This window comes from Hyperolius riggenbachi, chromosome 5 (genome assembly GCF_040937935.1).
Source record: "Hyperolius riggenbachi isolate aHypRig1 chromosome 5, aHypRig1.pri, whole genome shotgun sequence".
Lineage (NCBI taxonomy): Eukaryota > Metazoa > Chordata > Amphibia > Anura > Hyperoliidae > Hyperolius > Hyperolius riggenbachi.
The window spans coordinates 217303613-217447791 of NC_090650.1; the positions used below are offsets into that span (position 1 = coordinate 217303613).

The window sequence follows — 144179 nt, forward strand, 5'->3', positions numbered from 1 at the left end:
GCTATATAATGTGCAACATTTCAAAGTTAGTCCAGATTATTTTAGGTTCATATGTAAGGCCTCTTGCACACTACATGCGATTCTGATTTTGTATGCAGTACGTGCATGCAGTATGTTTTTTAATCGGAATCAAAAAAATCAGATAAAAAAATCAGAATCGCATGTAGTGTGCAAGAGGCCTCAAGCATATCCTTTTCAACTAAAGACTGGGGGACTAGTATAACAGGGGGGTAGCAATCACCCCTGCGGGGCTTCAAAGCAGAACACTCCCTGTTGCCATTTGCTGACTTCCGATCACGTGACCCTCATAGGGTCATAGGGTTTGGGGACTAAGGGGGCCCCATGCTATTATTTTTTCAGGGGGGCCTTATTAAATCTAGTTGCGCCCATGCTAGCTAACTATTTAAAATTATTTCCAAATTTGATCTTTTGACTTATCACACACCAGTAAACTGTCCATGATGCAGTCACAATATGCAGAGAACTACTTCTAAACACCAGATAACTCAATAGGCTTTATTATTATAAATAGGAACTAGTGTAAAGACACAGAGGGGTCTCACACTGCCATGTCTGGAAGCCACCCATACTATTTAAAAAAAAAAGGTGTTGTGGGCATACAAAGGTGATGTGGGCATACAGTACAATGTCTGGCAATTTTTTTATGTAGTTTAACCATTTCACCACTAGAGGTTTTTTCCCATCTTATGGGCCAGAGCAGTTATGACATTTTTGCTCTGGCTCTATTTAATCAGCAATAATTTTTTTCTACTTCTGAGACCTAAGTTATAGGACAAACTAGTCTTGGAAGGGTATTTTATGCCAAGAATTATTTTATTTTATGTTCACTTGCAAGCACACATGCTGGGCTCATTAGTAGCAGTAGACAAATATTTATGCTACTGAGGCTTTAGATGAAGTTTCATTTGATGTAATTATACTGTCTGAAAAACAGCAAATGGTCAATTATTGCATGCATGCATGTGACTATGCGTAATGTGTTGAAGGAGATTTGAAAAATTAAAAAGAAAACAAATGTGGACACCCTAGATAACCATTGACCCCTAATCTGCCCATGCAGGTTTTTTGGCGAGAAATAAAAAGTCAGTGGGCCTCTCCCCTGACCCACAACCAGTCTGCTTGGCTCTGCAAGATGTGTTATTGGAAGAGGAAAAGCTTCATCATCTTTGTTATTCTGAAAAGGATCATATTTGTTGAGGAGAACACAGAGGTGAACAAGAACATTTTTCACACCTGTAAGCATTTTAATTCACACCTTTTCTCCAAACGCTTATCTTCTTAACCTTCTGCCGCCCGCGTCACGCCAATGGGCGTGGCCGCGGCGGCAGCCCCAGGACCGCCTAACGCCGATTGGCGTAAAGTCCTGGGGCTGTAATTTGCATGAGATCGCGCGCACGCTGCACGCGCATCTCATGCTCGGAGGGCGGAGCTCCGCCCCGCCTTCAGTCTCCAAGCGGCTATTGCCGCTCGGGAAACTGTTAGACGGCGTGATCACCGTCTATTTACACTGTGCAGCGCTGTGATCAGCAGCAGCGCTGCACTGGGGACAGCCGTGTGACACGGCTGTGCCCCTGGGGGACAAGAGAGTGATCGGCTCTCATAGGCAGAAGCCTATGACAGCCGATCGCCGTAATTGGCTGGCTGTGGGGAGGGAGGGAGGGAGGGGACATATTTAAAGAAACAGTTTTTTTGTTTAAATCACTGACAATAAAATTTATTTAAAAAAAAATAAACATGGGGGAGCGGTCAGACCCCACCAAAAGAGAGCTCTGTTGGTGGGGAGAAAAGGGGGGGATCACTTGTGTGCTGTGTTGTGTGGCCCTGCAGCTTAGCCTTAAAGCTGCAGTGGCCAATTTTACTAAAAATGGCCTGGTCACTAGGGGGGTTTAGCTCTGCAGTCCTCAAGTGGTTAATACATACATATCTGTCTTGAGTAAATAACATTTGAGGTAGAACAATATGCAAACTCCAGAATCAACATTTCTGAATTTCCTACTAAAGCTTCCTCTTTGTCCATGTCAATAAAGTTTTAAGTAAAAAGGTATGCACACCTGTAGTCAGTTTAGAGACATAAACTTAATCAAATGGATGCTCAGTCTATAAACCAGGCTAGCTAGCCCTACACAGTACTAGGAAAAGTAACTGACTCGCACACCAGCATTGAATAAATGTATTCAACAAAGTGCCAATCAAATCACAAACTCATATACTGAGATTACACAGCTCAGATATTATCAGATACAATGCTACACAGTAGGCAGAAGCAATATAATACACAATGTGGTCACAAATGCATACACCTCCAGTTAAAGCAAGAGTCCATAATCATCTGTAGAGGAAATGCTGGATGTATACAAAGTATGTAATACAATACACAGATCAGAGGCTAGCTAATCATTTTGGCCCCATGTGGCAGAGTATTACCCTGACAATGCCGTTTCGTTAGTCCTTCGTCAGGGGGTAATTTCCTTTCGGCTGCTGCAGCATGGTCCATGTCAATAAACTAATGGTGATTCTTGTTGGCTCAAGTGAAGCTGATTTTCACACAAAAAATGTAGACTAAAGGGCATGCCTCTGACAAGCTTTTTAAGCCAGAAAGGCACATTACATGCTATGGACCATGATAGTCTTCATCAGGTGTGCCAAGTTACATAGTTACATAGTTATTTGGGTTGAAAAAAGACATGCGTCCATTGAGTTCAACCAGAGAACAAATTACAACACCAGCCTGCTCCCTCACATATCCCTGTTGATCCAAAGGAAGGCAAAAAAAACCTTACAAGGCAAGGTCCAATTAGCCCCAAAAGGGAAAAAAAATCCTTCCCGACTCCAGATGGCAATCAGATAAAATCCCTGGATCAACATCACTGGGCATTACCTAGTAATTCTAGCCATGGATGTCTTTCAACGCAAGGAAAGCATCTAAGCCCCCTTTAAATGCAGGTATAGAATTTGCCATAACTACTTCCTGTGGCAATGTGTATATATATATATGTGTGTGTGTGTTTGTGTTTGTGTGTGTGTGCGTGCGTGCGTGCGTGTGTGTGTGTAGTCTCATGGTTTTTCTGCCTTGGTGTTCCTTGGTGGGAAATTTCAATATACTCTAAATGGAATGAATTTTCTGCCAATGCATATTTGCCATTTGCTGCTGAGGATTCTGATTGGTACATACCAGTGGGAAGCTTTGGTACAGAAATCAAATGCACCAGTACAGACATTTCCAATCAGTGTGCTGACAGCAGCTAGGCGGTCCTTCAATCAAGAAAGAGTATTACAGATAAAGAAGACATATAAAGAATTGAAAATACTCATGGATTGTGACAGAGGGTATTTATATTTTATTTCACTATTTCTTTTAATATATTGGGTTGGCTCATCAAAACTACCATTTTGTCAGTTCACCTGCAAGGAGATACAATCTAGGCAGACTGCACATAACCCTTCCCCTGCAACAATATAACACCCCACTTGACTTTTTGTCCTTGGAGGTAGCAGAGATCCCAGTATTTATAATCATTAGGCATATGAGCTTTATTAATGGTGTATTTAAGGTGCTTTATTAACATTTTTAGTAACCCTCTAATTTCACCTATTACTGAATGGTATGGAAGAAGCAATCAACATGTCATTGTGCTGCACATTCTCGGCATCCTTGCTATAGGAATAGCACTTGACATGCCCTCAGTGCATAATTGGAAACACTGAGAAGAAGAACTTACACCATTTTTTTTTCTATCCAAGTTCTGATGTAAAAACAAAAAAAGCAGCACTCTGGGCAGAATAAAATTCACAGAATATAATGCTCAGTGAATCACCACCCTTCTATTTAAAAACAAGGTCTTGCAAAGTGTCTCAATCTACTAATATTCATTCTAGAAATGTTAATGTCAGCTTTAGAAAACCTTTAACAAAGCTATACATATAAAACCTGATACAAGCCATGGATCTTTGAACCAGAGAGGCATATATTAAATGCCACATATGTCACTAGATTATTAAAACAAACAGTAAACAGTTTATATGAACTATTTGGCATGGCCAAGTAGTTAAATGAATATGACACTAAGAAAGGGTGTCTTTAGTTAGAAGGAACTATGTGGTAAATGTGAGCCAAAGCCACCATTTCATTTTTTTGGACCATAACATGCTCCTGACTATAATACACACTTAGAATTAGAGCACAAAAATCAGTGGGAAAAAACTATACCTGGTGTATCCATAGTGCATGGGGGTCTCCCCCCCCCCAAGCTACACTGCCCAGCTATACTACCCCTGCTGCCCCACTAGCTACACTAGCTACCCTCAGCTACCCCCGCTACACCCCAGTTACACTAACTACCCTACAATAATCCCTGCTGTCCCACCAGCTACCCTAACTACCAGTTGCAGCAGAAGAGCTCACCTGATCCAGCCAGTGCCTGCAAGTACTCTCTTCCTCCTTCTCCAGCCATTGTAACGATGTAGCTCCAACTCCTGGACTCCTCTACACCTTGTCTTCATTGCCAGCCAAGGTAAAAGCATCCTGCTGCTACGAATCTTCTGAAGTGTCAGTCCTTCCTGGTTAATGGTGCCCATATGTCACCTGATGGTGCATGTTTGATTGGGGCACAAATGGCAAGCAATTACCTGGCACCATTAACCAGGAAGGAGGAGATTTGGAACAGCAGGATGTTATTACTGTGGCTGGAGATGAGAAGGAGAGAACTTGAAGTGTGCCGGCCAGATAAGTAGGTAAGCGCTTACCTGCACTCTCTGCAGTTTCCAAAATGTGTGTGACATTTACCATACATTTGCACTATAAGATGCACCAACCTCCCCCCCCCCCCAATTTTGGGGGAGAAAAAGTTTGTCTTACAGTCTGAAAAATACAGAAGATTAAGCATTTTACCTTTGTCCTGTAAAGGAGGTTTTGACCTGAGAAGGTTCTCCTCTGTCAATAAGCAGTTAGTATTGCCCAAAGTCTTAGGAGATTATACATACAGCACCTAACAACATAGAGCCTTTATGTGCTGTACTATTTTTATTCCAGTATCCACACACATTTATTCTTCATTAAATAGTGTTGAATATTCGCATTAAAGAATCAGAAAAAAAATCTCTAAGTATATTTGCTGGAAATCCAAAATCTTCAGTGAAACACTTCAAAGTACCCATCACTGAAATGAAGAAAAAGAGGACAAATGAAAAAGCCAGTTAAGGAACTAATGGCTTTTTTGAGCATATGCCTTGAAAAGCATTTTCAAAATGCAGTCTTTTAGCATTCAGACTGAGTTATTGATTCAAGTAACACAAGTTTTATGACTTTTCCATAGCAAAACTTGTTAATGAGAGAATTCTATGTCAGCAGTAGAAAGCCTATTTGGATACAGATCTTACTGAACAAAAAGCTTTTGTAGTTTATCAGCTTGAATATAATTTGACACCAAAGAAGATTCCTATAGTGCAGTGTTATTTCTCTGAAATGCCACCCTTTGGTTTTTCATCTGCTTTGAAGAATGTGTTAATTACTGTTTGCATACAGAATGTATTTACTGCTTCACAAATGCTGGATATTTACATGATTTATTACTCAATGGATTGAGCCTTTGCTGTGGCCTTTGTGAAGATGAGTCTTTACAGTAAGCCTATTATAAGCTTATAAAGAGACTCCACTTGTTTTTTTTAAATAATTTGCGCATTCTTATATCAGCACTGAAATTACAGATACAGCTTTACCAAAATTACCTTTGCACCGAACTGAACAGCGTCAGACCTCCCACAAAGCTTAAAGGGAACCTAAGCTTAAGGCTCGTACACACGCTTGATTTCCTGGAACGACAGGTCCATCAGACCCTCCTGCTGGGCGGGCTTTCCAGCGACAGTACAGCGTGTGTACAGTCTGTCAGGCAGACTGATAAGGCTGTTTCTGAACGATCCGCACAGCAGATCGTTCAGAAACAGCCTTATCAGTCTGCAGACAGACTGTACACACGCTGTACTGTTGCTGGTACGCCCGCCCAGCAGGAAGGTCTGATGGACCCATCGTTCCAGGAAATCAAGCGTGTGTACGAGCCTTAAGAGGAATATGGGGGCTGCCATATTTATCTCCTTTTGAACAATGCAAGTTGCCTGGCTTTCCCCATTATCCTGTGTCTCTAATACTTTTCACCATAGACCCTGAACAAGTATGCAGCTGATCAGGTGCTCTGACTCATCTGAGTGGATTAGCTGAATGCTTGTTTTAAGGTTGTGAATCAGACACTACTGATGCCAGAAGATCAACAGGACAACTCGTATTTTCTAAAAGGAATTAAATATAGCAGCCGACATATCACTCTCACCTAGGGTTCACTTTAACTGAAATTACACAGGTCAGTGTATTTTGGGTCCTGTTTATTTTAATGATGAATTGATTGTGTTCTTCATGGCCTTACCTTGGGTTATTTTGGTGTTGGACTTCTTGATTAGATTTGGAGGCTTTATGGCCTTTTTTTTTTTCTTATTTGGATTTTTAGGGTACAGAGTAGTGAGGAAAATGTCACACTGTTTCCACACTGCTTGTATTTTTTTGGGTGAAATACAGATCACTTTAGCAAAACTATAGTAGTTGTTGTGGAAACACATGTGTAAGTGCATCACTGTACGATAGGAAGTCAGACAAACAACTGTCTCCAATGCAGAGATGGTTCTTCCAAACTTCTCATGACAGGAAGGAGCTTTCCTTGTAAGTAGATTAAAACATTTTTTTTAGAATTTCTCAACATAAGCAGGGTTATATTTTAATAGCTATGTTATATTTCTGTTTGTTCTCTGCACAAAACCACAGTGCTTCTAACCAACAAACAAGTATAGCCCAAACACCTGAAGCAATAAGACCTTAAAAGCTCCAAAACAATTACTCGTTCATCACTGAGGTTTGGAGCTATTGAATCAAGTGTAGAACTATTCTTGTTTGTTGTTTGAATATTGGGACTTCATTCCAGTGTGCTCTAGTCGAACACCCTACACTACTGAGGAAAATGTGCAATCTCTTGCCTACCTTCATTTCTATTGCTTTAGACCAATCACAAATCTACAACATGTAATAGAAAAGCACTTGATTTAAAAACTGTAATGAATGCATAGACGGCACAAAGCTATGTACTTGTGTGATACCATAAAAAATAACATTGCTGGATACAGATGGTGTTTAAACTGAAAAGTATAAAACTACAACCAGTTACTGCCCTTGGTTCACAATAATTTCTTTCTCAAGTTCAGTCTGCTGTGCTTTCCTTTTCAACTATGTGAGTATAACGGCATTGTTCAAGACAGAATGCCGCTATTATTACAAGCTGAGCTTTGTTTCACTGTATAATAACATCCACAATACTGAAGACTGAAGTTAGACAAGTTTGATTTTGGTATTTGCACTGTCCTTGTTCTTTTTACACATGGACAATGAGTTTGCTCTGCCTCCATATAATGTATGCCAGCATAGTACGAGAAGACTAATTTGCAGATATTTCTTGTACTCAAATAAGATTATTTCTTACTAGGCATAGGCAACTGCAGACAAAATGTGCCTGATCGAGCAACACCAAGATAATATTTCAAAAGGGCTGAGAAACTGTAACTGCAGTTTAATACATAATTCTGTGAATGGCTGTAAAGGGATACTGCCTAGCTAAATTCCATTGATTGATGGTTTGTAGAAAATGTTGGAGTATCCACATACAGTATATCTGCTTATCAGAAGCTGCATCTTCTTCTGAACACATTTATTTCACTTAAAAACACAGACAAGAAACCACAAGGAAAATTAGATTATGGAATTGAAACATATGGACTGATTTTCTAAGGCATCACCAGAAATCGGACAATATCTCCAAGCTTTACCAGTGAATATACAGAAAATAGTCCAGTAACCTCAACTGGGTTAATTACATTTTGTGTTATTTAATTGGTTAGGATTTGCCTAACCAATTTAACTAGTTCTCCACTAAGGGGTTTTCCCCTTATAGACCAACGCAATTTTCACGTTTCAGCACCCCTCCCATTTATTAACCAATAACTTTATCACTACAAAATTACTGCTACCAATTTATTCTAAATGCATTTTAATGGCAATAATAAGAAAAAAATGGAACAAATTCATTATTTCTCAGTTTTTGGCCATTATAGTTTTAAAATAAAATGTACTACTGTGGCTAAAACTCACACATTTTATTTGCTCATTTGCCCTGGTTATTACAACATTTAAAATATGTTCCTAGTACAATGTATGGTGACAATATTGTATTTGGAAATACAGGTGCATTTTTTCAGTTTTGCGTCCATCAATGATTACAAGCCCTTATTTGCAAAAATAAAAGTAATATACCCTCATGACATACATATTAAAAAAATTGAGTCCCTAAGGTAACCATGTATTTTTTTAATGTCATTTTTTCTATACAAATGTTTTATTTTGGTAACTATGGGAGAGTGGGGGAGGTAAGGGGTAAATTTTAATGGGGAATCTATTTATTTGTATTATTTATTTTTTTATTGTATTTATAAAGCGCCAACATATTACGCAGCGCTGGACATTAGTTTAGGTTGCAGACAATATTTAGGGGTGACATACAGCAATATGACAATACAGGAATACAAGAAACCCAGATCATGCGGCACAGTTTGAGTACAAGATAATGCTTAGTCAGTCACTGAATAAGAGCATGGGGATTAGGCAATTTGAGTTCACTCAAATGCATAGCATGGGTACACAGTAATGGAGGTGCATGATCATGTACGACACAAAAGGAGGAGGGCCCTGCCCAAAGGCTTACAATCTAGAGAGAGATGTAGGGACACGAAAGGTAGGGGACCAAAGTTTAGCTGCGGGTTTAGAGCACTTGTGAGGGGGGGGGGGTAGGCCACAGTGAAAAAGTGAGTTTTGAGGGCCTTCTTGAATATGTTAAATGAGGGGGCTGCCCTAATGGGTGGAGGTAGGGCGTTCCATAGTGTTGGAGCAGCTCTTGAGAAGTCCTGGAAGCGTGCATGGGACTGGGTGATGCAGGGGGCGGTCAGGTGAAGTTCATTGGATACATTTAATTTAATGTATTAAGGTGTATTTTTACTATTTGTTGAGATGTCCTCGCACTTAATATTCTTGCGTACTGTATGTTTTTACTTTCATTTTGTCAATGACCATTGGCATATCATTGATGCTGGTGATCATTGGAACTGTGTTCCCATTCCCTGATCAGTGTACTAATGGGTGGCAACAAGAACATGTACAGGGGCATGCACGGGCTCCCGCAAATGGTGATCATGGTGAGAGACTTATAGCTACGCCCCTGGGACTTTAGATGAAGTCCTGTGGGACGTAGATATAGTGCCTCGGGGGGAGGATAACTAGTTAAATATAATTAAATCAATTATATTGAAACTAATACCTTAACAAAGATTTTTTATTTTACTTGTGTTAATTGACTTTACAAGTGGTATAACCAAGTAAGAACTTGCATATTCCATTGACTTTCCATGATTTTATCATTAGACATAAATAAATTATCTAGTGGTGTTGATGGGTATATTATCTAGTGGTGATCTGATTTGTGAAACTGTAACAGCTGACAACAGAGCAATTGATGTGCTGGAAACATTTTGTCCCAAAGTATTACATTATTAATGTAACCACCCTTTCTCCACAAAAAACAACAGGCATCATGTGGGTGATTATGGTAAGTGGGGCGGAGATTGGACAGTTGACAGACCAAACTGCATTTCTTAAGGCTCGTACACACACTTGAGTTCCTGGAACAACGGGTCCGTCAGACCTTCCCGCTGGGCAGGCATTCCAGCGACAGTACAGCGTGTGTACAGTCTGTCAGGCAGACTGATAAGGCTGTTTCTGAACGATCCGTGCAGCCTTATCAGTCTGCAGACAGAGTGTACACACGCTGTACTGTTGCTGGAATGCCCGCCCAGCGGGAGGGTCTGACGGACCCGTCGTTCCAGGAAATCAAGCGTGTGTACGAGGCTTTATTCACAATATGCATTAAAAACAAGAGCCTAAACTAGGGGTTTAAAAATGTGTTTTTTTTAACATAACAGAGCCATCTGGCAGAATACTTTGGTGTGTTCCTGTATATTCTTCTAATTATATTCTGCAGAACATCAGATCAAGTTAAAGTAATTATGTCTGAAAACACTTGTTCTTTTATGACAAGGATGACCTCAGTGTTCTTCTCTCTTAATTTATTTTTAATGGCATCCTTCTGCTTGGTATATGGTTACGCATGTATTCTTAGCACTGCACGTAAAACCCAAATTAAAGATTATTTTTATTTTAGTTTTGGTCAGTATGAAAAGTGTGCATTTCTGTTCTGGGATTTCACCATTTTAAATGGGCAGACCTAATCTCACTCACTCACATTACATTAGGGATCAGAATGAGGGCGGTCCAATTCTTCCTCAGTCTATAAAAACAAATCCCTGAAGATGTTTTAAACTCATATCCCTCACCACCACTATCCAATTTTATTTTAAATTACTTTGTGAGCAGATGTAAAAGGGATCTTTGCATTTCTTTGCATTCTAGGGATCATTCCACTAATTCTGTTTCTTTTATACACTTACACAAGAACATATACACAATTAAGCCTGGAAACCAGATATTTATGTATCAATTCAAAGAAATGGAAATGTAATGTAAAAAGTATAAATTATTTAGGGGGTTTAGGAGAGGAGATTCTGAATTGAGATGTTTTATCATTCCTTGCCACCAGACGATAGCAATTTCTTGTTGACCCAACAGAGGTGCTTTCTCTTTGAAAGTTTGTGTCCTTTCTTAACACACCATACAATTTTCTGTTAGATTCTTCTGTTAGATTTACCTACAACATGGAAAAAAGCTATCTGGCAGGTAAATCCAAGAGAAAATCTAACAGAAAATTGTATGGTGTGTACCTAGCATTAGAAGTTGATGATATCTTATGAGGTGAGTCATGCTCTAATTAGCCCATAGCACTAACCAAATACAGTATTTATGTAAACTTACAATGGACAGTCAGAGGCCTTAAAAACTTCTACTATATGAATGATGGATTTAAAAAATAGCCTGATTAGTTATATTCAGGCAGAGCCTTCCAAAGTGTAGCTTCAAAACATATTCATACTCGTCCTGCACAGGGCAGTTTCTAGGCTAAATTTCACCCAGGGCGAGGGTGTAAAAATCGCCCCCCCCCCACCGTGGAGCCAGGTATAGGTGCCCACAGTATAGGTTAGCTACGTAGGTGCCACCAGTATGTGTTAATTAGCTAGGTGCTTGCAGTATAGGTTAGATAGGTAGATGCCCCCAGTATAGGTTAGATAGGTAGGTGTCTGCTGCATATGTTAGGTAGGTAAGTGATTGCAGTATAGGTTAGGTAGGTAAGTAACTGCTGTATAGGTTAGGTAGGTTAGTGACTGCAGTATAGGTTAGGTAAGTAGGTGCTGCAGTATAGGTTAGGTAGGTAAGTGACTGCAGTATAGGTTAGGTAGGTGCTGCAGTATAGATTAGGTAGGTAGGTAGGTGCTGCAGTATATATTAGGTAGGTAGGTAGGTAGGTGCTGCAGTATAGATTAGGTAGGTAGGTAGGTGGTGCAGTATAGATTAGGTAGGTAGGTAGGTGCTGCAGTATAGATTAGGTAGGTAGGTGCTGCAGTATAGATTAGGTAGGTAGGTAGGTGCTGCAGTATAGATTAGGTAGGTAGGTAGGTGCTGCAGTATAGATTAGGTAGGTAGGTGCTGCAGTAAAGATTAGGTAGGTAGGTGCTGCAGTATAGGTTAGGTAGGTAGGTAGGTGCTGCAGTATAGATTAGGTAGGTAGGTGCTGCAGTATAGATTAGGTAGGTAGGTAGGTGCTGCAGTATAGATTAGGTAGGAGGTAGGTGCTGCAGTATAGATTAGGTAGGTAGGTGCTGCAGTATAGGGTAGGTAGGTAGGTAGGTGCTGCAGTATAGATTAGGTAGGTAGGTAGGTGCTGCAGTATAGATTAGGTAAGTAGGTGTTGCAGCGTGGTGGGAGCGGGCATAATAGTAATAACTCACCTTTTTCTTCAGCAAAATAGCCGATCCCACGCTGCTTCAATGTACTTCATTTCCCGGCATCTGTCTCAGTAACAGCGCCCCCTGTGTTGACATGCGGAACATCATCACAGGGGGCGCTGTTACTGAGACAGGTGCCGGGAAAGGAAGTACATTGAAGCAGCGTGGGATCGGCTATTCTGCTGAGCAAAGGTGAGTTGTTATTATTATACCCGCTCCCACTACCTCTGCGCTCACCTCCTGCCGCAACAATCTAGCGCCCCGGGCGATTGCACGTTGCTTAGTTGGCAAGTGCAACTAAGCAGGATATGAATGGGTTACATGCAGACAATCTAGAATAAAAAACTGTTACATATCCAATTAACATGATTTTATTGCGCCACCTCTTGTTTACTCTCCTTGCTTACTGTAACATAGATTTTTCTTCTCTGCCACTGGCTTTAACCACTTGCCAACCACCCACTACCTATGAGCGTCGGCAAAGTGGCTCTCCCAGGACCGCGTAACGCCGATCAGCGGTGGCACCTGGGGGACTGATTAGCCGGGGATCGCGCACATGCATGCACGTGCATCCGCCAGCATTAGGCTCCGCCCACCAGCAACGTCAACCCGTCGGCCAATTAGCAGCGCCGGCGGGTTGTAAACACCCCAATCTCGCCGATGATAGTGTATAATACACTTTGTTAAGCTAACAAAGTGTATTATACAGGCTGCCTCCTCCCCTGGTGGTCCCAGTGATCGAGCGACCACCAAAGGAGGAGGCAGCCTTTGTAGTAATGACACCAGCACACTGATCCTGCCCCCTGATTGCACACAGCACCCCTCAGACCCCCCCTGATCACCCCCTCAGACCACTGTTTGCACCCAATCACCCCCCTAATCACCCATCAATCACCCATAAACTGCCCCCTGGGGGCTCCTGATCACCCCCCACACCCTCAGATCCTCCCCAGACCCTCCCTGTGTACTGTATACATCTATTCTGCCCTGTAATCACCCACTGATCACCTGTCAATCACCTGTCAATCACCCATCAATCACCCCTTGTCACCACCTGTCACTGCCACCCATCAGATCAGACCCTAACCTGCCCCTTGCGGGCTACCTGATCACCCGCCCACACCCTCAGATTGCCTGCAGACCCACCCTCAGATCCCAAGTTTACATCTTTTTTCCCCTCTAATCACCCACTGATCACCCATCAATCACCCCCTGTCAATGCTACCCATCAGATCAGACCCTAATCTGCTCCTTGCGGGCACCAAATTACCTGCCCACACCCTCAGATCGCCCTCAGACCCCCCCGATCACCTTGCCAGTGCATTGCTTGCATCTATTCTCCCCTCTAATCACACCCTGATCACCTATCAATCACCCCGTCACTCCCTGTCACCACCTGTCACTGCTACCCATCAGATCAGACCCTAATCTGCTCCTTGCGGGCACCCAAACACCTACCCACACCCTTAGACCCCCCCTGATCACCTCCCCAGTGCATTATTTACATCTGTTCTCCCCTCTAATCACCCACTGATCACTCATCAATCACGCCCTGTCACCCCGTCACCCCCCACCCCCCCCTGATCACCTCGCCAGTGCATTGCTTGCATCTATTGTCCCCTCTAATCACACCCTGATCACCTATCAATCACCCCGTCACCACCTGTCACTGCTACCCATCAGATCAGACCCTAATCTGCCCCTTGTGGACACCCAATCACCTGCCCACACCCTCAGATTGCCCTCAGACCCCCCCTGATCACCTTGCCAGTGCATTGCTTGCATCTATTCTCCCCTCTAATCACACCCTGATCACCTATCAATCACCCCGTCACCCCCTGTCACCACCTGTCACTGCTACCCATCAGATCAGACCCTAATCTGCTCCTTGCGAGCACCCAAACACCCGCCGACACCCTCAGATCGCCCTCAGACCCCCCCCGATCACCTCCCCAGTGCATTATTTACATCTGTTCTCCCCTCTAATCACCCACTGATCACCCATCAATCACCCATCAATCACCCCCTGTCACCACCTGTCACTGCTACCCATCAGATCAGAACCTAATCTTCGCCCTTGTGGGCACCCAATTACCCGCCCACACCCTCAGATCGCCCTCAGTCCCCCCCTGATCACCTCCCCAGTGCATTGATTGCATCTATTCTCCCCTCTAATCACCCACTAATCACCAATCAATCACCCCCTGTCACCACCTGTCACTGCTACCCATCATACCCATCAGATCAGACCCTCATCTGCCCCTTGCGGGCACCCAATCACCCGCCCACACCATCGGGTCACCCTCAGACCCCCTAATTACCTCCCCAGTGCATTGATTGCATCTATTCGCCCCACTAATCACACCCTGAGACACCGATCAATCACCTCCTGTCACCCCCTAGCACACCTACCCATCAGATCAGGCCCTAATTTGCCCCGTGTGGGCTCCTGATCACTCAGCCAAACCCTCATATCCCCCTCAGACCCCCTTCCGATCACCTCCCCAATGCATTGATTGCATCTATTCCCCCCTCTAATCACCCCCTGAGACACCCATCAGTCACCTCCTGTCACCCCCTGTCACCCCCTAGCACACCTACCCATCAGATCAGGCCCTAATTTGCCCCGTGTGGGCTCCTGATCACTCAGCCAAACCCTCATATCCCCCTCAGACCCCCTTCCGATCACCTCCCCAATGCATTGATTGCATCTATTCTCCCCTTTAATCACCCCCTGAGACACCTATCAGTCACCTCCTGTCACCCCCTAGCACTCCTACCCATCAGATCAGGCCCTAATCTGCCCCCTGTGGGCTTCTGATCACCTGGCCAAACCCTCACCTACCCCACTGCTGTGACAGAATTTTTTTTTCTCATCATTGCAAAAAACACTGTACAATAACTGTGGCGCTGTACAGATCAGTTTTGATTTTTTTTTTAATCAAAACTCAGTGACCACAGCTTTCTACTTCACAAGTACTCCCTTTTGCTAGGTAGGTGGTCTTTTTCCTGGGTAGTCTCAGAGGAATACCCCCTAAATTTAGCAGTCCACCATGGCAAAAAAGGGGTATACCGATGAAGAGGCCGCCGAGATTCTGGCGCAGTGGGGTGAGTGCGATTGGGAAGCCTCATCCAACGAATCATCTGGGTCAGAATACGAACCGGTGAACAGCAGTGGCTCTCTGACCAATAGCAATGACGAGGTTGAGAACCAGGCTAGAGCCAGGCGTAGCACACCCCATGTCACTGGACCGCAGGATCAGACTCAAGGGCAGTAGAGTGGTGCTAGCGCTGATCCGAGTTTTCTTGGTGAGGCATGCACCAGCAGCGTAGCATCTCCTGGACCTAGCACCAGTACTACCATAGACCCTGGTGAACTGGTGAGTACCAGCATGGTAGTAGAAACTGGTTTGGTGGCACGTGCATTAAGACCTGAGTCACAGCCACCAGCAAAACGGACCCGTAATACCCATAGTCTCCCAGAGGTGCTGGCAAATCCCAATCGGCAATCCTCTGTGTTCCGCCGCACCCGTACTGCCCCCTTTCACCGCCCAGTCTGGAGTCCAGGTGGAGACAGATAATCTAGGATTGGCCCTAGACTTTTTTCATCTGTTCTGCACCGTGGATCTCTACGACTTAATTGTGGCTGAGACCAACCGTTATGCCACACAATACGCAACCGCCAATGCGAGAAGCTACCATGCCCAGCCTTTTTGGGGGAAACCACTCCAAGTTTCCAACTTAACATTTTTTTGGGCCTTCTCCTTAACATGGGTCTAGACAAAAATAATGTATTGCGATCTTATTGGTCTACGCACCCAATACATCACATGCACTTGTTCTCTGCTGCCATGTCCAGGTCACGATTTGAGAACATCCTGCGCTTCCTGCACTTCAGTGCCAATACAACCTGTCATCTAAGAGGCCACCCTTCTTATGACCGGTTCCACAAAATTTGGCCCCTCATAGACCACCTGTCATCAAAATTTGCAGATGCTTATACCCCTGAACCATCATTTTGAGGCATTTGGTTTCCAGACTACTCCTCACAGTTTTGGGCCCCTAAAATGCCAGGGCAGTATAGGAACCCCACAAGTGACCCCATTTTAGAAAGAAGACACCCCAAGGTATTCCGTTAGGTGTAAGATGAGTTCATAGAAGATTTTATTTTTGTCACAAGTTAGTGGAAAATGACACTTTGTGAAAAAAACAATAAAAATCAGTTTCCGCTAACTTGTGACAAAAAATAAAATCTTCTATGAACTCACCATTCTCCTAACAGAATACCTTGGGGTGTTGTCTTTCTAAAATGGGGTCACTTGTGGGGTTCCTAAGCTGCCCTGGCATTTTAGGGGCCCTAAACCGTGAGGAGTAGTCTGGAAACCAAATGCCTCAAAATTACCTGTGAAATCCTAAAGGTACTCATAGGACTTTGGGCCCCTTAGCGCACCTAGGCTGCAAAAAAGTGTCACACATGGTATCGCCGTACTCAGGAGAAGTAGTATAATGTGTTTTGGGGTGTATTTTTACACATACCCATGCTGGGTGGGAGAAATATCTCTGTAAATAGACAATTGTGTGTAAAAAAAAAAATCTAAAAATTGTCATTTATAGAGATATTTCTCCCACCCAGCATGGGTATATGTAAAAATACACTACAAAAAACATTATACTACTCCTCCTGAGTACAGCGATACCATATGTGTGACACTTTTTGCAGCCTAGGTGCGCTAAGGCGCCCAACGTCCTATGAGTACCTTTAGGATTTTACAGGCCATTTTGAGACATTTGATTTCAAGACTACTCCTCACGGTTTAGGGCTCCTAAAATGCCAGGACAGTATAGGAACACCACAAATGACCCCATTTTAGAAAGAAGACACCCCAAGGTATTCCGTTAGGAGTATGGTGAGCTCATAGAAGATTTTATTTTTTGTCACAAGTTAGCGGAAAATTACACTTTTTGAAAAAAAACAGTAAAAATCTATTTCCGCTAACTTGTGACAAAAAATAAAATCTTCTATGAACTCACCATACTCCTAACGGAATACCTTGGGGTGTCTTCTTTCTAAAATGGGGTGATTTGTGGGGTTTCTATACTGCCCTTGCATTTTAGGGGCCCTAAAGCGTGAGGAGTAGTCTAGAAACCAAATGCCTCAAAATGACCTGTGAAATCCTAAAGGTACTCATAGGACGTTGGGCCCCTTAGCGCACCTAGGCTACAAAAAAGTGTTACACATGTGGTATCGCTGTACTCAGGAGAAGTAGTACAACGTGTTTTGGGGTGTATTTTTACACATGCCCATGCTGGGTGGGAGAAATCTCTCTGTAAATGGACAATTGTGTGTAAAAGAAATCAAATAAATCTCATTTACAGAGATATTTCTCCCACCCAGCATGGGTATGTGTAAAAATACACCCCAAAACACATTATACTACTTCTCCTGAGTACAGCGATACCACATGTGACACTTTTTTGCAGCCTAGGTGCGCTAAAGGGTCCAAAGTCCTATGAGCACCTTTAGGCTTTACAGGGGTGCTTACAATTTAGCACCCCCAAAATGCCAGGACATTAAACACACCCCACAAATGACCCCATTTTGGAAAGTAGACACCCCAAAGTATTCAGAGAGGGGCATGGTGAGTCCGTGGCAGATTTCATTTTTTTTTTTTTTTGTCACAGGTTAACAGAAATTGAAACTTTTTTTATTTTATTTTTTTTGTCATAAAGTGTCATTTACCGCTAACTTGTGACAAAAAATAAAATCTTCTATGAACTCACCATGCCTCTTAGTGAATACTTTGGGATGTCTTCTTTCCAACATAGTGTCATTTGGGGGGTATTTATCCTATCCTGGAATTCTAGCACCTCATGAAGCATGACAGGTGCTCAGAAAAGTCAGAGATGTTTCAAACTGGGGAAATTCACTTTTTGCACCATAGTTTGTAAATGCTATAACTTTTACCCAAACAAAAAAAAAAAATCCAATAAGCGTCTATTTATTGATCAAAGACATGTAGCACAATACATTTAGACAAAAATGTATATAGAAATGTTACTTTATTTGAAAAATGTCAGCACAGAAAGTTAAAAAAACATTTTTTTGACAAAATTCATGTCTTTTTTGATGAATATAATAAAAATTAAAAATCACAGCATCAATCAAATAGCACCAAAAGAAAGCTGTATTAGTGAAAAGAAAAGGAGGAAAAATTCATTTAGATAGTAGGTTGTATGACCGAGCAATAAACCATTAAAGGGAAGGTTCAAGCAAAATAAAAAAATGAGTTTGACTTACCTGGGGCTTCTCCCAGCCCCATGCAGCCATCCTGTGCCCTCGTAGTCACTCACTGCTGCTCCAGTCCCCCGCTGGCAGCTTGCCGACCTCGGAGGTCGGCGGGACGCATTGTATACATGTTTACGCATTCCCGCTAGTGCAGGAACATTAACACATACATTTTTACGCATTACTGGTTCAATGCGTAAAAATTTACGCATTGAACCAGTAACGCGTAAAAATGTATGTGTTAATGTTCCTGCACTAGCGGGAATGCGTAAACATGTATGCAATGCGTCCCGGTCGGCAAGCTGCCAGCGGGGGACTGGAGCAGCAGTGAGTGACTAGGAGGGCACAGGATGGCTGCATGGGGCTGGGAGAAGCCCCAGGTAAGTCAAACTCATTTTTTTATTTTGCTTGAACCTTCCCTTTAAAGCTGCAGTGGTCTGAATGGAAAAAAAGGGTCTGGTCCTTAAGGGGTTTTAAGGTTGCAGTCCTTAAGTGGTTAATACATTTTAGTTTTGCAAAATATGGAAGAGAAAACCAAACACTTTCACATCAGCGTGGATGGGCAAAAGCAGGACACATCAATGAAGTGAATGATGACACTCTTTCTGCACCAAATAGCATTTGCAGTAAAGCTGTTCTCTACTAAGTTCTTTCCTGATACGATGTCTGATCCTTGTGATTCAATTCTCAATAATTTCAGTGTCTAATATGCTGCATTTTGTTACAGGCAGTTGAAGTTGGTCTCTTTAACTTGTGTAGTTCATGCCTGGACGCCAGGGACATTTTCTTATGATGATCAATTACATATTACCAAGAAGATCTGTTAGCTATCAAGCTTGTTATTAATGGTATTGTAAAGCCTAGAAGAAAGCTTATGAAACTGCCTAAGTTGTTCACTATCCGATTCTTGCTTCTAATGAGAAAAGTTTTGTTGCTTAACTTTTTTTAACAGATTTCTATCATTTCTTGAGAATATTTTGTGACACTTTTTCAGATGCATTCTACTTTTAAGAACTCTTAGAGCAATCTGATGAATAGCAGGTATCAAATCATTACTGGCTTTGTGTTAAATAGATTTTCTCACTGATGGTGTCACTTTCACCAGGGCTCTTAAAAGCTCACAGTTGCATTTAAAGTGACCCGAGCATTATTTTTAACACCTAGGACAGCTCTATAGCAAAAATAAACTTTAATTTTACCTCATCTTTTTACATTTAAGGGTTAAAATAGCACCTCTTCCGTCCCTGAAAGGAGGTGTGGACAACACAGGAACAACAGATGATGGAAGACAGATAAGAAATCACCTCATTAGACTTAATTGACCACAAACAAACCTGAGTCTTCCCCATTGTACTTCAAACAGAAAACATTAGTCACACTTGAAGAATCTCACACCTACCCTGGATAATAGCAGTGGAAAAGTAGCAGGGGTTGAACTTCTCAAACATGGCAGCCCTTACAGCTATTTGAAGCCAGGAGCTGCTTAGATCCCTTTACGTCTGGTAGACATGTCAACAGCTTTATCCAGGACATGTAAATGGACAGTACAATGTGACAATTTGCTTTTTAGTGCTAATTTTTAAAACCTGGTGGAACCAAATAATTATATAGAGTTCTTTTGGAACGTGACACTCTTAAGTCTACCAACAAATAACTATAAAGTGCCTATTTTGTGCCCTCAAAAGGCTCTAAAAGGAAACTTGCTTTGCAGAGTGTATATATTTATCTAGAAGGAATAATAAGTTGCAACAATGCTGTTAGATAAAGGTGAAAATGTCCACGGATGTAACACCTTCAGCTTAACCCCCCTGGCGGTATAAAAAATTCCGCCAGGAGGGAGCGCTGCAGTTTTTTAAAAAAAATTTTTTTTCTTATATCATGTAGCGAGCCCAGGGCTCGCTACATGATAGCCGCTGCTCAGCGGCATCCCCCCGCCCGCTTCGATCAGGAAATCCTGTTCAAAGAACGGGATTTCCTGGAGGGCTTCCCCCGTCGCCATGGCGACGGGGCGGGATGACGTCACCGACGTCGGGACGTCATTGGGAGTCCCGAACCACCCCTCAGCGCTGCCTGGCACTGATTGGCCAGGCAGCGCACGGGGTCTGGGGGGGGCCGCGCGGCGCGACGGATAGCGGCGATCGAGCGTGGGGCGGCGGCGATCGGTGTGCTGACGCAGCTAGCAAAGTGCTAGCTGCGTCCAGCAAAAAAAAAATTAAACAAATCGGCCCAGCAGGGCCAGAGAGAACCTCCTGCGCGGCTTACCCCGAACTACGTTCGGGGTTACCGCCAAGGAGGTTAAAGGACCACTATCACAAAAATCATAACATTTAAAACACTTGTAAATACATAGAAATAAGAAGTACATTTTTTCTGAAATCTGACAGAACCAACATGTTTTGGACTAGGCCATCTCCTGATGGGGGATTCTCGGGGTTTTGTTTATTTTCAAAAGCACTTGGTGAATGGCAGTTGCTCTGTCCAACTACCAAAAAAGTGTACAGTGAGCAGGGAGGCTGGCCAGCATCATTGTATAAATCCTTTTTAGGCAGTGTCTTTATAAGGAATAAAAGCCTTGCTGAGAATCCCCCATGAAGAGATGAGCTAGTCCAAAACCTGTTGGTTCTGTCGGATTTCCACTACTACTGTAAGTGACAGCAACATAGGAGAAAAGTAATTTATGACTCATTTTACTCAGGAAGAAACATGCTTCTTATTTGTATATGTTTACATGTATTTTAAATTCTACAATTTTTCGCGATAGTGGTCCTTTAAGGAAACTCCTCTGCCCATAAAAGAGCCCCTACTGGGCTTAGTTCATAACAATGTTCTCATAAATTATCTCTCTTTACTGACTTACTTTTATTGAATCTTCACATCAGCCATAAAAAGAAAGAAATCCACTCAAAATAATTAAATTTAAGTTGTTTCTGGTTAATTTAGCTTTGATGTCTCTTCTCACCTCATTTTTAATATTTGTTGGTGGCTGTCAAGGTTTTATGCATTTTTTAATTGAAGAGAAAAATATCTAATTCATGAGATTGTTTTTTGTGTATGCAGAGGCTTGACTGTCACTTGTTCCTGGTAATATTCATGCTCATGTGCTTTCACTCCCTTTTTCTGCTATTGATATATTTCAGATTAAAGCACATCTGCCCAGCGCTCCTATGATAAAGTTCTCCATGTTCATTGCCTGGCCACAGTCTGCTGATGACAAATACTCCAGGGCTGCTTTCTTTTAATGAAATACACTTTTTTTTGCAAAAGAATGTTGTTAGTACATACAGTATTAGGGTATGAAAATAGTTAATATAAGGTATAGAAGAAATACTGTATGTTCACTTTAAAATCACCTTGAAGTAAACACAAGTACTACATAATTTGATTCATTCAGAAAGGGAGCATGGTACAGACAATGTGCTGTGAAGGGAGGGAGAAGGATAACTGAGTGGCAACCCATGGTGAGAATAATAACAGTAGTCAGGGCATGAGAGGCTATGCAAAACATCCTGGGACACATATTCAACTGCCTGTGCAGTCCAATGCATAAAAAGCGTAAAATGGAGAACAGGAAGTGGAATGGAGGCAGCAGATGGTGCAGAAGAACTTTTAACATTAAAAGGGACAGTCCCATATGATTACTTTTGCAGTCTCATACAGTAAGAAATGAACACAGTGAACACCGTCTAAAATCATCAAGATAAAAGAAAGGGTATTCAGATGATCAAGATGAATGCATGTTAACAAATAGAGCTTCCAATTTCCAATTAAACCTTAACTTTATGCTGAATTATTTTGTTTTACGGCTGTTCCAAAACTTGCAGCACAATGCAAAAATACTGTATATATACCTAATATGATGTGACTGTCTATCAAGGCCAGTGAGGATAGGTCCAAGCACTTTATTGTCATTGTGTAAAACAACAACATTGCTTAAGTGCAAGGAGGTGCAAGGTCAATGTTTCATGCCCCAATTGGACTTGACAAAGCATCAATTGGGTTGTTTGTTCCATCTGTGGCTCTCTTGCTTACTTTAGTTTGATCTTTATCTTATTCTCAGTTTAGGTTTTACTGATCTGTGAAGCCATCAAATGACCACTTGAAAGATCAAACAGGAGGAGGAGGGTAGGGGAGGAAAGGTCAAAGCCACTGAAGGACTTTCTCCAGACACTCTCAGAAACAGTTCTAATTTGTCTATATTGTTTTGCCCCTTATTATATCCTTTTCTATCATATGTTTCATTTATTTTGCTCAGGTTTACTAAACAGTAACTAATCTTGGAGCCTAATTAAATTACAACAATCACTAGTGTTACGGGCTTACAATTTAACTTATGTGAGTCAATTCACATGATTTAATTGCACTTTAGTGTCATTAGCAATTTACAACATAATTTTGCTTTCCTAAAAGTGAAGGTATTTGTGACTATTCAGGTTGGAGTGAGCATATGAGATCTCCCACAGCAATTTCCATGACTCAATTCCACTGTAGTGTCAGGCTCGCACACATTTAAAACATTAATTCATGAAATAAACAGCACTGTTTTTTGTAAATAAATTATTTGTGTCCCTGAGAGCCTCACCATTTTTTCAAATTCTTTCATTTCCTGTGTTTTCTTTATTTCTTCCTTTCTTTTTTAATTGTGTCATCATACACACGGGTTTATTTGAATTTCCTGCAAATTGAATTTCTCTATCATACACATTGGTTTATGTGAATATTCCGCCAATGATCTAGTTTTGACAAGCATCATGTACAGAGCACTGGATGAAGCGCTGAAGAACTGGTCCTGTATATGATAATAATGTTGTTGTGAATTTGGTATTTGAAATCAGTTTTTATCAATACTTTAATGATACCGTATATGAAGGGATTTGTTCTCAACCATTGCAGAGGTGAGGAATTGTTTTAGGACCATTGTAGTCCCTTACACACTCCAATGAGTTCTGGATCACCATGAGCTTGCTGGTTAGTCTGTACCTCTACAATGCAAGAAGAGCTAAAACAATATCATGTGATACTATTTTCAAATGTTACTACTAGTGGTAAGCCACAAAAGCAAAAGCAGGGTAAAAGCAGGACACATCAATGAAGTGAATGGTGACACTCTTTCTGCACCAAATAGCATTTGCAGTAAAGCTGTTCTCTACTAAGTTCTTTCCTGATACGATGTCTGATCCTTGTGATTAAATTCTCAATAATTTCTGTGTCTAATATGCTGCATTTTGTTACAGGCAGTTGAAGTTGGTCTCTTTAACTTGTGTAGTTCATGCCTGGACGCCAGGGATATTTTCTTATGATCAATTACATATTACCATTATCTGTTAGCTATCAAGCTTGTTATTAATGGTATTGTAAAGCCTAGAAGAAAGCTTATGAAATTGCCAAAGTTGTTCACTATCCGATTCTTGCTTCTAATGACTCTGAGAAAAGTTTTATTGCTTAACTTTTTTTAACAGATTTCTATCATTTCTTGAGAATATTTTTTGACACTTTTTCATATGCATTCTACTTTTAAGAACGCGAATGCTGGGCATACACGGCATCGAGGGAGGCTTATCAATTGCCTGATGGCTCGATTGATAATATCCAACGTGTCCGATCACCGCGGGGATCGATTCCGAGCAGCGAATCGAGTGTAAGATAACAAGCGCCGGCGGGGACGAGCGGGAATCGATCCGGGCGCAGGTGCGGACGAGCAGGTACGAGCGGGGATGCGGCGGGAGTCGATCTGGCGGCTAATCGAGCCGCCAGATCGACTCGTGTATGCCCAGCATTAGAGTAATCTGATAAATGGCAGGTATCAAATCATTACTGGCTTTGTGTTAAATAGATTTTCTCACTGATGGTGACACTTTCACCAGGGCTCTTAAAAGCTCTCAGTTGCATTGGAGTCTGTTAGACATGTCAACAGCATTATTCAGGACATGTAAATGGCCAGAACAATGTGACAATTTGCTTTTTAGTGCTAGCTTTTAAAAGCTGGTGGGACCAAATAATCATATAGGGCCCGTTCAGATCAGAAATGCGGATGGCCATGCGTGCGGAACGCGTGCGGACCGCAACGCGTACGAACGCATGGCCATCCGCGTTTGTGTGCGTTGCGTGGCTGATCCCATCACTGAAAAGTGAATGGGACAGCCACGCGTTTTTGCAAAATCTGCGTGCAGCATGCGTTCCCGGACCGCACAGGTCCGGAACGCATGCAGTGTGAACATCAGACATTGCACTCTATGCAATGTCTGATGTCGTGCGTTTTGGCCACCTGCACGCGTTTCCAAAACGCGGCTGGAAACGCGTGCAGTGTGAACGGGCCCATAGAGTTCTTTTGGAACATGACACTCAAAGGAATCATCAGGGAAAATTATAGTAAATCTGATTTACTTACTTGGGGCTTTCTCCAGTAGTTCTGCTCCAGCGCAGTATGCCGCTTACAACGTGGGCTTGATTTGCAGCGGAGCTTCATGCAGGCGCAGTAAGGACGACCTCAAGGATGTCCTCTGCACTGTGCAGGGACCCCGGGCTGGTGGCTGCGAACGGAGCTGTCAGCATGGGACAGACAGCTGCAAGGGGCTGGAAAAAACGTATATGAAGGGATTTGTTCTCAACCATTGCAGAGGTGGGGAATTGTTATCCAACTATTGACTATAATGCAATAAGAGCTACAACAATATCATGTGATACTATTTTCAAATGTTACTACTAGTGATAAGCCACAATTCACCTAGCAGGTAAATTTCTGTTTAACAGTAAATAAGAATGTTGTAATCAGAATGGGGAAACGCCGATCACTAAACTGGCAGCTGTGAAGATTTACCAGCTGCAAGTTACTGGATTGGCAGCTCCCAATTCTGAACAGCCCCAACAAAATTTCTGTTTCACTTAAAGAGAAACCATAACCAAGAATTGAACTTCATCCCAATCAGTAGCTGATACCCCCTTTCCCATGTGAAATCTTTACCTTTTCACAAACGGATTATCAGGGGGCTCTGTACTGTATGGCCGATATTGTGGCGAAGCCTCTCCAAACCCAACAGTGTGATGTCATGGCCATGGTCCTGACAGTTTCCTGTCAGTGAACCTCATTGCATTGTGGGAAATAATAGTTGTTTACAGCTGGGTCCAACTGCCAAAAAAGCAAGCAGCATCACCTTCCACTGACATCACCTGCCAGCAGTAAAAATATCGCCATATGATAAATGTCAGAATGTAAATCAGGGAGAGAAAACACTTTACAATGGGCAAACACTGACTAAATGTAACATTCCTAGAAGATGCAGCTGCAGGCAGTCGGGGTGCCTACGCAGCTGCTTCAGTTGCCTTGTCGGGCAGTTCGACCGTTCCTCTGGCGTGTAGCACGCCGAGGACGGGCTTGTCAGTGGCTCATAGAGTTGCTGTATCACGAGCACGCGCGCATAGACAGGACCTTTATGCTGAGAGGAGGCGCGTCAGCTGACCTGGTGGTCGGCTGACGTCAGGGGAGACTCGCTGCGCTTCTGATTGGTTGATGGGAGTGGGCGCGGCTGTAGGGTCTCCTCTGCTTCTTAAGCCCTCGGTGTTCACTTGCAAACAGTCTGCTGTCGTGAATACTTAGTGTTAGCGCTCAGACCTTAGTCAGTATCCGGTGTGCTTTGATCCGGGAGGAAACCAGGAATTTCACACAAGACTAGGATTGTTATATTATTGTTATTACTTGATATTCTGTGTATGACTCTGGCTCACTTCTGACTTTGCTCTTGCTTATCGATTCTGCCCATCTGATTCTGTTGCTGACTCTGCCTGAATATTCACTATTCTCTTGCCTGCCGAATTTGTACTGTACCTGCCTGTCTGTTGCTGAACCTAGCCTGTCTGACCACTCCACTCACCAGTGAGCCCTTGTCACTGGTGAGGTTCTACTGATAGTACCCACCAGCTCCTCTGGTGAGGTCTAGTTAAACTTATCAGTTATCCAGTTGCACCAAGCACTATACACTTCAGTGACCTGTTAGCTATACTTGTATTATTGGTGATTCTGCAGATCACCACATAATCAGGTATAGTGTCTGGGTTATTGGTGATACTGCAGATCACACAATAACCAGACATCTGTGTTGCTACACCGATCGTTACACTAAATCATTTATACATAATTATTGTAAAAATGAAGAACTTTTTTATTACATGATTTTCACTGGAGTTCCTCTTTAAACTAAAATTTGCATTTGAATCAAGTTTTAGATTCAACACTAGTAACTATCATTAATTAAACATTGAATTCAGTGTTTAATTATACAGGTAAAGACACTGCAAATGGCCTATATAATGTTTTTTGTTTTTTTTATTAACAGCCTAAATAAAATGTTTTTTTGTTTTTTATTAACCACTCTAGCCCGCAGGTGTTTTCAACTCTAGGACAGAAGCCATTTTCCCTGTCAGTGCTCCTTCCATTCATTTGCTTTATTAATACTCATAAATGATCTATAGCTTGTTTTTTTTTTCACCACCAATTAGACTTTCTTTAGGTGGTACATTTTGCTAGGAATTATTTTATCCTAAATGCAAAAAGAAAAATATGGAAAAAAATGCATTATGTCTCAGTTTTTATCCAATATAGTTTTAAAATAAAACATTCTACAGTGGATAAAACCCACACATTTTATTTGCCCATTTATCCCGGTTATTGCAATGTTTAAAATATTTCCCTAGTATAATGTATGGGGCCAATATTTTATTTGGAAATAAAGGTGCATTGTTTCAGTTTCGTGTCCATCACTAATTGCAAGCCCATATAGGGAAACGATAACAGTAATATACCTTCACAACATACATATTAAAAAAGTTTAGTCCCTAAGGTAACTATTTATGTTTTTTTTTTTAAACTGTAATTTTTTTAAAATATGTTTTTTTTAGTTACTGGGGAGGGTGAGGGAGGGGGGGAGGGTGAGGGGGGGGGGGGTTTCAATCAGTTTTTATTGAACGTGCACTGTGTGTTTTTTTTTTATTTCCACTTTAATTTTACTTTTTGGCCACTTTTTAGGTGTTAAGCACTCTCCTGGAAGATACCAGGAAGTGTGAGACCTTTTTTTTTTTTCCTACATTTTATGACATATGTTTTCATGAATCAAGCTGCCTCCTGATTGGAGGCATCTTGATTCATTCACAGGGGATCGTTTGTCTTGTTCCCCTTCCACAATCAATCCCCTGTAATCTCAGCGGGGAACGAGCTGCCTGCATGCGTCTATGCGTGCGCAACCGCCGCAACACTGCTGGACGAAAATATTTGTCCATATTACCTTTGAGTGGCGATTTTTGGACAGATATATTCGTCCAGATTGTCTCAAGTGCTTAAACAACACCATAGTATTGGTTAATACATCATAGTGTTTGATTTATTAACTTGACTTGACTTTGATAATTCTTAACTTCATTCTTGACAATCAAGTAAAGAAAATTTACTAATAAACATAATGTATTATGTATAATGTATTAGCTTGAAAAAGTTTGTATTGGATACTAGGGATGAACCATTTTAAAGCCAACTCAACCAGCCTCAATACTAACATATGGATTTCACCAACAATCTGGAAATTCAACAACGAACCTCAAAAATACTTTCATAATATAACAATTTATTTTTACATTCTGAGGTTAAAACCCTAAAATTGCTACATTTCATAAAGTTTATTACTGATGATATGATGCTCCTCATTGATTGGGTCTGTGATCGAGCCATCCAAAGTTTGACCAGTATTAGAAAAATAATTACCAACAAATACTATCGAGAGCTTCAACTTAAACTCGTTTATGGTGCAAATATAGTTCCTGGAGCACACCTTAATTCATACAGCTGTGGGAAATGTAATGCCTTGAATCCAAACATATTACACTATTTCTGGTCTTGCCCTGTAATCCGGTAATTCTTGAAGGACATTTTATCACTCTGTCTTGCATTTACACACACCAGTTAGCCATCACTATAAAATAAATAACACTCTTCTTTACTCTATCCAGAATACTCTAACAGATGTCCAATCAACAAATTAGATTGTATACCTATCAAACCTTAATCATTAACAATTAAACAATTAACAATTAACCATTTAACAATCTTAGCTGCTAAAAAAGCTATCCTAACACATTGGGGTAAACCTACGCCCCCAACTCTCAATAAACCCTCTTAAAGGACAACTGAAGTGAGAAGAATATGGAGGCTGCCATATTTATTTTGTTTTAAGCCGCATCTACACGAGTAGATGCGGCCGCGATGCTCCTTATCAATCGAGCCGCTGATGCGGCTCGATTGATAAGATCCGACAGGACGGATCTCCGCTCCGCCGATTCCCTGCTCGCTCCCCTCGAGGGGACAATGGCAGGGAATCGAGCGGAAGATAAGCGGCGCCGGCGGGGACGAGCGGGCACGAGCGGGGAATCGAATGCGGCGCACGCGCGGCGAGTGGGGACGCGGCGGGCACGCGGAAGAGGCGATCCAGCGGCTAATCGAGCCGCCGGATCACTGCAACATCACATAGTGTAGACGGGGCTTTAAACAGTACCTGGTGCCTGGCAGCCCTGCTGATCTATTAGGCTGAATCAGTGTCTGAATAACACCAGAAACAAGCCACAGCTAATCTTGTCAGATCTGACAATAATATCACAAACACCTAATCTGCTGCATGCTTGTTCAGGGTCTATGGCTAAAGGAATTAACGGCAACTGGTATTGCTTATAAGGAAATAAATATGACAGCCTTCATATCCTTCTTACTTCAGTTGTCCTTTAACATTACATCAATTCATACTACTACATGAACTGTATTCCCTTATTCAGAATAGTACATACCATAAACAATTTTGGAACATGTGGTCACCATTTCTTAAAATGTTTTGCTCCAACTTGCAGCTTAATATCTTCCTGCAGCAGCAAAGTAGCCTTATTGACCTTCCCTAAATTGTTTAATCACTCTTATCCAAGGCCACAACCTCAGATTGTTTTAATCGATACATTCATAATAGTGACAAGACAAGACAAATAACATTTATATCACGCTTTTCTCCTGGCGGACTCAAAGCGCCAGAGCAGTAGCCACTAGGTCGCGCTCTATAGGCAGTAGCAGTGTTAGGGAGACTTGCCTAAGGTCTCCTACTACTACTAGTACTGGCTTAGTGAACAGGCAGAGCCGAGATTCGAACCCTGGTCTCCTGCGTCAGAGTCAGAGCCCTTAACCATTACACCATCCAGCCACCGCCAGTGGTATCCCCCTCACCTAAACGTTTTAGTCATTGTTTTATTACTATTTTATCCCCCCAAGTATGTTTTATTATTTATTTTAGTTTTTATTTAATTGTTTTAAATTACTTAAGTCTATCCTTTTACATTACCCAGTTCCGCCAACTTTAGTTGTTATATGGTCTGTACAGCTACTTAATTCTACACTGATACAAAAATCTCCAGGCTTTAGGAGATATGATCTTGTACTACCGTCCATCCTTTGAACAACATCCACGTTCCATTGTTCCGATAGTTGCATAATTGTCTGTAGTATCTTCCTTACATGTTTGTAATAGAAAACCAGAAAACCAGTTTAATTGCTCTAAAGTATTATATGTATTGCTATTCTTTTAAACTTGTATCTCCATGACTTAACCCCCTTGCCGTTCCAATTCTGACGGCAAAGGGGGTGGCGCAGCACTTTAAAAATTTTTTTTTTTTAATCATGTAGCAAGCCCAGGGCTAGCTACATGATAGCCGCTGACAAGCGGCATCCCCCCACCCACTCCGATCGCCTCCGGCGATCAGAGTAAGCAGGAATTCCCGTTCAGAACGGGATTTCCTGCAGGGCTTCCCCCGTTGCCATGGCGACGAGGCGGGATGACGTCACCGACGTCATGGACGTCGGGACGTCAGAGAGAATCCCGATCCACCCCTAAGCGCTGCCTGGCACTGGTTGGCCAGGCTGCGCAAGGGGCCGGAGGGGGGGGGGGCGGTGCGGCGGGTTGCGGCGAATCAGCGGCGAGCGGCGGCGATCGGGATATGCACGCAGCTAGCAAAGTGCTAGCTGCGTGCAGTTAAAAAAAATTGTGAAAATCGGCCCAGCAGGGCCGGAGAAATCTTTCTGCGCAGGTTACCCCGAGCTGAGCATGGGATAACCGGCAAGAAGGTTAAATAGGTAATACCTCTACCTCACGAGCACTATAATGCATAGTTTTTGGATGAATGCCTGGGTTTTCAGGAACATGACGAATTGAATTGATTCACAGGAATTATGATTTAGCATCCTGCAGTGATACATTATGGGAGTAAATAACTTGTGAGTATAAATTATATCCCTTTTGCTAGAGATTAGAAAATATGTGCCCGTCTGGCATAGCACAGGTTGCACTAAGGCTATGAGAGTGGAAGGGAGCTGAAAGAATGCAAGTATTGTTTGTGGAGGTTGTGGGAGGTCTGCAGTGAACTGACAATGACCCATATGCAATTCACCTCCTGAGTTTTCTCCCAGGTGTTATTTTCTCCCTTGTCAATAAAATGCCCTTAATTTTGAGAGTACCCTTTTAACCTACTTTGTAATACTTTTTCAATTACAAAGTGTTGAAAACTTACTTTAAAGAGAATATTAAAAATTATCTCCTAGCACAGGAGAAAAAGTTAATTGCATATGGGCCAATATATTAGAATTATTTTGGAAAAATCAATATAGCAGTTGTTAGTGGAACAAGGAAGCAGTATGTAATCATGGTGTGCCTTGCAAGAGAGTGATCAGAATAATGGCATGGTCATATTTAACACACACAGTTTTGGTTTTCTCCGTATTCACCACATGGTTAGGTGCTAGAGGGTGGAACAATAAACTTCATGTAATGCAGGAAACGTGCTGTGGCAATGCAGGTTGCATGCCTTGTCTCTAAATATTGTAAGTGTAGAACGAAAAAGGGGAGGCATAAACAGTAAGGATGAAATGTGGTGGAAAAAAACCATGGCACCATTAAAAGGGGCTACAAAAAAACAAAACATTGCACCAACAAGTGTAACCAATGTGCAAATACCTTACCAGAGTGAAGGTCATGTCTAGGAGAACTCATGGAGAAATATGTGATTTATTTTAATCAGCGGATAGATTTACAAAGCTCTGATTTGCTGTGATCACATCCCGATCATGACTCAGAGCATCAAAGACTTGCACATTTATGAACTGATCAAACTGATCACGTTTCTCCAGGAGTTCTCCTAGACATGACCAACAAAAGACACCAACCCCATTAAACATCTGTCTATGGCTTAGACTTAAAATAAATGTAGCGTATCACCATTTTCACTACAAATACCTTCACACCCTCTCCCTCCCCAAACCACGCTCAGATTCTTATAGCCCCCTTCCCCAGTTATTGGCATAACATAACCTGCACTGTATCCACTGGGCACATATTTGCTCCTATGCATTTGAAAATGAAATGCTCAAACAGGGCTTTAATACGAATTAGTGACATCTTGGGCCTAAAACTAAACACAGATAATATTGAAATTCTGTTTTGCAATCTTTTGGATAATGAAAGCATTGAGCTGGCGAAACCATTCACCTTCCAGCATCATAAAAAATTCATTAAGTACATATGAATGAAAACTACCAATAATTTGAATTCACTGTTCAGCGTTAATTACCCGTCCCTAATCTTCCAACTAATGCAAGAACTTAAAACCTTAGTTCAGTCTCCCATTTTATAACGCTTATGCTAGTAAATTTACATCAATTAGCAGTGCTCAGTGTTTTCTGCATTGTCTGTACTGGCAGTAAATATATTAAATGTATCTGGTTGGCTACATTTTGTAGCTTCTCCTCCTGTTGATCACAGTAACCAAGCAGCTTGTGGTTACCCAAAACCACAAGGAAGGTATAGGGAAATTAAAGAGACTGAAAAGCCCTCCTACTAAAAAGCAATGCTAAGTGTGGTTTTCCTTCTTAAAACAGAAGGAAATTGTGATAATTCAGCTTAAAGTGAACATCTGTGGTTACCCATAATGCACTGCTACTGAATATGCAAATTATCTCTTTAAGCCTCAGAAGCCAAGCTTGCATCTAGAACTGCTGGTGACTAGCAAGCCTATAGCTTTAAATTTTACAGAGCCATACCAGCCCCACATTTAGACCGCCTGTTACGGACTTTTGGTCCTCTTCAGTGCATGGCAGGGATTGCTATGGCTCTATGGGATAGGGCTTGTACCAGTACAACACAGTAACCAAGCAGCTCGAGGTGACCCAAAACCACATGAAAGGTATAGGGGACTTAAAGAGACTGATACGAAAGTACATTATTGCTGGACAGAAGGTCCTCCTCCATCCCATCATCACCCGCAAATAAAAGTAGTCAGAGAGAAGCTGGGAGGAGGCAGCAGCTAGTTTGTTGCTGTCAGCACAGATCACCTGACTTCACCCACCTTCTCCCTTTGCCAAAAGATTCACTGTATAGCTACAACAGTCTTGTAATGATATGAACCAGCAGTGCTGGCCACAAAGAGTTAACATTTGTGTTATGCTTCAGGGTTTTTTTGTGATTCTGTGATTACCACCTTTACAGCAGACACTGGATAGCTATATAGATCCCGATGTTCTACTCTTGCATTCAAGTAGATGTCAAAATGCATTGGGGAATAAAAAACAAAAGGGAAAATCTTATGGCAAGTATTGTCTCACCAACACAACCTCCACACACATTGAATGAGGTGGAAGAATCCAGAACATCCACACACTCAGTGAACCAAGTCCAATGTTTTATTAAAGTATAGTGGCACAGTTCCATTCCATAAACCAACGATTAGTTTCAGGGCCCCGTGTGGTCCCCTTTGTCAAGGTAAAATACACAGAATGGTGAGGTGCCTATCACCCAAGAGTAGGAGAGAGCAGAGCCCCCTCACTTCCCTGCTTACCCGCAGGCTTCTTGCATCTCAGCACATAACAACCTTACTCAAATCCGGTACACTCAACATAGGGTAATAAATTCTTTTAACCTGCCTGGCGTTCTATTGAGATCGCCAGGCTGGCGACCGGACGTTTTTTTTTTATTAAAAAAAAACCTATTTCATGCAGCCAACTGAAAGTTGGCTGCATGAAAGCCCACTAGAGGGCGCTCCTAATCCATACTTCTGATCGCCTCCGGCGATCAAAAGTAACAAGAAGGGCCGCGATGAGCGGCCTTCTTGTTTTGCTTTCCTCGTCGTCATGGCGACGAGCGGAGTGACATCATGGACTGACGGAGTGACGTCATGGACGTCAGCCGCCTCCGATCCAGCCCTTAGCGCTGGCCGGAACTGTTTGGTCCAGCTGTGCTGGGCTCGGGCGGCTGGGGGGGGCCCTCTTTCGCCGCTACACGCGGCGCATCGCCGCGCTGCGATGGCGATCAGGTAGCACACGCGGCTGGCAAAGTGTCGGCTGCGTGTGCTCCTTTTTATTTCGGCTAAATCGGCCCAGCAGGGCCTGAGCGGCACCCTCCGCCGTCTCTGGACGAGCTCAGCTCGTCCAGAACGCTCAGCAGGTTAATATGGCAACATAGCCCCAATAAAAATAACATACACAGTAAAGACTTGGAGTATTGCAGAAAGCGGTATCTTATGTAACTGGATCCCGCTCCACTCCTCTTGGCAATGGTCCATCCAGGAAATAAAGTTAAAAGAATAGCGTGTGTCTCCCAAAGTTCCGATTTACGGGTTTCATCACTACGTCGTGACTCATCAGGGGCTGTCCCTGATCAGTCACAACTAGTAGCCTGTGAGTGAGTGGGGAACAGGGGGGGGGGGGAGTGCTCTGTTCTCACCTATTCTTGGTCAATCTTTAAGTGCGAGAAAAAAGACACAGGGACACCGGGAGCCCAATATCGTGCAGTACCGTCTGGTTAGGTTAGATGAATTTCTGAAATAGTGTGAATATAATCACAAGTGTGGGTTGCACATCAGGCAACCACTGGTAAACGCATGTGAGGAAGTGCCGTCCTCACTCTGCCTTTTCCTCAAAGTTGGTGTAATGGTCGCGGCTCCAAAATAAAAAAGTCTTTAGCTCAATTGAGTATGCAAGACTAAGTGGACTCCTCTAAGGGAGGCCACTATAAATACTAGGTAAAGGTTGGAGGTGCCCAAGGTGTGATCTCACTATGTATAGGTAAGAGCTTCTTACCTTATTCTGGTCAACATTCAAAGATTGCGAATTCTTGTTAAAAATAGACAGATTTTAATATGCACATTTTACAGCCAGGCAGAAGAGAACAACTGAATAATGGCAGTGACATAATGGGCAAACAAGTTATGGGATCCCTCTTTTTAACAACTTTAAGTTTGGCGGTGGGAAGTAGGATGAGGTTCTGGTATCGGAACAACACTTAATCACCTCTACATTGCTAGACATTGGAACTGAAAGCCACAACATATTTTTTAAAAAACATTTAACATATTTTACAGACAGTAAGGTTAAATGTCCATGGAAAGCATGTTCTAGCTGCTGTCACTGTGGTAAAAACAACAACAAAAAATAAAAGTGAAAATTATATATTAGACATAGAAGGATTAATAAGGGATTTCATTTTGCAACAATGTTGTCATAGATAATTGAATACAAGGCTATCAAATGTTGCCTGCTGCAGCCAGTCAGTGCTCACCTTAATTTATCATGCAGCACATTCAATATTGTAGACATACTGCAGTGTACTGGCCTAGATTGTTGTGTTTTTCTGTATTTAATCCTGCTTAGATTTCCAGTCATTGCAATCTGTAAGTAAAGCACAGAAATAGTAATTAACTCAATTAAATACTCATTAACATTAATTAATCCTTAAGACTGTCTTTGAAAAGTGGGTAATCTGTTTTCACGGGAACATTTTTTCAGCTGACAATGTATCTGTTCATAACAACTCACACATTGGAAAACAGCAAGATTTTAACCAAATCATATTTCCTTGATTCTACATTTTGATGTTCCTGAAAAGGTAGTTTAACCACTTGAGGACCCACCCTTTACCCCCCCTTAAGGACCAGCGCTGTTTTAGGTGATCTGTGCTGGGTGGGCTGTGCAGCCCCCAGCACAGATCAGGGTGCAGGCAGAGCGACCAGATCGCCCCCTTTTTTCCCCACTAGGGGGATGATGTGCTGGGGGGGTCTGATCGCTCCTGCCTGATGGGTGTTGCGGGGGGGGCACCTCAAAGCCCCCCTCCGCGGCGACATTCTCCCCCTCCCTATCCTATCTGTCTCCTCTGGGGATCGGGGCTGCACAGGACGCTATCCGTCCTGTGCAGCCAGTGACAGGCTGTCCCCTGTCACATGGCGGCGATCCCCGGCCGCTGATTGGCCGGGGATCGCCGATCTGCCTTACGGCGCTGCTGCGCAGCAGCGCCGTACAATGTAAACAAAGCGGATTATTTCCGCTTGTGTTTACATTTAGCCTGCGAGCCGCCATCGGCGGCCCGCAGGCTATTCACGGAGCCCCCCGCCGTGAATTGACAGGAAGCAGCCGCTGGCGCGAGCGGCTGCTTCCTGATTAATCAGCCTGCAGCTGGCGACGCAGTACTGCGTCGCTGGTCCTGCAGCTGCCACTTTGCCGACGCGCGGTATGAGTGCGCGGTCGGCAAGTGGTTAAAGAAACAAATAGAGTTAGTTGTGGCGCTTCGCCTAAAACTATGGCTGCAAGAAGAAATTATGAGATTGCTCTGTCCCCACCGATTGAACAAATTGGATAGATATTTCTCTGCGCCTGCTATTATATTAAATTGTCACTAGTAAAAGTAAGCACTTTTATTAAAAACACCAATAAACACTGTATATTGTAAAAAACAAGAAAACAAAAAATAAAAAATCAATAAAATATCCGAATAGTAATGTTGCTGAATATAATTATATTCAGCAACATTACTATTCGGATATTTTATTGATTTTTTATTAACAGATACTTACAACCGGAAGATTTTGAAAGCCTCTGGATCCTCCCTTGTCCTCCTCCAGACCAACGCCTCTGCCCAGGACCCTCTTGAAGTTTGCGTCCTCACTCCCCCTTGTGCACAAACGTGACCATGGTGCATCGACATGGGTATGTCCATAAGTGGCTCCATGCTACTGCGTAGGCATGGCCGTACTGGCAGTACCCAGCAGGAAGCGCACCCATGATAACATATCCAACAAGATCTAATCAGATATTTTCTGGGGGTCCACACTCGGCAACGGTTGAAGGAGGACATGGGAAGCCTCTGAAAGATCTCTCTTCATAGGTATCTATTATTTAGATTACGATCACAATCCACCTTGGGTACACTTAAAGTAAATAATAACACTAGCTGTAATAGTTTGCAGCCATATGTGTCTTTTGTTTTCCAAAACAGCCCCTGGTTTGGTATGCTGCTTGTTTGGTTCAGCGGTTTTCAGCAAGTATTTAGGAATTATTGGAAGACAGGAACATCAAAGTGTAGGTCATAAAGCATCAGGAGAATGGCCAATGCATGGAGGACTGTAAAGACATTATGTGGCCTCTTCAGGTAAGCATTCACACATGGTGTAGTAAGTAAACTCTGCAATAGTGACGCTCTCTGGCATATGAATTGCAACATTGTGCCTAAACTAGTGTCCACTTCATGGTTGTTGACTCACTTGAGATTTTCTCCTATGCCAATGATCTGTTGTATCAACTGAAAAGTTGTAGTTTACAATATTTGTTCTGTGTTGAAAACTTCAGCAAAGAGGAACTGCACATTGCGATCTCTCAGCTTCATCCTGCATAATTGGCTAAACAAAGGGCAAGCAATTGTGGAAAGACAAAAGTTTGGGCTATTGCAATGTTGGTACCATGCCTTTCCTTGTCACAGATGCAACCTTAAGTTATGCGTAGAAAACAATAAAACAAAATATCTTTATATACAGTATATGACCCAATTATTTTCCATCAGGCTCATGCCTAGTATTATTATTAGGGCCAGTTGGCATCTTCCAATTCCTCTGTCTTTTATATCATCTTTTCTCTACCACATCCACATGTTCTAGTTAGGAGGGCACACACTCCTCTACTCTCCTCCTCTCTGTGATATGTGTCTCAGAACACCCCTACTGTGCTGAACCAAGAGGTCACTCCAACACACATATGGCACAATTTCCTAGCAGCCGAAGAAAGGGCAGGAAACTGCCAGGAGGGAGGTGTGGCTATCCAACAACAACTGGGTTTTTTGCACAACATTTTTTAAAACATAGTTTGAAAATTACTACTTCTGCTGTGCATGCCAATATACATGCTGTGCATGTATATTATTTTTATGTCAGGCTTGCTTTAATTAAAACAATCATCTGTGTCCTGTATTATTTCTGGCAATTAAGGACTGGTGTTGGATAGCTCAGTTGTAGGAGTTACATAATTATTTATATAAGGCCAGTTATTTAGTTTTTTTTTTCAGTAAAGCAAGGTAAAGCTGTAATGTAAAATACAGAGTGCAGTAATCCATAGGGACCAATCAGTTTTCTATTACTAAAGACAGCGTGCTGTGTAGTTTTTTGATTATTTGACTTTTTTCATGTAGAAAAAGCCTGGCACGGTAGTAGTTTATATAAGTAAAATGCTGTGTATGACAGCTAGTTTTAAATACTGCTCTTATGCAGCTAAGGCTGTTGTATGGAGAAATTTACATCAGAATACGAGCCATAGTCATTTAACGCTGTGAGTTTTGCCTGCTTTTAACATTTCTATAACATAGTATATTCTTTTTCTAAGAGGATGAGAACCGTCTTGTCACTGAAAGACTGATTTAACTAATAAGTAATTGGAATACATTAGTGTAAAATGTTAGTATTTTGCCATGTTTAAAATATTTCCTGAATCCTCCAATAATTGTGTTATTGTACAGCCTTTTGTATCCTGGAACATCATTTCACTAATGGCTTCCAGCAGCTACATGATAGGGAAGTGTTTCTGTTATAAGGCTAATAATATTCACTGCTGGGTTGTCTCCAATGAGCATCATCAATTCATCTCTAGATATCTGCATTTTTTCAGCAGGTGCCTCCAGAAGACAATCTGCAATACAAGTGCAATGATGCATTACAATTCTGTTGTGCTTTTTCACTTCGTCTGCTTTTTCCCCTTTTGGAGTTGATGCACTAAACTACTAAATGTTGTATTACCAGATGAGTGTAATGTCGTCTCTGGATTACCTTTGGAATGTAGCACAATACACTAGTCTTACTTATGTTAATAAACATGAGATTTCAGTAGAAGTTGATTAAGAAGGTGCTATATCTTTTTCGTGGTTTTTATTACAGTTGCTTACAGCTAATTCTTTGAAGATGTAGAATCAGCACTGATAGAGTTAAAATAAAGCAGGGCAACAAAATGATACATAAAAATACTTTATTCAAATAAAAACATCAAAACTCATTCTAAACAATGAGGTTTCCAAACCCTTCTAATGAGTGATGCACAGGTAAAGAGAACATTATTAATATTCAGTGTTTATATAGCACCGACATCTTATGCAGCGCTGTACAGAGTTTATCATCTTGTCAATAACTGTCTCTCACAGGGGCTCACAATATTATCCCTACCATAGTCATATGTATATGTATGCGCTGCGTAATATGTTTGCGCTTTATAAATACAATAAATAAATAAGTAAATAAATAAATATGTATCGTGTAGTGTTTGTATCGTAGTGTAGAGCCAATTGTTTAGGGGAAGCCAATTGACTTATCTGTATTTTGGGATGTGGGAGGAAACCGGAGTGCATGGAGGAAACCCACACAGACACAAGGAGAACATACAAACTCTGTGCAGATAGTGCCCCAGCTGGGATCCGACCCGGGGACCTAATGCTGCAAGGCGAGAGAGCTAACCACCATGCCACTGTGCTGCCCATTTATCCAATGATGACAGGGAGCACAGTTCTGTAGTGGATAGCACTCTTGCTTTGCAGCACTGGGTCCAAGGTGCGAATCCGAACAGATAGGGTACGATAGGCACGGACTTTGTATGTTCTTCCTGTGTCTGCATGGGTTTCCTCCGGGTATGCTGGTCTCCTCCCACATCACAAAACATACAGATAAGTTAATTAGCTTCCCCTAAATTGGCCCTAGACTACAATAGGCATATGACTATGGTAGGGATTGAATTGTGAGCTCCTCTGATGGACAGTTTGTGACAAAACTACATATATGCTGCAAAGCGCTTGCGGAAGATGTTGGCACTATATAGATACTAAAAATAATAATAATGATGATGCCCACAAATAGTCATCTCTCCAAAGGTATTCTTCCAGGATCTTCAACACAGGTAATGAGTCTCTGGTAAATGCTTCTGCTTGTTGAACGATGGGCTGTAAAAAGTATTTGAACTTATTTAATGTTTTTTATGCAGAAGTGTGTCTGTGAATTGCGCGCCAGTTATGCTAATTAGGTCTCATCAGAGATCTGAAAAGAAGTCATGACATAGCATCACCTGAAGAAGGCGTAGCATATGTTGAAATACATAGTGAAGACAGATGGCATGTTATGCAGGCTCCTCCCTCCTTCTGCCTAACATACGCTATCTATATATTAGAAGTAACAGAGGAACAACCAACATGTAAACAACAAAACAGAATGATACAATGAGAATTGGGCTCCTGAATAGCAAAAACATATAATAAAAAATCCTTAAAGTGCATCATCTTTGCCAATATGTAGTCTTTGTATTACAACACAGAAGAAGGACTTTACCAGTTCCTGATGTAGGAACTTGGAATAGATTTGTATCCACTCTAAGGTTTTGGTTCTATATATTCTGTATAGTTCTTTATGTCTTTGTTCCTCAATGCCATCAATTCAAGGAATGATTTATGCATCCAATTTTCCATCTACTTATTGAAATTGTATGTACATCATAGCCTCTGATGATGTGGCCTACGAGCTGTGAAACATGGATCAGGCAAAGTGCTAATATAGAGCATAAGGATATTGTGTTGGGCACTGATGTATATAGTGATGCATCGGTTTATACAGAACAAACCATTTTAATATGATTGTATCTGTGTGGACTGTTATACCACATTTAATGCATTTTGTAAGAATTAAAAGTTATGTTTTAGATTGCTTTTCTTTGGATATTGTCCCTAAATATATAGCTGGAATATCTGTCTCCATCCTCCTTTGTGTAGCATATTCTATAAAGTTGGAAAAGTTAATGGACCAGAGTCCTTGTCCTTGCTTTTGTTTTAAGTGAACCTGAAGTGAAAATAAATGTATAAGATTATTAATTGTATGTTGTTGTTTTTTTACTAAAGGTGAATTTAACACAGAACTGAGTTTCATATCTTTATGTTCAGTTTAAAGGAATACAGAGGTGACCTGTGACATGATGAGAGAGACATGTGTATGTACAGTGCCAAGCACACAAATAACTATGCTGTGCTCCTTTTTTTCTTTCTCTGCCTGAAAGCGTTGAACATCAGGAATGTAAGTTTCTGTCCAGTCAGGGTATTTTCAGACTATAGCATAACCCTCACTAATAAGGAATAACAGCCATAAAACACTTTCCTGGCAGAAAATGGCTTCCGAGGGCAGGAAAGAGGAAAGGGTCAATAGTTCAAAGATTTTAGCTCTAGCATACTTCAATAAATGTGCCATTGATCAATGACAACTAAACAGTAAAAACGTAAAAAGTTGATATAAATATACAATACAACTATGGGATACACTGGCGTACCAATAGGGGATGCGACCCCTGCCATCGCGGGGGGGGGGGGCAGGGGCCCCCCTAGGGCCCTGCTCAGGGACTTTTGGGGGGCAGGAGGGGTCGCAGCATAAGAGGAGAGTGTGGCAGATCGGTGGGGAGGGGGGAAATTCCCCCCCCTCCCTCACCTCGGGCTCTCCTCTCAGCACTCCCCCTCCTGCAAACATTGGTGGCAGCGGCAGGCAGCAGCAGCGGTGGTGGCGGCAGGATGAATACATTACCTCCTTCTCGCTGGAGGACTTCCGTTCTCAAAGAGCCCCTTGCAATTTCCTGTGTAAACAGGTATGCAGGGGGGGGGGGGGGCGGTAGCAGCGGCAGCTCCACAGATTGTGATCGGTTTACGGCTGAAATCGATTCACAATCTGTTTGCAGTAAGGTGGCCATACGATCCCTCTCTGATCAGATTCGATCAGAGAGGGATCTATCTGTTGGTCGAATCTGATTGCAAATCGACCAGTGTGTGGCCACCTTTATTCTTCTCTTTCTGTTTTTAGAATACATATATCAAACATACAAACATGACATATATTTTACATTGTCTTTGGCTCCAGGATTATGGATACTGAACCTTGTTGCATTGTATTTATTAATGTATGTATGTATGTATGTATGTATGATCTTTTAGGTATTTTTACCTACTGAACTAACTTTTATTTTATTGATGGAGACTTTTTTTTAAATGGATGTTCATTTTATTATGTAATGTATGACTATTGAGTCAGGTGCACATTTATTTTGACATTGTTTTTACATTTTACTTTAACCACTTAAGGACTGCAGTCTTAAAACCCCTTAAGGACCAGACCTTTTTTTTCCATTCAGACCACTGCAGCTTTAACGGTTTATTGCTTGGTGATACAACCTACTATGTAAATGAATTTCACCTCCTTTTCTTGTCCCTAATACAGCTTTCTTTTGGTGCTATTTGATTGCTGCTGTGATTTTTAGTTTTTATTATATTCATCAAAAAAGACACGCATTTTGTAAAAAAAAAAAAAAAAAAAGATTTTTTTAACTTTATGTGCTGACATTTTTCAAATAAAGTAAAATTTCTATATACATTTTTGTCTAAATGTATTGTGCTACATGTCTTTGATCAATAAATAGACACTTATTGGATTTTTTTTTGTGTGGGTAAAAGTTATAGCATTTACAAACTATGGTGAAAAAAGTGAATTTCCCTAGTTTGAAGCATCTCTGACTTTTCTGAGCACCTGTCTTGTTTCATGAGGTGATAGAATTCCAGGATAGTATAAATACCCCCCAAATGACCCCATTTTGGAAAGAAGACATTCCAAAGTATTCACTAAGAGGCATGGTGAGTTCATAGAAAATTTTATTTTTTGTCACAAGTTAGCAGAAAATGACACTTTGTGACAAAAAAAAAATTAAAAAAAGTTTCCATTCCTGCTAACTTGTGACAAAAAAAAAATGAAATCTGCCACAGACTCACCATGGCCCTCTCTGAATACTTTGGGGTGTCTACTTTCCAAAATGGGGTCATTTGTGGGGTGTGTTTACTCTCCTGGCATTTTGGGGGGTGCTAAATTGTAAGCACCCCTGTAAAGCCTAAAGGTGCTCATAGGACTTTGGGCCCCTTAGCCCTGGCATTTTAGGTGCCCTAAACCGTGAGGAGTAGTCTGGAAATCAAATGCCTCAAAATGACCTATGAAATCCTAAAGGTACTCATAGGACTTTGGGCCCCTTAGCACACCTAGGCTGCAAAAAAGTGTCACACATGTGGTATCGCCATACTCAGGAGAAATAGTATAATGTGTTTTGGGGTGTATTTTTACACATACCCATGCTGGGTGGGAGAAATATCTCTGTAAATGAGAATTTTTTGATTTTTTACACACAATTGTCCATTTACTGAGACATGTGTGACACTTTTTTGCAGCCTAGGTGTGCTAAGGGGCCCAAAGTCCTATGAGTACCTTTAGGATTTCACAGGTCATTTTGAGGCATTTGATTTCCAGACTACTCCTCACGGTTTAGGGCACCTAAAATGCCAGGGCAGTATAGGAACCCCACAAGTGACCCCATTTTAGAAAGACAACACCCCAAGGTATTCCGTTAGGAGTATGGTGAGTTCATAGAAGATTTTATTTTTTGTCACAAGTTAGCGGAAATTGATTTTATTCTTTTTTTTTCACAAAGTGTCATTTTCCACTAAGTTGTGACAAAAAATAAAATCTTCTATGAACTTATCATACACCTAACGGAATACCTTGGGGTGTCTTCTTTCTAAAATGGGGTCACTTGTGGAGTTCCTATACTGCCCTGGCATTTTAGGGGCCTAAAACCGTGAGGAGTAGTCTGGAAACCAAATGCCTCAAAATGACTGTGAATAAGCATCTGCAAATTTTGATGACAGGTGGTCTATGAGGGGCCGAATTTTGTGGAACCGGTCATAAGCAGGGTGGCCTCTTAGATGACAGGTTTTATTGGCACTGAAGTGCAGGAAGCGCAGGATGTTCTCAAATCGTGACCTGGACATGGTAGCAGAGAACATGGGCATGTGATGTATTGGGTGCGTAGACCAATAGTACCACAATACATTTTTTTTGACTAGACCCATGTTAAGGAGAAGACCCAAAAAAATGTTAGGTTTGGAAACTTGGAGTTATTTCCACCGAAAAGGCTGGACATGGTAGCTTCTCGTATTGGCGGTTGCGTATTGTGTGGCATAACGGTTGGTCTCAGCCACAATTAAGTCGTAGAGATCCACGGTGCAGAACAGATGAATGAACAAAAGTCTAGGGCAAATCCTAGATTATCTGTCTCCACCTGGACTACAGAGTGGGCGATGAAAGGGGGCAGTACGGGTGCGGCGGAACCAGGGGATTGCCAATTGGGATTTGCCAGCACCTCTGGGAGACTATGGGTAGTACGGAGTAACGGGAGTAATAGAGGCGCCAAACAAGTATAAAATGAATTAAAAACCGTCTAAAAGGAGGGAAATGGGTGGATTCACCTCCCCCAGATATGTAAATGACCAGGCTGATATAGCCGTAAGATTTATAATTCTGTTTATTAAAACAATTCTCCAATATTGATGCAATGCGTTTCACGGGCAAACATCCCGCTTCATCAGGCAGTATAACAAGTAGAGTTGGGCCGAACGGTTCGCCTGCGAACGGTTCCATGTGAACTTCCGTGGTTCGCGTTCGCGTCCCGCAGGCGAACGTTTGCGGAAGTTCGGTTCGCCCCATAATGCACCATGGAGGGTCAACTTTGACCCTCTACATCACAGTCAGCAGGCCCAGTGTAGCCAATTAGGCTACACTAGCCCCTGGAGCCCCACCCCCCTTATATAAGGCAGGCAGCGGCGGCCATTACGGTCACTCGTGTGCCTGCATTAGTGAGAGTAGGGCGAGCTGCTGCAGACTGTCTCTCATAGGGAAAGATTAGTTAGGCTTAGCTTGTTCCTGGCTGCATACCTGTTCTGTGAACCCACCACTGCATACCTGTACTGTGAACCCACCACTGCATACCTGTTCATTGTCATTGAAACCCACCACTGCATACCTGTTCAGTGAACCCGCCACTGCATACCTGTTGTGTTCAGTGAACCTGCCACTGCATACCTGTTTTGTGAACCCGCCACTGCATACCTGTTCTGTGAACCCACTACTGCATACCTGTACTGTGAACCCACCACTGCATACCTATACCTGTTCAGTGAACCCACCACTGCATACCTGTTCAGTGAACCCACCACTGCATACCTGTTCAGTGAACCTGCCACTGCATACCTGTTCTGTGAACCCACCACTGCATACCTGTTCTGTGAACCCACCAATGCATACCTGTTCAGTGAACCCACCACTGCATACCTGTTGTGTTCAGTGAACCGGCGAGCTGCTGCAGACTGTCTCTCATAGGGAAAGATTAGTTAGGCTTAGCTTGTTCCTGGCTGCATACCTGTTCTGTGAACCCACCACTGCATACCTGTACTGTGAACCCACCACTGCATACATGTACTGTGAACCCACCACTGCATACCTGTTCAGTGAACCCACCACTGCATACCTGTTCGGTGAACCTGCCACTGCATACCTGTTTTGTGAACCCACCACTGCATACCTGTTCTGTGAACCCACCACTGCATACCTGTTCAGTGAACCCACCACTGCATACCTGTTCAGTGAACCCACCACTGCATACCTGTTGTGTTCAGTGAACCCGCCACTGCATACCTGTTCTGTTCAGTGGACCTGCCACTGTATACCTGTTCAGTGAACCCGCCACTGCATACCTGTTGTGTTCAGTGAACCTGCCACTGCATACCTGTTCTGTGAACCCGCCACTGCATACCTGTTCTGTGAACCCACCACTGCATACCTGTACTGTGAACCCACCACTGCATACCTGTTCAGTGAACCCACCACTGCATACCTGTTCAGTGAACCCACCACTGCATACCTGTTCAGTGAACCTGCCACTGCATACCTGTTTTGTGAACCCACCACTGCATACCTGTTCTGTGAACCCACCACTGCATACCTGTTCAGTGAACCCACCACTGCATACCTGTTGTGTTCAGTGAACCCGCCACTGCATACCTGTTCTGTTCAGTGGACCCGCCACTGTATACCTGTTCAGTGAACCCGCCACTGCATACCTGTTGTGTTCAGTGAACCTGCCACTGCATACCTGTTCTGTGAACCCGCCACTGCATACCTGTTCTGTTCAGTGGACCCGCCACTGTATACCTGTTCTGTTCAGTGAACCCGCCACTGTATACCTGTTCAGTGAACCCGCCACTGCATACCTGTTGTGTTCAGTGAACCTGCCACTGTATACCTGTTCTGTTCAGTGAACCCGCCACTGCATACCTGTTGTGTTCAGTGAACCCGCCACTGTATACCTGTACTGTTCAGTGAACCCGCCACTGTATACCTGTTCTGTTCAGTGAACCCGCCACTGCATACCTGTTGTGTTCAGTGAACCCGCCACTGTATACCTGTTCTGTTCAGTGAACCCGCCACTGTATACCTGTTGTGTTCAGTGAACCCGCCACTGTATACCTGTTCTGTTCAGTGAACCCCTAGATGCATATAATTGGGTATCGTCCTTTTTTTGAAAGGTGAAGGATCAAAAAACACAAAGTCCTCTTAAAGGCAATTCACCTTGCCCATAAAACCTGAATAATTTATAGAAAAAGACTTAGATTCAAAGAACGAGGAGGTATAGTGCAGTTCTGGCAAAATGCGAACGGTTCCATGCGAACTTCCGTGGTTCGCGTTCACAGTCAGCAGGCCCAGTGTAGCCAATTAGGCTACACTAGCCCCTGGAGCCCCACCCCCCTTATATAAGGCAGGCAGCGGCGGCCATTACGGTCACTCGTGTGCCTGCATTAGTGAGAGTAGGGCGAGCTGCTGCAGACTGTCTCTCATAGGGAAAGATTAGTTAGGCTTAGCTTGTTCCTGGCTGCATACCTGTTCTGTGAACCCACCACTGCATACCTGTACTGTGAACCCACCACTGCATACCTGTTCATTGTCATTGAACCCACCACTGCATACCTGTTCAGTGAACCCGCCACTGCATACCTGTTGTGTTCAGTGAACCTGCCACTGCATACCTGTTTTGTGAACCCGCCACTGCATACCTGTTCTGTGAACCCACTACTGCATACCTGTACTGTGAACCCACCACTGCATACTTATACCTGTTCAGTGAACCCACCACTGCATACCTGTTCAGTGAACCCACCACTGCATACCTGTTCAGTGAACCTGCCACTGCATACCTGTTCTGTGAACCCACCACTGCATACCTGTTCTGTGAACCCACCAATGCATACCTGTTCAGTGAACCCACCACTGCATACCTGTTGTGTTCAGTGAACCGGCGAGCTGCTGCAGACTGTCTCTCATAGGGAAAGATTAGTTAGGCTTAGCTTGTTCCTGGCTGCATACCTGTTCTGTGAACCCACCACTGCATACCTGTACTGTGAACCCACCACTGCATACATGTACTGTGAACCCACCACTGCATACCTGTTCAGTGAACCCACCACTGCATACCTGTTCGGTGAACCTGCCACTGCATACCTGTTTTGTGAACCCACCACTGCATACCTGTTCTGTGAACCCACCACTGCATACCTGTTCAGTGAACCCACCACTGCATACCTGTTGTGTTCAGTGAACCCGCCACTGCATACCTGTTCTGTTCAGTGGACCCGCCACTGTATACCTGTTCAGTGAACCCGCCACTGCATACCTGTTGTGTTCAGTGAACCTGCCACTGCATACCTGTTCTGTGAACCCGCCACTGCATACCTGTTCTGTTCAGTGGACCCGCCACTGTATACCTGTTCTGTTCAGTGAACCCGCCACTGTATACCTGTTCAGTGAACCCGCCACTGCATACCTGTTGTGTTCAGTGAACCCGCCACTGTATACCTGTTCTGTTCAGTGAACCCGCCACTGCATACCTGTTGTGTTCAGTGAACCCGCCACTGTATACCTGTACTGTTCAGTGAATCCGCCACTGTATACCTGTTCTGTTCAGTGAACCCGCCACTGCATACCTGTTGTGTTCAGTGAACCCGCCACTGTATACCTGTTCTGTTCAGTGAACCCGCCACTGTATACCTGTTGTGTTCAGTGAACCCGCCACTGTATACCTGTTCTGTTCAGTGAACCCCTAGATGCATATAATTGGGTATCGTCCTTTTTTTGAAAGGTGAAGGATCAAAAAACACAAAGTCCTCTTAAAGGCAATTCACCTTGCCCATAAAACCTGAATAATTTATAGAAAAAGACTTAGATTGAAAGAACGAGGAGGTATAGTGCAGTTTTGGCAAAATCTTGTAGAAAAACTTTATTGGTACAAAATATCAAAAAATATTAAAAGCTTTTTCAATTCCACGTAATTAGTCTTCATATGATCAATTCAATACCATAAGACATGAATGATTGAAACTGATTGGTAAATATTATATTCTGGCTTGATGCAATTCTAAAAGAGGTTTTGTATTTTACAGGCAACGACACATGTTCGTTTCGGGCTCCTTATGTCGTAAATTTGCCCTTCATCAGGCCGTAACACACATTTCTAGAAAGCAAGCAATAAAAAACAGATATTAAAAATCGGAACTCAAAAAAATAAGCTCAAAGAAGAACAAAAGAGCAAGGGAAAAAAGCTTCACCATTGTGATTTCCGGTATGTAATACACCTGGTTCTGAAAAAGTTCTGAGCCTACATACCAAAAAGGGAAATTGAAATGTAGACACCAAACCCTACAGTGATCATATAAAAGCTCATGCCATATAATAAGAAAGAGAAAGGGAAAATCAGAAAGAAAGAAGCCATAGTTTTCCCTTAGAGGAGAATCCAGAGCAGGTCTGCACCATGGGCTAGTGAATATCAATCCATGCATCACTGCTAATAACTAAGGATCCCAAAGGTCACAGGCAATTCTAGTGCAGAGCAACTAAGATCATTAGAGCAACAAGAATCCACCAATATAATATAAAGAACGCAGTTCAATGGAAAGACATTCAAGATGCAGTATTTTAACCACTTGCCGACCGCACGCTTATACCGTGCGTCGGCAAAGTGGCAGCTGCAGGACCAGCGACGCAGTACTGCGTCGCCAGCTGCAGGCTGATTAATCAGGAAGCAGCCGCTCGCGCGAGCGGCTGCTTCCTGTCAATTCACGGCGGGGGGCTCCGTGAATAGCCTGCGGGCCGCCGATGGCGGCTCGCAGGCTAAATGTAAACACAAGCGGAAATAATCCGCTTTGTTTACATTGTACGGCGCTGCTGCGCAGCAGCACCGTAAGGCAGATCGGCGATCCCCGGCCAATCAGCGGCCGGGGATCGCCGCCATGTGACAGGGGACGTCCTGTCACTGGCTGCACAGGACGGATAGCGTCCTGTGCAGCCCGGATCACCGGGGGGAGAGGTAGGAGAGGGAGGGGGTGAATGTCGCCGCGGAGGGGGGCTTTGAGATGCCCCCCCCCCGCAACTAGCCTGCACGCAGGAGCACATCATCCCCATAAGGGGGAAAAAGGGGGGCGATCTGATCGCTCTGCGTGCCCGCTGATCTGTGCTGGGGGCTGCAGAGCCCACCCAGCACAGATCACAACAAACAGCGCTGGTCCTTAAGGGGGGGTAAAGGGTGGGTCCTCAAGTGGTTAAACACAATATAGGGTACACAAGCACAAACCTGTATGGCGGAAAAAATCAGCGCAATGCCAGAAAATTACAAAAAATTTAGCACAGGCATCCAGACCAAGCAGATGCACATAAGGATCTGTGAAAATATAAAAATAAACATATATGTATATACTGGATGCAAGGCAAAGATACCTCAACACATAGTGCCCCCAAAGCAACCTCCAGGATACAGCAACCTAAGCCTAGTTGGGCCAGCGTAAGAGCACAAGTCCCTCCACATAAGGGCATGAGCCCCTCAAAACGTCATAGAAAATAAAGTATATGCCCATATAGAACATAAGGTACTGTAACTAAAGTATATATATTTTTCGTGAGGTTGAATAAATCAAAAGATAGGAACCATACTTACTCTTCCACGGCGTCACGAAGAAAGAACGCTGCTAGAGTGGTAGTCCTAACTGTAATGGCTCTTTCCGCTGTTTATCCACACTTGGTGTCCTCCAATGTTCTATGCGCCTGCGCAAACTAGTGGCCAATCAACGCCCTCCTGTTCTCAATGTGCGCTCCAGCATATACCCGCCGGGACGCAATGTCGCACACGCGGACACGTAGGCGTGGTAATGCGCCAATGGGGAAAGAGTTACACATGGGCGTTCACGATGATCGCCATACCCCTTTCCTCCGCCGTACGTAACTACCAATCTGTCTAGCATGCCATATAAATCTATCTCATAAAGGCGGAAATGCCATATAGATCTGTAAAAGGCGGAAATGTCATAAGGCTCTATAGAGTAAAGGCGGAAATGGGCCACAACCTGCGCTGAAGTGCAGGATGCTGACATACCATATAGGTCTACCAAATATAGGCGGAAATGCCATAAGAATCAATCAAATAAGGCAGAGATGGACCACAACCTGTGTTGAGGTTTAAATTCAGACAATCTGGAAGCCTAAGTAAGTCAAGGATACACTTTAAAGAAATTCAAATTCCGACTAAGGCATAGTTTGGGAACTATTAAAAAGGGATAATAGGAGAGGGCAAATAACACCCTAATGAGACCCCTCTAAACCCTTTAATTATACAACTCCACTATACCCATACCCTAACCTATGTTGAAAAAATTGGTGAGCACTATATATTGAGGCACCAGAAGAATAATTTACCACATATCCAGCCAGACGATCTATGCAAGTGTGATCCCACATTGGTAATCCGAATTTCTAAGAAAAAGAGAGAAAAAAGACATGAGCAAAAATGAGAAAAAGGCACCCTTAAATGCGCATGTGATAAAAGAAAAGACAGAGAAGCAAATATTTACAAAATCATTCATGGGAGTCTATAAATCAATTCTTGGTCACTTATTGGGGTCTATAATCAATGTTTAAGCGGTAGGATACAATGTTTGCAAGAACTTTATCCACCACGCTTCTTTGTGGAGCAAAATGGATTCTCTGTTTCCTCCTCGCCTAGGAGGAGGAACTATATCTAGTATACAAAATCTCAGCTGATTTGCTGAGTGACCCATCTCCACAAAATGCTGAGCTACTGGGGAATCAATTTGAGAGGGGTTCAAACCCCGTTTAATGGCTACATTGATTTTAGATTTGTGTTCAATAATTCGTTCCTTAACTGCCCTAGTGGTTTCCCCAATGTACATTTTGCCACATGGACACTTGATGCCATACACTACAAAGTTAGTATCACATGTGGCATAATGGGAAAACTTTATAGGGAATCCCTTCATGGGATGATTGATATTCCTCCCTTTTAAAACTAACTGGCAACATGAACAGTGTAAACAAGGAAAAGTTCCTTTCCGTTGAGGAGCTAGCTGTCTTTGGGTACTAACTCTAGCGGATCCAATGTCTGCTTTAATTAAGTGGTCTCGGATAGAACGTGCCTTCTTATAAGCCACCATAGGGACCTGTCTAAAAGCTGGAATTTCAGTACCCATAGAGCGCAGAATGGGCCAGTGTCTCTTCACCACCTTTGCAATTTCTGATGACATAGTGTTAAAAGATGTTGCCAGAATCATGCGATCATCTTTTCCATTGCCCCGATTCTTACCGGTTTTGAGTAAATCCACTCTATCTTGTTTCATAACATCCCTTTTGATGCGTTCCACAAGCTTTTTAGGATAATGGCGGTCGAGAAATCTTGTCGCCATGTCAGACATACATCTTTCAATTTGTTGGTCCTCGCTCACTATGCGACGTACACGCATAAGTTGTGATTTAGGGAGGGACTCCCGTAGGCTCCTAAGGTGGAAGCTATTGAAATCCAAAAGGGTGTTACGGTCCGTTGGCTTGGAAAAGAGATCGAACGATAACATGCGGCCCCTCCTACACACACTGACATCCAGAAATGCAATTTTTTGAGTATCTATATTGAATGTAAACTTAAGTGCATTGGAGGCTCCCTGTAGTTTGTCATAGAAGAGATCAACAGAGGACCTGGGCCCTGACCAAATCAGGAAGATGTCGTCGATGTAACGATGCCACACACATGCATATTTTCGATAAAGGTTGTTCCTATACACCCAGTCCTCCTCAAATCTTTCTACGAACAAGTTTGCATATACCGGAGCTACATTAGATCCCATAGAGGAACCTCGCATTTGAAGGTAAAACGTGTCCTGGAAAAGGAAAAAATTCCTCTCCAAGACAAGTTCCAGGAGTGACATAAGAAATTCTATTTGTAACCCATCCACTGATAGATCACCCAATAAGGATTGTCGAACTGCAGCTTTGCCCTCAGTATGTGGAATACAAGTGTATAATGATTCAATATCTAACGTGAACAGGAGACAATCTTCATGAGATAAGATTAATTCACTCATTTGTTTAATGAGTAAGGAGTAATAGAGGCGCCAAATAAGTATAAAATGAATTAAAAACCGTCTAAAAGGAGGGAAATGGGTGGATTCACCTCCCCCAGATATGTAAATGACCAGGCTGATATAGCCGTAAGATTTATAATTCTGTTTATTAAAACAATTCTCCAATATTGATGCAACGCGTTTCACGGGCAAACATCCCGCTTCATCAGGCAGTATAACAAGTAGAGTTAGCGAACGGTTCCATGCGAACTTCCGTGGTTCGCGTTCGCGTCCCGCAGGCGAACGTTTGCGGAAGTTCGGTTCGCCCCATAATGCACCATGGAGGGTCAACTTTGACCCTCTACATCACAGTCAGCAGGCCCAGTGTAGCCAATTAGGCTACACTAGCCCCTGGAGCCCCACCCCCCTTATATAAGGCAGGCAGCGGCGGCCATTACGGTCACTCGTGTGCCTGCATTAGTGAGAGTAGGGCGAGCTGCTGCAGACTGTCTCTCATAGGGAAAGATTAGTTAGGCTTAGCTTGTTCCTGGCTGCATACCTGTTCTGTGAACCCACCACTGCATACCTGTACTGTGAACCCACCACTGCATACCTGTTCATTGTCATTGAACCCACCACTGCATACCTGTTCAGTGAACCCGCCACTGCATACCTGTTGTGTTCAGTGAACCTGCCACTGCATACCTGTTCTGTGAACCCGCCACTGCATACCTGTTCTGTGAACCCACTACTGCATACCTGTACTGTGAACCCACCACTGCATACCTATACCTGTTCAGTGAACCCACCACTGCATACCTGTTCAGTGAACCCACCACTGCATACCTGTTCAGTGAACCTGCCACTGCATACCTGTTCTGTGAACCCACCACTGCATACCTGTTCTGTGAACCCACCAATGCATACCTGTTCAGTGAACCCACCACTGCATACCTGTTGTGTTCAGTGAACCCGCCACTGCATACCTGTTCTGTTCAGTGGACCCGCCACTGTATACCTGTTCAGTGAACCCGCCACTGCATACCTGTTGTGTTCAGTGAACCCGCCACTGCATACCTGTTCTGTGAACCCGCCACTGCATACCTGTTCTGTTCAGTGGACCCGCCACTGTATACCTGTTCTGTTCAGTGAACCCGCCACTGTATACCTGTTCAGTGAACCCGCCACTGCATACCTGTTGTGTTCAGTGAACCCGCCACTGTATACCTGTTCTGTTCAGTGAACCCGCCACTGCATACCTGTTGTGTTCAGTGAACCCGCCACTGTATACCTGTACTGTTCAGTGAACACGCCACTGTATACCTGTTCTGTTCAGTGAACCCGCCACTGCATACCTGTTGTGTTCAGTGAACCCGCCACTGTATACCTGTTCTGTTCAGTGAACCCGCCACTGTATACCTGTTCAGTGAACCCGCCACTGCATACCTGTTGTGTTCAGTGAACCCGCCACTGTATACCTGTTCTGTTCAGTGAACCCGCCACTGTATACCTGTTCAGTGGACCCGCCACTGCTTACCTGTTGTGTTCAGTGGACCCGCCACTGTATACCTGTTCAGTGAACCCGCCACTGCATACCTGTTGTGTTCAGTGAACCCGCCACTGCATACCTGTTGTGTTCAGTGAACCCGCCACTGTATACCTGTACTGTTCAGTGAACCCGCCACTGTATACCTGTTCTGTTCAGTGAACCCACCGCATCAGTGCGCATACCTGTGCAGTTAAGTGAACCCACCTACCTACGTGAGTGCACGCAGTGTGATATACCACTCCGTGCATACCCGATATGGACAAAACAGGTAGAGGAAGAGGTAGTGCCAGAGCCAGAGGAAGGCCACCCGGCAGGTCTGCGCGAGGTCGTGTAAATGTAATTTCGTGTGGACCTGGCCCACAGTACAGTGCTCGGAAGAAGGCACGTCCCATCACCTCCCAAGATTGTCAGGACGTGGTTGAGTATTTAGCGACACAGAACACCTCATCTTGCTCAGCCACCAGCGCTACTACTAGCACCACTTCCGCTGCATTTGACACTTCGCAAGAATTATTTAGTGTTGAAATCACTGATGCACAGCCATTGTTGTTACAGCCAGATGAATTTTCACCAGCTCATATGTCTGAGTTACGCGGCAACACTATGGATGTAACGTGTAAGGAGGATGAAGGACCTACTGATGGTGCATGTTTGGATTTTTCTGAGGCAATCGAAGCTGGGCAGGATGATGACGATGATAGGGATCCTCTGTATGTTCCCAATAGAGGAGATGAAGAGGGGGACAGTTCAGAGGGGGAGTCAGAGAGTAGTAGGAGGAGAGAAGTTGCTGAAAGAAGCTGGGGCAGCTCTTCGTCAGAAACAGCTGGTGGCAGTGTCCGGCACCATGTATCGCCACCTATGTACAGCCAGCCAACTTGCCCTTCAGCATCAGCTGCTGAGGTCCCCATAGTGCCCACATCCCAGGGTGGCTCAGCGGTGTGGAAATTTTTTAATGTGTGTGCCTCAGATCGGACCAAAGCCATCTGTTCGCTCTGCCAACAAAAATTGAGCCGTGGAAAGGCCAACACTCACGTAGGGACAAGTGCCTTACGAAGGCACCTGGAGAAAAGGCACAAACAGCAATGGGATGGCCACCTGAGCAAAAACAGCAGCAGCACACAAAAGAAAAGTCACCCTCCTTCTCCTCTTCCTCCTTCAGGTGCATCATCTGCTTCTGCTGCTTTCTCCCTTCCACCTTCACAGGCACCCTCCTCCACTCCGCCTCTGCCCTTGAGCGCTTCCTGCTCCTCTGCCCACAGCAGCAGTCAGGTGTCCGTGAAGGAAATGTTTGAGCGGAAGAAGCCAATTTCGGCCAGTCACCCCCTTGCCCGGCGTCTGACAGCTGGCGTGGCGGAACTGTTAGCTCGCCAGCTGTTACCATACCGGCTGGTGGACTCTGAGGCCTTCCGTAAATTTGTGGCCATCGGAACACCGCAGTGGAAGATGCCAGGCCACACTTATTTTTCGAGAAAGGCCATACCCCAACTGCACCGTGAAGTTGAGAGGCAAGTGGTGTCATCTCTTGCGAAGAGCGTTGGGTCAAGGGTCCACCTGACCACGGATGCCTGGTCTGCCAAGCACGGGCAGGGCCGCTACATTACGTACACAGCTCATTGGGTCAACCTGGTGGTGAACGATGGCAAGCAGGGCGCAGCGGACCAAATTGTGACACCTCCACGGCTTGCAGGCAGGCCTCCTGCCACCTCCTCTCCTCCTGCTACATGCTCTTCACTGTCCTCCTCCTCCTTGGCTGAGTGGCAGTTCTCCTCTCCAGCTACACAGCCCCAGCTCCACAGGGCCTATGCTGCATGCCAGGTACGACGGTGTCACGCCATCTTAGACATGTCTTGTCTCAAAGCGGAGAGTCACACTGGAGCAGCTCTCCTGGCTGCTCTTAAGAAACAGGTGGATGAGTGGCTGACCCCGCACCACCTGGAGATAGGCAACGTGGTGTGCGACAACGGCAGCAATCTGCTTGCCGCTTTGCATATGGGGAAGCTGACACACATACCCTGCATGGCACATGTCATGAATCTAGTTGTTCAAAGATTTGTGGCAAAGTACCCTGGCTTAGCGGATGTCCTGAAGCAGGCCAGGAAGTTCTGTGGGCATTTGTGGCGGTCTTACACAGCCATGGCACGCTTTGCGGAAATTCAGCGGAAAAACAACATGCCGGTGAGACGCCTGATTTGCGATAGCCCGACTCGCTGGAATTCGACCCTGCTCATGTTCTCCCGCCTGCTAGAACAGAAGAAAGCCGTCACCCAGTACCTCTACAACTACAGTAGAATGAAACAGTCTGGGAAGATGGGGATGTTCTGGCCCGACAACTGGACACTGATGAAAAATGCATGCAGGCTCATGCGGCCGTTTGAGGAGGTGACCAACCTGGTGAGCCGCAGTGAGGGCACCATCAGCGACTTAATTCCCTACGCTTACTTCTTGGAGCGTGCTGTGCGTAGAGTGGCGGATGAAGCTGCGAATGAGCGTGACCAGGAACCGTTACGGCAGGAACAGGCATGGGACCAATTTTCATCAGACCCAGCTGTTTCCTCAACACCTGCGGCAGCACAGAGGGGGGAGGAGGAGGAAGAAGAGAAGTCGTGTGCAGAAGACGAGTCAGACTCAGAGGATGATGAGCAAGGTGTTTCTTTGGGGGAGGAGGAGGAGGAGGGGACGGCGGCAGGAGAACAACCGCAGCAGGCGTCGCAGGGGGCTTGTGCTGCTCAACCTTCCCGTGGTATTGTTCGCGGCTGGGGGGAGGAGGTTGACTTACGTGACGTCACTGAGGAAGAGCAAGAGGAGATGGAGGGTACTGGATCCGACTTTGTGCAGATGTCGTCTTTTATGCTGTCCTGCCTGTTAAGGGACCCCCGTATAAAAAACCTCAAGGGGAATGAGCTGTACTGGGTGGCCACACTACTAGACCCTCTGTACAGGCACAAAGTGGCGGACCTGTTACCAACTCACCTGAAGGTGGAAAGGATGCAGCACATGCAGAACCAGCTGTCAACTATGCTTTACAATGCCTTTAAGGGTGATGTGACAGCACAACGCCAGCAAGGTACCACTGCCACTAATCCTCCTCCCGTGTCCACGCAGTCAAAGACAGGATGCTCCAGCGATCTCATGGTGATGTCGGACATGCGGACGTTCTTTAGTCCAACGCCTCGCCGTAGCCCTTCCGGATCCACCCTCCACCAACGCCTGGAACGGCAGGTAGCCGACTACCTGGCCTTAAGTGTGGATGTAGACACTGCTGTGAACAGCGATGAGGAACCCTTGAACTACTGGGTGCGCAGGCTTGACCTGTGGCCAGAGCTGTCCCAATTTGCCATCCAACTTCTCTCCTGCCCTGCCGCAAGCGTCCTGTCAGAAAGGACCTTCAGTGCAGCTGGAGGCATTGTCACTGAGAAGAGAAGTCACCTAAGTCACAAAAGTGTTAAGTACCTCACCTTTATCAAAATGAATAAGGCATGGATCCCGGAGGGCTGCTGCCCGCCCCAAGACTAAGTCAGTCCCCGCACACACAGCATCTCTGCCTGCACGCCGTGTGACTGGCTGCCTGGCCTGCCCCAAGAAGACTAAGTCGCTCCTAGTCCCTCCACACAGCATGTCTGCCTGCAGGCCACTTGACTACCTTCTCCGCCACCACCAACAGGGTCCGGGACTCCAGGCGGATTGCTGAATTTTTTAGGCCGCTGGTACCAGCGGCCGCTGTAATAATTTTTCTGGTGCGTGTACATGACTGCCTAATTTTTCTGGCTGCACTGCGGGCAGCTGCAACAACAAAAGAAAAGGCATGTACATGCGCCCATTCCCCTTCGGGATCATTACCTTGCCGTGGTGAAGGGGCTTGCGTATCACAATGAAGCAATGACCGGCGCCTAGATGAGTGTCTCGGGGGGCACACAAAAGATAATAAGGTCGTTGCTTCATTGTGGTCAGACCAAATTTGATCAGCTGGACAGTCACTGTTCTGTCATTCAGCTACATCAGCCAGGCGACCATATGGGCTGTAAAGCCACCAAAACCTGCACTCTCGCCGTGGTGCGCACCAGTCCAGCACGGCCGTCACTACACAAACATCTGTTTGCGGTGCGTTACACGGTGAGTTTGGTGTGTCAGTGTGAAGCAGTACCTTAATTACACTACCTGATTGATGTATACACATGCAAGATTTAGCATTCAATGTGATTTCTGCCCTTAAAACGCTGCTTTGCGTCAAATCCAGATTTTTCCCGGGGACTTTTGGCGTGTATCCCACTCCGCCATGCCCCCCTCCAGGTGTTAGACCCCTTGAAACATCTTTTCCATCACTTTTGTGGCCAGCAGAATTTTTTTTTTCCAAAGTTCGCCTCCCCATTGAAGTCTATTGCGTTTCGCAAACTTTTCCGCGAACCGAACGTTCCGCGGAAGTTCGCGAACCCGGTTCGCGAACCTAAAATCGGAGGTTCGGCCCAACTCTAATAACAAGGAGAACAATGAAGGAAAGCATCGAATCGAAGGGGTAAAGAAAAGGACAAAAGGAAAAAAGGAGAAAACACAAAAAAGAAAAATTTATAAGAAAGTGCTCAGTGTATTCACAGACATTTTCATACTATGAGACAGTCATTATCATAAACAATGTCTTTTCAAGTATACACAATATTATTATACTTAATAAATCCAACCACTGTAGCTATAACGTGCACATATATAGTCCACAAATACATATATACACACATGTGCAACCAAGAATCTGTATGGCTCCCAGATCCCTTATTCCAGTTTCTGTGATGTGATTCAACCAGCGCAATTGTGTCCATCATCTATCATCCATATTATATTATATATATATACACCCAAAGAGACCTTCATGCGCGGCGGCATGTGTGCTAAAAATGGAATGAAAACCTTTGTGGCTTACCATCTGTCGGTCGATCTGTGGCAAGAGCGCCTCTATGAGATTGTGGGACTGCTCGTCCGCTTCTTATAGTGAGAAGTGGCGCCAACCCTCTGATCGAGGGTTAGTGAGAAGTGGCGCTGGAACCGGAGGCGGAAATGACGTGGCTGCGGCCGCATGCGTCAGAACATACGCATGACGCCATTGCGCCTATGGACAGGTGCGACGGCAATGCCGTGATTAGGGGTGATCTGAGGGTGTGGGCAGGTGATTGGGTGCCGGCAAGAGGCAGATGAGGGTCTGATCTGATGGGTATGATGGGTAGCAGTGACAGGGGGTGATTGATGGGTGATTGATGGTTGATCAGTGGGTCTGGGGAGGAGCTGAGGGTGTGGGGGTGATCAGGAGCCCCCTGGGGGCAGTTTAGGACCTAATCTAATATATAGTGTTGACAGATAGTGACAGGGGTGATTGATGGGTGATAAGGGGAGTGATTGGGTGCAAACAGTGGTCTGAGGGGGTGATCAGGGGGGGTCTGAGGGGTGCTGTGGGCGATCAGGGGGGCAGGGGGACAGGATCAGTGTGTGTGTGTGTGTGTGTGTGTCTACATACACAGCTGTCTCCTCCCCTGGTGGTCCCTCGATCACTGGGACCACCAGGGGAGGAGGCAGCCTGTATAATACACTTTGTATACATTACAATGTGTATTATACACTGTTGCAGGGGAGATCGGGCTGTTTACAACCCGCCGACACTGCTAAATGGCCGGCAGGTTGACGTCGTGGGTGGGCGGAGCCTAATGCCGGCGGATGAGCCTGCATCCCTGCACACGATCCCCGGCTAATTAATCCCCCAGGTGCCGCCGCCGATCGGCGTTACCCGGTCCTGGGGGTGCCACTTTGACGCTGCCTATTAGTAGTGGGCATTTGGCAAGTGGTTAAGAAGTCACATAGTATCCACTCAGTTGTCTTTATTTGAAGGGAAGGCACATTTGGGTGCCTCTATATCTCACACTGTCTGTAGGTTATTCCTATCTCCAGGGGGCTACAACACCCCAATGCTGGGAATACACGGTGCGTTTCCGCGGCTCGATTTTGACACCCGATCGATTCCCCGCTCGACCCCGCGGGCGATTCTCTTATCTTTTGCTTATTTTCCTTATCTATTTCCATTGTCCCCCATGAGCGCGGAATCGATCGGGCGGGTGATCGGACATGTCGGAAATTATCAATCGAGCCATCTAAATGGCTCAATCGAGCGGTACCGTATATTCCCAGCATTAAAGAATTCCCTCCTACTCATGGAGCAAAAGCTTTGACTGGTTGAGAGAGCAATCCATCCAATGAAAGTGCCCAAATCACTATGGTAGACACTCAGTCAGCCCCATTGGTACATTTTGAAGGCTATTTATGTACCAGAATGCCGAAATGCCAATAACGTAATCAATTTGTAGGAGTTATTTTAACTTAGTTTGGCAAAGTTTGAAACCTTAAAGTATAAATATTAAATTTTGTTCAAATTATTTTGTTTGAGTTAGCTGTTGCTCATGTTGCTTTAACCTGTTTCCCACCATTATATCATCTATCTATGCCCCTGTAGACTTCACTTCAGCACCAGGGGTGTAGATACACGTATCTGCCTTTTGCAGGCAGAGTACTGATTGGTAAATTGGAACATATGTTCCCAAAGCTAATCAAAGTGCCCACTATAGTAAATGAGCACCAGCATCAATGAGATGCCTTTGGTCATTTACAAAGTGAAAGTAAAACCAGTTTTACACTACTTCCTGTGTACTGTTCAGAACACAGGACAGGTGGGGACATCTAGAGGCCAAAAATTAAAAATACACCTACATATATTTAAAAAAAAAAATCCCCCATAAATTTAACCCCCTTTTCCCCCTCCCCTATAGTTACCAAAACAAAACATTTGTTAATAAAAGTAACAGCATTAAAAATAAATTCCAAAAATAGTTACCTTAGGGACTCAGCTTTTTAATATGTATGTCGCAAGGGTATATCAATATTATTTTTGAAAATTATTGCTTGTAATTTTTTATATAGTAGAAAGAAACATAAAATGAAATACACCCTTATTTCCAAATAAAATATTGTTACCATACATTGTACTAGGAACATAATTTAAATGTTGTAGTAACTGGGACAAATGGGCAAATAAAACATGTGGGTTTTCTCTACCGTAGCACGTTTTGTGTTAGAACTCTAATGCCTGAAAATGGGAGAAATAATCTTTTTTTTTTCATTCTTATTCCCTTTAAAATGCCTATAAAATAAAATAATTTTATCAAGAATTACTGCCCAAAGAAAGCCTAATTTGTGGCAAAAAAAAACCCAAATTGATATATAATATATACATATATATATATATATATACTTTCAGCGTGATAAGTAGTGATAAAGTTATTGACAGTTGAATAGGGGGGGCATGATGTGTTAAAATTGCCCTTATTCTTCAGGAGAAATAACCTGTGGTGGAGAAGTGGTTAAAATTGTTCCAGTCCCGTAGAAGGCTTGTATGTTATTCATTCATGTGATATTTTTATTTCAGTTCTAAGGATTTTAAAGAAACTCTGTTGCTCTGCGCTGCTGTGATATTGCAATCTATGAAAGAATGAAAGGGATATTCCTATTATTGCAGTGTGAGCCACTGGACTGTTGTTTAATACATTATCATGCTCTTCTGTTATTTGCTCAGCAAAACAGTTACTGATATCCTTGGAGAGGCTGGGACTAAACACTTCCAGCAGGATGGGATTCCAAAACTCTTCTTATGTAGGTCTAATCCCGCAGCTGCCAGAACATGAGGACATAGCACATAAGAGAATGGAGCCAATAAGCTAGAAAAGTATATTCAGAGACAAGGGAATCCCTCAGCAATTCAAGTTACTGAAAAGATAATGAAGAGAGGATATTTGAATGCAATAACTACTCCCTAATCTTATAAAAGCCAGAGATTCTCAAATATACACACAAATGTTAAATTTCCTTTTACTTACTATTCTATATTATATAATACACTATTCCCTTATCTCATTGTTCATCTTCTATACATATATTCAACTGTGCCATTGAGACCATGCTTTTATTTTACAAAGTGGAATAATACAGATTTTATGGAGCTGCCTGTCTAAAGGTAAATTACATAAGCAGACACTTGCATGCTAAATTGAAAATCATCACATCCACCTGTGTTAGAACGTTTCATGCACATTATAAATACTGGAGAGCTAATGCCTGCTAGAGAGGCTCTGGATAAAGCAGGCTCATCCCTTTTACCGCTGTGGAAACATGCTCAAAGCATTAAAATATTCATGAAAATGGGACATTTTTTCATGGCTGTCAATTGCTTGAGACTTATGAAATAATGTAAAGTCTGCAAAATCCCCCAAAAATTCATCAAAACAGGCATTAAAGTCACATCAGTAGTTTTTCATGTAATAAAACCTTAAAAATCTCAATAGATGTTTTGATTGCTCCATGTGCAACTTCACTATAACAGAACCACTCCTTTTTATATTGATGTAATTGTTGTATACCTTTTGGGCACCCCCACCGTTTTATCTCTGTACATTAGTAGTTTATTGCATTAACCCCAGGTTTATAGCATTTGTAGGATGATATATGGTCAATGAGGTGCAAACAATAATTACAGAATTTTTTGATAGTAAGAAGGAAGAACTTTTTCTCTCAAGTGCCTATTGGTAAAGTAGTTGTAAATGGCATGACAGCTGTCTTCTAAGAAATGTTTAAAAAGTAATTGTCTTCACAGGAAGGAGCAATGAAAATCATGCGTGAAAGCCTAAGATTCCACATTACATATGTGCCATTTAATTAACAGGGAGTGTTTTCAGCCCATCCTGTCCCATGGAGGAGTTTGGGGTTCATAGGCAGTTATGTTATATGGGCTAAAGCAAGAAGATTATTCGCATTCAGAAAAATTGTTTTTATGAGATGTTTAATTCTGATCAGGATTTCCTCAACTGAGAACCCCTTTTAAGTGTGCTATTGCTGCGACATGTACAATTGATTATCTATAGAGTGTATTTTCAGTACAGTTTTGCTTTTACAGGGCAACATTATGAACACTTCATCAGTTACTACATTGTATTACACTGTCACTATAACCAATATTGTCTTGTGTTATAAAATAAATCGGTCTGTTCTGCAAAATTACGCTATCAATTTTGTCTGTGGTGGTGGATGCTGACAGCAAGGGACCATTATAGGTTGATTCTTCTAATGTTGATTATTATTTTTTCTTTCTTTCTAAAGCTGCTGTCATTAGCTACAGATTTTAAAAGTAAACCTGAAACCAGAGAGACATATAAAATCACTGCTTCACAGAGCTTGCTCCAGCTGTGCAACATCACTGCAGAAAAGCGATCTTCCCCATGATGGATGGAACAGGCTCAGCAGAGGACGCCAAAGGCTGTTGGCATAACTTGCAGCTGAGCATTGACAGAGTAGTGCAATAGCATCCGTCTGCTTTAGGAATCAGCTTGTAGCAGCTGGATGTCCCTTTTTTTGGTCTGCTGTAAGATAAGCTATAAGCTGAGCCTGTTGCATGCATCACACCATGTGAGGGAGCTCAACTGGCAATTAGTGGCGTAGTGGTTAGCTCTCTCGCCTTGCAGCACTGGGTCCCTGGTTCGAATCCCAGCCAGGGCACTATCTGCAAAGAGTTTGTATGTTCTCTCCGTGTCTGCGTGGGTTTCCTCCGGGCACTCCGGTTTCCTCCCACATTCCAAAAACATACGGATAAGATAATTGGCTTCCCCTAAAAAAAAAAAAAAAAAAAAAAAAAAAAAAATTGGCCCTAGACTACAGTACTTACACTACATAATATAGACCTATGGCAATGGTAGGGATTAGATTGTGAGCTCCTTTGAGAGACAGTTAGTGACAAGATATATATACTGTACAGCGCTGCGTAATATGTCGGCGCTATATAAATACTAAATAATAATAATAATTAGTGGTCATGGTCATGTCAAGGAAAATGATGGAGAAACATGTGATCAGTTTGGTGAGGTGATAGATATGTAAGTCTCTGATTTGCTAGTCATGATCATGTGCTAAAGCAGGAAGGAAGTGATCACAACAAATCAGAGCTTTGCAAATCTATCAGCTGATCAAACAATTCACATGCTTCTCCATAAGTTCTTCTAGACATGACCATCACTACTTACAAATGCTCAGTGGTGCTCGGATAATTTGTGTGATCACGGAATAGCCATGATTCATGAGCACTTTTTCACTATTCAGCTTCCGAATCTGGATCCGTGATCCATTCTGGATCACGGAAAACGGCAGTGGAAATTCCATGATTGCAAATATTCGGAATGCGGTTATGGCGTGAAATCCGTGATTAGGTCTTGATGCAAATGGGCAGAATTGACATCCCTGGGCCAATCAGAGGCCCGCAGCCAGGCCCTAGCAACCAATCTGTTTATAAAGTGGGGGCCATTTCCAGAGCTCCGTCCTTGCTAGACTCTGTGGCACTGAGAGGATCAACTCCAGGCCATATTGTACATCAGCAAGAGCGTTTTCAGTCCTTACATTGCCCTTATACTGTATCTGTACACAGCTAGCTAGCCAGTGAGTGATAACTTATGTTAGTTGTAGTCACTGCCACAGTTGTTCAGTCACTAAATTTAGTCAGTGACCTTGTATTTCACGTTCTAGCGTGCAGCTGGTTAGTTTGCTGTGCACATAGTGCAGGCAGACCACGGCGCTGTCCACTGATTTTCATGTTTTATTTTACTGTATTCAGTATTTTTTTTTCTTTTCATAAAAATCAATAAAAGCCCTCTGTTATATTCAGTCTGTCCCCAGGCCCACACACATGTATTGACTGTAAAAAGCAGCACACTTTCTCTACCTCAAAATTTTGTGCATAATATACAACATGTCTGGCAGGAGTCGTGGGTGTGGCAGGAGAGGGAGTGCCATTGCCTCCGCCACTTCTGGGACTGGTCCACGGCCAGGGAGAGGGCATTCAGCTGTAGGGGGTTCAGCAGAGAGGCGTCCATCAGCAGCACAGCCTGTGCTGAGTCAGCCGACACCGGTGTCACCCACTTTCAGCACCTTGTTTCGCCGTGTGGTCATTCAGGAGATAGACTCACAGGCATTGATGGACATGATGATGAAGGGCAGCCCATCATTACTTTATCCCAGACCTCCGCTGTGAGCAGCACTCCCAGCAGCAGCAGCCCCATGCTTGCTGTGACATCCACCCACGGATGGGAGCCACTGATGCATATAATTTTTTTGCAGCATTATCATGCTGTGGTACCACCAGTGAGGTGCCATGGTTGTTATGTGCTGCCGCTCTGACCGCTTTAGTCCGCATCCTGCTGCTGCTGATGTTTTATTTCACTACTAAAGTCTGCGTTCCCGACGCCAGTGACCATGGACAACTCTGCTACCATGTCATTGCTATCGCTGCAAGGAAAACAGTGGGAAACATCATTCCCTGAGGCTCTGCTCATCATCCTGGGCGACTTTAACAAGGCGAACCTAAGACACGAGATGCCCCGCTACAAGCAGCACATAACCTGCCCCACCAGAAACTGTAACACCCTGGACCACTGCTACACGGTCCATAAGAACGCATACAAGGCCACCCCAGGAGCCCCTCTGGGAAACTCCGACCACAACACAATCCACCTGATCCCCACCTACAGGCGGCTCCTGGAGACCTCTAAGCCCACTGTCAAAACCATCAAAAAATGGACAGCAGAAGCAAAACTGGAACTTCAAGCCTGTTTTGACACTACCGACTGGTCGACGCTGGAGGCACCCTCCCTTGACGAATGGGCCGAGAATGTCACCTCCTACATTAGCTTCTGCGAAGAGGGGTGTATCCCATCCAAGACCTTCAGGATTTTCCCCAACAACAAGCCTTGGTTTAAAGACAAGCTCCGCCGACTTCGGAAACGCAAAGAGGAAGCGCACAAGTCTGGCTCCCCTGAGAAATACAGAGAGGCCAGGTACGCACTGAAGAGAGAACTGCGATCAGCAAAAAGGGCTTACTCCGACAAGCTGGGGCTCTACCTCCAATCAAACAATACACGGGAGGTATGGAAGGGCCTGAGAGCAGCCACTAACTTCAAACCTGCACCTCAGCCTGTGACCCCGAACCTTCGGCTAGCAGAGGAGTTCAATGAGTTCTACTGCAGGTTCGAGCGACAACCTAACCAGTACGGGGACCAAACAGCCACGGCCAAGGTGAAACCCCCCTTGGGGGAACTCGCCACCCTGGCTCCTGTTGCTGTCCAGGAATTAGAGGTACTCCGGCACCTCCGTAAGCTGAACCCCAAGAAGTCGTCTGGCCCAGATGGAGTGTCATCGATCTGCCTGAGAACCTGTGCTGATCAGTTAGCCCCTGTGCTCACCTCTTTATTCAAGCGGTCACTATCGGATGGTACAGTCCCCTCCTGTTTCAAGCGGTCCGCAATTGTACCAGTCCCCAAAAAACCTGGCAGCACTGAGCACAACAACTTCCGACCTGTGGCCCTAACTTCCAACATTATGAAGCTCCTTGAGCGTCTGGTCCTTGCCCACCTGAAGAGGCACACGGACGCTCATCTCGACCAGCTCCAATTTGCTTATAGGGCGAACAGATCCGTGGAGGACGCCATCAATGCAAGCCTGGCATACATCACAGAGCACCTAGATAACCCTGTCTCCTATGCTAGGATCCTGTTTCTGGACTTTAGCTCGGCGTTCAACACGATCTGCCCAGACATCCTGCTCACCAATCTGGTGCAGCTCGGAGTAGATCCCACCCTTCGAGCATGGATCAAAAGCTTCCTGACAAACAGAACGCAACAGGTGAAGCTCGGCGACTGCTACTCCAGCGTCAGAACAACCAACACTGGGGCTCCACAGGGCTGTGTACTGTCACCGCTATTGTTCTCCCTCTATACCAACAATTGCATATCATCCGCTGTCTCGGTGAAAGTCATCAAATTTGCAGATGACACCACTATCATTGGTCTTATTGGCAGCAACGGAGAGCATGATTATCGCAGCGAAGTTGAGAGAATCTGCAACTGGTGCAGGGACAATAACCTAGTTCTCAATGCTGCAAAGACTGTTGAACTAGTTGTAGACTTCAGGAGGAACCCTTCCCCCCTCCTACCTATCCTCATTGGGGGCACCGAAGTCTCTAGGGTGACATCCGTGCGGTTCCTCGGCACAACTCTCACTAACAACCTGAAGTGGGAACAGAACACCTCCATAATACAGAAGAAATCACAGCAGAGATTGTTCTTCCTGCGCCAACTGAAGAGATTCGGCATGCCCAGGGAGCTGCTGACCAGCTTCTACACTGCCACTATAGAATCCATCCTCTGCTCCTCAGTCATCGTCTGGTACGCGGGCGCAACGGCCAGCGACAAACACAAGTTGCAGAGAGTCATAGCTGATGCAGAGAGAATCATCGGGTCCCCTCTTCCACCTCTTGATCTCCTCCACTCCGCTAGGATGAGGAAGAGGGCCACTGTGATCTCCCGTGACCCCTCCCACCCAGGCAGTCGCTACTTCAAGCTCCTCCCATTGGGCCGCCGCTACAGGTCTGTACCATGCAAAACCACCAGACGGATGAACACCTTCTTCCCCCAAGCGTTTCGGCTGCTTAACTCCAACCTCCACCCACCCTGCCCGCCCACTGGCATGCCCTAGCGGGGTCTCTCTGTTAGCTCTCAACTGCCCAGGGTCTGCACTGGGGCCACCATCACCACCATCATGATTACTACTACTATTATTATTACTATTATTGGACTGCTCCTGTACGGCACGATTAACACTAACCTATGTCCCAGTTCCTGTCATTTGTAAATTGTCTGTGTTGTGCTTCTTGTCAACCTGTACTATGCCTATGCCATGTGTACCACAAAAAATTCCGAATATGGCGCTTGCTGTATTTGACGAAATAAATCTGATTCTGATTCTGATTCTGAAAAATACAAAAACCTCTCTTGGTGTTTTTGTGGTGTCGGCCACTCATCCTCCTCCAGTGGTACCATCGCCGCCAGGTGCCATTGGGACTCGTCTTCACCTCTGTGATTGCTTAAAGTGTAATTCCCTGCTTAAACCACTTATTACCAATTAATAGCTGCATTTAAAGTGTTGATTTAACTTTAAAATCCATTTTCTCAAAAACTAAAAGTTCTTTTTTGATTTTTTTTGTTGAAGTTGTAGCCCCTTATCACCTTAATAGTCCATGTAATTTTGGGGATTGTAGCATGTATGGGGGCCTTGCTATTAGCTAAAACGCTTTTCCGTGATCACGACCGTGAATTTCCGTGATTGCCTCATTCACGGAAAAAAATCTGGGTCGAATTTGTGAGTCTGTTTCAAATCCGGAAATTAATCACAGAATTTCCGGATTTTTTTCAATCACGGCTGAATAGTTGAATCCGTGATTGGGGGGTATCCGAGCATCACTGCAAATGCTGCTAGAGGGAAATCTGTAAAGTTTTAGGTCTTAAGAGACACCAGAGCCAAACTTGCTCTGCTTTAAAAAACATTTTGGGCTGGTGTGTGTGTGTGTGTGTGTTTGGGGGGGGGGGGTGGGGGTGTCAGTGTTCACTTACTGCTCCCTTTGTTGTCCGGTACGTGCCTCCGTTCTCCCCGTTCACAGGCCCGTTCTGGCTCCCGACCGACCAGTATGGAAATACTGCACGTGCATGCGCAGTATTTCCTTTCTGATCCCGTGACCACACTCCTCTGACATCAGTTGTGTGTGCTCACTCCCATCGTACTGCTCCCGCGGGGGTACAGTGAAGTCTTTTTCTATCCTGATAGTTGGAGACTGCCTTCACCACGTTGGTGACTGGTAGTATTCCTGCTAGTTCTGTTCCTGTGGACGTGACTATAGCAGCGGTTGCTATTAGTTACGCTCCTACTTGTTTGTCTTGTCCGTGCCAGTGTGGATGTTTGCTATTGCTGGGGCAGCAATTAGATTGGCAAACCATCCTTTTGTCTGTCTGTTCCTGCTAGTCCTGTTCCTGTGGATGTAACTATAAGCTTCGGTTGCTATTATTTATGCTCCTACTTGTCTGTCTTGTCCATGCCAGTGTGGATGTTTGCTATTGCTGGGGCAGAATTAGATTGGCAAACAATCCTTTTGTATGTCTGTTCCTGCTAGTCCTGTTCCTGTGGACGCAACTATAAGCTTCGGTTGCTATTAGTTACGCTCCTACTTGTTTGTCTTGTCCGTGTTAGTGTGGATGTTTGCTATCGCTGGGGCAGTGATTAGGTTGGCAAACATTCCGTCTGTCTGTCTGTTGTCTGTCCTTCTTACTCAGTGTGGTGGACATCAGATGCTCAGTGCTGCGGTTGCACTGAGCAACCATTGTGTCTGGTTAGCTGGCAAGCATTCCGTCTGTCTGTCTGTTGTCTGTCCTTGTTACTCAGTGTGGTGGACATCAGATGCTCAGTGCTGCGGTCGCACTGAGCAACCATTGTGTTTTGTTTATTGTGGTGATATTGGAAGCTCAGAGCTGTGCTCCCTCTAAGCAATCTTCTTCCTTGTTCATAACTCCTGGTGTGATCTGTGTACTTCCTCCAAAAGCATCCCGCTTTACTACCGAATATTACCCAGCTGCATAGTCTTGTTTGCTCTGGTGGTACTCTAACTTTCTTGGCCTCAGTCGCTATACCATGCACGTTAAGACCTGAGTGTAACTAAAGTCAGGAGACATATTCAGTGTCCTGTTCGAGCGGGGGCTTGTCTATAGATTAAGACGTGGCCCGAGCTCAGAGCTACAGCACTAGATTGGGGTATAGTGGCTGAAAGAAAGCAGGAGATCTGCCAGGCATTACAATGGGATATCTAAAAAAAGTCATTTTTTAAGAGAAGGAGGATAGATACAATTGTTGTTTTCATCAGTTTCTTTTCACCTCGGATGTCCTTTAAAGAGAATCTGTACTCTAAAATTCTTACAATAAAAAGCATACCATTCTATTCATTACGTTCTCCTGGGCCCCTCTTCGCTGTTTCTGCTACTCCCTGCTGCAATCCTGGCTTGTAATTGCCAGTTTTAGGCAGTGTTTACAAACAAAAAACATGGCTGCTAACCAGCATGTGATAGGCTGAGAGAAGCTCAGTCTGTAACTCATACAGAGCCTGGAGGGGGCATGGAGAGGGTGTGTATAACTTCTACTTATCACAGCAGAGCAGCACATTCCTGCCTGAGCCGACAAAGCTGACAAAGGAAAGATGATTAGATTATATAAAAGAGATAATACAGCCACTGTGCAACTAGGAAAGGCTGCAGTAAGACAGACCACATTAGAACAGGTATAGGAACTTGTAGGATAGAAGAAATAAGGCTGAAAATTTTGTTACAGAGTCTCTTTAAGTCAATGGGAATTGAATGAGAATCCAGCAACATTGCAGAAAATGTACAGTTTAAAAAAAAAAAACACACGCGGTTTTGAAGTTAATTATATAAATTTTTGCGAAATTGTGAAAAAAAATTCTGCTACAAAACGTAGAAAAATCACAAAAACGCACCAAAGTTCTTACAAAAAAGAACTGGAAAATCACACATGCAAATTTGGGCATGCAGTAAGTGCTAGGACAAGTATAACCTGCTCCTTGGTGTTTCTCTGATTTCCCTAAGGCTGGGTACATATAATGTCAATCATGATAGATATTCCCTAAATAATGTATTGATTGGTAAATTCTGACTTATGTACTGCACAGCCCATTTAATCCCAATAAGGTTTCTACCAGCACTCTAATTGGAATTATTAGAACCTTCACAATGCAATGCTGTAGAGCCTGATACAGAAGTGAGCCACAGCTCCATCACTGACCCCACAGTATATCCACGCTTAATAACAGCTCCCAGTCAATTTTCCAGTCGAGACCTTTATTTTAATATCACTTTGTTGTTGCCAGTTTCTGTGGTGGATAGAAATTTAGACAGAAATGTAATAGCCATATAAGAAGCCATCCTGACAAGATGGTTACTTTAACTACTTCAGGATCACAGGTTTTTTTCCCTTAAAAACCAAAACAACTTTCACATTTCAGCACTCCTCCCATTCATTCAGCGATAACTTTATTGTTACTTATCACACTGAAATGATCTATATATTGTTTTTTTCGCCACAAATTAGGCTTTCTTTGGGTGTTAGTTTTTGCTATGAATTATTTTATTTTATATGCATTGTAAAGGGAATAATAAGGAAAAAAAGAAAAAAAAAGATTTCTCAGTGTTCAGCCATTATAGTTTTAAAATAAAACGTGCATCGATACATAAAACCCACACGTTTTATTTGCCCATTTGTCCCAGTTATTACAACATTTAAATTCTGTCCCTAGTACAATGTATGGTTATAATATTTAATCTGGAGGTGTGTTTAGCTTCTAAGGGCAACAATGGTTAATTTACATATATTCAGCAGTGATGCACTGTGAGACATCTCAAGCTCACTCCAACCTGAATTATCGCAAATTCTTTCTGTTTTAAGAAAGCAAACTCTTGTTTTCCATCTGGAAATAAAGGAGCATTTTTCCATTTAGGGATTTTTAATACTATTTCACTTATTACAAGACTTTTTTTTACAAAATGAACAGTGATATACTCTCATGACATCCATATTAGAAAAGTCCCTAAGGTAACTACTTATGTTAAAAAAAAATAAAAAAATATTGTAATTTTTTTCATTTTTTTTCAACAAGTGTTTTATTTCTGTAACTGTGGGGCACAGTTGGAAGGGGTTAAAAGAAGTAATACAATAAAATAATAATAATAATAATAAACTTTCTATGTAAAACAGTATACTGGTATAATTAGGTGTATTTTACTTTTTGACCACAAGATGGTGCTACTGAGACCGTGTTTCTATTAATAGAACACGGAAGAACAGGGAAGTGTCGGGTCTGAGAGCTTGCGTGACGTTATCAAGCTCTCCGAAGACACGGGAACGGTGATCGGGATTGAGAATAAAAAGTTTCTCACATTCTGATCACAGATGGAGGGGGCTGCGATGGTGGATCGACGGAAAACAGCGTGGAGATCGTGAACACAACGGTAACATAGCAGTACACATATCTACCCCCCCTGATCCGCAGGTGAAGTTTAAAGGGGCATAGATATGCTTACCAGACATCCTAAAGTGGTTAAAGAAAAAACATCTAGCAAAACACAGAGCTTTGAAAAGGTTACAGTTAATCACCTCCGAAATGGTCTGGTTCTGTCAGCTTCTGTCACCACAGGCAAACATGACAACTTCTGAGCAGAAAGTGGTTTATTGTACAACACAAATTGTGGTTTGTGATAGCGATGGGGGCTGTAACAATCTAGGGCATTGATCCAACATTGATTTTTTTTTTGCTTTAGTGGTCCTTTGGAATAAAACTCAACTTCTTATTTGCCGTATTTAGGCTTGCATACATGTAAGAAAGTAAAATCTACATGTAAAACATCATATAGCAATGCTTCTAGAAGAGAATGCAATATGGGAATGTCCAAGTTTGCTGGTAGTCAGTTGATTGGCCAAGGTGTTCAAAATGAATTACAAGCTCATACTCTGTGCAGCTAAGTACTAATGTCACAAGATGTAAGTTTACCACAGGGCATAGATCCCAAAATAGAGCAGTACATAGATGGCTGCAAATAGAAATGACAAAGATATTTTTTATAACATAAAATTATAAAATGCCTTGCAGAGAGTTAATAAACGTTTGCAGCATTTTCAATGTGAGTAGAGTTAATTGTCTTATTTCCAGCTCTACAATGCAGGGTAAAGTTTGCCATAATTCTGTAAATGAATTATCAAAACAAATGTCCTGCTTTACCACAATTTGGGCTCCATTCACAATGCATTACTGCATTCAGTAATGAGGAAAACAGCTAATTTTACTGATGAGTTAGGCATCTTTTCCATGGGCAGTTGGACTGTGTGCTCAGCAGGGAGTTACCAGGCAGCAGTGAGCAGTTACCAGGCAGCAGCAAGCAGTTGTGAGAGTTTGAGAGGCATTTCACTGCCTGTCAACTGAGCGTGGAAAAGAGGCCATAGTCAAGCGGCAATTCACTACGGCTGTTACTGCATGAAATTACTGATTTGTGTGGTGAAAACCTCAAATGTTGTCAAATCTCAGTTTACCACATTTGGTAAAACAAGAAAACGTTTGATATTTACAGCAAACCTGAACTGAAAATTAAAAGTCAAAATAAACATACACACATCATACTTACCTCCCGTGTAATCTACTCATCAATATCTTTCTCCCCTCCTGCATCCTGTTTGTCCACTGTGATCAGTGGAAGTATCTGTCCTGCATTTTGAAAATATCACCCACTTCAGCCATAGGGAAACATGGGTATTACCTTGTTCGTCAGTTGTCCTTTCAGTTATAACTGACAGCAACTGATATTTAACTGACAGCAATTGATATAGAACTGGAAGGAATCATTGTAAGGAGAAAATGGTGAGCTTCTAAGAACAACTGACAGCGAGGTAAGTATGTAATATTAATTTGCAGGTGCATCATGTGTTTATTTTAAATAATTTTACTCGGTTCAGGTTCCCTTTTACACCAGCCAGCAGCTTTCAGTAACTGGCAAACAGGCATGCGGTAATATTGACAGACAAAGGAGACAGCCAGCAGGAAGATCCACCCTGTCCTACTCCTCACTCTATAGTAGCCGATGTACTGCGCGGCAGGTGCTTCTCTCTCTCCAATCCCTTGGTGCTCCTCACTGCTCTTTCCTGCTCCCTCCACTTGTGTGCTCCCTGCATCTCTCTGTCAATCACCTCCAAATTCACCATTCTGCTCTCTGGGACCCCACTGCACTGCTACTGAAAAAATAATTTGGTAATTTAGCGACAGACTCCTGCATGCTAGACAAAAATTGTAAATTAAAAAACAAACAAAAACTAACATACTGCATGCAGTATTTTTTCTGCCGGAAACAGATTACTGACTTTGTTTATGGAGCCCACTGTAGAGAACAGGAGAGCATTGGTAGAAGAAATTGCTGAATGACTAAGGCCTCTTTTCCACGGACTGTTCATAGGCAGTGAAATGCCTCTCAAACTCTCAGAACTTCTCACTGCTGCCTGGTAACTGCTCACTGCTGCCTGGTAACTGCTTGCTGAACACGCAGCTCAATATTCTGTGGGAAAGAGGCCTGAACACTGGCCATGGAAGAAAGATGGCCGAATACATTGTGAATGTGTTGTGTCATGATCTCACCTGTAGCATGACCTGTTGGTTGCAGCTGAACTGCAAACTGGCAGTTCTTATTTCCTTGCAAGCTTGTAGCTGCATAGTTTTACTAGCATTTGTAATGAGTGCCATTTCCATCTGCAATCACCCTGCAGTTCAGACCAGCACAGGATTGATTAATTGCCATTCACCTGTGTTGGTATTTGCATGCCTGCTCTCATTGGTGGATGTCCATATAAAAGCCTCTCCCTGCCTTGACAATTTGCCCATCATAGTGATTAGCTTACACCATACTGGGTCTTGTGTGATTACTGTTTGTTATCTTGCTTGGGAACATGTGCTATTCCTGCGGTGGAGAATAGCAGCATTCCCTCTTGCCTGTCTGGACGTTGCCATCACTGCAGTTGTGATTGGCAGATGCTCCTTCCAGTATTGCTGTGTGAACGTTACAATAGCTTGTGCCGCTATTGGTGACGCTCCATCTAGTCTTGCCTGTCTGGACGTTGCCAACAAGCTCCTTCCAGTCCTGTCTCATAGGGATGGTCAATGAGATGCAAATAATGTCTAGTTGATGCATGATTATGCAAACTTATGCAGCTTGAAAATTGACCAATCATATTTTACCTTAGCATGATTTGATGGTTCATGTGTAAGCTACATAAATTTGAATACAAAATTTGCATAATGATGCATCAACTCAAAATTATTTGCATCTCATTGACCATTCTTACTGTCGTGTGGATTTACAATAACTGGGGTTGCTATTGATACGCTCCTTCCTGTCTAGTCCAGTATTGTCATTTATATCTGGACAGTTACCGCGGCTACGGTAGCCATTGGATTGGTAAACACTCCATCCTGTCTGTCTTGTTTTATTCAGTGTGGTGATTACCAGAAGCTCAGAGCTGTGGTTGCTCTGAGCAACCATCCTCCCTGTTGCCAGTCTACTACTCCTGCTTTGATCAGTGCTGTCTCCTCCATGAGTGCATCCTGCACTTCTTCTTGATATTACCCATTCATACCTGTCTTTGTTTTAGTAGGTTCTGGTAGTACTCCAGGTTTATAATGCAAAATAAAACAAAATCTTCGACAGAATCGCCAACAGGTAATTACCGCTGCTGTGAGAGAACAGTGTCCAAAGTTGAAATAGGTAATGATACAATAACACACCTGCGTCCTGGTATTCCCTTAACTACTTTCGGACCGAGCGAGTGTGAATCTACGTCGGGCAGGGGGCGCTGCGGTCCTGACAGGACGTAAACTCTACGTCCCATTGACCGCACGCCCCTGCCCGTCTCCGCCGCTCGGTCCGCTCTGCCCCCGCCGCTCGTTGCTGCCCTGCCGCCTCTGTGACGGCAGAGCACTGTGAGCCGGGCAGGAGCAGTTTTCATTGGCTCCTGGCCCTGTCATTCATGTAAGCCGCTCTCATTGGCTTACATGGAGTGACAGGGTCAGGAGCCAATAAAAGCGTCTCCTGACCGGCGCACAGCGCTCTGCCGTCATAGCGACGGCAGAGAGAGCAGCCTGCGGCGGGGACAGAGCGGCGTGTTCGTCGGGAGCGGCGGATCATTGCGGCGATTCGTCGGGAAGCGGCGATTTAAGGGACCAGCACCCTCTGGTCCTTAAGGGGGCAGAGGGTGCTGGTCCAGAAAGGGTTAAATTACACCTACTAGTTCGCCCCCTCTTTATTAACCAAAATTCAAACAATGAAGACAATGGTGCACACATGTAGTTCACCTCAAGGAAAAATGACTAGATTGCTCATGCAGTGAAGCTGAATATGCACAGCAACTATGCTTCCGCTCCACCAGGTCAACAACATACAATAAGAAACTTCTCAGAATTCCACCAAATCAGCCGCATACTATATACTGTTTTTCGAAAGTCCAGACAAAACCTAGCATATATATTATATCAATTTCATAGTTTATTATGATAGCTTAATGGAAGATTCAGCTTAGTTGGTCTTATTCCTCCCTGAATCACTTCCTCTGGATAGACAGCCACCACCACGCCCCAGTGAGCAACTCACCATGTGCAGCGACCTACTGGCAGGTAAAATGAAGCTTTGGGACAGTTCCCAGGTCATCCCCCACCATTCTGGTTCAGTTTTCCTTTCACATTCAGCTCCTTCTTCCACTCCTTATATATCTTGTATTCCCAGTTCCTCAATAAAAAATACCTTACATAGTGTAAAACGACTACAAATGTATTTGAATATTACATTTCAATGCACTCACATGCTCCAAAAGGTTTTTCAAAGGCTCAGGCAGGGGTCACACTTGTCGGCTTTCGTGCGCGTTTTCTGCACAGAAAAACTGTTTTCAACTGAGGACTCATGTTAATCAATGAGCTAGGTAACACTTGAATGTAGATTTCGCATGCAGAAAAAAAACTGACATCTTGCGCAATTTGTCAGTTTTCTCTATAAATTAAATTAGCTGTTGTAAGGTAGAGGTCACACTTGTCTTTCAGTTTTCTGAAAAGTGTAGAAACTGAAAGACAAATGTGACCCCTGCCTCAGAGTTTCAATAAGGATAGTCAGGTTGGCAGAAGGTCAGTTAACAAGAAATCAGATACAAGAACAAAGTTCAGGATAACAGAAACAGGGACCAATGTCAGAATCACAAGCAAACAACCTAGAAAAATGATCTAGCAATGTCCTTATGCCAGAAGCAGTCTTAAATACTACACAAGGTCAGGTGATAATTCAGTCTCCAGAGCTCCATTTTCAGGTAACCCAATGAACTGCTGAGGTTCCAGTACAAGTGGAGACCCCTGCTGGTGGACAGCGGAAGTCTATATAAAATCCACTATGCTGTCACCAGCAGCAATTTAAAGGCAAGAATCCTGAGAAATAAATTATTTTTATTTTATTTTATTACTTAGCGAAAAAAACTTTCTGATCAACTTTTAACAAGTAGAGACATGTCTTCTATTCGCAAATGCAGTAGACTTAAAAATCCTTTTGTGCATATAATATGCTTTTAGCTCAATGATTACATCAATACCCACACATAAGTAAAAATTAGAGTTTAAGCAGGCCAATCTTTTCAGCCTTTTCATACAATTTGCTGTTGACTTAGAAGCATTTATTTTTTATAAATAAGCAATATTTAATGTTTTTAAATACAGTACAGTCATATAAGTCCCATTTAGAGGGACAGCCTCTGCAGTTGTGGGGTCAGTTAAGTATTGGTTTCAGGGGTGGATTAGTCATCGGTTGTGAGGTTGGTTAAGGTTAGGCATCAGTTGGAAGTGTTGTTTAGGGTTAGAATCAGTTGGGTGGTTGTTTAGGGTTAGGCATCGGTAGATGGAGGGTTCAAGCGAGAATGGGATCAGTTTAGGCCATAGTAAAACATCAGTAAAAGTTACATATGTTTTACTATCGTAATTCCATACAACCTAATAGAAGAATATTAGTCATTTTACTGATATTCTAATAGTGGCTATCTCTGGTGCCCATTTTTCTGGGCACCTTTTTTGTATGTACACATTAATTATGGTTAGGTAGAAGCATGAACATGTTTCATTTTGATACACTTCATTACAGTACACTTAAAAACTGCAATGATTTAAAAGATGGTTCTCAGAATCGCCTGGAGTTCCACTGTAATGTAATAATTCCTTTTTTTGTATAGCGCTTTTCTCCTGTCGGACTCAAATCGCTTGCGAGGCAGCCACTAGAGCGCACTCAGTAGGCAGTAGCAGTGTTAGGGAGTCTTGCCCAATGAGCTCATTGCTGAATTACTGGCTTACTGAACAGGAAGAGCCGAGATTTGAACCCAGGTCTCCTGTGTCAGAGGCAGAGCCTCAAACCAGTAAACCATCCAGCTACCATCCAATGTACCACTGTAACATAATCTGCCCAGTAAGCTGAGCTGTGTAAGGTGGTAACTCTGTTACAAGCCATCAAACATTTTCATGAGAAGCTTCATAAACAGAGATTAGTGCTAAAATATTCATGTATCGTTTTTATGTTCACAGTAACAAGTAGTTACTTACATTTTCTGGAGAATATCACCCATTATCCATAACTTTTACAGTGTGTACTGACTACTGAGACCTTTTAGAGGCTTAATAGTTAAAACATCCTGTTGGATGTTAACTACATAAGCAAGTGTCTCTTCATTCCCTGATTCTGGGAGGTTTGGCTGGTTTATGGGGAATTAGACCAGATTTTATCATGTGGAAACTTAGCTGAATCTGTAAGAATCCCTGATTGGATGGATTGTGTAATGGAGGTGTAATGATCTCCTCTGTGAGATCTGTTTTGTCTTCAGACACTACTGCAGCCAGACTATGCTGGCTGCTGTTTGCAGAGATTTTCTGACATTCACAATGAATGAATTGTCCATTTGCATTTCATTCGCATTCCATTGTGGTGTGGGCTGCTATTCTGAATTCAAGTGCTATTCTGTTTGCATGGGGATGCATGAACTTATAAGATGCAGGCTAAGTGAATGCAGATGGCTGCTTTGTCCTATACTTTTGCATGCTTCTCTCTGATTGGTGTGTTAATCCATAAAAGTCACTTCCTGAGTCTGCTTCCCCACCCGACATTTTGCTAGTCTTTGGACTGCAAGTCCTGGGTCAGACTTTAGTTAGATCCTAGTGCATTGAACCCGGCAGGACCCCGGCCTATTTGCACATAGCTAGAGTTATATTTGTATATTATCGTGTATATTGTATTGACCTTTTGCTTGTTCCTGACCATTCTCATTCACCAGTGGGCCCTTGCCACTGGTGAGGTTATTTCTTTAGTTTATTGTAAATACTTTGTGATAGCTCTCAGACCGTAGTCAGTTTAGTGTGTGGAGGACCCGGGAGGAAACCGGGGAGTTCACACTTAGCTAGATTTGTTATTTTTGTTGGTTTTGTGATATATATTGGTTCATTGCCAATATATACACATACTGGCGCTTCTTTGTTATTTTGATTATTGTATTAATGTTCACCACTTTACTGTGCACTAAACACGTGTATTTCTCACAAGAAATAAAGTATACTGACTTGTTATATCCTGTACTTTTTGTATTGCTCATTGCTGCTTCCGCATTGGGCAATTTCTGTCTGGCATCTGCGGATGCTCTGTGAATGAATGTCTGTTTCCTCAAAGTCTGCTATCAGTTTGACAGACATTCATCTGATCTGTGGTAGATCTGTTCCTGTTCTGTTATTATATTGCTCATCGCTGCATTCGCTTTGTGCAATTTCTGTCTGTCATCTGTGGATGGTTCAGGGGATTTGTCTTGCTGTGCTCCACAGCTCCACCTGCTGGCTGGATTTGTTCCTCCCCAGGTGTGTTCCATTACTGGGCTCCTCTGTCTGAGCGTTTGTGGGAGATCTCCTCTGTGTCAGCGTACACGTTGTGCGCTGACCGTGGAGATCGTTCCTGCAATCGTTACAGGAGGCTATTTAGGGTTATGATTGTATTATTAAAAAAGTTGTTACCTTTATCTGTCTATAAGAACAGAAACAATGAGTGTGATTTACCAATAAATGTTGGTTTGCTTACAGAGCTAAAACCTGCCACACATGTGCCCAACACAAGTGCCCAACACAATACTGGTGATGGCTATATAGGAATTAAGTAAATTAATCTCGGCCATCTGCAGTGGTGCTGTAAGGCCTGGGCAAATCTCGGCCATCAGCAGTGGTGCTGTAAGGCCTGGGCAGATCTCTCATCTTTCTTCAGCCTGAATACCCCAATCTGATACCACACTGCATGGTCTCCTGCATGAACAGGAAACCATTAACCCTCCTGGCGGTATAAAAAAATCTGCCAGGAGGGAGCGCAGCAGTTTTTTTTTTTAATTTTTTTTTTCCCATATCATGTAGCGAGCCCAGGGCTCGCTACATGATAGCCGCTGCTCAGCGGCATCCCCCCGCCCTCTTCGATCGCCTTCGGCGATCTCCGATCAGGAAATCCCGTTCAAAGAATGGGATTTCCTGGCGGGCTTCCCCCGTCGCCATGGCGACGGGGCGGGATGACGTCACTGACGTCGGGACGTCATTGGGAGTCCCGGGCCACCCCTCGGCGCTGCCTGGCACTGATTGGCCAGGCAGCGCACGGGGTCTGGAGGGGGGGCCGTGCGGCGCGACTGATAGCGGCGATCGTGAGCGGGGCGGCGGCGATCAGTGTGCTGGCGCAGCTAGCAAAGTGCTAGCTGCGTCCAGCAAAAAAAAAATTAAACAAATCGGCCCAGCAGGGCCTGAGCGGCACCCTCCGGCAGCTTACCCCGAACGTAGTTCGGGGTTACCGCCAAGGAGGTTAAGCTTACCCGACTATGGTTACCCCACAGGATTTCAGTGTGCAAGGTATAGAGACTGAGGCCGAGAAGACAGGAGTACTACCAGAGCTCACTAACAAGATAAACCTTACTGGCTGATATCAGGAGATGCAGGATGCTCTTGTGGAGGAGACAACACAGATCACAGCAGGATTAGTAGATTAGAGAAAGGGAGGAAGGTTGCAGCTCTGAGCTGCCTTCCGATAACCGCCACAATAAACAAGACTAGGGTGATTGCTCAGAGCAACCACAGCTCTGAGCTCCTTTTGTCCGCCACACTGAATATGACAAAGACAGACAAACAGACGGGAAGGAATGTTTGCCAATCTAATCGCTACTGCAGCGATGGCAAACATCCATACAGGCACAAACAACACAGAACTAGAAAGTACATAACTAATAGCAACCTCTGCTACAGTTATGTCCAAAGGTCAGACCGGACGTAATGTGATGTAATAGATATGCGCAGAGTGCTACCGGCTGCTGTAGGAATTACGCAGCTGGGCCAACGTCTGTGCAGTGATGGCGATTCCCGGCGACCCAGTAGAAGCTGCGGGGGGTCTTTAGGTAAAAAAGAGGGGTGTCAGTGGAGAACGGGGGGAGCGGTGGCCATCAGGACAGCTCCCCCTAAATGCCTGCTCCCCCGTTTTTCCAACCTTTTTCGCGTCTGGTATATCCTTTAAAGGGACAGTCCTTAATACACAGAGGTTTATTTGACCATTTGTTTTACTAGATTCGTGTTGCTCATTTTACTTTATGCTTATCATGGCATTTGCAATACCTGTAATGTTGTTTTATAACCTGCAAAAGCTAATCTATTTTTGTAATCATTGTTGATAGCCTACTGGTGTGGTCCCCCAGTTGCTGTTTTTAAGTGTTTTTATTGTTGTGTCCTCAATAATGTTGATCATTTATTCCTATTGATGACTTGCATTGCTGATTGCAAAACTAATTATTTCTGACGTAGATGTTTTTTTCTCAATTATATGTATATGTTTTTTCTCATCCTTAGAGCCACTTATCATGGCGTGTGTTTTACTGATATGTCATTGGCTCATCTTCTAGGTTAGTTTTGTTTTATACCCCACGTTTGTTTTTCTTACTTGTACAGCACCCGGGAATATGTTGGCTTTTTATACATTATTATCCACTTAAGCTCTCAGTCGTTTTCACTTTATGCTTCCGAGCAATGTTCACCTCCCATTCATTCGCCTATAACTTTATCACTACTTATCACAATGAACTGATCTATATCTTGTTTTTTCCGCCACCAATTAGGCTTTCTTTGGGGGGTACATTTTGCTAAGAGCTACCTTACTGTAAATGCATTTTGACAGTAAGAATAAGAAAAAAACGGAAACAATTCATTATTTCTCAGTTTTCGGCCATTATAGTTTTAAAATAATACATGCCTCCATAATTAAAACCCACGTATTGTAATTGCCCATTTGTCACGGTTATTTCACCGTTTAAATTATGTCCCTATCACAATGTATGGCGACAATATTTTATTTGGAAATAAAAGAGCATTTTTCCCGTTTTGCATCCATCACTATTTACAAGCTTATAAAAAAAATATAGAAATATTTCATCTTTACATAGATATTTAAATAGTTTAAACCCTTAGGGAAATATTAATGTGTTGTTTTTTTTTAATTGTATTGTTTTTTTTTTTTTAACTAAACATTTTATGTGGGTATTTTTGGGAGGGGAGGAAGTAAATAGTGTTTTATTCAGGGAAAAGTGTGTGCAATGTAATTTTTTTTTACTTTTAGATGTAGTTTTACTCTTTGGCCACAAGATGGCGAGTTTGTTTACATGACGTCACTCTAAGCGTACAATGTACACTTAGAGGGACATAGTCTCAGAAAAAGCGTAGCTTCCGAGAGAAGCTGTCGCTTTTTCAGCAAGGGAGAGGAATCAGTGATCGGGCACCATAGCCCGATACATTGATTCCTGGGCTACCGAATACGTGGCCGGGAGTGCGCGTGCACGCGCGCGATCGGCCGCGGGAGCGCGCCTGTCCTCCTTGACGTTTTTATACGTCAAGGAGGACAAAGTGGTTATTATAAAAATTGTGTCCTTTAATTTTTATTTTGGAGGTGGCAGATATCCGGAGGCCCCTTTATTTTTAAAGGGGATCCTAGACTTTACCATAACCCAGCCCCCACCCCACCCCAGGGTTACTGTCTTAACCTCACCTATCACAAGGTGAGAATGAACTCCTTCCATCATATTTCACATGCACAATTTGCAAAAGTGGGGATGCTTAACTATGCCCCTTTTGCAAATTGCCCCCCAATCTTATGGACTGTGTAGATTTGTATTGTTCAAAGGAGGGGGCCCCCCGCTAATGGCTGTAACGATCGGTGTAACACAGAGAAGGTCTGATTATTGGTGATCTGCAGTATTACCAAGAATATAGATATATACCCGATTATTGATGATCTGCAGTATCACCGATAATCAGATATATCACTAACCTCTGGACACCTGAGTAATATGAGTGTTTGGTGCAACAGTTATACTTTGAGGAGAGCACCCATATAGAGGGTGCAAGGCAGTAAGAGATACTGCCCAAAGAACAGGCTCCGTCCATTAGCCTGAGGCTCCCCAAGGGGAGGAGTCAGGCTGAGAATGGGAAGGACCAGAGTGTGAGTGACACCAATGGTGGAGTGTGACTGACAGATCTGTGAACTATCTCTAAACAGAGGAGATAGTTCTCGAGGTCGGACAAGCCAGGTCGGCAACAGACAGACAGATCAGATACAGAGGAAAAGACTGATTCAGAATCCTAAGGCAAGCAAGGTTTGGCAAGGAGTATCAGATATAGCGAAGTACCAAATCAGAGATCAGAAGAGAGGTCAGGAAAGCAGAAGGTCATAACAAATAATCAACAATGTCTAGTTTAGGTGTGAGCTCCTTGATCATCAACACCCTGGATCTAGTCTGAAGTATAACAGGATGGTAAGCTAATTCCTAGTCTTGGGTGTGAGCTCCATAGTCATCAACACCCTGGAACTAGTCTGAATGATAACACAGATAATACACAGTATTTCTAGTCTTGGGTGTGAGCTCCGTAGTCATCAACACCCTGGAACTAGTCTGAATAATAACACAGATAATACACAGTATTCCTAGTCTTGGGTGTGAGCTCCGTAGTCATCAACACCCTGGAACTAGTCTGAATAATAACACAGATACTGACAAAAAGGTCTGAGTGCTACCACGTAGTGATTGCAACGGCAGACACCAGAGAAATGACCAGCACCCAGTATATATACCAAAGCGCTCTCCAGTGCCTCCCCTAAGTGCTGGACCAATGGGAACTGATAGAATTGTCAGCTGACTGGCTTGGTCAGCTGACACCCTTCTGGCTGTCATAAAAGCTCTGCCTCTTCTGAACCTGTGTGGACTATCAGTCCCAGCCACACCAGACATGTGTTGTAATGCATCCGCTGTGCTGGACGCGGAACCAGCCGCACCGCTATCCGAGCATGCGGCGGTTTCTCCGTGTTCAGCCATACTGACAGATGTAGGCTTATGCGTGCAAACCGCCGCGTTAGACGCGGAATCAGCCGCCTTGCTTTGAGCACCCGCGACGGCTTTTCCGCGTTTTCTCACAGTACCCCCCCCTGAGGAGTGGACTCCGGACAGCTCCTACCCGGCTTCTCAGGATGTAGGGCGTGGAACTCCTTCTTTAATTCATCCGCATGCATGCGGCAATCAGGTACCCCTGTTCTTTCCTCAATACCATAACCCTTCCAGTGAACTAAATACTGTACTGAGTTCTGTACAATACGTGAGTCTAAAATCTTTTCCACTTCATTCTCAGGTTGGTCATCCACCATCACAGGGGGAGGAGGAGTGGAACCTACATGCACTGCTGGCTTAAGCAGGGATACATGGAACGATCTTACACCACGCATGCTGGCAGGAAGATCAATGGCATAAGTAACATTGTTGATTTTCCTGGTTACTGGGAAAGGGCCCACAAATCTGGGTCCTAACTTGGGCAAAGGCTGTTTTAAAGTCAAATGACGAGTGGACACCCAGACCAAGTCTCCTGGCCGGAACTTCCACTCTATGGAACGTTTCTTGTCAGCTTGACCTTTCTGGCTCTGAAAGGCCTTCTCTAGATTCTTTTTCACGATCCCCCAAATGTTCTTAAATGACTTTTGCCAAGCCTCCAAAGCTGGAAACGGAGTGGAAGTTACTGGCAGTGGGGAGAACTTAGGCAACTTTCCAGTTACCACCTGAAATGGAGAGAATCCAGAGGAAGAGCTCTTTAAATTATTGTGTGCAAATTCTCCAAACGGCAAGAACTTGACCCAATCATTTTGCACATTCTCTCACATACTCCTTGCAGTCAGTTGCCAATGAAGGCCACCAAGCACACCTAGCAACAAGGTCCTGTGTTCTGGCGGCCCCAGGATGTCCAGCATTTTTGTGGGAGTGGAACATCTGCAATATCTGGAGACGAAACGGCAATGGTACAAACATGACCCCTTCAGGCTTTCCCTCAGGAACATCCTGCTGGAAGGGACTTAAAGTCTCCATCCTCCAGTTCTTCCAGGTCTCTGTGGCTGCCAATACCACTTTCTGTGCGTTAATAGTCTCTGGGTCTGAGGGCTGTGCTGTCTCTGGCTTAAAGCATCTGGATAAAGCATCTGCTTTAATGTTTTTACTACCCGGAGTATACGTAATTACAAATTTGAATCTCGAGAAAAACAGTGACCATCGAGCCTGACGGGGACTCAATCTCTTAGCCCCCTCAATGTATTCCAAATTTTTGTGATCAGTGTAAACTGTAATCGTATGTTCTGCTCCTTCTAGCCAATGACGCCATTCTTCAAAGGTCAATTTAATGGCTAGGAGCTCCCTGTTGCCTATATCGTAGTTTTTCTCTGCTGGTGAAAACCTACGAGAAAAATAGGCACATGGGTGTAATCTTCCCTGCAACCCAGAACGCTGAGACAGCACAGCACCCACCCTGACCTCTGAGGCATCCACCTCTACGATAAAGGGATAGGATGTGTCAACGTGTCTCAAAATGGGTGCAGAACAAAACAGTTCTTTCAGAGTGGAAAAAGCAGCCAAAGTTTCGGGGGACCAGCGGTTGGTATCTGCCCCTTTCTTTGTGAGACTGGTGAGGGGTGCAATGACTGTGGAGTACCCCTTTATGAACCTTCTATAGTAATTTGTGAACCCTAAGAACCTCTGGAGAGCCTTCAGTCCTACTGGCTGAGGCCACTCCAGGACAGCAGAGACTTTGGCAGGGTCCATAGAAAGGCCCGAGGTAGAAATTATGTATCCCAGAAAGGCGACAGATGTTACTTCAAAAATGCATTTCTCCAATTTAGCATAAAGCATGTTCTGTCTTAGCTTGTGCAGCACAAATCTGACATGAGCCCTGTGCTCTGAGAGGTTATCTGAGAAGATTAGTATATCATCCAGATATACCAGGACAAATGTACCCAAAACCTCCCTGAACACCTCATTAATGAGTTCCTGAAAGACGGCCGGAGCGTTACACAACCCGAAGGGCATCACCAGGTACCCGTAATGCACATCGGGTGTGTTAAAGGCCGTCTTCCACTCATCGCCCTCTCTGATCCGCACCAGGTTGTATGCACCCCGCAAATCCAATTTTGAGAAAATCTTAGCATTGGTGATCTGAGTAAATAAATCGTCTATCAAAGGTAAAGGGTAGCGATTCTTTACTGTGATTTTATTCAGACCCCGATAATCAATGCATGGCCGTAGGCCTCCGTCTTTTTTCTTTACAAAAAAGAAACCTGCTCCAGCAGGTGACCGGGAAGGGCGAATGAACCCTTTAGCTAAATTTTCACGGATGTACTCCTGCATGGCCAACTTTTCCGGCCCAGACAAATTGTAGAGATGACCTCTAGGGGGCATACAACCAGACCGGAGATCGATGGGACAATCGAAAGGGCGATGTGGAGGAAGTTTATCGGCTGATTTAGGACAAAACACGTCTGAAAAATCAGAATACTGATCCGGCACTCCCTCCATGTGAATCTTGGTCTGGCCCAAGGTTACCTTCGCTAAACAATGATGAAAGCAATGGGACGGCCAGCTCGTTAGTTGACCAGTGGCCCAATTGATCTGAGGGGAGTGAAGTTGTAACCAAGGCATGCCAAGAATGATCGTGGAGGTTGTCATGTGTAACACAAAAAATGCAAATTCTCCCTATGCAGCACCCCTATAGTGACTCCCACCTCTGGAGTCTGTAAAAGAGGACTGTTACCCTGCAGAGGGGAATTATCCACTGCCGTAACTTGAATAGGTGGTTTTACCGGGGTGAGCGGAATACCCAATCTTTTTGCAAATTCGTAATCCATAAAATTAGCCGCTGAGCCTGAGTCAATGAAGGCTTCAGTGACTTCAGACTTATCCTCCCATGAAATACTACAAGGAAGGAAGAAGCAACCGTTCATCATCTAGGGGTAAAAATTGCGCGCCTAGAGTATTACCCCCAACTACTCCTAGGCAGTAGCGTTTCCCAATTTTTTAGGGCAATTCTGTACTTTATGACCCCCCTCTGCACAATAAAGACAAAGCTGCTCTGATATCCTGCGTTTCTGCTCTACTTGAGACAACTTTGACCGGCCAATCTGCATTGGTTCAGGTGGAGGCGAAGCGGGAGGAGGCGGAGTCACAGGGGGCGCAGCGTGGGATACCATTCTCACATGGTTTCTACCCCGGGTCTGTCTCTGATAGCGCAGCCGACGATCTATCCTAATGGCCGATGAAATGGCCTTATCGATGGACTTCGGTTCAGGCTGACTTAACATAAGATCGGAGACCTCATCTGACAACCCTGATAAGAAACAATCTAAAAGGGCAAAGGTGTCCCACCTGGCTGATACTGACCACCTCCTAAATTCAGCAGCATACTCCTCAACCAGACTCTTGCCTTGACGTAACAGTTTGAGCTTCCGCTCAGAAGTCGAGGCAATGTCTGGATCATCGTAAATTATAGCCATGGCTTTAAAAAATTCCTCCACAGAGGTTAGGGCTAAGTCTCCGGCAGGCAGACTGTACGCCCAGGTCTGAGATTCACCTGATAACAGAGTTTTAATAAATGTGACCCTTTGGGCCATAGTTCCTGAGGATTTAGGTCTCAACTCAAAGTATGATAACACTCTACTCCTAAAATTTCGGAAGTCAGATCTGTGACCAGAAAATTTCTCAGGTACAGGCATACGTATGTCTGTGCTAGTAGGAGATCGCACTTCATCCACAGCCGTCTGGAGGGTTTGTATAGACCCGGACAAAGTGTCAATTAACGCCCGGTGACTACCCAGCACTTGGTTGATGTTATCCACCAAAGTGGTAGGTGTGCCCAGACGGCTGGTGAGTGTGTCCATTTGCATTTGGTCTGCCATTCTGTAATTATCGGTGTAACACAGAGAGGGTCTGATTATTGGTGATCTGCAGTATCACCAAGAATACAGATATATACCCGATTATTGATGATCTGCAGTATCACCGATAATCAGATATATCACTAACCTCTGGACACCTGAGTAATATGAGTGTTTGGTGCAACAGTAATACTTTGAGGAGAGCACCCGTATAGAGGGTGCAAGGCAGTAAGAGATACTGCCCAAAGAACAGGCTCCTTCCAATAGCCTGAGGCTCCCCAAGGGGAGGAGTCAGGCTGAGAATGGGAAGGACCAGAGTGTGAGTGACACCAATGGTGGAGTGTCACTGACAGATCTGTGAACTATCTCTAAACAGAGGAGATAGTTCTCGAGGTCGGACAAGCCAGGTCGGCAACAGACAGACAGATCAGATACAGAGGAAGAGACTGATTCAGAATCCTAAGCCAAGCAAGGTTTGGCAACGGAGTATCAGATATAGCGAAGTACCAAATCAGAGATCAAAAGAGAGGTAAGGAAATGCAGAAGGTCATAACAAATAATCAACAATGTCTAGTCTTTAGGTGTGAGCTCCTTGATCATCAACACCCTGGATCTAGTGTGAAGTATAACAGGATGGTAAGCTAATTCCTAGTCTTGGGTGTGAGCTCCGTAGTTATCAACACCCTGGAACTAGTCTGAATAATAACACAGATAATACACAGTATTCCTAGTCTTGGGTGTGAGCTCCGTAGTCATCAACACCCTGGAATTAGTCTGAATAATAACACAGATACTGACAAAAAGGTCTGAGTGCTACCACGTAGTGATCGCAACGGCAGACACCAGAGAAATGACCAGCACCCAGTATATATACCAAAGCGCTCTCCAGTGCCTCCCCTAAGTCATGGACCAATAGGAACTGATAGAATTGTCAGCTGACTGGCTTGGTCAGCTGACACCCTTCTGGCTGTCATAAAAGCTCTGCCTCTTCTGAACCTGTGTGGACTATCAGTCCCAGCCACACCAGACATGTGTTGTAATGCATCCGCTGTGCTGGACGCGGAACCAGCCGCACCGCTATCCGAGCATGCGGCGGTTTCTCCGCGTTCAGCCATACTGACAGATGTAGGCTTATGCGTGCAAACCGCCGCGTTAGACGCGGAATCAGCTGCCTTGCTTTGAGCTCCCGCGGGGGCTTTTCCGCGTTTTCTCACAGTACACCCCCCCCCTGAGGAGTGGACTCCGGACAGCTCCTACCCGGCTTCTCAGGATGTAGGGCGTGGAACTCCTTCTTTAATTCATCCGCATGCATGCGGCAATCAGGTACCCATGTTCTTTCCTCAATACCATAACCCTTCCAGTGAACTAAATACTGTACTGAGTTCTGTACAATACGTGAGTCTAAAATCTTTTCCACTTCATTCTCAGGTTGGTCATCCACCATCACAGGGGGAGGAGGAGTGGAACCTACATGCACTGCTGGCTTAAGCAGGGATACATGGAACGATCTTACACCACGCATGCTGGCAGGAAGATCAATGGCATAAGTAACATTGTTGATTTTCCTGGTTACTGGGAAAGGGCCCACAAATCTGGGTCCTAACTTGGGCGAAGGCTGTTTTAAAGTCAAATGACGAGTGGACACCCAGACCAAGTCTCCTGGCCGGAACTTCCACTCTATGGAACGTTTCTTGTCAGCTTGACCTTTCTGGCTCTGAAAGGCCTTCTCTAGATTCTTTTTCACGATCCCCCAAATGTTCTTAAATGACTTTTGCCAAGCCTCCAAAGCTGGAAACGGAGTGGAAGTTACTGGCAGTGGGGAGAACTTAGGCAACTTTCCAGTTACCACCTGAAATGGAGAGAATCCAGAGGAAGAGCTCTTTAAATTATTGTGTGCAAATTCTCCTAACGGCAAGAACTTGACCCAATCATTTTGCACATTCTCTCACATACTCCTTGCAGTCAGTTGCCAATGAAGGCCACCAAGCACACCTAGCAACAAGGTCCTGTGTTCTGGTGGCCCCAGGATGTCCAGCATTTTTGTGGGAGTGGAACATCTGCAATATCTGGAGACGAAACGGCAATGGTACAAACATGACCCCTTCAGGCTTTCCCTCAGGAACCTCCTGCTGGAAGGGACTTAAAGTCTCCATCCAGTTCTTCCAGGTCTCTGTGGCTGCCAATACCACTTTCTGTGCGATAATAGTCTCTGGGTCTGAGGGCTGTGCTGTCTCTGGCTCAAAGCATCTGGATAAAGCATCTGCTTTAATGTTTTTTACTACCCGGAGTATACGTAATTACAAATTTGAATCTCGAGAAAAACAGTGACCATCGAGCCTGACGGGGACTCAATCTCTTAGCCCCCTCAATGTATTCCAAATTTTTGTGATCAGTGTAAACTGTAATCGTATGTTCTGCTCCTTCTAGCCAATGATGCCATTCTTCAAAGGTCAATTTAATGGCTAGGAGCTCCCTGTTGCCTATATCGTAGTTTTTCTCTGCTGGTGAAAACCTACGAGAAAAATAGGCACATGGGTGTAATCTTCCCTGCAACCCAGAACGCTGAGACAGCACAGCCCCCACCCTGACCTCTGAGGCATCCACCTCTACGATAAAGGGATAGGATGTGTCAACGTGTCTCAAAATGGGTGCAGAACAAAACAGTTCTTTCAGAGTGGAAAAAGCAGCCAAAGCTTCGGGGGACCAGCGGTTGGCATCTGCCCCTTTCTTTGTGAGACTGGTGAGGGGTGCAATGACTGTGGAGTACCCCTTTATGAACCTTCTATAGTAATTTGCGAACCCTAAGAACCTCTGGAGAGCCTTCAGTCCTACTGGCTGAGGCCACTCCAGGACAGCAGAGACTTTGGCAGGGTCCATAAAAAGGCCCGAGGTAGAAATTATGTACCCCAGAAAGGCGACAGATGTTACTTCAAAAATGCATTTCTCCAATTTAGCATAAAGCATGTTCTGTCTTAGCTTGTGCAGCACAAATCTGACATGAGCCCTGTGCTCTGAGAGGTTAACTGAGAAGATTAGTATATCATCCAGATATACCAGGACAAATTTACCCAAAACCTCCCTGAACACCTCATTAATGAGTTCCTGAAAGACGGCCGGAGCGTTACACAACCCGAAGGGCATCACCAGGTACCCGTAATGCACATCGGGTGTGTTAAAGGCCGTCTTCCACTCATCGCCCTCTCTGATCCGCACCAGGTTGTATGCACCCCGCAAATCCAATTTTGAGAAAATCTTAGCATTGGTGATCTGAGTAAATAAATCGTCTATAAAAGGTAAAGGGTAGCGATTCTTTACTGTGATTTTATTCAGACCCCGATAATCAATGCATGGCCGTAGGCCTCCGTCTTTTTTCTTTACAAAAAAGAAACCTGCTCCAGCAGGTGACCGGGAAGGGCGAATGAACCCTTTAGCTAAATTTTCACGGATGTACTCCTGCTTGGCCAACTTTTCTGGCCCAGACAAATTGTAGAGATGACCTCTAGGGGGCATACAACCAGACCGGAGATCGATGGGACAATTGAAAGGGCGATGTGGAGGAAGTTTATCGGCTGATTTAGGACAAAACACGTCTGAAAAATCAGAATACTGATCCGGCACTCCCTCCATGTGAATCTTGGTCTGGCCCAAGGTTACCTTCACTAAACAATGATGAAAGCAATGGGACGACCAGCTCGTTAGTTGACCAGTGGCCCAATTAATCTGAGGGAAGTGAAGTTGTAACCAAGGCATGCCAAGAATGATCGTGGAGGTTGTCATGTGTAACACAAAAAAATGCAAATTCTCCCTATGCAGCACCCCTATAGTGACTCCCACCTCTGGAGTCTGTGACAGAGGACTGTTACCCTGAAGAGGGGAATTATCCACTGCCGTAACTTGAATAGGTGGTTTTACCGGGGTGAGCGGAATACCCAATCTTTTTGCAAATTCGTAATCCATAAAATTAGCCGCTGAGCCTGAGTCAATGAAGGCTTCAGTGACTTCAGACTTATCCTCCCATGAAATACTACAAGGAAGAAGCAACCGTTCATTATCTAGGGGTAAAAATTGCGCGCCTAGGGTATTACCCCCAGCTATTCCTAGGCAGTAGCGTTTCACAATTTTTTAGGGCAATTCTGTACTCTATGACCCCCCTCTGCACAATAAAGACAAAGCTGCTCTGATATCCTGCATTTCTGCTCTACTTGAGACAACTTTGACCGGCCAATTTGCATTGGTTCAGGTGGAGGCGAAGCGGGAGGAGGCGGAGTCACAGGGGGCGCAGCGTGGGATACCATTCTCACATGGTTTCTACCCCGGGTCTGTCTCTGATAGCGCAGCCGACGATCTATCCTAATGGCCGATGAAATGGCCTTATCGATGGACTTCGGTTCAGGCTGACTTAACATAAGATCGGAGATCTCATCTGACAACCCTGATAAGAAACAATCTAAAAGGGCAAAGGTGTCCCACCTGGCTGATACTGACCACCTCCTAAATTCAGCAGCATACTCCTCAACCAGACTCTTGCCTTGACGTAACAGTTTGAGCTTCCGCTCAGAAGTCGAGGCAATGTCTGGATCATCGTAAATTATAGCCATGGCTTTAAAAAATTCCTCCACAGAGGTTAGGGCTAAGTCTCCGGCAGGCAGACTGTACGCCCAGGTCTAAGAATCACCTGATAACAGAGTTTTAATAAATGTGACCCTTTGGGCCATAGTTCCTGAGGATTTAGGTCTCAACTCAAAGTATGATAACACTCTACTCCTAAAATTTCGGAAGTCAGATCTGTGACCAGAAAATTTCTCAGGTACAGGCATACGTATGTCTGTGCTAGGAGGAGATCGTACTTCATCCACAGCCATCTGGAGGGTTTGTATAGACCCGGACAAAGTGTCAATTAACGCCCAGTGACTACCCAGCACTTGGTTGATGTTATCCACCAAAGTGGTAGGTGTGCCCAGACGGCTGGTGAGTGCGTCCATTTGCATTTGGTCTGCCGTTCTGTAACGATCGGTGTAACACAGAGAGGGTCTGATTATTGGTGATCTGCAGTATCACCAAGAATACAGATATATACCCGAATATTGATGATCTGCAGTATCACCGATAATCAGATATATCACTAACCTCTGGACACCTGAGTAATATGAGTGTTTGGTGCAACAGTAATACTTTGAGGAGAGCACCCGTCTAGAGGGTGCAAGGCAGTAAGAGATACTGCCAAAAGAACAGGCTCCTTCCAATAGCCTGAGGCTCCCCAAGGGGAGGAGTCAGGCTGAGAATGGGAAGGACCAGAGTGTGAGTGACACCAATGGTGGAGTGTCACTGACAGATCTGTGAACTATCTCTAAACAGAGGAGATAGTTCTCGAGGTCGGACAAGCCAGGTCGGCAACAGACAGACAGATCAGATACAGAGGAAGAGACTGATTCAGAATCCTAAGGCAAGCAAGGTTTGGCAACGGAGTATCAGATATAGCGAAGTACCAAATCAGAGATCAAAAGAGAGGTAAGGAAATGCAGAAGGTCATAACAAATAATCAACAATGTCTAGTCTTTAGGTGTGAGCTCCTTGATCATCAACACCCTGGATCTAGTCTGAAGTATAACAGGATGGTAAGCTAATTCCTAGTCTTGGGTGTGAGCTCCGTAGTCATCAACACCCTGGAACTAGTCTGAATGATAACACAGATAATACACAGTATTCCTAGTCTTGGGTGTGAGCTCCATAGTCATCAACACCCTGGAACTAGTCTGAATAATAACACAGATACTGACAAAAAAGTCTGAGTGCTACCACGTAGTGATCGCAACGGCAGACACCAGAGAAATGACCAGCACCCAGTATATATAGCAAAGCGCTCTCCAGCGCCTCCCCTAAGTGCTGGACCAAAGGGAACTGATAGAATTGTCAGCTGACTGGCTTGGTCAGCTGACACCCTTCTGGCTGTCATAAAAGCTCTGCCTCTCAGCGCGTGCGCGTCCTTCTGAACCTGTGTGGACTATCAGTCCCAGCCACACCAGACGTGTTGTAATGCATCCGCTGTGCTGGACGCGGAACCAGCCACACCGCTATCCGAGCATGCAGCGGTTTCTCCGTGTTCAGCCATACTGACAGATGTAGGCTTATGCGTGCAAACCGCCGCGTTAGACACGGAATCAGCCGCCTTGCTTTGAGCACCCGTGGCGGCTTTTCCGCGTTTTCTCACAGAGGCCTCTGCAATCCCTGACATATCAATCTGCATGAAAGACTAGTTAATAAAGCTTTGGTTGCATTTTACTTTTACTTTATTTAAGTAGACAAATACGTATTTTCTCTCGACATACCACTGTAGATAAATTGCCAAAGGTAACATTAACTGCCATTGCACTGTCCAGCCTCTACAGACTTACTTGAAACATTTTCAGGATGGATTCCACCTACACCTTATTATTGGTTCATATACAGTAGCACCATTATCTCCCATGTCATTGTACAGAGTAGGAAACAAACATGGATACATACAAACACAGACATTTTTATATGATACATAGTAGGTAGACAACATACATTTCACTGTGAATGATACATTGGCTTCAATTCAAGATTGGTAATTGCGGAGGAGGAGGAGAGACACGTGATGTGATTCAGTGTCCAGTGTCCAGTGTCCAGAGTCCGGGGGGACCCTTCCTATGACGTCTGTGGGAGGTGTAGCAGCTGTTGCTGCTGTAGCGTATGGAGCCTGAAGTGTGGAGCCTGGAGCCTGAGGCATTGTAGCGGTGGAGGCTGTGGCGTGTGACGGGCAATAGGCAGTGGGATGCTGGTAGCGGGATACTGGTGGCCAGGTAACCACAAATTCTCAGCTGATCACAGTCAGCCCTAGCCGCATCGCCGCCGCTGAAAAATCGCCGCTGAAATTCACAAGCTGGAAAATCACAGGCGGCTGCCTAGCAACAAGCAGAGCTGAGAGCTGTGAGGACCTGGCGCAAGGACCTGCAAGGACCTGGGAAGACTCGGAGGATCCGGAGGGCTCGAGGGTGATGCCTATGGAGACATGAGGGTATGGCACAGCACCACAAGAGGAAGATGAAGGCTAACGGTGAGGTGGCTGAGACGGGGACAGAGGCTCAGTAGCTCAGTAGCTCTGGGGGACAGTCACGTGGGATTCCTGGGGATTCCTGAGGAGCAGGCAGAGGAGTGTGGGCCGGAGGCTTAGGCAAAGCAAAGCTCGGGCAAAGCAAGCAGAGGAGCTTGTGGTGCGGAAGTTTGGTTTAAGTCTGGTCTATTTTGGCTCTTTTGTTGCTGCTGATGTACCCTAAGTACCCTAAGGAAAATTGGCCATCACTGAGCTGCTGCTGAGACTGCTTGTGCTGCTGCTACAACTGTATTATAACTGTGTTGTAACTCTCATCCAATATCCTATGCTGAGCCGATTTATGTTATATGCCGAGCCATATGCTGGGAAAAGTTTGATGTACTGATTGATGGCAAATCTGGTGTACTGCTGCCTAATATATTGCCTAATATACTACTGTGGTGCTACGGTGCAGCTGCTTGTTATGTGCATCTTATGTTATCTGCTGCGTTATAGACTGCGCTAAAGTTCGCCAAAGTGCGCCAAAGTGTACTGTATGAAGCCATATGCAAAACGGCAATTATGATATAATATTATGAGATAATGTTGCCTAGTCTGGTGCTGAAACGCCACTGCCATTGATGTTTTATTACCTGCTGGGATTGTTGTGCTGTGCTATATCTACTGTGCTATATCTACTGTATCCATTATAGGTTATATATCTTAAACCACCGAAGTGAAATCTGGCCACACATTTTGATATTAGCATTACTACTGATCCTATGCACTGCCTATGCACTGCCGCTGAGGTGCCATTGTCAACCGAGAATTCTGCATTTATTTATTTTTTTTATTTTTTTATTTTTTTTATTATACTGCATCATACAGTGTGCTAGAGTGTACCGGTCTGAGCAATAACTGAGCCTTACCTATCAGACTAGCTAAGCTAAGCTATACTTGGATGTGTATTTGCAGATTGCAGACTGAGACGTAGTGCTGCTGAACACGATGTTTATGTATTACAGTCATTGATATGTCATGGCCTGTCGAAATTTAAGGTGGGGCCAAATCTACTGTACTTACTATACGTTATATGTTGCATCATATACTGTGTTGAACGGATCTGTGTAAAAGGAGACATTCCTAACCTAGGTTGGTCACAGCGTTATAGTTGTATAGGCAGATGGCCTCATCTACGAGAAACCGAGGAAAACTGAATGTAAACGAAAAAAATAACGGTCTATCAACATATGGATTCCAAGTAGGAGCCAATAAGCCTGAGGTAATACAGACCCCTTTGGTTATGGAAGAAGATCGTAATATGATAAATACTCCTAGGAAACAGGAGCCGCAAATTTTAGCATCAAATGGGGCTGTTACCCCCTCGGACATATCAGTTCATATAAAACGAATATCGGAGATACACCAACAAACCAATACGATTAAGGGGAAGCAGAGCCCACAGTCTCTGAGCCAAACACAAATGAATACAGTAGAGTCTGGAGAAGTCTTAGCAGAGAGGATGGAAGAAAGATTGGAAACTAAGATGATGCAATTGATGGAGGTCTTTGCTTAGAACTTGCAACAGACAGTGGTCACCACTGTACAAGAAAGCATTAAAGAGGCGGTTGCCCTCGAAATTAAACCAATTCGGGAAGAAATTCAAAATCTAACTAAGGAAATTCAGAGAATAGATACTAAAATGGATACAGCCAATGCTAAAATATTCAACCAGGAGATAGCACTGGAGAAATACAGAAAGCGCGCCCAGGAAATCAACAGTAAGGTAGATGACCTAGAGAATCGCAGCAGACGCAGCAATATTAAAATAAGAGGTATGCCGGCCCAGATAAAATCTGAAGATCTCCAGTTAATAACTATAGAATTTTTTAAGCAAATACTAGGAGAGGATGCCCCGCAAGAAATAATAATCGAGAGAGTACATCGAGTAGGTAAGGAAAAGGGGGACGTGCGGAATAGGAGCAGGGATGTATTATGTAAATTGCATCTGTTTGCACTAAAAGAAAAAATCTTGAAAAAGGCAAGAATCATGACCTCAATAAAATACCAAGAGCACAATATTGAATTATTTCAGGACCTCTCGATGAGGACAATCGAGAGAAGACGTCTCTTGAAACCATTGCGGGAAGAAATTCAGAGGAAAGGAGGGACATATAGATGGGGTTTTCCCCTCAGCTTAATTGCTACAGTCAACAACAAAACCAAAATCCTGAGGGATGGGGAATCTCTGACCCCCTTTTTGGAAGATCTGGGACTATCCCACATACAGATTGCTGGTTGGGAGGAATCTCTAGGCTAAAATATAGGGAGATGTTACTTAAAGCGTTACCACAAGTCGTGGGGGATTGGGTTTCCGAGACTCCGGCTCTCCATTGGTAATCCCCAGTGAATTACCAAGAGGAGTACCTGGAAATAAGGGCCAACCAAAAAATGTGTGAGTTGGGCCCTTCCAGATATGGATATATGAGGGATGTATGTGAAATGAATGGGTTGTGTTCAAATGAAGATTGTCAGCCGATTATTATTGTTGTACAGGTAGAAGGTATTATATCTCCAGGCTGGGCTAACCAACCATGGTCACAACTAATTTTAAAGGATTTTGTATTAATAAAATGAATACAATTAAATTTGAATCTATTAATGTGAAAGGGGCTAATTCAGGTTGTAAAAGAGGAAGAATTATTGAAGAACTGATACGTAAAAAGGTAGACATAGGATTTATACAGGAAACTCATTTTAAAACTAATAAACTGCCCAAATTTTTTGATAAAAGATATAAAAAATGGGTTATCAATTCGAATAATCAGAAAAAGGCTAGGGGGGTGGCGATTGTTTTTAGTTCTAAATTGGCCGTGACAATTGATGAAGTGATTAAGGATGAGGAAGCAAGAGAATTAATAGTGATAGGATGTATTAATGGTGTGAAATTTACTTTGGCCAATTTATATGCACCAAATGTAAACCAGGTGGATTTTATAATAAATTTCTTGGAGAAGGTGAAGAAAGTGACAATAGGAACGATAATTATTGGAGGAGATTTTAATATAGCTATTGACCCACGCTATGACACTTCAAGGGGAGGGAGCTGTATATCGGACAAGGAGCTTTAAAGGCTGACGGACAGAATTAAAATACTAGAACTGGTAGATATATGGAGACTGCAGAATATACAGGTGAGAGATTACACATTTGTTTCCAGTAGGCATGGGACCGCCTCCAGGATCGACTTTTTTTTAATACCCCAGAAGGAGATTGGGAGAGTGGGGGGGACTGAAATCGGCCTGATAACATACTCTGATCATGCTCCAATCTGGCTGACTATGGAAGTGGGACCAGAGCCCGCCTCGGATAGACTGTGGAGATTGGATTCAACATTACTGGAGGATGAGGCGGTTAAAAATAAACTATCAGCGAGTATAAAGGAGTTTCTGGTATATAATGTGTCACCAGAGATCTCCCCAACTACTCTATGGGACACCCTGAAATGTGTCATAAGAGGTACATTGATTGCGATTAAGAGTACTAAGATTAAAGAAAAAAAACTCATAACAGATAGACTAATTACACAATTGGAAGAGGCAAATAAAGTATTGAAGGTCTGTCCCTTGATGGAAAATACAATAAAGTTCAACGATATTAAAATAAAGCTTAACCAAATCTTAGATAAAAGCTGTGACCAAGAGTATAAAAAAAAAAGTTATTTTTTAAAAAAAATATCAATAGTTCGAGTAAGTTTATGGCAGAACATCTAAGGAAAGGGAATAAGAAAAATTTTATTGAAAAGATTAGGGATGACAGTGGGAATCTTCATACTAAGACTGAAGAGATTGGTGCAATTTTTACCGACTATTATGAAAAACTATATAACTTAGAAAACGATTCGACCCTAGAGCCGAATGTTTTCCTTGATAAGGTGGGACTACCAGTAATTAATGAAGACATGCGGTTGATGTTGGAGGCACCCATTGCTGAATCAGAATTCAAAGAAACAGTTTTAAAACTAAAAAAAGGTAAGAGCCCGGGCCCGGATGGGTATACAGCTGAATTCTATCAAACAGTCTGGGAAGAGATGGCCCCTATATTCTGCAGTCTAGTAAATTCTGAAGATTCCAAATTCACCTTCTCCAGAGAATCAAACAAAGCTTTTATAACATTGATACCGGAAGAGGGGAAATCCACTGACAAATGCAGCCAGTATAGACCAATTTCCCTAATTAACGTAGACGTTAAAATATACTCCAAAATATTGGCAACAAGATTGGAAAATACTGTGGAACAGTTATTGGGTAAACAACAAATTGGGTTTAGAAAAAAAAGATTAATACAAGAAAATGTCTACGCGGCTGTAGGTTTTATGCACGAATGTAAAAAGGGGAAAAAAGAGGGTATTTTGGTAACAGTGGATGCAGAGAAAGCCTTTGATCGAATATCAAGAAATTTTTTATTTAGTACTCTAAGAAAATTTGGGATAGAAACTTCCTTTATCTCCAGAATTAAAAAACTTTATGGAAATCAATACTCGTGCATAAGGCTGAATGGCCGGGTGGCAAAAGAATTTAAATTAAAGAATGGAGTGAGGCAGGGTTGCCCACTGTCCCCCCTTCTTTTTAATCTCGGTTTGGAACCGGTGATCAAATTAATTCAAAAGGAGAAGCTTATAAAAGGTATACCTATTAAGGATTATGAGCTCAAACTTCTCGCATATGCAGACGATCTACTGCTGACATTGTTAAATCCCTCAGTGTCCCTTCATAGAGTTTTGGAAATACTGGATGAATTTAGTAATTTTTCTAACTTTAGAATCAATAGGGGGAAAACTATGATACTGAATATCGGATGCTCCGAAACAACAAAATCTATGTTACAGAAAACTGAACATCTGGTCTGGTGTAAAAGATCAATTAAATATTTGGGAATTGAGTTGTGTAGTGACTATAAGGATCTATACAACGTTAACTTCCCTAAGTTAATCACAGACGGTAGGGCAATATTGAGATCGGCAGATCGGCCATGTTTTGGAGCACTAGCCAGGGTAGATATCATTAAGATGCTGGTTTTGCCAAAGATACTATATGTTCTACAGTGTTTGCCAATTGCCCTTCCGAAAAGATGGTTCCAAGAATGGAGAAATATTTTTCAGAATTTTATATGGGCAAATAAAAAGCATAGGATAGCTTATGACTACTTAAGGAGAGGAAAAAGGTTGGGGGGACTGGGGGAACCAGATGTATTGGGTTATTATAAATGCATCCACATCACAAGAATAGTAGAATGGTGCTGTCCATCTGCTCGTGGAAAAATTTGGATAAAGGTAGAAGGGGAAGAGGTTAACTTAGAAACGGTAAATACCTGGATTCTAGATAATATAAAAGTATTATTGGATAAAACTTCACACCCCATTATTAAACCAACTCTTAGAACATTATATGAAATGCTAAAAGATGGAATTATGACTTTGGACTATCCCAATTGGTCACACTAAGACAAAATGAGGATTTCCCGCCTGCACTGGATAAGGATTGGTTCAGAGTCAATAATGTCAGCTCTGATATTAGACTTTTAGATATCCTAGGAAACAGGGACTTAAAAATAACTGGGATATTGGGTACCAATGGGGAGATATCATCGTGGGCTAAACTACAGATAAGCAATTTTATTAAAAAGTTAGAAAGAAAGGGTATTAGTAAGCAGTTAAATATAATTGAACAATGGATTGCCATGAGTGAGAAACCAAAAATTTTTTTATCTAGATGCTATAAATATATGCAGGATAACACCTGTGATAGAGTGTCAAAATGGCGAGAAAAATGGGAGGAAGATCTGAGAGTTCCTTTAGATGAACATAGGTGGAATCAGGTGACTCATATAATTTGGAAATATCCTTCTAGAAAATTACAATGGACCCAATATAAAACCGTGGCTAGATGGCATCTTACACCAGCCAAGGTGGCAAGGTTTTCAGGGAACCGAAAGAATCAATGTTGGCGGTGTGGTCAGGGGGGTGCCGATGTGATACATATGTGGTGGAGTTGCCCGGTGGTAAGAGGTCTATGGGGAGAACTAGAGGTTTTTTGGGGTAAGCATTTGGGAAAATATATCCAGATTGACCAAATGGAGGCTGTTTTTGGAATTGTGGACTCTGAAAGTAATATGCTAGTAAAAGAATTGAGAGAAATCGGCTTATTGGTTGCCGGTAATATCATAGCTAAGAAATGGAAAAGTAAGGACCCCATTAAAATATCGGAGTGGCTGGCGGATATGTTTGTCTTTTGGGAGGAGGTGGCTGATGTAGAAGGAGAAATACATAATGTACAAAAGCTCGATGAGAATTGGTTGGGGAAACTTAAAAAGGGGTGGATGGAATTAGTGGTAGGGGCAGATTGTTAGAAAGAGAAGATATAATATAAAATGAGAAGGTAGTGGAATCCATGGTGGGCAGTTGGGAAGCATATCTATGTGCTATGATTAGCAGGCTGAAGGCTGTGCGGCGCGATTTTCCGTATTTTTTTTTGACTGCGGTTCTGCATGCAGGCCGATACGGTCCGCCACGTCCGATCGGGTTTTGTGTGTCCGGTCGGGGTTCGGTCCGGCCCGACTCGCCATTGTTCGCGGTGGTGGGCGGGTTCTGATCGGGTCTGGGTCGGGGGATGACGAGTCTGGTTGGGTCGTGGGTGGAGGTGGGGTTGGGTCATGCCGGGGGTCGTACAATGTATATCGGGCCTTAGATGGGATTGGTACCCATATAAGTAATATTGGCTGACGAGGAGCTCGGTGAATGGGGTGAATGTTTTGGTTGTTAGAGGGGAGTGACTAGGTTAATATGTGTGTATGTGGGTATAGGAGCTTGTATTTATGGGTGTATGAAGGTACAGATGGGCTTGGATGTATGGTGGGATATATGGGGGGGGGTGGAGTATGTATCGGTTTGAACATGTGGGTTGGGTTGTAAAAGAATATTTGTTTGGTTTGTATATATAGTTTGTAACTTTAATATGCATTTGTTGTATACGGATAAAATAAAAAAGTATATGAAGAGTGTCGAACTATGATGCAAACTGATTTACCAGACATAAAGAGGTTTACGATGAAGCCTATTTTCTGAGTCTGGTAGCATAAATACAGAGCTGAGTTCGAAAAAAAAAAGAAACAAACAAACAAAAAAAAAAAAAAGATTGGTAATTGCCTCCTGCAGGTTTTTTTTTTTTTTTTTTTTTGGGGGGGGGGGGGGGGGGGCGGAGTTTTGAGTATTCACTAAGATTATGACACAAACAAAACTGTATGAGAACTCACAAAGGTTTTTTTAGCTCATGCTGTATTTCATTTGGTATTTTATGGAATATTGCAGTGCATGTACAATGGAAGCCAATCACATAAATCATTTTAATTACTACACAATAATATCGTGGATTTGTGTTTTACAACAAACGTTAAGGTAGAGGGAAAAATGTTTTCATTATCTTTCTTACTTAACTTTCCTCTTTTCCCTACTTTCTGTTTCCCCTTCTCTCTCCTTCTTAACACCCTTCTATAACCTCACAAATGGCTGTTTGTTATCTTACTGACAGCAGAACATCTCAGTTGTTTTACCGCACAAGATGATAATTTACCTCACAAGTTGTCAAATGTAGTTTTCCATGTGGTAACAGCTTCTGTGAATAGACATTTAACAAAATGTTTGATAAAAAAAATGTGTTTTTAGCTTTACCATATGTGAATTCACACAATATGACAAAATATACTGTATGTCAACTTAGAAGAAACAAAAGAAGAAGAGCCTAGGCTATTAACATTTATTGTTATATTCAGCAGAGAGGTGAATACAGACAGCAGAAACACGATAAGCTTAGTTTTATTCCTGTTGAGTTGTAGGAAGTGAGAAGTCACGAAACAGGATACAGCAGTCAGGCAATTGGGAACTCATACTAATGTACACATAAATGTACAGTGCCAAGCATACAAATAACTGGGCTGTTTTCCTTTTTTTTTTCCTTTTTCTGCCTGAAAGAGTTAACATTAAGGTATGCAAGTGATATCACTGATTAGGAATTACAGCCATAAAACTCTTTCCTGGAAGTGAACAGCTTCTGAGTACAGAGGGTAGAGAAAAAAGATCAATAGTTCATATATTATTAAGCAGAGACAATAAAAGATGAAATCTAACTTTTTAGGTTTGTAAACATAAAATAAAACTGGGGTATCTAAAAATAAAGTACATTTTAGGTGTAGAAGGATAGATCCAATTGTTTATCTCATCAGTTTTTTCTTACCCCAGGTTCACGTTAAAACCCACTGCTGTGCTGTTTGTATGGATTTTCAACAACAACAAAATATTTCATTATTACTTATATATATTTATACTTATAAAAAATAATTTATTATAATAAAATGATTAATTATAATAAAATAATTTTTATCTATACTGAAGGAGTGGCTTCTGTTCCTGCACCCTTGCACAGAGATTGAATGGAAGTCGAGAAGTTATCTTTCTGAACCATTTTCTCAAATGTTGGTTAATATTCATAGCATAGCTGACAAAACATTATCACACTATGTAGCCACTTATGAAAGCCAGTAGGACTTAGTGAGAATACCCTTGTATAGGAAACCCTTTGACACATATGCACTTATTAGCAGTGCAGTGTAGAAATGCATTGATTTATGGGATTTAGCATTTCTAAAATGGAAAACTTATTAAAATGGGTTTACTGTGATACACACAAGTACCCCTGTACAGAAAAGAAACATTCCTTTGGGTTTGTGCATCATATTTTGACAACCTGGAGCATGGTGCATTCAAAAGGATAGTGGTGATCCCTGATTCGCCATATCCTTTGCAGAGCAGCAAACTTTTGAACTAATGCAGTGCGATAATGCCCTCCAATTAAAAAGCCTGGTATTGCTATCTTTATCACAAACTAATACATCCATTTTTCCACGCTGTGAAGAACCAACATACAAAGTATCAAGATTTTGACTAGTTAGAATCACTTTTACTCACAAGTTGATTAAAGTATTAAAATACATTTTCCTGATCCTCCATATAATTATTCAACAAAGTACACAAGACCATTGGCTCTTTGTCTTGTTATCTTTGAAAGTTTGGCTGTTATCCCCTGCATTTTATTGTAATAACATGATAAATGCATACTTTAGATGTATAATTATTGTGATTATTATACTGTGATAATAATAATAATTTCAGTATTTGTATAGTGCTTTTCTCCTTTCTGAGCAGATTTGCTTGCAAGTCAGCCACCAGAGAACACTCAGTAGACATTAGCAATGTTAGGTAGTCTCGTCCAAGAACTCCTTACTGAATAGATGCTAGCTTACTGAAATAGGAAGAGCTGAGATTTAAACCCAGGTTTCCTATTTCAGAGCCCACAACACTATCCAGCCATCTTAACTATAGTATCTATATAGCGCTGACACCTTCAATAGTGCTTTATACACTCACCTAAAGGATTATTAGGAACACCATACTAATACAGTGTTTGACCCCCTTTCGCCTTCAGAACTGCCTTAATTCTACGTGGTATTGATTCAACAAGGTGCTGAAAGCATTCTTTAGAAATGTTGGCCCATATTGATAGGATAGCATCTTGCAGCTGATGGAGATTTGTGGGATGAACATCCAGGGCACGAAGCTCCCATTCCATCACATCCCAAAGATACTCTATTAGGTTGAGATCTGGTGACTATGGGGGTCATTTTAGTACAGTGAACTCATTGTCATGTTCAAGAAACCAATTTAAAATGATTCGAGCTTTGTGACGTGGTGCATTATCCTAGTGGAAGTAGCCATCAGAGGATGGGTACATGGTGGTCATGAAGGGATTGACATGGTCAGAAACAATGCTCAGATAGCCCGTGGCATTTAAACAATGCCCAATTGACACTCTATCGAGACTCATCAGACCAGGCAACATTTTTCAAGTCTTCAACTGTCCAATTTTGTTGAGCTTGTGCAAATTGTAGCATCTTTTTCTTATTTGTAGTGGAGATGAGTGGTATCCAGAGGGGTCTTCTGCTGTTGTAGCCCATCCGCCTCAAGGTTGTGCGTGTTGTGGCTTCACAAATGCTTTGCTGCATACCTCGGTTGTAACGAGTGGTTATTACAGTCAACATTGCTCTTCTATCAGCTTGAAACTAGCATCAACAAGGCATTTTCGCCCACAGGACTGCCGCATACTGGATGTTTTTCCCTTTTCACACCATTCTTTGTAAACCCTAGAAATGGTTGTGCGTGAAAATCCCAGTAACTGAGCTGATTGTGAAATACTCAGACCGACCCGTCTGGCAACAACAACCATGCCATGCTCAAAATTGCTTAAATCACCTTTCTTTCCCTGACATTCAGTTTGGAGTTCAGGAGATTGTCTTGACCAGGACCACACCCCTAAATGCATTGAAGCAACTGCCATGCGATTGGTTGATTAGATAATTGCATTAATGAGAAATTGAACAGGTGTTCCTAATAATCCTTGAAGTAAGTGTAATTTTGTCACTAACTGTCCCTCAGAGGAGCTCTTAATCTAATTCCTACAGTACTTATATGTCCATCATAGTTAAGGGCCAATTTTAAGCCAAACAACTTACTGTTTTTGGGATGTGGGAGGAAATCAGAGTACCCGGAGGAAACTCATGCATGCGCAAGGAGAACATACTAACTTTGAGAAGATAGTGTCACATGTAAAATGTGTCAATATCTTGTTTCCACCCCATTTCTTTAGACTGTAAGCTCGCAAGGGTAGGGTTCTCACCCTTTTGTGTCTTGGAATGTTATATTAATTGCTTGCACTCTGTTGTACATTTATACATTTTAGTCATCATGTTACATCTGCTATTGTAATCACCAGTTCTGTATTTTGTATTAGTGTCCATATTTGATGTATATCATTGTCTGTATCATTATATACCCCTTGTTTGTTTTCTTACATTGTACAGCGCCACAGAATATGTTGGAGCTTTATAAATAAATAATAATAATAATAATAATGTTCAACTTTATTAACTGATATGAGTAAACAAGAGTAATAGAGGCGCCAAAGTAGGATAAAATAATTAAAATCAGTCTAAAAGGAGGGACATGGGTGGATTCACCTCCCTCAGGTATAACAATGACCAGGCCGAGTTTAGCCGTTAATTTTACAACTATATTTATTTCATAACAATCTCCAAAAATTGATTTTAACGGCTAAACTCGGCCTGGTCATTGTTATACCTGAGGGAGGTGAATCCACCCATGTCCCTCCTTTTAGACTGATTTTAATTATTTTATCCTACTTTGGCGCCTCTATTACTCTTGTTTACTCATATACTTAGTCCACCCTTGGTGGAGGGGTGTATCCCCAATTCTTTTTTCCTGTCTATAGAGAGCGACTTTTTAGACCTGAGTGGGGTCAGGTTATAATTCTCCCCACCTGCTGTTCCAGTGGTCGCCTGTGCGGTGACCCGTGTTTGTGAGTATAATCTTAAAACACATACATTCTTCATTCTTCGTTAACATACTACACCAGATTGGGCTCTCGGTTTTTTCCTTGTTTCCAAAGCAACTTTATTAACTGAGTTAATCTTTATCCACTATTTTAGAAAATGTATATCAAAATAAAGAAATTCATGATCATGATGCATTCGGGTGCCATTATACTGAAGATAAAATAAAGAGGCACGAGCTGAGCCCATGTGTCTGATGTCACCCATCAAGAAGTAGCAACCAGCCAGGGAAAGGAACTAGCGGCCGCAACTGCGGTAGGCACAGGAGTAGAGATGGGATGCTGTAGCCCACACAAGCCCTGTAGCAAACACAGTTGTTGCGTTATTAAAAATAAGCAGAGTTCTCCCATAAACTCCATACTAATAAAAAAAAACTTCCATAAATTTCTGCTAAGCCATTATCCTTGTTTTCTGTCCTGTCTTGAATACCCAAATAAGGCATTGTACTGAGTTGTTTTAAAGTATAATTTATAATTGTATATAGAATTAAAATTTACTAGATAATGCTATCTACTGCATTAAGGGATTTAAGAAAAATAGTATGTCCACTATACAGTTATTTTGTATGTTATCTGCATATGGTAACAACTCATGCTAGTCAAATTAAGCTCTCCTTTGGCCACCAAAATACCCTTTAAATCTTCAGCTGCATTTCACCTTTTGAAGAACTAAGGCCTGTCTGGATAATGTGGCATACTAAACAGTAAAGACAGATACAATTTGTAGACGGCAGAGGCCACAGGCTACCAAGTGATTTTTATTGATCTGAAATAAATTAGTTGCAACAAGAGCATGCTTGCTGCTTTGTCCCATGATTTTCAATTGCTTCAGACAAATAAACCAACACATATAAGCCTCTAGAAGATAGCTCCTTAAAGGGATTTTTCTCTTTTTCCTAAAGAAGAATTACTTTGAAATTGCTGACTTGAAAAGGAGAAAATAATGATATATTATTTAATTTCAACAAGCCTTTAAAAAGCAATTTAATGTACAATTCTGTACATAAATCACAAGCCGAGTAGGTGAAAAAAGCTAAGAAATAAAAAGTGGAAAAATAATATGATATAATAAACTATATTCTGCTTTTTAAAAAAATTGTTACGCAATAAAACAAAAGTTCCCCAAATGACCAGCTAAAATTAATTTCTGAACTAAACACAGAGTAAAAATAATATAATTAAACGTCTATACCAGAGGGAGAGTGAATTATGTTAAAACAAATTCCATTATATAATCATGTGCTAAATTATAGTAAAGCTTAGTATTGAACATTGGTGTTAGTATGAGTTAATGCAATGCAGTGAGGAAAAACAATAATATTTTAATTAGTATTTAAATACAACCATAAAGGTTTAATCTCTGAAGACCACAGAGAGGACTAAAGACCTAATTTGCTTAATTAACTGATAATTAGTTTACAAAACATTACTACCTTGAAAACAATTTTGCGTCATGTAATCAGTACGTCTTTGTACTTTTAGATGTTTTGTGCAGAGACAGCAAATGCACAATGTTACCTTTACGTAAGTATTCGTTACACATATAAAGCAGGGTAAAGAGATCTGTTATGCATCATTAACACAGTGTGATAGATTTATGAAATACATTTGAAATCCTACTTCTATCATTTTGAAAAAAGAAGACCATAAACATTGTAAGGATTTTTTGATCACATGAAATAGGGCATGCTAAAACCCTACATTGAGCTGTACTTTAATTAAAGTTTGCATCCAACAGCCCATATAGCAGTAAATCACAGCAAATGTCCTGCTAATTTTTAAGTATAAAGATGCATCTTTATTTAATTTTTTATTAAGAAGAAAGTGTGCATTGGGTTTCTAATCTTTGCAAATTGGCACAGTGTTTACATCTTCCTTTGCTCTTTCAAGTGGGAAAGTTCCAATTAAATGGTGTACAGCTCCCATTTTCCAATTATTTAAGAAGGGCAAAGAAATCAAATCCAGGAAATTATAGACCTGTAAGCTTAAGAAATAATAATAATAATGGCAGTATTTGTATAGCGCCTTTCTCCTGTCGGACTCAAAGAGCTTAAGAAATGCTATACAAGACTTCATAGCGGAGATTAATCTAATTTCTCAGCATCAACGTGTTTACTAAGGACAGCTTTTATGAGGTGGTGAATGCTAATGTGGATATTGGGAATGCTGTAGATGTGATATACTTGGACATCGCAAAGACATTCAATACTGTTCCCCACAACAGTCTGGTGCAAATGTTGAGGATGCAAGGACTGGGGAAGAGTCTGTGTGCATGGATAAGAAACTGGCTAATGGACAGAAAGCAAAGAGTTGTGGTCAATGGATCATATTAAAAATGGGTGACAGTTAGCAATAAGGTCTGACCTAGTCAGATGAAGTAGAAAGTAATGTTGATATTGCAGATGGTACAAAGTAGTGAAGAATTATCAACACACAGGAAGATAGTGATTTATTGCAGATAGATCTGCATAGGATGGCCATGTGGTAAGTAAATGTCATATGAAATTCAATGTTGAAAAAGTTATGCATTTTGGTCTTACCAATAGTCTAACATCATACAAAATAAAATCAAACTTGGAGAGGGACTTAGGTGTACTGGTTGATAACACGTTAAATAATCATACTCCATTCCAGGCAGCTGCAGCTAAAGAAAATGCAATGTTTGGATGGATTAAAAGGGAAATAAAAACTAATAATACTAATAAATAATAATAAATACTAATTGGCATATTGCCAATTTTCTCTCATGTGTGGCCGCATATAGAATACTAGCGGACCTAAGCCCGCTGCGCGCGTCCTCCAGACGTACACCCGCCGCACACCCGGCCGCCTGATCACCCGCTGCACACCCGGCCGCCCGCTCACACGCCGCACACCCGGCCGCCCACTCACACGCCGCCCGTTTGGCTCCCTGGCCCCGTCCCCGTCCTCCTGTCTCTGTGAGGCTGGGTTCGTGCTGCGCACATGCGCAGTAGCAAAAACCACGGACCCAGCCTCACAGAGACAGCGTGACGCAAGGACACAGGGGTTTTATTATAGAGGATGGAATGCAGCTCTGGGCACCACAATAGAAGATGCAATGCAGTTTTGGAGCAGGTTCAGAGACAAACAACACAATTGATCAGGAAGGTCCTATTTACCAGGAAAGGCTAGATAAACTAGACTTATTTAGTCTGGACAAAAAATACCTCAGAATAGATCTAATGAACATGAATAAAAACATCAGTGGGGCAATATAAATGCTTGGCAGATGAGCTTTGTGTCCCTAGGCTTGTGCAAAGGAAAAGGGGACATGACTTGGTTATGGTGGAAAAAGTTTTTCCAGCTATTCGGTAAGGTGTTCTTCACAGTAAGAGTGGTTAAAATGTGGAATATATTGCCATAGAAAGTAAGTTTGACAAATTCTATATTTGAGCTTAAAGGGATTCTGTAACAAAAATTTCAGCCTTATTTCTTTTATCCTATAAGTTCCTACACCTGTTCTAATGTGGTCTGGATTGCTGCAGCCTTTTCTAGTTGCACTGTCTCTGTAATAAATCTAATCTTCTTTCCTTTGTCAAGCCTTGTTGAGGCAGAAAGGAATGGGCTGCTCTGCTGTGATAGGGAGAAGTTATACACACCTCCTCCACGCCCCCTGCAGGCTCTGTGTGTGTGCTGTGTGTATGAGTCAGACAAGGTCTCTGCTCACAGCCAGAGTCTGCAGGCTCAGGAACTGTGAACAGCTGTGAGTGCAGAGAGCTCAGACAAGCAGCTATGGCAACAAGTGGTGTAACATTCCAGCAATCAAATCACGTCGGGCATGCCGCTCAGGCTACAGGAACCCCACAGTATAAGTTAGCTAGGTGCAGGGGCTCCTGTACAATGTAGCCAGCATTAGGAACATACAGCATAGTTCCCTCCACCCCTGATTCCCCTCTAATACCCCCCGATGCAGCGGCTGCCCACTAGAGACATACCCAGCCTCATTCCAGTGAGCGCCCCAGCCGGTCTGCACAGCTCCGTATATCTTCCAGTGTGCGGAGGATGTGTGCTGAAGTCATGTGACATCTGACGTCAGACGTCACATGAATTCAGCCCCGATCCTCCGCATACTGGAATATATGCGGAGCTGTGCAGACCAGCTGGGGCGCTCACTGGAACGTGGCTGGGTATGTATCTAGTAGGCAGCGGCTGCATCGGGGGGTATTAGAGGGGGATCTGGGGTGGGGGAAAATATGCTGTACATTCCTAATTCTGGCTACATTGTACAGGAGCCCCTGCACCTAGCTAACTTATACTGTGGGGCTCCTGTACCTAGCTACTCTATACTGGGGGGCACCTATCTACCCTATACTGGGGGCACCTATCTACCCTATACTGGGGGCACCTATCTACCTTATACTGGGGAAACCTATCTAACCTATACTGGGGGGCACCTATCTACCTTATACTGGGGGGCACCGATCTACCTTATACTGGGGGGCACCTATCTACCCTATACTGGGGGGCACCTATCTACCCTATACTGGGGGCACCTATCTACCCTAAACTGGGGGGCACTTATCTACCCTAAACTGGGGGCACCTATCTAGCCTATAATGGGAGGCACCTAACCAGCCGATCCTGGGGGACACCTGCAGCTACCTAGCCAATACTGAACGACACCTGTACCTAGCCTATACTGGGGGCACCTAGACCTGGCTACTTACCTACAATAATCTGCGGGGGATTCCAAAGACAGATGGGCAGCACACAATGGGTGACTCAGGACAGGTAATGTATAAATGCACACACGGGAGTACATTTTTACATTGGGGGGGGCAGCGACGAGCCAACAGGCGCAGCCAATTCCCGAGCGATTTCATGTTTAACTGTATTGGGAATCAACCTGCGGAGTATGGGCAGCTGACCGATCTCTCTCTAATCAGATTTGATTAGATAAAGATCTTTGTGCAGTTATACCGCGCTCTGTGTGATTTTGCTGCACATAGAAGTTTTACACGCGCAATAATGTGCGTAATTCACGTAGCGCTATAACGTTATTCACTAGCACTGTTTAGTGACTCAACCCTTATGTCTGCTGCCCTACATCTTGCTTAAAGTGATTCTTTAGAAGATTTTATGAAAACAAACTGGTGGAAAAACTGCATACTATGTACTTTTACCACCTCAGAAGCACAGGCCGTTTCCACTGACCCCAGTAAGACTTTGTGTTGTGTGGACTTTTTGGTCCAGACCATAGCCCTGCCGTGCCACCTTACCACACCTACTACATAACATCCATGTGAAACGTGGTATGTCTTGGCCTTCAGGTAATATCATCACCTGGCCTAATCACTAATGTTAATGCAAGGCATGTTCCAGGTTGGATGAGCTCATTAGTTACATACATAGATTCTCCTCCAACTAGAGCTCAGTAGAGCCCTGTTTTGACAGTAGTTGGTGCTATGAAGACTTATTGGGCCTGATGCAATTGTCAGACTCGCCAGTGTTAAACGCTGGTGAGTCCGATAATCAGGCGACTATAAAGTCGCCTGATCCAATTGCATTTAGCCCTAGGCAGGGTGCTAAAAGAACTCGCTTGGGTGATATTATCGCCCAGCAAGTTCCTTACACCCTATCCTATTACACTTTGCATGCCTCCGGTAAGCGATGCTTCCCGGCAGACATGAGCGTTAGCTTAGACCTGCAAAAAGCAGGTCTAAACATGCTAACGCACGACATCGCCGCTGCATCTGGGGGTCTCCTTTAATAAGGAGACCCCCAGAGCTCCCCGCCGGCCGCCGCTCGTCTCCGCAACCCCCCACAAAGTTACAAAGCTACAAATTGCTTAAATTCCTTACTGCCGCTTTACACCCGTCGGCCGCCGCATCTTGCCGCTATTCCCCGCTGTGTAATTACAGTGTATAATTACACTCACTAATAACAGAGTCCCGGCAAAGCATCTTTGAATCAGCCGCCGGGGATCCCCATTGGTTCACAGGCTGGACCAATGAAAATGGCTCAGCCTGTGAACCAATGGGGAGCCCCGGCGGCTGATTCAAAGATGCTTTGCCGGGACTCTGTTATTAGTGAGTGTAATTACAGTAACTCGTACACTGTAATTACACAGCGGGGACTTGCGGCGAGATGCGGCGGCCGACGGGTGTAAAGCGGCGGTAAGGAATTTAAGCAATTTGTAGCTTTGTAACTTTGTGGGGGGTTGCGGAGACGAGCGGCGGCCGGCGGGGAGCTCTGGGGGTCTCCTTATTAAAGGAGACCCCCAGATGCAGCGGCGGAAGATGGCGGCGGATGTTCGGCGGGTTGTGCGCATGTGTGGGGAGCGAGGCCGTGGTGCTGATGGACAGCACCACAGGGTAAACCTCGCTCCCCATCGCCCGGTAATAGGGAGCATCGCTCAGGCTTTTGCCTGAGTAATGCTCCCTAACGATCGGCCATCGCACGAGTGAAACTGGCAATAGGATTTGCCGGTAATCCTCGTGCGATGACAAGGTGATAAGTAGCTCGCATCTGCAAGCTACTTATCACCTGGAATAGCATCAGGCCCATTGCCTGATAGTAGAGGTCATTTTAAGACCCATTTACACTTGCCTTGCAAGTGTGAGTTGAATTACCTCTTTTGCCGCAGGAGAACGCAACGATAATGCAAGGCAATGGGGCCTAGCATGCTTACTGCATCACGACGCATTGCGCCAGAAGTTCCCGATCGGCCGCCAACCCACCAAAATGTCAACAGCATGTTACCGTCGGACTTCTGTGGCGATGCGTCGGAAGTCAAGTAAGTCAATGGGTGCAGGGATTTTAAATTTGTTGCCGGCGGCAGTGCAGTGTGCATGCGTGGAATGACATTAATACACCACGGAAAGCTGGGAATCCCAGTGACGTACTTACTTACTTGACACTGAGGAGGATATTGAGAATATAAAGTTGGACCATAGTCTGTGGATACATAAGACTCTGAGCTGAGCATTTGTCTTTGAAACTGAACTGAACCTTAAAAATTGTTCCTTGTGCTATCGGTTTTGCTGATTGCTAGCATACAAATCCAATCTCTAATTTAATTCATGGTCTACAAAGCTGGTTTATTCACAGTGTCAATCTTAAAATAGGCTACTGTGATAACTATTTGCCTGTATCTAGTGTTGGGCGAACAGTGTTCGCCACTGTTCGGGTTCTGCATGTTCGGGTTCTCACGTCCTCTACGTGATGACGCATACGAGGGTACGCGTGACGCGTACCCTCGTATGCAGAGGACGCGAGGTCAGAGAAAGGGCGGAAGTACCACAAGGGTACTACCGCTGAACCGCCCGCTGCCCGGCCTCAACGCGTCACTCTGCTACTCGGACTCCTCCTCCTCCTCACTCCACTGCCAGTGCCAGCCACCAGGTACTATTTAACTTGCCTGAAACTTTTTTTATGGGGAAGCGGGCAGAGGGGGGATCGCTAGCGGAGGGGGTGGGGGGAATTTCTGCCCCCCCCCGCGATCGGGGCATGCTCCCCCCTTATGCCTGCGACCCCATAGGGCCCCCAAAATGGGCATGTTCGGGGGTCCCATTGACTTCCATTGAGTTCGGCGTTCGGGCCGAACATGCCGAACATCTGGCCCATGTTCGGCCTGTTCGGCCCGAACCCGAACATCCAGGTGTTCGCCCAACACTACCTGTATCCTGAACTGACAGCTCTAGACGACACAGGGGTTTTTTGGTGATGATTACTTGCCTATGAAACTTTGCATCTCGTTTACCTATAAAACAGGTCCTGGTATCTGCCCCCCCCCCCCCAAAAAAAAACCTTGTTGCTGAGTGATTGCCTATAAAACAGTATTTCTTTCATAAATCTTAGACCTAGAGTATATAGGAGGCAGGAATAAACTGTATGGCAGCGAGCACAAAGTATAAAAGTAAGAACTCTAAGATAGAAAACAAGAGCCTGGGCAGCTTTGGCTGTCTAACAGGAGTCAGAGTTACAGATTGCCCATCAAGCTCATGGTGAACCAGAACTCATAGGAGTGTGTAAGGGGTGTAAGGGGCTGAAAGAGATCAAAAAGCCATTTTGCTCTATTTCAGTCCCTTATACACTCTAGGAATTTTTGGTTCACCATGAGCTTGCTGGGCAATCTGTTACTCTGGGTGTTTCAAATCCTACCCCAAAGAGCCATATTAATCCATGCCATGCACTGATGAGGATCAACCAATCTGAAATGGTCTGTATGCAAGTTGGATTAGTTTTGCTCTGTAATATTACAAAGCTGACTCATCAAAAAAGGGGGAGTAAACTTCACAGTAGATACAATATGGAGAGATGAGTTATTGTACTGGGGAGAATTGATGGAACAGTAATACCTCTTGCAAATGTATATGCCCCCAATAGAGGGCAGGTAAATCATTTGGCAAAGTTCTTGAACAGGGTGATAGTTTTGGACAAGGGTATATTAATTATTGGCAATTAATTATGTGACAGACTGCGCTAAAAACATATACTTAGGGGAATCAGAGGCTCTCTTATGATGTTTGACCCGTATGTCGTTTGATTGAAAGCAGTAATTAGACATACGGGTCAACCATCCAGTGACACACACTCTGCAAATTTGCACACTATACCCATAACGGGTTTATTTCAATCGATTTTTATTTGTTTTTATGGACATTTATGTTTTGATTCTACTTTTGTGTGTATGCATGCACACAATTTTTGATCAATTGATCTAATTTTTATTAAAGTATATGTTTTTAGCGCAGTCTGTCACATAATTAATTGTCTTATCGATATAAAGGAATTAGGGGGCCCTTGCCAGACTAGCAGCTGAGTGACATTGGCGAAACATTATCTGAATTTTATATTAATTATTGGATTTGAATATGACAATGGATCCCGAACAGGATTCCTCCTCAGAAAATATTATTATTTTAATAAAAGAGAAGTGTAACTTTTAGCAGATCCTAAGGCAACATCAACTGGTTGATATCTGGAGCTTGCATGACCATTTGAGTATGCAAGAATGGATAACGAAGATGGAATGGATAATGAAGAGGTGCAATTTCTTTGAAGGGTTACAGTAGAGTATTGTAGCCATCAGTAAAAGCAAGAAGTTTTGACGGGATTGAAGTCTGACAAAGGCTGCCCAGCTGAAAGCTTACTCTTAAGGCTGCCATACACTGGTCGATTGCCACCAGATCGACCAGCAGATAGATCCCTTTGTGATCGAAAGAGGGATCTATTGGCTGCCTACACTGCAAACAGATTTTGAATCGATTTCACAATGAAACCGATTCACAATCTGTGGAGCTGCCGGTGCTGCCGCCCCCCCCGCATACATTACCTGATCTGTCCGGCGTGAGTCCCCCCCGGTCTCCGCTGTCCCTTCTGCGCTCTGCGCTCCAGATTCACTTTACTTCCTGTCGGGGGAAGTTTAAACAGTAGAGGGCACTCCACTGTTCTCGGGACAGGAAGAAGTGAAGCCAGCCAGAGCCTAGCGCAGAGAAGAGACAGCGGGAAGAGCAGCGTCAGTTGTCGGACATTCGAACGCCGCTATTGACACACTCCCGACCCGCCGGCGATCGAGCTAAATCTTCCGCGCGGACAGATCGACGGGAACGATCGATTTTGGACGGAAATCGGTCGTTCGGTCAGCGTTTGTATCAATTACACAGCAGATTCGATCACAGTGATCGAACCTGCTGTCTATTGGTGAGCAAACGTTTAAGTGTATGGGCACCTACCCTAATTCTTTTAAGTTAGGCAATAAATTGTATCATCCTTACCCAATACTTCTTGCTTTGAGTAGTTAGACATAGAAGAGAAGGAAAATTCTCATTTTTGGAACTCTAAACCTATCAGGACATAGGTAAGAAGGAACAGGTGACTGGGATGGAAAAAAATGGAAAGGGGGAAGAGAGAGGCGAGAGAAGAGTAGAAGAGGAAAGTGAAAATACATTGGAGGAACTTAATAAGACCTATAGAATAATAGGGAAATCATGTATCGGCTGGAGTGTCTGAGAGGTGGAAGTAGTTGGGTGGTTGAATGGGAGCTGGATGAGATTGTATGGCTTGTGTGGTTCATAGATTGGTACTGTTTAATTTTGCGTTCTGTTCTGTTTTTTTTTGTTGTTGTTTTTTTTTTTTTACTAATAACTTTATCCTTATTAATAAAGAATAACTATGACAGTTTAGATCTGCCAGAAGGTCATATAATTTGAACACATTATGCAAAATAGAGACTCAAGAAAGGAGCATGATGATGAAGTCTTCTTCATCTTTGTGCAGTTGAGTGCATGCCAAGCTAAGTTTGAAAAAAAAAAACAAACAAAAAAAAACTTCTTATGAATAAAGGTGATGATCAATCTAGTGATAAATAAGTCAAAATCTACTGGATATTTTTGTATTCTGCAAAACAGTTGATTACTAATCTAACATGTACATGTAAATAAAAAGCACTGCAATCATTTGGGCACTGGGGATAGCCACTAGTAAAATATCAGTGGATGATCGGTGGCTAATTCTAATAATACTATAGTGGTAATTTTTTATCAATATTTTACTATCACTAAACCTAACCCTATTCTCACTTGAACCCTCTCTCTGTCAATGCCTAACCCTAACCAACAACCTTCCCCCGCCGCAACATCCACCAATAGTTATCGCCTAATCCTACCCTAATTTCACACTAACCCTATATCAGTGCCACTTTCACCACTAAAACCTCCTTCCACCAACATTTTCACAACCTAATTACCATATTTATCAGGTGCTCAAATCCCCCTCTGGGGGCATTAACATTAGTCTATGCAGTGCCAATTTTACAAAAGCACCACCAGTGCCCAAATTACATGCTTCAAATTTTACATCTTCATTTCAAATAAGGTAGCCAGTAACTCCCTGACAACAGCATATGTATTCTGTACCCCATTATTTTATATTGGTGCTTCATAATTTTATATAGCATCCCATATGATACCTTCAAACAATTTACTCAGGTCTAAGATTGAGGAATATTGTGATTTCTTATGGGCTACCAAGTGTATTATACACTTGGGTATACATCTATGTAATAAGTCAATTTATACACAACTGATATTAAAGTGAACCCGAGGTGAGAATGATATGGAGGCTGCCATATTAATGATCCTGCAGCCATATAGATCAAGAAGTTTTTTATCAGAATTATACAATTTATTAGCCAATACACGGTATCATCCCAATTCAAAACTTTTACTGATGGCTAACACAGTACAATACTCTACTACATCAAGATATAATGTCCCATCTGTAACTACTTAGATTTGCTTTCCCATTCATTCCATTGAAGTATGTCATCAAGCAGAAAAATGGCTAGTATTCATGGCTCACTGTATGTTAAAATCGATAGTTGTCTTAAAAATATGCCACATCCCAACTGCTTCTGCATGCAGCGTATAATTAGATTGTATTGCAAGCTAGTGCACAGGTGGATTACACAGGACCAAGGTTGTAAAATATAAAACATTTAATGTAAACGTCTGTTTGAGTTACTGAAGAATCAGACAGTGCCAGGGTTAGTATAGTAACTCACCCACTTGCTGATAAATCATTATTCATCTGAAACTCTTACACCTACCCCACCCCCCTCGGGCAAAGCAGTTGTGGCAGTTTTTTCCCAAAGTGTTTCCACCTGCCTTGTCTGATAGGTTGCTGAGCTGTGGGCGGGCCAGGCCATTGTAGGTGGGGGTGGCCAAAGTGCTTCAATAAACACTGCGGGCAAAAAAGTCACAGCGATTTTGCCAAGGAAAGGGGGGGGGGGCAGACTTTCAAACTAATAATGGTTTATGGGCAAACAGGTGAGTTTCTGACCCTGGCACCCACTAATTCTTACATAACTGAAACAGAAACAGAATTATAAGCTAATATATTTTGAATAATGCATAATATTTTTTTCAGTTCACAGAAATGCAACATCATGTGAATAATGTTATTTTCAGTTCAGATAAGTCAAGTTAAAAGCACAATAGAAAATAATAGATGGCCACCTAGAGTTACTACAATCCTTGTGTATATTTCCTCTTTTATATCAAATCTATATTATAGAAGACTCAAACAATGATACACTTCTCTGTGTGATACAATACTAGCCCAATGGATATCCTCCTCACTAGCAATTGTGCCAGCCAGATGACAGATATAGAGAATGCCTCTTTCCATTTCCGGAGCTAATTAAAACGAGCCTTCAGGAATAAAGCGATTGCAAGGAGCTGATACACAGTGAGAGATTTGTAGAGCTTGGATCCGCGTTAGCAGTTTTCATTTTGGCGGTTATAAGGAGAATAATCACAACAATAAATATGTTGAATTCATGACTCTGAAGCTTCAGATGATAAACTAAACGTATCTTTCTATCAAAATGAAGTTTTTAACAATTTTTATCCTCAAAGGTTTGCTTATCTTTGTAAAAAAATAAAAATAAATGTTAAAACATACTCCTATGCTAATATGACTTAAAGTGGCGCTGTCAGCTATACTACCTAAAAAAAACCCCACATATATAAGTAGATAAATACTTGCTCTACTTACATAACATATGTATTGCATTGTCCACATTTTGATTTAAGTGATTTTCTATAGTAAAAAAAGAAAAATCCTTCTTAGGATTTTCCATTTTGTCTGTATCTGTCTTATAGCCAATCCTGACACCATTTCCTCCCTTACTCTGGTTGTGTAAAATGCCCGCCCTCCTCCCAGTCTTCAGACACTCCCACCAAGCTTTGCAGTAGAAAGTGCATGGAGAAATATTGGTCAATCAGAGCGGAACAGAGGTGTGGGAGGGGAAAACAGGAGGGAAAGAGGCTTCAGCCAATCAGGCTGCATTAGTTAAGTCTGCGGGGAAGTAAAGAAACTAAAAAGGACAACCCAGCATGCCCTGACACTTCCTTTGTGTGGCAGATGTACCAAATAAGAGCCATGGAAACTGGGGAATGATGTTTTATGGAGAAGAAAAGTAAGAGTGATTTTTAACTTTTGGATTGCCTTGTTAGCATCCTTATTACTTGTTTACCAGATAAAAATAGAATTGATTTTTGATTTTATGGCTGACAGTTACTCTTTAAAGATAAATGCATACAAATAAAGCCTTCAACTCAGGCTATGTATGGATGGAAAAATGTATTTCTTATAAACAGTACTATTATCTAAATCTACCGGCTGTATTCCTCTGTACACTAGCTCTCAGATTAAAAAGCCCTACACTGCTCAGCCTAGGGTATACTTACCATGACACAGCACAGGTAAAATGGGACCCTAGGCAAGGTACCAGCTAAAGCTCCTTCTACTTGCCACCTGACCTTTTTGGTGAGGAGAAAAGCAAGAGAGAATAGAGTAGGTGTCATGCAGGCCTTAGGTGTCTTCCCACTTGCAAATGTTCTGGCTCTGCACAGTTCCTGTACTTTTTTTTCGATTTTGACTGGGCTAAACACCATGGGCTTGATTTACTAAAGCGTGCAAAGTGTTAGCATGCCAGTGAAAAGCCACTTTGCACATGCTAACATGCTTTGCACATGCTAACTAGGGTGCTAAGTAGTTTGCACATGCAAACTACTTAGCACCCTAGTTAGCACATGCAAACTACTTAGCACTGTAGTTTGCATGTGCTAACTAGGGTGCTAACATGCTTTGCATGTGCAAACTACGGTGCTAAGTAGTTTGCACGTGCAAACTACTTCTCACCCTAGTTTGCACTTGCAAAGCTTTTAGGCGTGATAACTGAGTTATCACGCTTTTGTGAATCAAACCCCATGAAAGAAAAAGGAAGGACTGTAAACATGCTGCTTCTAGGATTCCTAAAAGGGCACTATGGTGAGAAATTGATAGATTAAAAATACATTTTGATGCAACCATACATTTGTTCCAGAGTACATACCATGCACTGCATATTACCTATATCCAATGTAACTGTCACCCTATGAGGAAGGTATAGAGATGTAGTGCAGAAAGGGAGTGAAGTAGCACTCAGGAAATTCATAGGTTATCTTAACAAAATAGAATGTTAATTTAAAGAGGAACCACCAGGGTGAAGCTGATGGCAGGTTTGTCCGAGAAACCCTGCCCCCCATCCCCACTGGTTCACAAGATAGCTTTGATATACCATATGTCAAGTGTGGCACAGAGGTAGTTCAGGGGGTCCCCTTCCTGCATTCATGTAAAAAAGTAAATTTCCGCCCTATGCGCCCAATCCCCCCTCTTTGACATGTCGTGTTATTGTGTTTTACACCCACGCGTTCTGATTAGGGTAGGATGATGCATTTAGATCTAGCCGCATTGGCAGCCTTGGCTGTATTGACATTTACACCGAGATACGCTGTTTGGAAAGGCGCCCAGTGTACTAGGTTGCCATAGCGACACAGCGTCATCCTACTTACCTCCTGACGTCTGGTGCTGGGATTGGTTGGGGCGGCTGCGCGTGACCAGGAGCAGGCGGACTCGATTGGGCTGTGCATACAGCCTCTCTAGTTGTCCGCTTTGATGGTGGGCGTACCCGGAACAGGCAGACCCGGCCTGACGGTGGCGCGCGGTGCTCGAAAGCCAAACAGACGTTAGGGAGGTAAGTTAATGTGCAGGTTATCTAATGTATTTAAGGAGACACTTTATGTACCCCACTTTATTGGCCTCTGACGAAGCAGAGAGACCTGCGAAAATGGCTGTCAGGCCGTCTTTCTGTACTTCCCAATGTTAACCTTACTGTACCTGTTGGATTAAAATTCACTGAAGCAGCAGACTGGTGCCGGACTTACTTTTCTTCTAAAACCCTGGATGTATGACTGTATTGGTGGTGAGCACATTCTGATCGGTAGTATAATCCAACTGCTAAAAGATCCAGCAAGCCTTGAGTGCCAGTCATCCTTTCATATCTCCTGATTGATTCATGTAAAAAAGGGACCTAGGAAAAAAGGGTGCAGAGGATTGCCACTAGTAGATTATTGGTAAAATGACCAATATTCTACTACTTAATTCCAATAGTAAAATATCAGTAATCTTTACCAATATTATACCCAAACACTTACTCCCCATCCCCCCCCCCCCCCCCCCACCAGTGGCGCCTAACACTGGCGGTGCCCTTATTTCTGCAAGGGCTGCTGCATCCTTTTTCCTGTTCTGCCCCTCCTCAACGTCAACATTTGGAACATGTAGGATGTGTGACTGAGTGCTGAGATATGGAGGCTTAAATATTAGTAGCATAATATAATACAACACAGGATCAGACACAGCACTGCCATAGCAGCTTAGTGGAGAGCAGAGAACTAGCAGCAGCAGAGGATCAGACACAACACTGGCATAGCAGCCTAGTGGAGAGCAGAGAACTAGCAGCAGCAGAGGATCAGACACAACACTGGCATAGCAGCCTAGTGGAGAGCAGAGAACTAGCAGCAGCAGAGGATCAGACACAACACTGGCATAGCAGCCTAGTGGAGAGCAGAGAACTAGCAGCAGCAGAGGATCAGACACAACACTGCCATAGCAGCTTAGTGGAGAGCAGAGAACTAGCAGCAGCAGAAGATCAGACACAACACTGGCATAGCAGCCTAGTGGAGAGCAGAGAACTAGCAGCAGCAGAGGATCAGACACAACATTGGCATAGCAGCCTAGTGGAGAGCAGAGAACTAGCAGCAGCAGAGGATCAGACACAACATTGGCATAGCAGCCTAGTGGAGAGCAGAGAACTAGCAGCAGCAGCAGAGGATCAGACACAGCACTGGCATAGCAGCCTAGTGGAGAGCAGAGAAATGGTGGCAGCAGCAGAGGATCAGACACAACACTGGCATAGCAGCCTAGTGGAGAGCAGAGAACTAGCAGCAGCAGAGGATCAGACAAAACACTGGCATAGCAGCCTAGTGGAGAGCAGAGAACTAGCAGCAGCAGAGGATCAGACACAACATTGGCATAGCAGCCTAGTGGAGAGCAGAGAACTAGCAGCAGCAGCAGAGGATCAGACACAGCACTGGCATAGCAGCCTAGTGGAGAGCAGAGAAATGGGGGCAGCAGCAGAGGATCAGACACAACACTGGCATAGCAGCCTAGTGGAGAGCAGAGAACTAGCAGCAGCAGAGGATCAGACACAACACTGGCATAGCAGCCTAGTGGAGAGCAGAGAACTAGCAGCAGCAGAGGATCAGACACAACACTGGCATAGCAGCCTAGTGGAGAGCAGAGAACTAGCAGCAGCAGAGGATCAGACACAGCACTGGCATAGCAGCCTAGTGGAGAGCAGAGAAATGGTGGCAGCAGCAGCACAGGATCAGACACAACACTGGCATAGCAGCCTAGTGGAGAGCAGAGAACTAGCAGCAGCAGAGGATCAGACACAACACTGGCATAGCAGCCTAGTGGAGAGCAGAGAACTAGCAGCAGCAGAGGATCAGACACAGCACTGGCATAGCAGCCTAGTGGAGAGCAGAGAAATGGTGGCAGCAGCAGCACAGGATCAGACACAACACTGGCATAGCAGCCTAGTGGAGAGCAGAGAAATGGTGGCAGCAGCAGCACAGGATCAGACACAGCACTGGCACAGCAGCCTAGTGGAGAGCAGAGAAATAGCAGGCAGAAATTGCAGAAAATCCAGTCTGTTTCATACTGAAAATCGTGGCAAACTTTTGGCACAGTTGCATTTGCTATTCTAGCCCACGGAACCCAGGAAACAAGAATTGTTGCCTGAATGAGAATTGCAAATTGAATTGCTGCAAAATAGCAGTGATTTTGCAGCGATGTTCAGTGTGAAACAGGCCCTAAAGCTATCTGGTTAATCTTAGGTATCTTTATAATAATAAAAGGGGCATGTCATCAACTACGGGAATAAAAAAAAACCTCTAGCTCTGCATGCCAGTAGTATACATTATTCCTCCCATGCTGCATGAGACACTTTTTTATACCACAGTGACAGGGTAAGAGGATTTTTTCTCTCTCTTATGCTTATATCTTCTTCTTTTCCTCATAACACATTCTCTTGTCCTTTGTTTTGGGAAAAAATCCTTATAGTTCCTCTTTAAATTATGTTGAAAGTAAGGTTAAGATCTCATTTTGAAACCAATGCATAAAACCAATGGATTCCTTACAACCACACCCTTTTACAGACCCTTGGCAAATACCCTCCCTACCAAACCCAAAATCCATAATATGTAAAGAGAGTTCCCACTGGGCAGAAGAAGCTGCACCAGTTCTTTTGACTTTGACTCTACAGCTGCATTAAACCCTAACAGGGTAAAGCAATTTGTGTAGAATCATTGCCAGTTATGGAGTATGCAGAAGTATCCACTAACCGTCACTACCTTAATTTTCACTTATTAAAGGATTTGGAGAGCACTCACTCAGTACTTACTATTCAAAGAATACAGAGTTTATATGATTTCCTTGCAAGGAAATAAGGAACACCGTAATGAATATCTAACCTTTCATGATTATTACAGGTATCTAGACAAACCATCCTGTGTTATGGAGAGAGGTGAGTGGGTAGGGGTGGGTGAGCAAGAGATGTCCTGCTGAAGATTGCATTAGGAACTGCAGAAGTAATTGGTCAGGTAAGATCTAACTCATTGGATCACAGGCCATTGCGGGACACCAATGCACACACAAAATTACTAGAAAATCATTTTGGGTGAATTAAATCTACTGTGTGCCAGTGTATGACTATCAGGAAAGCAGACCTTGCATCCAAAGGTAATTGGAGGCAGAAGTTGCTACTTCTTCTTCCCTCCATTCCAGGAGGCACCCCTCACACCCTCATGGGATGTGCATTAAATACTTCCTCTGGCAAGTTAACAATAACAATATTGTTATATCGCTGAGGTGAGGTTTTAGCCTTTTTTCAAAGCTGGCCAGAGAAGGAGCATCTCGCACTGATTGTGGAAGGGCGTTTCATAGAGTAGGGGCTGCATAGGAAAAGGCCCGAGCACCAAGTGTTAAGTGTATCTTGGGAATAACCAGCTTCATCTTGTTGGCAGAGCAGAGGGTGTGTGGAGGGGCATAAAGTTCCAATAGATCCGCTATGTATTTGGGCCCCATTTGGTTTAGAGCCTTTAATGTCAGTGGGCAGATCTTAAAATGGATTCTCTGTTTTACTGGCAACCAGTGAAGAGTTTGCAGTACTGGGGTGATGTGTGAGCTGCAGGGGGCATTGGCTAGGAGTCTGGCTGCAGCATTCTGTACTAGTTGTAAGGGGTGCAGAGCCTTATCTGTAGATCCGATGAACAGGGCATTGCAGTAGTCTAGGTGGGAGGATACAAATGCATGAACCAGAGCAGGTAGGTCTTCAGCTGGGATAAGGTGTTTGATTTTCGTTATATTTCTTAGATGGAAGAAGGAAGACTTGACGACAGCTGATACCTGCTGTCTGAGTTTTAGATTTCTACAACTTAACCACCCTATGCTAGGTGCACATGCTGGATAACACATGGTTATGGCGGTCATTCAGTACTATCTTAACTGAGAACCTAGCGTGTGCACAGGTGTCCCCCGATGCAGGGGCGCCTAAAGCCACTGGCACTAAAGGCAGCTGCTTGGAGCGGCATGAAGGGGGGGGGGCGCGCTGCTGCGGGGGGAGACTGCAGCTAATCGCCGCTATTGCAATCAGCTGCGCTTGTGTCCGATCGTACTTTGCCTCCTGTATGCACGCCTCCGCCCAGGCCCAGCAATAGACTTTTAGCCAATAGCCAGGAACCTCTCACTAGAGTCCCACCCACTCCACCTCCTCCTAATCCTCTGTCCTGCCCCTCTCCCTAGCAGCAGCCGCACGATTTGTTTACTGCAGCGTGTGCCATCGCCTCTAACTCCGCCCCCCGCCAGCCAGAAGTTCGGGGACCTAGGCTTGCCGCTGTCTGACCCATCCATGCTTCTCCTTTCCCCCCCTGTGTGATGAGCAGGCAGAGGTGAGGGTGAGCTGCAGGGGGGAGACCGGAATCAGCGCAGCAATGCTGATAAGTGCCGAGGAAGAGACAGGAGGACAAGGCAGCTGTGCACTGTGTGAGCCCAGAGCTGTGTATATCAGCATTTAGCATGTGAGCTTATACGATGCTGATATACACAGCTCTGAGCAGCTCATAGTGCACAGCTGCCTGTCCGGAGACTCACACATCGCCTGCTCTTATCAGCACTGCCGCCAGGAGATCTTCACTCCTGATAAAAACCCTCACTGACCGTCACCTGCTGGGGGGAGGGGAAGCAATAAAAAGCAGCATACATGCTAACAGTGGGGGGAAGGTAAACATGGGCACACAAGTTAGAGCAGTGACGTAGCTATGGGCCCCGATGCAAGTTTTACATGGGCTCCCCAAGCACTCTATATATAACAATTTATAAGGCACACCAAAACCTGCCAATGGCTACTACAGTGTCAGAGGTGCAAGAAGTTTGCTAGTGATCACTATTATTCAAAGCATCTATAGAAGTGATTATTGCCAGCACAGGACCAACAGAGAGCTAATACTGTGATAGCGAGTGGACCCTTCAGGGCCCCTCTGGCCCAAGGGCCCCAATGCGGTCACTACCTCTGCACCCCCTGTTGCTATGCCTCTTAGAGCAACTATTATTATTATTATTATGTATTTATATAGCACCGACATCTTCCGCAGTGCTGTACAGAGTATATTGTCTTGTCACTTAACTGTCTCATTGAGGAGCTCACAATCTAATCCCTACTATAGTCCTATGTCTATGTATGTATCGTAAGCTATGGCCAATTTTAGGGGGAAGCCAATTAACTTATCTGTATGTTTTTGGGATGTGGGAGGAAACCGGAGTACCCGGAGGAAACCCACGCAGACACGGGGAGAACATACAAACTCCTTGCAGATGTTGACCTGGCTGGGATTCGAACCGGGGACCCAGCGCTGCAAGGCGAGAGCGCTACCCACTACGCCACCGTGCTGCCCAACTAACTAGGACTTTGCTCTGGGTGCCCATACATCTAGCCATGATAGGTAGATCAACCAAGAGACAGATTTCTCTCTGAACGAATTTGATCAGAGAGAGATCTGTCAGCTCCCATACACCACTGGCTGAATCCTGATCAATTTCATGCTGAAACTGATCAGGAATTGGTCTTGTGATGCCGCATCTGACCGTCCGACGCTATCCCCTAATGTAAATTGTGTCCCCAGGTTCCCTGTGCAGTATAGGTTACCTGGCAGTGTCTGTCTCTGCTCTGCCTCACATACATGTGCCCTACGTGGTTGCCGGTGTATATGTGGGTGTGTATGTGACATCACACAGGCACCCACATATACGCTGGTAACCAGGCGGGGCATGTGTATGTGAGGCAATGCGGAGACAGAGCCATTGGCGGACACAGACAGGTAACGTATACTGCACATTAGGATTATTTTCTGGTAAAAGCTTGCTGCATTTAGATTATTTTCTGATGAAACATTGCAGCATTATGATTATTTTCTGATGAAACATTGCTGCATTAGGATTATTTTATGGTGAAACATTGCTGCATTAGGATTATTTTATGGTGAAACATTGCAGCATTAGGATTATTTTATGGTGAAACATTGCTGCATTAGGATTATTTTATGGTGAAACATTGCAGCATTAATGTACCCCTGACGTCAGAATTTTTAATATGTTTTCCTCCCTGGTGCTGTGTGACTAGCAAACAGCGTCATCCTCCCACCTCCAGCACTCCCTGCGGCCCCCGTTCTGACATCACATATGGGCAGGGAGGAAGTGGCAGTTCTTCCTCCCTGTGCCAGTCCTCAACTCAGCCCCCTCCACCTGCCGCTTCAGTTCCCGTTATGATCTGCTGCACACAGCACGCAGGGGAGCTGCGCTGTGTGAGGTCTTGTGGTGATTGAGGTTGGAAGGATATCCGACCTCAATAATCACAAGTCTGCACACAGCGCAGCTCTGTGGCCCCCTGTTTGCAGTGGTTCATGAGCGGAACTAGAGCGCCAGGTGGAGGGGCTGCATTATGGATGGGCAGAGGAGACGAGGAACTGCCACTTCCTCCCCGTCCATATTCGACGTTCTGCTCAGTAGAAGATTACGACTGAGCAGAATGGGGTCTACAGGGGGCACAGGAGGGGGAGGATGGTGCTGTGTGCTCGTCGCACCGCACCAATAACGTAATCAATATTAAAAATATCGGGACCAAGGTCTGGGTCAGGGGTACTTTAAGATTATTGTCATGGGGAGGCACCACGGGGGGGGAGGGGGGGCGCCACAGGTTTTCTTGCCTGGAGTGACAAAATGGCTAGAGGCGCCCCTGCCCCGATGTCACCTAAAGATCCTGCACTCTGGATCTTTAGTGATGACAATGCATAGGCAACTCCTGACAGTGGCGTAGCTAAGGAGCTCTGGGCCCCGATGCAAGTTTTACAATGGGGACCGCCAAGCACTCTATACATAACAATTGATACACCAAAATGTGTAGGAAGGGGACGGGGAACAGTTTAATGATTACCACTATTCAAAGTATCTATAGACGCGATTATTATGAGCACAGGACCAATAGAGAGCTAATTCTGCAGTTGAGGGAGAGCCCCTTGGGGCCCCTCTGCCCCAAGGGCCCCGATGCGGTCGCAACCTCTGCAACCCCTATTGCTACGCCCCTGACTCCTGAGCACATTAGTCACCTCTAAGCCCTTGGCCATAGCTGTGGGACACATCTGTATACCACTTGTACACTGCAGTGTTGCCCAAAGGATGGAACTCTGTCCTGCAGGGTGACACTCATACAGTGTGTGTGTGCAGCTATGTATGCAGCTATTTTGATAAAAGCTCCCTGACCCTACCCTTGGATTGAAGAACGCATAACATAAAAAAGAGTTTTCTTTAATACCATGCCATTAAGATATTTTCATGGAATTCACTAGCTGTCATATAAATTATTTTTAATTTTATTTTAATTACAGTTTGTGTATTTTCATGAAGTTATTACATTAGGCCCTGAAATCTCCAGTTGGTTAGTATAAAGAAGCAATTAATGATGGGATTTATTCTGCATCGCTAAGTGTGGCCTATGCTAAAGGATTCTAATTTGGTGTTATTATGGATAAGCCAGATTCCTCGTCCTTGAGTGCCACATAAGATAAATGTGTCTGTCGTGTCAAATGATGTTTTTGTTTTATGCGGTCTTTTTCCCAGATGAATATTTCTACAATGAGTATCATTAACAACAGCAATCTGAAGAGCCCTTAAAATGTAGCTGTCCAGCTGTTGTTTGTTGGCAACTAACCCAGAATGTAAAACTGCTGCAAATTTAATGGATTTTCATTTCTGCATAATAACAGAGAAATGCCAACAACCAGTGTGTGCAGGTCTATAATAGCTAGGAAACAAATATGTCATTTGAACTGCTTTTTAAGCTAACATTAGAGCAATTTAATAACTACTACAATGTGGCTGGGATACAATGAGTGTTCGTAGTACATCATGGGGGTTGTTTACAAAGCAGAAAATGATGAGATTATGTGACCATATATCCTTTTCACACCTCTGGGTTGCACATCCAGCAAGCGACCGCTGTGATTTATGAACTACCAGTGCAGTATACTACTGCCAGGTTTCGCTGATCAGTATTTGTCTGCTCTGATCTGACTAATCTTATTATTTCCACTGGACATTTGTCTATAGGAAATAATGAGAATCCCCTTGCTTTTCTGGGCATTTGCAGAAGATCTATGATGTTGATGGCTGCATGTTTTCCAAATACTTTAGTCACTGGTATAGCAATGCCCCATTCGTAGCTATGAATAATACTGCCTGCAAATATGTCAGATAATCAGGGTGACTCCAGCAAGGGGCATGTCCTTGCCTTTTTCTGGATAATGCATGTTATATTCTGTCAGTATTCTCAAATAAGGTAGTACCTGGTTTACTAAGGTCTTTCTCGCCTAGAGGACACAAGAGAACATACAGAAACACCTCAGATGAAGCGTCTGAATACTTTTGACCAGTGCATGTAACTACTTATGGTGGTTCCCACTGGCTTCTGAACACTTGAAGTAAACACTATCACACAGAGAAATAATGATTTATTGAACTTTGTATCACTCATTAGTCATCATGACAGTCTCTAATATGTCTACTAATCCATTACATTGCTTCAGACAGTAATCTTCACTTTCAAGTAATCTTCAAAAGTTTCCAGTTACAGTGTGGGCACAGTAAATTTTCAACTTCCACAGCATTTTAATGAATTACGTTAGCGCTTTTTCCTGTGGCCTACCAGTAGATTACAGTTATCAGGATAACATTGCTGCCCTCCCTAACAATGATGGAGGTTCCAGCCATCAGCTGTGACTTGGTACCCTCTGGCACTGCATGAGATAATGGAACAACCAAACACACAAAGACATATACTTTAGAAGGACCCCAGCAGGCTGCAGTAATATCTGTCTCTAATCATAATTAAAAGCACTAGTATAAAGGCCCATACACACGTCCGTTTTTTGCGAACGACGGGTTGTTTGAACGACCCGTTGTTCAGTCGTTCGCCCGCTAAATCGGGCGTGTGTACAGACTGTCGTTCGCGTGATAAGAGTGAGTTTGAGCGAAACTGAAACTGCAAATGGCTTACATTTATTTACTACGTTAATTAACCGCTTGCCGCCCGCGTCACGCCAGTAGGCGTGGCCGCGGCGGCAGCCCCAGGACCAGCTAACGCCAATTGGCGGAAAGTCCTGGGGCAGCAGTTTACGGGAGATCGCGCGCACCGTGCGTGCGCATCTCCCGCTTGGTGGGCGGAGCTGAGCTCCGCCTTCAGTCTCCGAGCGGCGATCGCCGCTCGGGAGACTGTTACACGGCGAAACCGCCGTGTATTTACATGTGCAGTGCTGCGATCAGCAGCAGCGCTGCACTGGGGACAGCCGTGTGACACGGCTGTCCCCATGGGGGACAAGAGAGCGATCGGCTCTCATAGGCAGAAGCCTATGACAGCCGATCGCCGTGATTGGCCGGCTGGGGGGAGGGAGGGAATTTAGAAAAAAAAAAAAAAGAAAATGGCAAAAAAATATTTAAAAAACAAACAAACAAATATTTATAAAAAAAAAATAAACACAGGGGGGGCGATCAGACCTCACCAACAGAGAGCTCTGTTGGTGAGGAGAAAAGGGGGGGGGGTCACTCGTGTGTAGAGGTATACGGCCCTGCAGCTTGGCCTTAAAGCTGCAGTGGCCAATTATGGTAAAATTAGGCTGGTCACTAGGGGGGTTTACCACCATGGTCCTCAAGAGGTTAACATAGTAGCGGCCACGTTAGTGAAGTATAGCGATATGTCACTATTGCGCGGCATTTCAAGGTATTGGCTGTTGCTAAGGAGCGCATGCTACGCTGCCAGTAGCGCGCGTAGCATGCCTGCGGGATCATTAGGTCACACTAATACTGTGTTTCCCCTAAAGTAAGACATCCCCTGAGAATTAGACCTAGCAGGAATTTCAAGAATGCTTGAAATGTAAGACATTCCCCCGAATTTAAGCCCTAGCTAGAAGCCCACATGACACCAGCAAGTCACGCTGAATACAAAGCCTGGATACAGGAGAGCAGCAGTATAATGTGAGTTCTACAGTTCTGTATATGTGTCAGGCAAATTTGTGGTTTTGTTGGAGCCAGCCCTTCTGATCTGTTTGTGATAAGCATCAGCAGCACTTCACCTTCTCCCAGGACACACACACAGCTTATCCTATTATAGCTCTGGGGAGCCTGACAGAGTTCTCTGCCTGCAAGAAATAGACTCTGATGCTGGGTACACACTATGCGATTTTCTGGCCAATTTACTGTCAGATCGATTATTTCCAAAATGTTCGATTTGCTTTCCGATCAAATTCCGAGCATTTTCCGATCGAATTCCATGCACTTTAATAGGAAATCGATTGGAAAATGCCCAGAAATCGATCAGAAAGCAAATCGAACATGTTTGAAAGAATCGATCTGACAGTAAATCGGACAGAAAATCTCATAGTGTGTACCCAGCATCATCATCATAAGTGAGAGCCAATATCTGCAAACCAAAAGCTCTGTGTATGTTGCACATGTTTTAGCATGGCATACAGTATGTACATTTTGTATAGGAAAACTACCAGTGTTTGCCCAAAAATAAGACATACTCTGAAAATAAGCCCTAGCACATATTTTAGAGCAAAAATTTATATAAGACAGTGTCTTATTTTCAGGGAAACACGGTATCATTAGCATGCGTAAGCCAATTTAACTTGCGTAAGCCCATTTAATTCATGCTGCTGCAGCGTGGTAATATTGATGATCAGCTCCATGGTCCTCAAGTGCAGTCATTAACCCCTCCTGGTCCCCAAGTGCATCAACCAACTTTGGCCACTTCGGGTTCTGGCCGGTGAAAACTAGAAGTGGCCGTCTCACTGCGGCCAATATCATAAATGAATGAGAGGGTGCTGGCAGGAGCAATGTCTGCAGCCTTCCCTATCTGCTTCCCCGCCACTATGAACGACTCTGGGGGAATGCGTGTGTCACCGTCCAGAGCTGAATAGGAGGTGGGCAGCGGGTGGAGCCAGAGCCGAGGAGCCAATTTCATTTCTCTCACGTTGCTGCGGGGAATCCGGAAATCTTCATTCATTTCTGATATTGGCTGCAGTGGCTTGGCAACTTCTAGTTTTGACTGTCCAGAACCCGAAGTGGCCAGACTTCAGGTTCTGGCTGTAACATATACATATAAAAATAGCCAGTGTTTAATAAATGTCTTTTTAAAACTATATTTTAAAAAGAAAAATCAAAATGTATCTTAGCAAATAACATTCCACTCTTTCTAAGTTTAGGAGTACAATAAAAAGGAAAAAGATTAGATTAGTACTTTTAATCGGAGGCAAGCCTGATGACAGTACAGGTATCATTTAAAGTGAACCTTAAGTGTCCCAAAAAAAATGAGTTTTACTCACCTGGGGCTTACCTCAGCCCCCTGCAGCTGATCGGTGCCCACGACGAGTCGCTCTGATGCTCCGGGTCCCGCTGGCGGCCACTTCCGGTTTCGCCGTCAGGACCCGTCAGGCTGGGGAACGCGGCTGATACTACGCGTTCCCAGCCAAAATAGCACCCCTATGCGGCCATATGTCCGCATAGGCACCCGTATGCGGACATATGGCCGCATAGGGGTGCTATTTTGGCTGGGAACGCGTAGTATCAGCCGCGTTCCCCAGCCTGACGGGTCCTGACGGCGAAACCGGAAGTGGCCGCCAGCGGGACCCGGAGCATCAGAGCGACTCGTCGTGGGCACCGATCAGCTGCAGGGGGCTGAGGTAAGCCCCAGGTGAGTAAAACTCATTTTTTTGGGACACTTAAGGTTCACTTTAAGCACAGCCTTATGTCAGCATCAGACATTGAAAATTGAATGCACAAAACCCAGCTACACATAATCTGATATTTCTCAGAGATACAGCTGCCTCAAGAACTTCGTTTGATAACTGAGACATTTATTGATGTGTAGAGGAAAGATAATGAACACATGAATTTTTTTTATCAAAAAATTGCAAAAATGTATTCACCAAATGCAAACAGATCAGATGTATATTGCTTTAAATATTCAGAACAGAAAAAAAAAAACATAACAGGATGCAGAGAGAATTCAAGCAGTGAGTGCTGGGCACTTAACTACTTAAAGAGAATCTGTATTGTTAAAATCGCACAAAAGTAAACATACCAGTGCGTTAGGGGACATCTCCTATTACCCTCTGTCACAATTTTGCCGCTCCTCGCCGCATTAAAAGTGGTTAAAAAAAAGTTTTAAAAAGTTTGTTTATAAACAAACAAAATGGCCACCAAAACAGGAAGTAGATTGATGTACAGTATGTCCACACATCGAAAATACATCCATACACAAGCAGGCTGTATACAGCCTTCCTTTTGAATCTCAAGAGATCATTTGTGTGTTTCTTTCCCCCTGCAGCTATCTTCCACTGAAGTGTCAGGCTGTTTCTTCCTGCAGAGTGCAGACAGCTCTGCCTGTATGTAATTCCTCTGTATGTGAAAGCCCAGCCAGCTCAGAGGAGGATTTATCCAGCTTGTAAAAGATAAGAGAGAAGAGAGAAGCTGCTCTAATCTAAATAATACACAGGCAGTGTGCAGAGAGGGGCCTGGAAGGGGGAGATGCATCACAGAACCACAACACTGAAGAACTTGGCAGCCTTCCAGACACAGGTCTGACAAGTCTGACAAGAGAGAGATAAGTTGATTTATTACAGAGATGGTGATAGCAGAAAGTGCTGCAGTAAGCCAGAACAGATTAGAATAGCTTTTGGAACTTGTAGGATGATAAAAAACAGGATGCAATTTTTGTTACGGAGTCTCTTTAAGGACCACGGTGATTGAAATCTATGCCCTGTTTTGGTGGTTACCTTTATAAGGAGGGGGAACACCGAGAGCCCAATATAGTGTAGTATGCACTGTAACTTATGGGTATAGAAGGAGAAGTACAATGTTTTACTCACAAATCTGGGTTACCGTATCAGGCAACCACTTTGAAGGCAGGTGGGGAGTATCAGACCTGTCCCAACTCAGGGTTAAGAAGTCACTCTCTGTAGATCGGAAAAAGGGAACCAAGTCCCCTCCACCAGGGGTGGACACACTTATTGTACAGTTGTACAGAGGCACCAAAAGTATAAAAGTAGGATAAAATGTTTTAAAAGAGAACAATGGGGGGGGGGGGGGGGGGGGTAGTGGTGGACTTACCTCTCCAAAATAGACACATAAAAATGTTGCTTAATTCAACAACAGTGATTTATTAACATACTCCGGATAGATGCATCTCTTTTAAAACATTTTCTCCTACTTTTATACTTTTGGCCTCTGTACAACTGTACAATTTGGTGGTTACCTGGCTGGCAGGGCGTAGATTTCAATCACAGCCACAGTGAGCATCCACCATTTTCGTCTTGCCACTGAATCCCGATGTCTCTCCGCAGCTCACTTGCTCTGCCCGTCTCTATGACGGCAGACACATGTGAGCCGGTCAGGAGCCGATTTCATTAACTCCTGGCCGTATCTATCAATGTAAGCCGCTCCCATAGGATTACATTGATAGACACGGTCAGGAGCCAGTGAAAGTTGCTCCTTGCCTGGCTCACATGACTCTGCCTCATAGAGACAGCAGAATGGGGGTCTTTAGGATCCCGACGTGTGGCGGTGATTGCGGTTGCGTGGGTACATGCGCCGATTCGTCAGGATTCTGTCGTTATTGTACGAGTGGTCTCTGGTCCTTAAGGGGGCAAAGACCGCTGGTACATAAGTGGTTAGAGAGTCACTAAAGCAAAAAAAACATTATGATGTAATGAATTGGTTGTGTAGTACGGATAATTACTAGAACATTAGTAGCAAACAAAATATTTTTATATTTTTATCTTCAGTTATATTGTTTTTTTTTCATAACATTGCATCATTCTCTAATATTTGCAGTTTACACACTACTCAGCATTCTAAATGATTTTACAGAGCAGGCCAGTGAACTATTGAATTGTCCTCTCCAGAGAAAAAGAAAATACAGTGACTGACAGTGGAGATAATAAGCTTCAGAAGACAGAGCTCTCTGCGACTTTGAAAGTCGTGGAGCTCAATGGCTCTTTTGCATAGATAAAAGCTGAGGTTTCTTAACTCTTCCTGTACTGGAAACAATATTAGACTCATGTCTCTGCTCCTAATGGTTTATTTCTTAGCTGTACTACACATACAAATCATTATATCATCATTTTTTTTTCGCTTCAGTGTATCTTTAAGTGAGCTTGATGGCCATTTTGTGCTAACAAGCACTTCTTCCTCAGTCCTGTCTTTCTGTTGAGACAACCTATAGCACACTTATCAATACAAACTACCATGGAGTATCCCTTTATTTTTTATCAACCATTGCAATGTGTGATTTTTTTCAGTGCTAGCTGAATGTCTCTCTTTAAACCTTAGACATTAATTGTATGGCTTCTGAGCAATAATGAACAGTTTTGACTACTGTATGTGCATAACATTGCACCTTGTGATTTTTCAGTATACCAAGAAAAATAATTATTGCTTTATGTGACGGACGAGCCGTCAGTGCGCAGAAAACGCAGCCGCAATCGACTTCCTGCCTCGGTTGTCGTTGCGCTGCCCCAATCAGAATCTCGTGTCTGTGGACACCAGGCAGTCCAGCCTGGGGAGTCTCTGCTGTCTTCAGGGGAGTAGTTAGCAGAGTTCTTTTCATGAAGCCTGTGCCCTGTGACTTGCTAATGAAGCCAGAGGGGTAGCACTCAGATGTTAATTAACAAACCAGGAGTCTTTTCAGAGCCAAGGATGCTAATCCCAGCAGGGGGCAGACTTAGCGGAACCATTCAGCCAGGATAGGGAAACATAGAGTTATGATCTTTATGCATGTTTTAGAAGTACCATACATCGGAGAGCTGTGGGAGATATATCCTTCTGCTGGTCCGGATCTTGTGAGTATTTTGATATTAAATTGGGGCCACTGGCAGAATCAGAACTCGGGGAATTCCACCGTTTTTTAGCCGGGCATGCAAACATGCCCAAGTTTGATATCATATTAATCGGTAGGTTCTGGGGATCGAGAATATGTAATTATTATTTGTGTGCCGGCCGCGCAGGTCTGCCTAGGGAACATGTCAGGATTATGAGGTTGCTAAAGCCCCTGCCCAGATGTGATTACCATAGTCCGGCCTGGGGGCCGACTCTGGAAGCCCGCCTCTGATCTCAGCTCCATTAAAAGTGAATGAGCTGCCTGGGAAGGAAGTCCTCCCATTCCATCCATATGAGAACATCCTGCTGCCAGCTCAGAGGACATAGGGCTGGTGGCCATTTTGCTGAACTTTGAATGAAGCCCTGAGACAAAGGACACATGTGCGGGCGGCCATCTTGATTGGCCATCTCTTCTGTAATCTGGAACAAAGAATTCTGCTGAACTCTGATTGAAACCAAGAACTTTATGATTTTCCCACAAGGACATATTTCCACAAACCATAAGTATTTTCTCCCTTTTTATTTCATACTGGCTATTACTGTCTTAATAATTGTGATTTTAATAATTGTCTGTATATATTAATTATTTATATTGCGTGAATAAACAACTTTCTCCAAGTCATTCACTGTCCGCTACCCTGCTTATCAGCACACACAGAACTGATCCCGGGTCTCTGAAGATACGCTACTGTTTGTTTGTTGTTGGCTAGACAGAATATCGTGTGTTTAACCGTTTTATTCGCAGGACTAGTCAGTTAGTGGGCTCCACGGTCCCATGGTAACCGCGGTGGTGGCAGTTTACTCTGAACCAGTGGGTGAAGTTGTAATCACCCATGTCTCACAGGCTCCCTTCTGAGTTGTCTGCGGCTAATTCTTAACGGTTCCTGCGCATTGACTGCGACCAGAGTTCGCACAATCTGTGCGCTGGCACCGTTTAGAAGGCTAAGTGCGGTCAGCCACTAGGGCTCCTGTGACACTTTATCCCATGTTTAGAACATTACAAAAATGGCACACACTGCAGCAGAGACATCTTTAGAGAGAGAGTAGGGTGCCCAGGATCAACAGGTTTCTACCACAGCAGCCATGAATTAGGAGCTATATTAGACTGTCTTTGACTATCAACAAAAGTGCACAAAAAAATCTGTGGACCACCAATGGTTCTCTTCACAAATTCTTTGCTCTCTGGACATTAAAATACACATTAGCTCCTGACAAATTATTGTCATCTGGAACATTTGCACTTGAAATGAGGAAGTACCATTAAAGGAATACCAAGATGACTTACCTGGGCTTTCTTCCAGCTCCCTGTAGTCTTGAAGTTACCGCCGTTGATCCACTGTCAGCCCAGGTAAAATCCGGTGCTCAGCTTGGTTGCGCACTACTTCACACATGCAGACCCGGTGGTCGCCCACGTGTTCTATGTTAGTGCAGTTCACCAAGCTTCGTAACTGCTCATGTGCAGAATGCTTTTGGCCACAGGAGCGTGTTTTAAGAAGGTGTGCAGCCTTTGTATCTGTTGCCGTCTGTTGTAGCTTGCTCTTTGCACTTTTGTCAGTGGACAGCAAGGGAGACCTTATGATAGCTTCCTTCTCTTTTAATTTTTGCCTTAAGAGTAAAAGAAAAAAGGCAGTTTGCACGTTTTTCTATTCTTGTTTCTGCAGTAACCAGGGAGAACAGGCATGGGTGCAGTGGCTGCAGCCTTTTTTGTACAATTTATTATATTTCTATTACATTTTATCTACCACTGACATGAATTATCCAGATGTATTCAAATGAATCGTCCCAGCCAGAGATCCAGGAGGTTGGGCACGTTCAGCCTCTCGGGGGTCCAAGCACTGTACCAGTAGAGGTGAGGGGGATGGGGAAGCCTCTGGATTATCCAAAGACTTCCTTCTGGTGAGGAGTACCCATTTGAGGAACTTTATTCCCTTCAGATTCACTTTAAGCCTATTCTTTTTTTTACAGAGAGAAGCAACGAGGTTAAGGGGTCTCTTTCTCTCTCGCTTCTGTAACAGGTTTAAAAGACAAGAAGGAAAGACATATCTGAACAATAGACACCACCAGTCAGCCATAGACATACAATTCAGCACAACATTTACCGTACGTACGTTTATAAATACAGATGTGTACATCAGAAGAAAAAGTTGAACAATAAAAACAGGAAAAAAGGGACAGGCTTTTTTTACCGTGCCCTTTATCTGCCTCACTATGTTGGAATCAGGCATTTGAGTGGAAGGATGCATTCAGTGTCTCTGTAGGCCAACCATGTGATTTCAAGCTAAATAGCTAAATAAACTAAATACAGATTAGTGAAAGCTCCTTTGAGGGATTGTTAATGACATAAGCAGTTCAATTTACTCCATAAAGCGTTGCAGTGAATGTGCTTTATTTGTGCATTAATAATGCAAAAACCTATTTTTTTTAACTGGTGCAGTAAAACATATCACCATTGCAATATTTTATGGTTGACACTCTTTCCAAATGTACCCAAAATGTTATGACCCCCCCCCCCCCCAAAAAAAAAGTTGCCTTGTATCTTTTATGTTTGTGCTTTTCCATAGGCTGAATGCAAAAAAAAAATTGTCTATGCACTTACATTCAGAAGACTTAAAATTATATTTCTATCTGGCCCTCCTGCTGGATTTGTTTACTTATTTAATATGCAATTTTTACATTCTGCGTAATCTGTGCTATTAAAACACACAACTCACAGGTGACTTCAAAAATCATTTTAATGTTCTGCAGGGGGTATTTTATTCCATCAAAATTGGCTGCTCCCAATAAAATAGATTATATTAGATCCAAGCATTTAACCATTTTCAGTCCTGCAGTACATGGAAAACACTGTAACTCCTAGCCAGTGTGTGCTTCTGGGATTATGGTAAATATATTACATTTTAAAGGGTCACTCCACCTGCACAAAAATCTCATTAACACCTCTTCACTATACAAGTGTAGCATGCTGCAAGATTTGTTGGTGCATATGGGCATATTGGTATGGGCAAATGGGTATCTAGTGCAATGCCTGATGTGGGTATAGTAAACAACCTAGTAAGGGTCAGCTCAGTACTGTACCTTTACAAGAGCTTCTGCTATATCAGGGATATCCAACTCCAGTCGACGAGGACAATGTCCATGACAGTGTTTAGAGTGGCCAGAGAAATGGACAAATATATTCTACTTGATAAACCACACCTTCCCGATTCTGTCCCATCAATTAATTTGAGCTATGCCAAAAATTTGAGAGGTCCTCTGCCCTTGAGGACTGGAGTTAGACAGCCCTGCTTTATAGAGATTTGGTGAACTCTAGTAGGCACAATATTGACAACAATAACCTGTCACCGGCTGCAGCTGAAAACCAACAGTAAATCTTCAAGCTCCTCTTTCTTTGCTGAAGTAAATTTAGTTAGTGAGTCCTAGAGTAGCACCTCCAGTCCAAACTTCCAATGCTTTGTACCCACACACTGAAGTACTGCTTACAGCTAAAACCTGTGGAAGGGAGACCCAGAAGCATTGTCTCTGTCGCCAGCTCCTGTCCCCTCTTTGTTCTCAATCTTTACTTATTTCCTCCATTCAAGGCCTGGTACTTCCCCCCCCACACACACACACACACATTTAACTTCACCTCCATCCTCATCAGAATCTATTTCCTCACACTCTCCTCTCCTCTAGGCACCATCTATACCTTTACAACTTATTTAAAATGAAGCTTTTGTACTTGGAAAGTGCTGATGAGTTGTTTTATAGTTAGAAGTTATTTTATAGTTAGGTGGCGTAAGAAGAGATGATTCCTGAGATAAGTTTTATGAATCAAACCCATAATGTTGTGAAGCAGAAATGTCTGATACAGAAGTATACTGATTAAGTATTCATAAAACTAATTGGATTGAACTTAATTTTATGAATATAATTAATTCATTATAAAAACTGTGCATAAGACATTTTTGTCCAATAGGACATTATGTGTCCTAACAAACTGCCCTTGGTCACCACCAATCAGCAACACATTTTGCTTGTTGTTTAATGTACCCCATTTGATTGAGCCATATTATGTGGAAGCAAGCTCTGTTACTTGGGTTCCACCCCTGCAAGTGCTGGGGGTCCCAGAGCTTGGGAGGGCCTCAAATTACTAACCTTACCTCCTTCTCTCCGAAACAGTGATCCATCCTCCAGATTAGGCGTTCCTATGGCTACTCTTGTTATCGGTGGGGAGATCAAGATGGTCATAGTTGTTATATGAACCCAGGTAGATGGGCACCAAAGTTGTGGGGGTCCCCGGGGGAAGACATGTAAAGGGCTGTGAACGGTAAGGAGCCCAATCAGAGTCTTGCTGGGGTGGAGGGGCATGATTCATAGTTACGCCATTGTGGTCAATAAGAAGACTTGACAACACAAGTTGGTGTCTAGTGTCAGAACATGCTGATCATATTAAATAGTATCTTTCAAAGAGTGATGCTGATAGGGACGGTCCCTGTAAATCTGAACAAGCAAGGCAGTACAGCTGGCCTAGCACCAGATAATACTGGCAATAACAATGAATACACAACTTATCAATAGCCGATTGGTGATAGCAAATTGCCAAGGCAGTAAAACTGGTGTCACTTTGTGGCTGATCATTTCATTGGTATTTTGGCTGACAACGCAGTAAGCCTAGTGCTATGTGACTGCCAATAATGCCAGAAGTATAGCACTAATTAATTCATATACAGATAATACAAAGGTTAACACAATATTGCCAATACGTTCAGTGATAATAAACAACTAACTCATTGTCAATTATGTTGGCTATACAGAAATACATTGCTAAGGCAATACACTTGGCACCTTGTTGTTGCTGATAAATGTTGTTGCTGATAACATCAGCTAAAGCACACACATCTAATAGCTAACAATTATTGGCCTGTAAAATCCATGACTGCCAATATGTCACTGCTGATCGCTCTGGCAAAACTGTACATTTAATGCTACATGACTGTTAATAATATTGTCAAAAATGGCTTAATGACACACAGGTATATACTGTATACATTATTGCTAATAATATTTCCATTAACTAATCATCTTGCACCACATAACATCATTGGGCTGGCTAGGGAGGTTAATCAACACGTTTAGTGTTACTGTAGGTGGAGTAGGTGGGGAGGTTGGTCGTAAGAGTAGATAGGGAAAGGTTTGTGCTTGGAAATAGGAATGGGTGGGGGTAGGTTAGTGTTAGGCATAGATAGGGGAAGGTTAGTGTTAGGCATAGATAGGGGAAGGTTAGTGTAAGAATTAGGGTACAGAAGGTAATAGTCAATTATTGATATAATTACCAATATTCTACTATTATAGTAGAATATGGATAATGGAGTTCTTGTCACTGTAACACTTGAGGACCTGTGAAAATGACCATACATGTATGTTGTAGGTACATTCTCACAGAATACTGCACCATCAACTTGAAAACATGCTCAAATCATTACACATGAGTGAGATGGCCTAGCAAAGTACAGTCAGGAAATTGCTGCTATTATCATTCACTACATTTACAACCGAGAGCTGTCGTGGGGTCAGCCAGTATGTCCCTTTGGCCTTTTTTGTTTCCTTTTCCTTATTTTATCTCTTCTTACTGTAATTCTATTCCTTGCTGGTGAACCTCGCAGGTGAACAAATAGTAATCCCGTGTGAATTGACCAGCTGAGAAAGTGAGTGTAGGATAGTGTTGAGGAGGAAGTGCTGTGCTGCTCCACACAGGGCAGTGTGAGTAGCACCTGATCACACCCTGTATATTAGTTATTTCGCCTATGACTTAATTGTGGCCAAGTGTACAAATTGATTGTTCCTGATGCTTGACTGTCAGTATTTCCTTCTCAAAAACTCAATAATGCTGATTAAGAGACTTTTTGTTGCAGGAAATTAAAACCTAGCTGCTGTCATTGTATGTCCCTTCTCCCCCTTACTCTCCGTCTCCTCCAGACACCTCCTCTTCAGACCTGAATGCAACTGAAGATATTGTGAAATCTGACCACTACAGAATTCGACAGAATACCTCTCTTTGTCAAATCTCCGAAATGGCAGCAGCACAGCTAGAGTAATTTATTGCAGGCACGTGAAAGGTTTCCAGTGTTAAATAAGCCTGTTGCTTAAACGTTTCCCTTGACTGTAATAAAAGTACAATGCGGCACGATGCTGTCACTGCTGAGAGAACATTGACAAAGAGAATAATTATGCAAAAGGTTAGGGCCGAACCAAACAGCAGTTTTCATGAGGTCAGGTAGTATATTCTACTAGATACTTTTTTTTCTATTTCTTCTCAACCAGTTTACTGTAGGAAATGTAATAGCTGCAGATTGAATAGGAACACATGCAATGATCTATATATTAAGGCCTCTTTCACAGTGCGACGTTAAAGTCGCACGTTAGAAAATGTTTTAATGTGGACTAACGCACAGCAATATTAAGTCTGTGCAACATTCACAGCGCACACAGTGCGTTGTGTGTAACGTGTAGCAATATTTAGAAAGCGCAGCATGCTATGCGTTTAGCAATAAATCTGCTGCATTGTGTGTGTTGCACATGCTCAGTAATGTTTTTTTTTTTATGTAACGCAAGCGCTGTTTTCATTCCATCAATGTGCGACGAAAACGGCGCACCAAACTCAGGGCTAAAGAATGTACTATAACGTCAAAATTATAGTCTTTCAATGCGTTCCATTAGGGGCGCGTTATGTGACCTTAACGTCAAATCAAACGCAACGTCCCACTGTGAAAGGGGTCTTAAAGGGGGAAATATAATGGGTTTAAAGTATAATCATAGCAGCTGTTTAAGGACACCTGCATTGAGGGGGAATATGGGGGCTTCCATTTTTATTTCCTTTTAAACAATACCAGTTGCCTGGCTGGCATGCTGATCTAGTTGGCTGCAGCAGTGCCTGAATCACACAACTGAAACAAGCATGCAGTTAATCTAGTCAGAAACATCTGATCTGCATGCCTGTTCTGGATATATGGCTAAAAGTAACAGTAGCAGTTGCTTGGTTGTCCTAGCCAAGCAACTGCTACTGTTTAAAAGGAAATAAATATGACAGCCTCCGCATATCCCTCTCAGTTCAGGTGTACTTCAGGCATACTTTAAAGAACACGTGACACCCATGCTAACCTAGAAATATAAACACATATATAAGTAGATAAATACTAGTTCTACTTACATATCAGATGTATTGCACTATGATCCCTGTGAATTTTATAAAGGAAAAGCAGAGAATGCTATTCTAGACAGTTTCCATCTTGGTTACCTTTGAATGACGCTAATCCTGACATAATTTCCTCCCTTACTCTTTTCTCTCCTCCTGCTAATTGTGTATTTGTTTCCCGCCCTCCTCCCAGAGTCTTCAGCCACTCCCACTGAGGTCTATACTAGGAAGTGCACTGTCTTATATCATTAGAAGGAGGGGGAAATAAAGGGAGGAGGAGGAATATATTATAGATAAAAAAAAACCCTCATGCATGCAACTCTTTTGCCAGCCGATGGCAATTAAAGTGCCAGTGCTCCTAAGGTATGTGATAACTCCAAACTATAACAGCAGCAAAAGTTTTGAATGCAGGATTAACATCTTTATCACTTAACACACTCAGACCAGTTGTTGTTGAAATTTGATTTTTATGGTGACAATCCCACTTTAAGGTGAAAAAAAAGTGTATCTAAGCCACACCCTTAAACCACACCTAGTTCAGGCCCAACCCCAATTTTCTGTAAAAAATGACTTTTCTCTGTAAAAAAAAATTGAATAATTAGGCTAGCAACCATACAAACCAAGCTAGATCAACAGTCAGCATCACACAGCAGTGTCAGATCAGAAATAATCATGGAAAGCCAGTATGAACCCAGCCAGGTTAACAATGACCATGACCCAACAATAGGTTAGCAGCAGCCCAGCAAGGCTATTTTGGTGCTTCAGTCAAGGCACTTTTTGCCTTCTTAAGTCTTATTAATAGGAAGACCATACTCTACATTAAATAGTTTTGCAGGCTCTAAAGACAAATTGATAGATATACAGAAAATAAGGATGTTTCTCAAAAAAAGGTCTGTAAATGATACACAAGTAATCACTAGGCCAGATACACCTCACTGGCCAAAAGTCACATAGCAAACCCTTTCTGGTGTGCATCCACCTAATAAAAATATTATACCGTTTATGTACAGGCTGGGTCTTAACAGTTGGGAATATTGAACAGGAAATCCAGAAGAGCTGCAACAGACAATACAGACCAAATATAAAACAGTTTTTTTAACACACTAATAACTTTTTTGTGTGTTATTATGTCCTTCTTTGTTCAGCTAATCATTAGAGCCCATTTAGGTGTTTTTTTTTAATGGAACTAGCAGTTGTGTACACAAATTCCATACAACAGTGTGTTCTAAGTAGAGCTCTGCGGTGCCACCTCCAGAAGGTGTCAGCCTAGGCATCTGCCTGGTTTGCCTATGCCTAAAATGGCCATAATCGCTATAAGAGGAGTAATGTGGTTCCAGTGCTAACCAAACACTTCTGACATTAACTTGTGGACATTAGAGCAAGTTATTGCTTCATTGCTATTGTCACTATTAGCAAATGTAGGGTCTATTCAGGCAATTCCCTATAGGCAATCCTGTGACTGAGAGAAGGATCAAATGACATACTCATGATATATTACATTTAGATACAATATATCTTACCACACTTTTAAATAACATTTATATTACTTATACAGACATTTAGCTGCAATAAAGGTGTTCTCTCTAAAAAATAATTCATTAACGTTATACAATTTATATCTCTATTATATTTATGGATCCTTAGCTGCAGGTGGTTTCTCATGAAGTATATAATAATGTCCACAGAGAAAAGTACATTCTCCGTGTGACATGACTGAGTAAAA

General features: G+C 43.5%; 1 long non-coding RNA gene across 1 annotated transcript; it reads right to left on the reverse strand.

Annotated features, from left to right (window-relative positions):
- Window positions 1-34961: 34961 nt before the first annotated feature.
- LOC137517573 (uncharacterized) lies at window positions 34962-117476 on the reverse strand. The gene is made up of 3 exons (XR_011020574.1): window positions 117419-117476; window positions 102004-102045; window positions 34962-35066 (listed from the first exon to the last, which is right to left on the reverse strand). It is a non-coding gene; the product is annotated as an uncharacterized lncRNA (long non-coding RNA).
- Window positions 117477-144179: the final 26703 nt, after the last annotated feature.